General features: G+C 41.6%; 4 protein-coding genes across 11 annotated transcripts; 1 reads left to right on the top strand and 3 right to left on the bottom strand.

Annotated features, from left to right (window-relative positions):
* Nucleotides 1–27916: 27916 nt before the first annotated feature.
* Nucleotides 27917–78113, bottom strand: LOC110521231 (neuroplastin). 2 transcript variants are annotated; one of them, XM_036968919.1, is made up of 8 exons: nt 77873–78113; nt 40679–40853; nt 39976–40070; nt 34795–34928; nt 33495–33768; nt 30552–30573; nt 30133–30215; nt 27917–29548 (listed from the first exon to the last, which is right to left on the bottom strand). In XM_036968919.1, exons 1-7 carry the CDS (start codon nt 77961–77963, stop codon nt 30155–30157), a joined length of 852 nt encoding a protein of 283 aa, XP_036824814.1. In that variant the 5' UTR covers nt 77964–78113; the 3' UTR covers nt 27917–29548; nt 30133–30154. The 2 variants fall into 2 exon arrangements, with proteins under 2 accessions (XP_036824814.1, XP_036824815.1); XM_036968920.1 differs by having other exon boundaries at nt 30552–30561.
* Nucleotides 78062–88155, top strand: LOC118945790 (calcium homeostasis modulator protein 6-like). 2 transcript variants are annotated; one of them, XR_005040907.1, is made up of 2 exons: nt 78062–78184; nt 87669–87779. XR_005040907.1 is itself a non-coding variant. In XM_036968921.1 (2 exons), exons 1-2 carry the CDS (start codon nt 86027–86029, stop codon nt 87795–87797), a joined length of 693 nt encoding a protein of 230 aa, XP_036824816.1. In that variant the 5' UTR covers nt 86003–86026; the 3' UTR covers nt 87798–88155. The 2 variants fall into 2 exon arrangements, 1 of the variants encoding a protein (XP_036824816.1); XM_036968921.1 differs by lacking the exon at nt 78062–78184 and adding an exon at nt 86003–86590 and having other exon boundaries at nt 87669–88155.
* Nucleotides 88156–96343: 8188 nt separating this feature from the next.
* On the bottom strand, nt 96344–111339 carry LOC110521230 (neuronal acetylcholine receptor subunit beta-4-like). Its single transcript, XM_036968569.1, has 10 exons — nt 111297–111339; nt 107351–107496; nt 107129–107173; nt 106907–107016; nt 106555–106735; nt 100695–100858; nt 100266–100462; nt 99518–99836; nt 99152–99233; nt 96344–97716 (listed from the first exon to the last, which is right to left on the bottom strand). Exons 1-10 carry the CDS (start codon nt 111337–111339, stop codon nt 97525–97527), a joined length of 1479 nt encoding a protein of 492 aa, XP_036824464.1. The 3' UTR covers nt 96344–97524.
* Nucleotides 111340–118387: 7048 nt separating this feature from the next.
* Nucleotides 118388–139191, bottom strand: LOC110521229 (ubiquitin-conjugating enzyme E2 Q2). Of its 6 annotated transcripts, none has more exons than XM_036968641.1 (14): nt 138954–139191; nt 136560–136664; nt 129757–129879; nt 129396–129452; nt 125887–125973; nt 123650–123706; nt 123247–123331; nt 122037–122097; nt 121844–121934; nt 121643–121701; nt 119937–119985; nt 119679–119774; nt 119511–119577; nt 118388–119405 (listed from the first exon to the last, which is right to left on the bottom strand). In XM_036968641.1, the coding sequence occupies exons 1-14, from the start codon at nt 139110–139112 to the stop codon at nt 119374–119376; spliced, it is 1128 nt and encodes a 375-aa protein (XP_036824536.1). In that variant the 5' UTR covers nt 139113–139191; the 3' UTR covers nt 118388–119373. The 6 variants fall into 6 exon arrangements, with proteins under 6 accessions (XP_036824536.1, XP_036824534.1, XP_036824535.1 ...); XM_036968639.1 differs by having other exon boundaries at nt 123635–123706; nt 138954–139190; XM_036968640.1 differs by having other exon boundaries at nt 123635–123706; nt 125887–125970; nt 138954–139189.
* Between the last annotated feature and the right edge of the window lie 4988 nt (nt 139192–144179).

Raw genomic sequence — 144179 nt, 5'->3', positions numbered from 1 at the left:
GGTCCCATAAGTCTATATAGTGAACTGCTTTAGACCAGGGCCCATAATGCTATTTAGTACATTGTTTTAGACCAGCGCCCATAAGGCTTTATAGTAAATTGTTTTAGACCAGGGCCCATAAGGCTATAGAGTGAACTTCTTTAGACCAGGGCCCATAAGGCTATATAGTGAACTTCTTTAGACCGGGGCCCATAAGGCTATAGAGTGAACTGCTTTAGACCAGGTCCCTAAAGGCTTTATAGTGAACTGCTTTAGACCAGGGCCCATAAGTCTATAGAGTGAACTGCTTCAGACCAGGGTCCATAATGCTATAGTGAACTGCTTTAGACCAGGGCCCATAAGGCTATAGTGAACTGCTTTAGACCAGGGCCCATAATGCTATATTGTACATTGTTTTAGACCAGGGCCCATAAGGCTATATAGTTAACTGCTTTAGACCAGGGCCCATAAGGCTATATAGTACATTGTTTTAGACCAGGGCCCATAAGGCTATAGAGTGAACTTCTTTAGATCAGGGGCCATAAGGCTATATAGTACATTTTTTTAGACCAGGGCCCATAAGGCTATAGAGTGAACTTCTTTAGAACAGGGCCCATAAGGCTATAGAGTGAACTGCTTTAGATCAGGTTCCATAAGGCTATATAGTGGACTGCTTTAGACCAGGACCCATAAGGCTACATAGTGCATTGTTTTAGTCCAGTGCCCATAAGTAAATATAGTGAACTGCTTTAGACAAGGGCCCATAAGGCTAAAAAGTGAACGGCTTTAGAACAGGGCCCATAAAGGCTATAGAGTGAACTGCTTTAGATCAGGTTCCATAAGGCTATATAGTGGACTGCTTTAGACCAGGACCCATAAGGCTACATAGTGCATTGTTTTAGTCCAGTGCCCATAAGTAAATATAGTGAACTGCTTTAGACCAGGGCCCATAAGGCTATATAGTGAACTGCTTTAGACCAGGTCCCATAAGTCTATATAGTGAACTGCTTTAGACCAGGGCCCATAAGGCTATATAGTGAACTGCTTTAGACCAGGGCCAATAAGGCTATATAGTGAACTTCTTTAGACCGGGGCCCATAAGGCTATAGAGTGAAATGCTTTAGAAAAGGGCCCATAAGTCTATAGAGTAAACTGCTTTAGACCAGGGCCTATAATGCTATATAGTACATTGTTTTAGACCAGGGCCCATAAGGCTATAGAGTGAACTGCTTTAGACCAGGTCCCATAAGGCTATATAGTGAACTGCTTGAGACAAGGGCCCATAAGGCTAAAAAGTGAACGGCTTTAGAACAGGGCCCATAAGGCTATATAGTGAACTGCTTTAGACCAGGACCCCTAAGGCTACATAGTGCATTGTTTTAGTCCAGTGCCCATAAGTAAATATAGTGAACTGCTTTAGACCAGGGCCCATAAGGCTATATAGTGAACTGCTTTAGACCAGGTCCAATAAGTCTATATAGTGAACTGCTTTAGACCAGGGCCCATAAGGCTATATAGTGAACTGCTTTAGACCAGGGCCCATAATGCTATAGAGTACATTGTTTTAGACGAGGGCCCATAAGAATAAAAATGAACGGCTTTAGACCGGGGCCCATAAGGCTATAGAGTGATCTTCTTTAGACCAGGGCCCATAAAGCTATAGAGTGAACTGCTTTAGAAAAGGGCCCATAAGTCTATAGAGTAAACTGCTTCAGACCAGGGACTATAACGCTATATAGTAAATTGTTTTAGACCAGGGCCCATAAGGCTATAGTGAACTGCTTTAGACCAGGGCCCATAAGTCTATAGAGTAAACTGCTTTAGACCAGGGCCCATAAGGCTATATAGTACATTGTTTTAGACCAGGGCCCATAAGGCTATAGAGTGAACTTCTTTAGACCAGGGGCCATAAGGCTATATAGTACATTTTTTTAGACCAGGGCCCATAAGGCTATAGAGTGAACTTCTTTAGAACAGGGCCCATAAGGCTATAGAGTGAACTGCTTTAGACCAGGTCCCATAAGGCTATATAGTGAACTGCTTTAGACAAGGGCCCATAAGGCTAAAAAGTGAACGGCTTTAGAACAGGGCCCATAAGGCTATAGAGTGAACTGCTTTAGAAAAGGGCCCATAAGTCTATAGAGTAAACTGCTTTAGACCAGGGCCTATAATGCTATATAGTACATTGTTTTAGACCAGGGCCCATAAGGGTATAGTGAACTGCTTTAGACCAGGGCCCATAAGGCTATAGTGAACTGCTTTAGACCAGGGCCCATAAGTCTATAGAGTAAACTGCTTTAGACCAGGGCCCATAAGGCTATATAGTACATTGTTTTAGACCAGGGCCCATAAGGCTATAGAGTGAACTTTTTTAGAACAGGGCCCATAAGGCTATAGAGTGAACTGCTTTAGACCAGGTCCCATAAGGCTATATAGTGAACTGCTTTAGACAAGGGCCCATGAGGCTAAAAAGTGAACGGCTTTAGAACAGGGCCCATAAGGCTATAGAGTGAACTGCTTTAGATCAGGTTCCATAAGGCTATATAGTGAACTGCTTTAGACCAGGACCCATAAGGCTACATAGTGCATTGTTTTAGTCCAGTGCCCATAAGTAAATATAGTGAACTGCTTTAGACCAGGGCCCATAAGGCTATATAGTGAACTGCTTTAGACCAGGTCCCATAAGTCTATAGAGTACATTGTTTTAGACGAGGGCCCATGAGGCTAAAAATGAACGGCTTTAGACCGGGGCCCATAAGGCTATAGAGTGATCTTCTTTAGACCAGGGCCCATAAAGCTATAGAGTGAACTGCTTTAGAAAAGGGCCCATAAGTCTATAGAGTAAACTGCTTCAGACCAGGGACTATAATGCTATATAGTACATTGTTTTAGACCAGGGCCCATAAGGCTATAGTGAACTGCTTTAGACCAGGGCCCATAAGTCTATAGAGTAAACTGCTTTAGACCAGGGCCCATAAGGCTATAGAGTGAACTTCTTTAGATCAGGGGCCATAAGGCTATATAGTACATTTTTTTAGACCAGGGCCCATAAGGCTATAGAGTGAACTTCTTTAGAACAGGGCCCATAAGGCTATAGAGTGAACTGCTTTAGATCAGGTTCCATAAGGCTATATAGTGGACTGCTTTAGACCAGGACCCATAAGGCTACATAGTGCATTGTTTTAGTCCAGTGCCCATAAGTAAATATAGTGAACTGCTTTAGACAAGGGCCCATAAGGCTAAAAAGTGAACGGCTTTAGAACAGGGCCCATAAAGGCTATAGAGTGAACTGCTTTAGATCAGGTTCCATAAGGCTATATAGTGGACTGCTTTAGACCAGGACCCATAAGGCTACATAGTGCATTGTTTTAGTCCAGTGCCCATAAGTAAATATAGTGAACTGCTTTAGACCAGGGCCCATAAGGCTATATAGTGAACTGCTTTAGACCAGGTCCCATAAGTCTATATAGTGAACTGCTTTAGACCAGGGCCCATAAGGCTATATAGTGAACTGCTTTAGACCAGGGCCCATAAGGCTATATAGTTAACTTCTTTAGACCGGGGCCAATAAGGCTATAGAGTGAAATGCTTTAGAAAAGGGCCCATAAGTCTATAGAGTAAACTGCTTTAGACCAGGGCCTATAATGCTATATAGTACATTGTTTTAGACCAGGGCCCATAAGGCTATAGAGTGAACTGCTTTAGACCAGGTCCCATAAGGCTATATAGTGAACTGCTTGAGACAAGGGCCCATAAGGCTAAAAAGTGAACGGCTTTAGAACAGGGCCCATAAGGCTATATAGTGAACTGCTTTAGACCAGGACCCCTAAGGCTACATAGTGCATTGTTTTAGTCCAGTGCCCATAAGTAAATATAGTGAACTGCTTTAGACCAGGGCCCATAAGGCTATATAGTGAACTGCTTTAGACCAGGTCCAATAAGTCTATATAGTGAACTGCTTTAGACCAGGGCCCATAAGGCTGCTTTAGACCAGGGCCCATAATGCTATAGAGTACATTGTTTTAGACGAGGGCCCATAAGAATAAAAATGAACGGCTTTAGACCGGGGCCCATAAGGCTATAGAGTGATCTTCTTTAGACCAGGGCCCATAAAGCTATAGAGTGAACTGCTTTAGAAAAGGGCCCATAAGTCTATAGAGTAAACTGCTTCAGACCAGGGACTATAACGCTATATAGTAAATTGTTTTAGACCAGGGCCCATAAGGCTATAGTGAACTGCTTTAGACCAGGGCCCATAAGTCTATAGAGTAAACTGCTTTAGACCAGGGCCCATAAGGCTATATAGTACATTGTTTTAGACCAGGGCCCATAAGGCTATAGAGTGAACTTCTTTAGACCAGGGGCCATAAGGCTATATAGTACATTTTTTTAGACCAGGGCCCATAAGGCTATAGAGTGAACTTCTTTAGAACAGGGCCCATAAGGCTATAGAGTGAACTGCTTTAGACCAGGTCCCATAAGGCTATATAGTGAACTGCTTTAGACAAGGGCCCATAAGGCTAAAAAGTGAACGGCTTTAGAACAGGGCCCATAAGGCTATAGAGTGAACTGCTTTAGAAAAGGGCCCATAAGTCTATAGAGTAAACTGCTTTAGACCAGGGCCTATAATGCTATATAGTACATTGTTTTAGACCAGGGCCCATAAGGGTATAGTGAACTGCTTTAGACCAGGGCCCATAAGGCTATAGTGAACTGCTTTAGACCAGGGCCCATAAGTCTATAGAGTAAACTGCTTTAGACCAGGGCCCATAAGGCTTTATAGTACATTGTTTTAGACCAGGGCCCATAAGGCTATAGAGTGAACTTCTTTAGAACAGGGCCCATAAGGCTATAGAGTGAACTGCTTTAGACCAGGTCCCATAAGGCTATATAGTGAACTGCTTTAGACAAGGGCCCATGAGGCTAAAAAGTGAACGGCTTTAGAACAGGGCCCATAAGGCTATAGAGTGAACTGCTTTAGATCAGGTTTCATAAGGCTATATAGTGAACTGCTTTAGACCAGGACCCATAAGGCTACATAGTGCATTGTTTTAGTCCAGTGCCCATAAGTAAATATAGTGAACTGCTTTAGACCAGGGCCCATAAGGCTATATAGTGAACTGCTTTAGACCAGGTCCCATAAGTCTATAGAGTACATTGTTTTAGACGAGGGCCCATAAGGCTATAGATTGAACTACTTTAGACCAGGGCCCATAAGCCTATAGAGTGAACTGCTTTAGACCAGGTCCCATAAGGTTATATAGTGAACTGCTTTAGACCAGGACCCATAAGTCTATATAGTGAACTGCTTTAGACCAGGGCCCATAATGCTATATAGTACATTGTTTTAGACCAGGGCCAATAAGGCTATATAGTACATTGTTTTAGATCAGGGCCCATAAGGCTATATAGTGAACTGCTTTAGACCAGGGCCCATAAGGCTATATAGTCAATTGATTCAGACCAGGGCCCATAAGGCTATATAGTACATTGTTTTAGACCAGGGCCCATAAGGATATATAGTGAACCTCTTTAGACTAGGGCCCATAAGGCTATATAGTACATTGTTTAAGAACAGGTTCCATAAGGCTATAGAGTGCATTGTTTTAGACCAGGGCCCATAAGTCTATAGTGTGAACTGCTTTAGACCAGGGCCCATAAGGCTATATAGTGAACTGCTTTAGACCAGGGCCCATAAGGCTACATAGTACATTGTTTTAGACCAGGGCCCATAAGTCTATATAGTGAAATGCTTTAGACCAGGGCCCATAATGCTATTTAGTACATTGTTTTAGACCAGAGCCCATAAGGCTTTATATTAAATTGTTTTAGACCAGGGCCCATAAGGCTATAGAGTGAACTTCTTTAGACCAGGGCCCATAAGGCTACATAGTGCATTGTTTTAGTCCAGTGCCCATAAGTAAATATAGTGAACTGCTTTAGACCAGGGCCCATAAGGCTATATAGTGAACTGCTTTAGACCAGGTCCCATAAGTCTATATAGTGAACTGCTTTAGACCAGGGCCCATAAGGCTATATAGTGAACTGCTTTAGACCAGGGCCCATAAGGCTATATAGTGAACTTCTTTAGACCGGGGCCCATAAGGCTATAGAGTGAACTGCTTTAGAAAAGGGCCCATGAGTCTATAGAGTAAACTGCTTTAGACCAGGGCCTATAATGCTATATAGTACATTGTTTTAGACCAGGGCCCATAAGGCTATAGTGAACTGCTTTAGACCAGGGCCCATAAGTCTATAGAGTAAACTGTTTTAGACCAGGGCCCATAAGGCTATATAGTACATTGTTTTAGACCAGGGCCCATAAGGCTATAGAGTGAACTTCTTTAGAACAGGGCCCATAAGGCTATAGAGTGAACTGCTTTAGACCAGGTCCCATTAGGCTATATAGTGAACTGCTTTAGACAAGGGCCCATAAGGCTAAAAAGTGAACGGCTTTAGAACAGGGCCCATAAGGCTATATAGTGAACTGCTTTAGACCAGGTCCCATAAGTCTATATAGTGAACTGCTTTAGACCAGGGCCCATAATGCTATTTAGTACATTGTTTTAGACCAGCGCCCATAAGGCTTTATAGTAAATTGTTTTAGACCAGGGCCCATAAGGCTATAGAGTGAACTTCTTTAGACCAGGGCCCATAAGGCTATATAGTGAACTTCTTTAGACCGGGGCCCATAAGGCTATAGAGTGAACTGCTTTAGACCAGGTCCCTAAAGGCTTTATAGTGAACTGCTTTAGACCAGGGCCCATAAGTCTATAGAGTGAACTGCTTTAGACCAGGGTCCATAATGCTATAGTGAACTGCTTTAGACCAGGGCCCATAAGGCTATAGTGAACTGCTTCAGACCAGGGCCCATAAGGCTATCGAGTGAACTGCTTTAGACCAGGGCCCATAATGCTATATTGTACATTGTTTTAGACCAGGGCCCATAAGGCTATATAGTTAACTGCTTTAGACCAGGGCCCATAAGGCTATATAGTACATTGTTTTAGACCAGGGCCCATAAGGCTATAGAGTGAACTTCTTTAGATCAGGGGCCATAAGGCTATATAGTACATTTTTTTAGACCAGGGCCCATAAGGCTATAGAGTGAACTTCTTTAGAACAGGGCCCATAAGGCTATAGAGTGAACTGCTTTAGATCAGGTTCCATAAGGCTATATAGTGGACTGCTTTAGACCAGGACCCATAAGGCTACATAGTGCATTGTTTTAGTCCAGTGCCCATAAGTAAATATAGTGAACTGCTTTAGACAAGGGCCCATAAGGCTAAAAAGTGAACGGCTTTAGAACAGGGCCCATAAAGGCTATAGAGTGAACTGCTTTAGATCAGGTTCCATAAGGCTATATAGTGGACTGCTTTAGACCAGGACCCATAAGGCTACATAGTGCATTGTTTTAGTCCAGTGCCCATAAGTAAATATAGTGAACTGCTTTAGACCAGGGCCCATAAGGCTATATAGTGAACTGCTTTAGACCAGGTCCCATAAGTCTATATAGTGAACTGCTTTAGACCAGGGCCCATAAGGCTATATAGTGAACTGCTTTAGACCAGGGCCCATAAGGCTATATAGTGAACTTCTTTAGACCGGGGCCCATAAGGCTATAGAGTGAAATGCTTTAGAAAAGGGCCCATAAGTCTATAGAGTAAACTGCTTTAGACCAGGGCCTATAATGCTATATAGTACATTGTTTTAGACCAGGGCCCATAAGGCTATAGAGTGAACTGCTTTAGACCAGGTCCCATAAGGCTATATAGTGAACTGCTTGAGACAAGGGCCCATAAGGCTAAAAAGTGAACGGCTTTAGAACAGGGCCCATAAGGCTATATAGTGAACTGCTTTAGACCAGGACCCCTAAGGCTACATAGTGCATTGTTTTAGTCCAGTGCCCATAAGTAAATATAGTGAACTGCTTTAGACCAGGGCCCATAAGGCTATATAGTGAACTGCTTTAGACCAGGTCCAATAAGTCTATATAGTGAACTGCTTTAGACCAGGGCCCATAAGGCTATATAGTGAACTGCTTTAGACCAGGGCCCATAATGCTATAGAGTACATTGTTTTAGACGAGGGCCCATAAGAATAAAAATGAACGGCTTTAGACCGGGGCCCATAAGGCTATAGAGTGATCTTCTTTAGACCAGGGCCCATAAAGCTATAGAGTGAACTGCTTTAGAAAAGGGCCCATAAGTCTATAGAGTAAACTGCTTCAGACCAGGGACTATAACGCTATATAGTAAATTGTTTTAGACCAGGGCCCATAAGGCTATAGTGAACTGCTTTAGACCAGGGCCCATAAGTCTATAGAGTAAACTGCTTTAGACCAGGGCCCATAAGGCTATATAGTACATTGTTTTAGACCAGGGCCCATAAGGCTATAGAGTGAACTTCTTTAGACCAGGGGCCATAAGGCTATATAGTACATTTTTTTAGACCAGGGCCCATAAGGCTATAGAGTGAACTTCTTTAGAACAGGGCCCATAAGGCTATAGAGTGAACTGCTTTAGACCAGGTCCCATAAGGCTATATAGTGAACTGCTTTAGACAAGGGCCCATAAGGCTAAAAAGTGAACGGCTTTAGAACAGGGCCCATAAGGCTATAGAGTGAACTGCTTTAGAAAAGGGCCCATAAGTCTATAGAGTAAACTGCTTTAGACCAGGGCCTATAATGCTATATAGTACATTGTTTTAGACCAGGGCCCATAAGGGTATAGTGAACTGCTTTAGACCAGGGCCCATAAGGCTATAGTGAACTGCTTTAGACCAGGGCCCATAAGTCTATAGAGTAAACTGCTTTAGACCAGGGCCCATAAGGCTATATAGTACATTGTTTTAGACCAGGGCCCATAAGGCTATAGAGTGAACTTTTTTAGAACAGGGCCCATAAGGCTATAGAGTGAACTGCTTTAGACAAGGGCCCATGAGGCTAAAAAGTGAACGGCTTTAGAACAGGGCCCATAAGGCTATAGAGTGAACTGCTTTAGATCAGGTTCCATAAGGCTATATAGTGAACTGCTTTAGACCAGGACCCATAAGGCTACATAGTGCATTGTTTTAGTCCAGTGCCCATAAGTAAATATAGTGAACTGCTTTAGACCAGGGCCCATAAGGCTATATAGTGAACTGCTTTAGACCAGGTCCCATAAGTCTATAGAGTACATTGTTTTAGACGAGGGCCCATGAGGCTAAAAATGAACGGCTTTAGACCGGGGCCCATAAGGCTATAGAGTGATCTTCTTTAGACCAGGGCCCATAAAGCTATAGAGTGAACTGCTTTAGAAAAGGGCCCATAAGTCTATAGAGTAAACTGCTTCAGACCAGGGACTATAATGCTATATAGTACATTGTTTTAGACCAGGGCCCATAAGGCTATAGTGAACTGCTTTAGACCAGGGCCCATAAGTCTATAGAGTAAACTGCTTTAGACCAGGGCCCATAAGGCTATAGAGTGAACTTCTTTAGATCAGGGGCCATAAGGCTATATAGTACATTTTTTTAGACCAGGGCCCATAAGGCTATAGAGTGAACTTCTTTAGAACAGGGCCCATAAGGCTATAGAGTGAACTGCTTTAGATCAGGTTTCATAAGGCTATATAGTGGACTGCTTTAGACCAGGACCCATAAGGCTACATAGTGCATTGTTTTAGTCCAGTGCCCATAAGTAAATATAGTGAACTGCTTTAGACAAGGGCCCATAAGGCTAAAAAGTGAACGGCTTTAGAACAGGGCCCATAAAGGCTATAGAGTGAACTGCTTTAGATCAGGTTCCATAAGGCTATATAGTGGACTGCTTTAGACCAGGACCCATAAGGCTACATAGTGCATTGTTTTAGTCCAGTGCCCATAAGTAAATATAGTGAACTGCTTTAGACCAGGGCCCATAAGGCTATATAGTGAACTGCTTTAGACCAGGTCCCATAAGTCTATATAGTGAACTGCTTTAGACCAGGGCCCATAAGGCTATATAGTGAACTGCTTTAGACCAGGGCCCATAAGGCTATATAGTGAACTTCTTTAGACCGGGGCCAATAAGGCTATAGAGTGAAATGCTTTAGAAAAGGGCCCATAAGTCTATAGAGTAAACTGCTTTAGACCAGGGCCTATAATGCTATATAGTACATTGTTTTAGACCAGGGCCCATAAGGCTATAGAGTGAACTGCTTTAGACCAGGTCCCATAAGGCTATATAGTGAACTGCTTGAGACAAGGGCCCATAAGGCTAAAAAGTGAACGGCTTTAGAACAGGGCCCATAAGGCTATATAGTGAACTGCTTTAGACCAGGACCCCTAAGGCTACATAGTGCATTGTTTTAGTCCAGTGCCCATAAGTAAATATAGTGAACTGCTTTAGACCAGGGCCCATAAGGCTATATAGTGAACTGCTTTAGACCAGGTCCAATAAGTCTATATAGTGAACTGCTTTAGACCAGGGCCCATAAGGCTATATAGTGAACTGCTTTAGACCAGGGCCCATAATGCTATAGAGTACATTGTTTTAGACGAGGGCCCATAAGAATAAAAATGAACGGCTTTAGACCGGGGCCCATAAGGCTATAGAGTGATCTTCTTTAGACCAGGGCCCATAAAGCTATAGAGTGAACTGCTTTAGAAAAGGGCCCATAAGTCTATAGAGTAAACTGCTTCAGACCAGGGACTATAACGCTATATAGTAAATTGTTTTAGACCAGGGCCCATAAGGCTATAGTGAACTGCTTTAGACCAGGCCCCATAAGTCTATAGAGTAAACTGCTTTAGACCAGGGCCCATAAGGCTATATAGTACATTGTTTTAGACCAGGGCCCATAAGGCTATAGAGTGAACTTCTTTAGACCAGGGGCCATAAGGCTATATAGTACATTTTTTTAGACCAGGGCCCATAAGGCTATAGAGTGAACTTCTTTAGAACAGGGCCCATAAGGCTATAGAGTGAACTGCTTTAGACCAGCTCCCATAAGGCTATATAGTGAACTGCTTTAGACAAGGGCCCATAAGGCTAAAAAGTGAACGGCTTTAGAACAGGGCCCATAAGGCTATAGAGTGAACTGCTTTAGAAAAGGGCCCATAAGTCTATAGAGTAAACTGCTTTAGACCAGGGCCTATAATGCTATATAGTACATTGTTTTAGACCAGGGCCCATAAGGGTATAGTGAACTGCTTTAGACCAGGGCCCATAAGGCTATAGTGAACTGCTTTAGACCAGGGCCCATAAGTCTATAGAGTAAACTGCTTTAGACCAGGGCCCATAAGGCTATATAGTACATTGTTTTAGACCAGGGCCCATAAGGCTATAGAGTGAACTTCTTTAGAACAGGGCCCATAAGGCTATAGAGTGAACTGCTTTAGACCAGGTCCCATAAGGCTATATAGTGAACTGCTTTAGACAAGGGCCCATGAGGCTAAAAAGTGAACGGCTTTAGAACAGGGCCCATAAGGCTATAGAGTGAACTGCTTTAGATCAGGTTCCATAAGGCTATATAGTGAACTGCTTTAGACCAGAACCCATAAGGCTACATAGTGCATTGTTTTAGTCCAGTGCCCATAAGTAAATATAGTGAACTGCTTTAGACCAGGGCCCATAAGGCTATATAGTGAACTGCTTTAGACCAGGTCCCATAAGTCTATAGAGTACATTGTTTTAGACGAGGGCCCATGAGGCTAAAAATGAACGGCTTTAGACCGGGGCCCATAAGGCTATAGAGTGATCTTCTTTAGACCAGGGCCCATAAAGCTATAGAGTGAACTGCTTTAGAAAAGGGCCCATAAGTCTATAGAGTAAACTGCTTCAGACCAGGGACTATAATGCTATATAGTACATTGTTTTAGACCAGGGCCCATAAGGCTATAGTGAACTGCTTTAGACCAGGGCCCATAAGTCTATAGAGTAAACTGCTTTAGACCAGGGCCCATAAGGCTATAGAGTGAACTTCTTTAGAACAGGGCCCATAAGGCTATAGAGTGAACTGCTTTAGACCAGGTCCCATAAGGCTATATAGTGAACTGCTTTAGACAAGGGCCCATGAGGCTAAAAAGTGAACGGCTTTAGAACAGGGCCCATAAGTTTATAGAGTGAACTGCTTTAGATCAGGTTCCATAAGGCTATATAGTGAACTGCTTTAGACCAGGACCCATAAGGCTACATAGTGCATTGTTTTAGTCCAGTGCCCATAAGTAAATATAGTGAACTGCTTTAGACCAGGGCCCATAAGGCTATAAAGTGAACTGCTTTAGACCAGGTCCCATAAGTCTATATAGTGAACTGCTTTAGACCAGGGCCCATAAGGCTATATAGTGAACTGCTTTAGACCAGGGCCCATAAGGCTATATAGTGAACTTCTTTATACCGGGGCCCATAAGGCTATAGAGTGAACTTTTTTAGATCAGGGCCCATGAGGCTATATAGTACATTGTTTTAGACCAGGGCCCATAAGGCTATATAGTGAACCTCTTTAGACTAGGGCCCATAAGGCTATATAGTACATTGTTTTAGACCAGGGCCCATAAGGCTATATAGTGAACTGCTTTAGACCAGGTCCCATAAGGCTATATAGTGAACTGCTTTAGACAAGGGCCCATGAGGCTAAAAAGTGAACGGCTTTAGAACAGGGCCCATAAGTTTATAGAGTGAACTGCTTTAGATCAGGTTCCATAAGGCTATATAGTGAACTGCTTTAGACCAGGACCCATAAGGCTACATAGTGCATTGTTTTAGTCCAGTGCCCATAAGTAAATATAGTGAACTGCTTTAGACCAGGGCCCATAAGGCTATAAAGTGAACTGCTTTAGACCAGGTCCCATAAGTCTATATAGTGAACTGCTTTAGACCAGGGCCCATAAGGCTATATAGTGAACTGCTTTAGACCAGGGCCCATAAGGCTATATAGTGAACTTCTTTATACCGGGGCCCATAAGGCTATAGAGTGAACTTTTTTAGATCAGGGCCCATGAGGCTATATAGTACATTGTTTTAGACCAGGGCCCATAAGGCTATATAGTGAACCTCTTTAGACTAGGGCCCATAAGGCTATATAGTACATTGTTTTAGACCAGGGCCCATAAGGCTATATAGTGAACTTCTTTAGACCGGGGCCCATTAGGCTATAGAGTGAACTTCTTTAGACCAGGGTCCATAAGGCTATAGAGTGAACTGCTTTAGAACAGGGCCCATAATGCTATATAGTACATTGTTTTAGACCAGGGCCCATAAGGCTATAGTGTGAACTGCTTTAGACCAGGGTCCATAATGCTATATTGTACATTGTTTAAGACCAGGGCCTATAAGGCTATATAGTAAATTGTTTTAGACCAGGACCCATAAGGCTATATAGTACATTGTTTTAGATCAGGGCCCATAAGGCTATAGAGTGAACTTCTTTAGAACAGGGCCCATAAGGCTATAGAGTGAACTGCTTTAGACCATGTCCCATAAGGCTATATAGTACATTGTTTTAGACCAGGGCCCATAAGGCTATATAGTACATTGTTTTAGACCAGGGCCATAAGGCTATAGAGTGAACTTCTTTAGACCGGGGCCCATAAGGCTATAGAGTGAACTTCTTTAGACCAGGGCCCATAAGCCTATAGAGTGAACTGCTTTAGACCAGGTCCCATAAGGTTATATAGTGAACTGCTTTAGACCAGGACTCATAAGTCTATATAGTGAACTGCTTTAGACCAGGGCCCATAATGCTATATAGTACATTGTTTTAGATCAGGGCCCATAAGGCTATAGATTGAACTACTTTAGACCAAGGCCCATAAGCCTATAGAGTGAACTGCTTTAGACCAGGTCCCATAAGGTTATATAGTGAACTGCTTTAGACCATGTCCCATAAGGCTATATAGTACATTGTTTATGAACAGGTTCCATAAGGCTATAGAGTGCATTGTTTTAGACCAGGGCCCATAAGTCTATATTGTGAACTGCTTTAGACCAGGGCCCATAAGGCTATATAGTGAACTGCTTTAGACCAGGGCCCATAAAGCTACATAGTACATTGTTGTAGACCAGGGCCCATAAGTCTATATTGTGAACTTCTTTAGACCGGGCCCATAAGGCTATAGAGTGAACTGCTTTAGACCAGGTCCCTAAAGGCTTTATAGTGAACTGCTTTAGACCAGGGCCCATAAGTCTATAGAGTGAACTGCTTTAGACCAGGGTCCATAATGCTATAGTGAACTGCTTTAGACCAGGGCCCATAAGGCTATAGTGAACTGCTTTAGACCAGGGCCCATAAGGCTATCGAGTGAACTGCTTTAGACCAGGGCCCATAAGGCTATATTGTACATTGTTTTAGACCAGGGACCATAAGGCTGTATAGTTAACTGCTTTAGACCAGGGCCCATAATGCTATATAGTACATTGTTTTAGACAAGGGCCCATAAGGCTAAAAAGTGAACGGCTTTAGAACAGGGCCCATAAGGCTATAGTGTGAACTGCTTTAGACCAGGGCCCATAATGCTATATTGTACATTGTTTTAGACCAAGGCCTATAAGGCTATATAGTAAATTGTTTTAGACAAGGGCCCATAAGGCTAAAAAGTGAACGGCTTTAGAACAGGGCCCATAAGGCTATAGAGTGAACTGCTTTAGATCAGGTTCCATAAGGCTATATAGTGGACTGCTTTAGACCAGGACCCATAAGGCTACATAGTGCATTGTTTTAGTCCAGTGCCCATAAGTAAATATAGTGAACTGCTTTAGACCAGGGCCCATAAGGCTATAGAGTGAACTGCTTTAGAAAAGGGCCCATAAGTCTATAGAGTAAACTGCTTTAGACCAGGGCCTATAATGCTATATAGTACATTGTTTTAGACCAGGGCCCATAAGGCTATAGTGAACTGCTTTAGACCAGGGCCCATAAGTCTATAGAGTAAACTGCTTTAGACCAGGGCCCATAAGGCTATATAGTACATTGTTTTAGACCAGGGCCCATAAGGCTATAGAGTGAACTTCTTTAGAACAGGGCCCATAAGGCTATAGAGTGAACTGCTTTAGACCAGGTCCCATAAGGCTATATAGTGAACTGCTTTAGACAAGGGCCCATAAGGCTAAAAAGTGAATGGCTTTAGAACAGGGCCCATGAGGCTATATAGTGAACTGCTTTAGACCAGGACCCATAAGGCTACATAGTGCATTGTTTTAGTCCAGTGCCCATAAGTAAATATAGTGAACTGCTTTAGACCAGGGCCCATAAGGCTATATAGTGAACTGCTTTAGACCAGGGCCCATAAGGCTATATAGTGAACTGCTTTAGACCAGGGCCCATAAGGCTATATAGTGAACTGCTTTAGACCAGGGCCCATAATGCTATAGAGTACATTGTTTTAGACGAGGGCCCATCAGGCTAAAAATGAACGGTTTTAGACCGGGGCCCATAAGGCTATAGAGTGATCTTCTTTAGACCAGGGCCCATAAGGCTATATCGTGAACTGCTTTAGACCAGGGCCCATTAGGCTATATAGTACATTGTTTTAGACCAGTGCCCATAAGGCTATATAGTGAACTGCTATAGACCAGGGCCCATAAGGCTATATAGTACATTGTCTTAGACCAGGGCCCATAAGGCTATACAGTGAACTGCTTTAGACCAGGGCCCATAAGTCTATAGAGTGAACTGCTTTAGACCAGGGCCTATAATGCTATATAGTACATTGTTTTAGACCAGGGCCCATTAGGCTATATAGTACATTGTTTTAGACCAGGGCCCATAATTCTATATTGTGAACTGCTTTAGACCAGGGCCCATAAGGCTATATAGTTCATTGTTTTAGACCAGGGCCCATAAGTCTATAGAGTGAAAGGCTTTAGACCAGGGCCTATAAGGCTATATAGTACATTGTTTTAGACCAGGGCCAATAAGGCTATAGAGTGAACTACTTTAGACCAGAGCCCATAAGGCTATAGAGGGAACTGCTTTATACCAGGGCCAATAAGGCTATATAGTGAACTGCTTTAGACCAGGGCCCAAAAAATTATAAAGTACATTGTTTTAGACCAGGGCCCATAAGGCTATAGAGTGAACTTCTTTAGACCGGTGCCCATAAGGCTATAGAATTAACTTCTTTAAACCAGGGCCCATAAGGCTATAGAGTGAACTGCTTTAGACCAGGTCCCATAAGGCTCTATCGTAAACTGCTTTAGACCAGGGCCGATTTCTCTATATCGTGAATTGCTTTAGACCAGGGCCCATAATGCTATTTAGTATATTGTTTTAGACCAGGGCCCATAAGGCTATATAGCGAACTGCTTTAGACCAGGGCCCATAAGGCTATAGAGTGAACTGCTTTAGACCAGGGCCCATAAGGCTATATAGTGATATCTATTTTATCTGTCCTCATCTCTATTATCTGTCCTCATCTCTCCTATCTGTCCTCATCTCTCCTACCATCTTTCCTCATCTCTGCTATCTGTCCTCATCTCTCCTATCTGTCTTCACCTCTATTATCTGTCCTCACCTCTCCCCTCTGGTCTCATCTCTCCTACCATCTGTCCTCATCTCTCCTACCATCTGTCATCATCTCTCCTACCATCTGTCATCATCTCTCCTATCTGTCCTCATCTCTCCTACCATCTGTCCTCATCTCTCCTATCTGTCATCATGTCTATTATCTGTCCTCATCTCTATTATCTGTCCTCATCTCTATTATCTGTCCTCATCTCTCCTAACATCTGTCCTCATCTCTATTATCATCTGTCCTCACCTCTATTATCTGTCCTCATCTCTCCTATCTGTCCTCATCTCTCCTATCTGTCCCCATCTCTATTATCTGTCCTCATCTCTCCTATCATCTGTCCTCACCTCTATTATCTGTCATCGTCTCTATTATCTGTCCTCATCTCTCCTATCATCTGTCATCACCTCTATTATCTGTCCTCATCACTCCTATCATCTGTCCTCATCTCTCATATCTGTCCTCATCTCTCCTATATGTCCTCATCTCTCCTATCTGTCCTCATCTCTTCTATCTGTCCTCATCTCTTTAATCTGTCCTAATCTCTCCTATCTGTCCTTATCTCTCCTATCTGTCCTCATCTCTCATATCTGTCCTTATCTCACCTATCTGTCCTCATCTCACCTATCTGTCCTCAACTCTATTATCTGTCCTCATCTCTATTATCTGTCCTTATCTCTCCTATCTGTCCTCATCCCTCCTATCTGTCCTCATCTCTCCTATCATCTGTCCTCATCTCTCCTATCTGTCCTCATCCCTCCTATCTGTCCTCATCTCTCCTAATATCTGTCCTCGTCTCTATTATCTGTCCTTATCTCTCCTATCTGTCCTCATCTCTCCTATCTGTCCTCTTCTCTCTTATCTGTCCGTATCTCTCCTATCTGTCCTCATCCCTCCTATCTGTCCTCATCTCTCCTATCTGTCCTCATCCCTCCTATCTGTCCTCATCTCTCCTATCTGTCCTCATCACCTCTATTATCTGTCCTCATCACTCCTATCATCTGTCCTCATCTCTCCTATCTGTCCTCATCTCTCCTATCATCTGTCCTCATCCCTCTTATCTGTCCGTATCTCTCCTATCTGTCCTCATCTCTCCTATCTGTCCTCGTCTCTCTTACCGGTCATCATCTCTCCTATCTGTCCTCATCTCTCCTATCTGTCCTCATCACCTCTATTATCTGTCCTCATCACTCCTATCATCTGTCCTCATCTCTCCTATCTGTCCTCATCTCTCCTATATGTCCTCATCTCTCCTATCTGTCCTCATCTCTTCTATCTGTCCTAATCTCTCCTATCTGTCCTTATCTCTCCTATCTGTCCTCATCTCTCATATCTGTCCTCATCTCTCTTATATGTCCTCATCTCACCTACCTGTCCTCATCTCTCCTATCTGTCCTCATCACTCCTATCATCTGTCCTCATCTCTCCTATCTGTCCTCATCTCTCCTATATGTCCTCATCTCTCCTATCTGTCCTCATCTCTCCTATCTGTCCTAATCTCTCCTATCTGTCCTAATCTCTCCTATCTGTCCTCATCTCTCATATCTGTCCTCAACTCTATTATCTGTCCTCATCTCTATTATCTGTCCTTATCTCTCCTATCTGTCCTCATCTCTCCTATCTGTCCTCATCTCTCCTATCTGTCCTCATCTCTCCTATATGTCCTCATCTCTCCTATCTGTCCTCATCTCTCCTATCTGTCCTAATCTCTCCTATCTGTCCTCATCTCTCATATCTGTCCTCAACTCTATTATCTGTCCTCATCTCTATTATCTGTCCTTATCTCTCCTATCTGTCCTCATCTCTCCTATCTGTCCTCATCTCTCCTATCTGTCCTCATCTCTCCTATATGTCCTCATCTCTCCTATCTGTCCTCATCTCTCCTATCTGTCCTAATCTCTCCTATCTGTCCTCATCTCTCATATCTGTCCTCATCTCTCATATCTGTCCTCAACTCTATTATCTGTCCTCATCTCTATTATCTGTCCTTATCTCTCCTATCTGTCCTCATCTCTCCTATCTGTCCTTATCTCTCCTATCTTTCCTCATCTCTCCTATCTGTCCTCATCTCTTATCTGTCCGTATCTCTCCTATCTGTCCTCATCTCTCATATCTGTCCTCATCTCTCTTATCTGTCCTCATCTCACCTACCTGTCCTCATCTCTCCTATCTGTCCTCATCACCTCTATTATCTGTCCTCATCACTCCTATCATCTGTCCTCATCTCTCCTATCTGTCCTCATCTCTCCTATCTGTCCTCATCTCTCCTATATGTCCTCATCTCTCCTATATGTCCTCATCTCTCCTATCTGTCCTCATCTCTCCTATCTGTCCTCATCTCTTCTATCTGTCCTAATCTCTCCTATCTGTCCTAATCTCTCCTATCTGTCCTCATCTCTCATATCTGTCCTCAACTCTATTATCTGTCCTCATCTCTATTATCTGTCATCATCTCTCCTATCTGTCCTCATCCCTCCTATCTGTCCTCATCTCTCCTAATATCTGTCCTCATCTCTATTATCTGTCCTTATCTCTCCTATCTTTCCTCATCTCTCCTATCTGTCCTCATCTCTTATCTGTCCGTATCTCTCCTATCTGTCCTCATCTCTATTATCTGTCCTCATCTCTCCTATCTGTCCTCATCCCTCCTATCTGTCCTCATCTCTCCTATCTGTCCTCATCCCTCCTATCTGTCCTCATCTCTCCTATCATCTGTCCTCATCTCTCCTATCATCTGTCCTCATCCCTCTTATCTGTCCGTATCTCTCCTATCTGTCCTCATCTCTATTATCTGTCCTCATCTCTACTATCTGTCCTCATCTCTATTATCTGTCCTCATCTCTCCTATCTGTCCTCATCTCTCCTATCTGTCCTCATCTCTCCTATCTGTCCTCATCTCTATTATCTGTCCTCATCTCTATTATCTGTCCTCATCTCAATTATCTGTCCTCATCTCTATTATCTGTCCTCATCTCTATTATCTGTCCTCATCTCTACTATCTGTCCTCATCTCTATTATCTGTCCTCATCTCTATTATCTGTCCTCTTCTCTATTATCTGTCCTCATCCCTCCTATCTGTCCTCATCTCTCCTAATATCTGTCCTCGTCTCTATTATCTGTCCTTATCTCTCCTATCTGTCCTCATCTCTCCTATCTGTCCTCTTCTCTCTTATCTGTCCGTATCTCTCCTATCTGTCCTCATCCCTCCTATCTGTCCTCATCTCTCCTATCTGTCCTCATCCCTCCTATCTGTCCTCATCTCTCCTATCTGTCCTCATCACCTCTATTATCTGTCCTCATCACTCCTATCATCTGTCCTCATCTCTCCTATCTGTCCTCATCTCTCCTATCATCTGTCCTCATCCCTCTTATCTGTCCGTATCTCTCCTATCTGTCCTCATCTCTCCTATCTGTCCTCGTCTCTCTTACCGGTCATCATCTCTCCTATCTGTCCTCATCTCTCCTATCTGTCCTCATCACCTCTATTATCTGTCCTCATCACTCCTATCATCTGTCCTCATCTCTCCTATCTGTCCTCATCTCTCCTATATGTCCTCATCTCTCCTATCTGTCCTCATCTCTTCTATCTGTCCTAATCTCTCCTATCTGTCCTTATCTCTCCTATCTGTCCTCATCTCTCATATCTGTCCTCATCTCTCTTATATGTCCTCATCTCACCTACCTGTCCTCATCTCTCCTATCTGTCCTCATCACTCCTATCATCTGTCCTCATCTCTCCTATCTGTCCTCATCTCTCCTATATGTCCTCATCTCTCCTATATGTCCTCATCTCTCCTATCTGTCCTAATCTCTCCTATCTGTCCTAATCTCTCCTATCTGTCCTCATCTCTCATATCTGTCCTCAACTCTATTATCTGTCCTCATCTCTATTATCTGTCCTTATCTCTCCTATCTGTCCTCATCTCTCCTATCTGTCCTCATCTCTCCTATCTGTCCTCATCTCTCCTATATGTCCTCATCTCTCCTATCTGTCCTCATCTCTCCTATCTGTCCTAATCTCTCCTATCTGTCCTCATCTCTCATATCTGTCCTCAACTCTATTATCTGTCCTCATCTCTATTATCTGTCCTTATCTCTCCTATCTGTCCTCATCTCTCCTATCTGTCCTCATCTCTCCTATCTGTCCTCATCTCTCCTATATGTCCTCATCTCTCCTATCTGTCCTCATCTCTCCTATCTGTCCTAATCTCTCCTATCTGTCCTCATCTCTCATATCTGTCCTCATCTCTCATATCTGTCCTCAACTCTATTATCTGTCCTCATCTCTATTATCTGTCCTTATCTCTCCTATCTGTCCTCATCTCTCCTATCTGTCCTTATCTCTCCTATCTTTCCTCATCTCTCCTATCTGTCCTCATCTCTTATCTGTCCGTATCTCTCCTATCTGTCCTCATCTCTCATATCTGTCCTCATCTCTCTTATCTGTCCTCATCTCACCTACCTGTCCTCATCTCTCCTATCTGTCCTCATCACCTCTATTATCTGTCCTCATCACTCCTATCATCTGTCCTCATCTCTCCTATCTGTCCTCATCCCTCCTATCTGTCCTCATCTCTCCTAATATCTGTCCTCGTCTCTATTATCTGTCCTTATCTCTCCTATCTGTCCTCATCTCTCCTATCTGTCCTCTTCTCTCTTATCTGTCCGTATCTCTCCTATCTGTCCTCATCCCTCCTATCTGTCCTCATCTCTCCTATCTGTCCTCATCCCTCCTATCTGTCCTCATCTCTCCTATCTGTCCTCATCACCTCTATTATCTGTCCTCATCACTCCTATCATCTGTCCTCATCTCTCCTATCTGTCCTCATCTCTCCTATCATCTGTCCTCATCCCTCTTATCTGTCCGTATCTCTCCTATCTGTCCTCATCTCTCCTATCTGTCCTCGTCTCTCTTACCGGTCATCATCTCTCCTATCTGTCCTCATCTCTCCTATCTGTCCTCATCACCTCTATTATCTGTCCTCATCACTCCTATCATCTGTCCTCATCTCTCCTATCTGTCCTCATCTCTCCTATATGTCCTCATCTCTCCTATCTGTCCTCATCTCTTCTATCTGTCCTAATCTCTCCTATCTGTCCTTATCTCTCCTATCTGTCCTCATCTCTCATATCTGTCCTCATCTCTCTTATATGTCCTCATCTCACCTACCTGTCCTCATCTCTCCTATCTGTCCTCATCACTCCTATCATCTGTCCTCATCTCTCCTATCTGTCCTCATCTCTCCTATATGTCCTCATCTCTCCTATATGTCCTCATCTCTCCTATCTGTCCTAATCTCTCCTATCTGTCCTAATCTCTCCTATCTGTCCTCATCTCTCATATCTGTCCTCAACTCTATTATCTGTCCTCATCTCTATTATCTGTCCTTATCTCTCCTATCTGTCCTCATCTCTCCTATCTGTCCTCATCTCTCCTATCTGTCCTCATCTCTCCTATATGTCCTCATCTCTCCTATCTGTCCTCATCTCTCCTATCTGTCCTAATCTCTCCTATCTGTCCTCATCTCTCATATCTGTCCTCAACTCTATTATCTGTCCTCATCTCTATTATCTGTCCTTATCTCTCCTATCTGTCCTCATCTCTCCTATCTGTCCTCATCTCTCCTATCTGTCCTCATCTCTCCTATATGTCCTCATCTCTCCTATCTGTCCTCATCTCTCCTATCTGTCCTAATCTCTCCTATCTGTCCTCATCTCTCATATCTGTCCTCATCTCTCATATCTGTCCTCAACTCTATTATCTGTCCTCATCTCTATTATCTGTCCTTATCTCTCCTATCTGTCCTCATCTCTCCTATCTGTCCTTATCTCTCCTATCTTTCCTCATCTCTCCTATCTGTCCTCATCTCTTATCTGTCCGTATCTCTCCTATCTGTCCTCATCTCTCATATCTGTCCTCATCTCTCTTATCTGTCCTCATCTCACCTACCTGTCCTCATCTCTCCTATCTGTCCTCATCACCTCTATTATCTGTCCTCATCACTCCTATCATCTGTCCTCATCTCTCCTATCTGTCCTCATCTCTCCTATCTGTCCTCATCTCTCCTATATGTCCTCATCTCTCCTATATGTCCTCATCTCTCCTATATGTCCTCATCTCTCCTATCTGTCCTCATCTCTCCTATCTGTCCTCATCTCTTCTATCTGTCCTAATCTCTCCTATCTGTCCTAATCTCTCCTATCTGTCCTCATCTCTCATATCTGTCCTCAACTCTATTATCTGTCCTCATCTCTATTATCTGTCATCATCTCTCCTATCTGTCCTCATCCCTCCTATCTGTCCTCATCTCTCCTAATATCTGTCCTCATCTCTATTATCTGTCCTTATCTCTCCTATCTTTCCTCATCTCTCCTATCTGTCCTCATCTCTTATCTGTCCGTATCTCTCCTATCTGTCCTCATCTCTATTATCTGTCCTCATCTCTCCTATCTGTCCTCATCCCTCCTATCTGTCCTCATCTCTCCTATCTGTCCTCATCCCTCCTATCTGTCCTCATCTCTCCTATCATCTGTCCTCATCTCTCCTATCATCTGTCCTCATCCCTCTTATCTGTCCGTATCTCTCCTATCTGTCCTCATCTCTATTATCTGTCCTCATCTCTACTATCTGTCCTCATCTCTATTATCTGTCCTCATCTCTCCTATCTGTCCTCATCTCTCCTATCTGTCCTCATCTCTCCTCATCTCTCCTATCTGTCCTCATCTCTATTATCTGTCCTCATCTCAATTATCTGTCCTCATCTCTATTATCTGTCCTCATCTCTATTATCTGTCCTCATCTCTACTATCTGTCCTCATCTCTATTATCTGTCCTCATCTCTATTATCTGTCCTCTTCTCTATTATCTGTCCTCATCTCTCCTATCTGTCCTCATCTCTCCTATCTGTCCTCATCTCTCCTATCTGTCCTCATCTCTCCTATCTGTCCTCATCCCTCCTATCTGTCCTCATCTCTCCTATCATCTGTCCTCATCTCTCTTATCTGTCCTTATCTCTATTATCTGTCCTCATCTCTCCTATCTGTCCTCATCTCTATTATCTGTCCTCATCTCTATTATCTGTCCTCATCTCTATTATCTGTCCTCATCTCTATTATCTGTCCTCTTCTCTATTATCTGTCCTCTTCTCTATTATCTGTCCTCTTCTCTATTATCTGTCCTCTTCTCTATTATCTGTCCTCTTCTCTATTATCTGTCCTCATCTCGCCTATCTGTCCTCATCTCTCCTATCTGTCCTCATCTCTCCTATCTGTCCTCATCCCTCCTATCTGTCCTCATCTCTCCTATCATCTGTCCTTATCTCTATTATCTGTCCTCATCTCTCCTATCTGTCCTCATCCCTCCTATCTGTCCTCATCTCTCCTATTATCTGTCCTCATCTCTATTATCTGTCCTCATCTCTATCTGTCCTCATCTCCATTATCTGTCCTCATCTCCATTATCTGTCCTCATCTCTCCTATCTGTCCTCATCTCTCCTATCTGTCCTCATCTCTACTATCTGTCCTCATCTCTATTATCTGTCCTCATCTCTATTATCTGTCCTCATCTCCATTATCTGTCCTCATCTCTATTATCTATGTCCTGCCACTGAGGTGAAAAAGAACTGAACTGGTAGCAGACAGATAGCTGACTAGGTTTCCATGTTGCTTTCACCTACCCGGTGGCTTCAGATCATTGCAGATGAAGGAGAAGACAGAGTGTAGACCGTTGAGACATAATCCCCTGACTGTTCCCGGGCGAGTCATGAACAATACACAGAAGTAACAAGTTCAACACTATTCAAGATGATAATGAAAAGTAAAACACGAGGAACTGCTTTCCTTGCTGTTGTTTAAGTGCTACACAACAGTCCTATGACTCATGTAACATTTTCCACAAATGTCATCTACATTGAGCGCTGTTTGTTCTTTTTTTCTCTATAGCACTTTGTGACACCTGCTGATATATAAAAAGAAAGTCTTTATAAATACATGTGACTAATTAACTTCATCCTTACTTAGAAACTTAGCTCAGGAACCCAGTGGAAGGTGGTTAAGATCTTCATAGCCTGATTTACCAGTAGCCTATTTTCATACATCACCCAGTAGCTTACTACGCTCACAGTATCGTTGGCACCTCATATGACCACTAGGTTGTGCTGTTTTCAACATCAAGCCACGACAAGGAGACAGCTGGATGTTGAAAGATTACATATTTGACATTTTAGTAATTTAGCAGACGCTCTTATCGAGTGTGATTTAGTGCATTCATCTTAAGATAGTTAGGTGGGACAACCACATATCACAGGCATAGCAACTAAAAAAAATTCTCATTAACGTAGCTATCAATAGAATCAGAGCTAGATGAATACAGGTAAAATATATGGTCCCTTATTGATGGTCACCTGTTAAATCCACTTCAATCAGTGTAGATGAAGGAGGAGGAGACAGGTTACTGAAGGATTGTTAAGCATTGAGACATGGATTGTGTGTATGTGCCATTCAGAGGGTGAATAGGCAAGACAAAAGATTGAAGTTCTTTTGAACAGGGTATAGTAGTAGGTACCAGGCACACCGGTTTGAGTGTGTCATGAACTGCAATGCTGCTGGTTTATCATGCTCAACAGATCCCCGTGTGTATTAAGAATGGTCCACAACCCAAAGGACATCCAACCAACTTGACACAACTGTGGGAAACATTGGAGTCAACATGGGCCAGCATTCCTGTGGAACGCTTCAAACACTTTTTAGAGTCCATGCCCTGACGAACTGAGACTGTTCTGAGGACAAAAGGGGGTGTCCAACTCAATATTAGGAAGGTGTTCTTAATGTTTGGTATACTCAGTATATATGCCTGTCTGCTGGTTGTGAAGGCATGTTTGTACGTATACAAATACACAAGCACATAGGAGTGTGTGTGTGTGGATGTGCATGAGTGTGTGTGTGATTGATTCTTTGAGCATAGGTGTAAACTGTAATACCAAGGTAAAGTTGCATTGCCAGTTCAAATGGAACACAGGTCATCAACTGAAACAAGCCATTCATTTTAAAGGTTTTTATTCCTAAAAATGACTTGGAATTGATCTTGATCCTGGGATTGATTTTGGGATTGATCCTGGGATTGATTTTGGGATTGATCCTGGGGTTGATCTTGATCTTGGGATTAATCTTGAGATTGATCTTGACCTTGGGATAGACTTTGGGATTGATTTGGGATAGCTTTACAAGTGTCAATCCGTACATACATAAAATAGGCCCTGTTTTTGCACTGCTTCCTCCGCTAGCTCCCATACACAGTGCCTTCAGAAAGTATCCTTGACTTTCTCTGCATTTTGTTGTGTTACAGTCTGAATTAAACATTTATTTAAAAAAATGCAGATATTTATTTCATCACTAGCCTACACACAATTTCCCATAATGTAAAAGTGGAATGATGTTTTTCAAAATGTTTACAAATGAAAAGCTGAAATGTCTTGATGTCAATAAGTATTCAACCCCTTTGTTATATGTCAAGCCTAAATAAGTTCTGGAGTAAAACATTTGCTTAACAAGTCACATGATAGGTTGCATGGACTCACCCTGTGTGCAATAATAGTGTTTAACTTGATTTTTGAATGACTACCTCATCTCTGTACCCAACACATACAATTATCTGCATGGTCACTCAGTCGAGCAGTGAATTTCAAAAACAATTTAAACCACAAAGACCAGGGAGGTTTTCCAATGCCTCACAAATAAGTACACCTATTGGTAAATTGTAAAAAAATAAATAAAAAATAAGTAGACATTGATCATGGTGAAGTTATTGATTACACTTTGGATGGTATATCTATATACCCAGTCACTACAAAGATACAGGTGTCCTTACTAACTCAGTTGCTGGAGAGGAAGGAAACCGCTCAGGGATTTCACCATGAGGTCAATGGTGACTTTAAAACAGTTAGTTTAATGGCTGTGATAATAGAACTGAGGATGGATCAACAACATTGTAGTTACTCCACAACACTAAACTAATTGACAGAGTGAAAAGAAGGAAGCCTGTAAAGAATACAAACATTGCAAAACATGCATCCTGTTTGCAACAAGGCACTAAAGTAAAACTGCAAAAAATGTGGCAAAGAAATTAACTTTATGTCCTGAATACAAAGTCTTAGGTTTGAGGCAAATCCAACACAACACATCACTGAGTATCACTCTTCATATTTTCAAGCATGGTGGTGGCTGCATCAAGTTATGGGTATGCTTGTTAAGGACTAGGGAGTTTTTTTATAAATAAAAATAAATGGAGTAGAGCTAACCACAGGGAAAATCCTAAAGGAAAACTTTCCAACAGACACTGGGAGACAAATTCCCTTTTCAGCAGGACAATAACCTAAAACACAAGGCCAAATATACACTGGAGTTGCTAACCAAGACGACATTGAATGGTACTGAGTGGCCTAGTAACTGTTTTGACTTAAATCTGCTTGAAAATCTATGGCAAGACTTGAAATGGCTGTCTAGCAATTATAAACAACCAACTTGACAGAGCTTGAATCATTTTAAAAATAACATTGTTCAAATATTGTACAATCCAGGTGTGCAAAGCTCTTAAGAGACTGACCCAGAAAGACTCACAACTGTAATCGCTGTTAAAAGGTGATTCTAACATGTATTGATTTAGGGGACTGAATACTTATTTAAATGATATATTTCTGTATTTAATTTTCAATAAATGTGCTACATTTCTAGAAACAGGTTTTCCCTTTGTCATGATGTGGTTTTCTGTGTAGATGGGTGAGAAAAACAAATATATTTCATCCATTTTGAATTCAGGCTGTTACACAACAAAATGTGGAATAAGTGAATGGTTATGAATACATTCTGAAGGCCACTGTATAGATGTATATCATTGTCATATATAGAGATATATATATAGAGATCAACTGATACAGCATACAGCTGAGCAGTACGGTATCTATAAATGCTCTAAAGGTAATTACCCTTACTCTAATAAAGATGTCTTACTCAGTAAAATCTAAAGCTGCTAAGAGGGACTTGTATATATAAATATCAATATTGATTATTATTATTGCATAGGATAATAGCCATGCTATACACAATACACATACTCTAGCAATAGGGTTAGGATTGGGTGGAGTTCAGTTGCTTAGCTACTGAATGAAATTCATACAGATATTTTTTAAATTCCCATTCTTTTTCAACACTTAAGTGCATCTTATGAATGAATATCCTTCATATATCATTATATATGAAGGTGATTTCATAAAGATATACATACAGAACATGTAAAATATAGGAATTATCAATCAAAGTCAAAAGACATTGTAAAGTCCTCATTAAAATGTAAACCAAATCTAATCTGATGAAATGTTAAACAAGTTACCAACTTATAAAATAGTATGCAGCAGAATGATAAACTGTACAGATTTACTGTCATACCAGATTACGATCTCTGGCGATTTTTCTTTTACATTGCAAAGTCTTTAGATTCTCATAGTCAACACAAATAAATAATGATTATCTATCAACATGAAGCCACTCTCAAAGTCAACAAAACCAGGCCAGCATTTCAAAGTCAACAAAACCAGGCCAGCATCTGAAAGTCAACAAAACCAGGCCAGCATCTCAAAGGGCACCCTATTCCTCCCTATGGGAACCTATTCCTCCATATGGTAACCTATTCCTCCATATGGGAACCTATTCCTCCCTATGGGAACCTATTCCTCCCTATGGGAACCTATTCCTTATATACTCTTAGAAAAAAGGGTTCCAAAAGGATTCTTCAGCTGTCCACCATAGTAGAACTCTTTTTGGTTCCAGGTAGAACACTTTTTGGTGCCAGGTAGAACACTTTTTGGTGCCAGGTAGAACTCTTTCGGGATCCATGAACCAAAAGGGTTCTACCTCGAACCAAAAAGGGTTCTTCAAAGGGTTCTCCTATGGGGACAGCCGAAGAACCCTTTTAGGTTCTAGATAGCCCCGTTTTTCTCTAAAAGTCTATCACTCAAATTCATCAAAAAAATGATCCCATTATTCCCCTGTAATCATGGACTGATTTAGACCTGGGACATCAGGTGGGTGTAAATCATTATCATGTAGAACAGAAAACCAGCAGTGCTCCGGACCTCATAGGGTCAGAATACCCCTGTCCTATACAGTAGGGTTAGAATACCCCTGTCCTATACAGTAGGGTCAGAATACCCGTCCTATACAGTAGGGTCAGAATACCCCTGTCCTATACAGTAGGGTCAGAATACCCCTGTCCTATACATTAGGGTCAGAATACCCCTGTCCTATACAGTAGGGTCAGAATACCCCTGCCCTACAGTAGGGTCAGAATACCCCTGTCCTATACAGTAGGGTCAGAATACCCCTGTCCTATACAGTAGGGTCAGAATACCCCTGCCCTATACAGTAGGGTCAGAATACCCCTGCCCTACAGTAGGGTCAGAATACCCCTGTCCTATACAGTAGAGTCAGAATACCCCTGTCCTATACAGTAGGGTCAGAATACCCCTTTCCTATACAGTAGGGTCAAAATACCCCTGCCCTATACAGTGCACTACCCTGTGAGCCCTGGTCAAGAGTAGATCACTATATAGGGACTAGGGTGCCATTTTGGATTTGAGACCCAGGCCCCTGGTCAAAAAGTAGTGCATTGTATATAGACTGAGGTGCCCTTTGAGACGGAGAGGAAAAAGTCATGTCAACACCAAACAGAAGGTTAGAATACCTTGCATGCGTTACTTCAGAATTAGTATTAAAAAAAATAGAAAATGACAAGAATCTGATAAGAATAAATAATAAATAAATAAACAGCAACAATCAATAACTGCATGCAGCCACAATGGTTATAATGCTTCCATAGACACTTCGTAAACCATTCATAATGTTATGGGGATCACATTCATTGATCACCTTCTTCACCCCCATCACACGATAAACAGATAATCAAATCAGAAGGCATGCCTCATCATACAATACAGACATTTACAGTAGCTCCTCCTCCTCCTCTTCCTCCTCCTCATTAACACATTGCTATGGATCCCTCTCCTGGTTACCTTCATATGGTCAATACATGTATAATATGTTATTATCTGTGGGGGAAAAAAGTGGAAGGAAATTATTAGTGTGTTCTATTGTACTTTGTTTGTACTGGCATCAGGGTTGGGGACGAATTTCATTTCCATTCAGTCAATTTAGTATACTTCCTGGATTTATTTAAATTTAGTTTACTTCCTGGATTTATTTAAATGTGGTTTACTTCCTGGATTTATTTAAATGTGGTTTACTTCCTGGATTTATTTAAATTGAGTTTACTTCCTGGATTTATTTAAATTTAGTTTACTTCCTGGATTTATTTAAATGGGTTTGACCCCAACCCTGGCTGTTACACACCACTTGCAGATTACATGTCACAATATGTGTCTGTATGTCTGTAGCATTGACAGGAAGATATACGATGACAAGTTATTGATAAAGTAGGATAAACTTTTTAGCAATATTGATTTCCTGCACAACATGTGATTGACTGTCTGTGGTGATTGACAGGTTGCTGCTACATGAAGTAAATGACAACAACATGAATTTGGGAAAACAAAATGGCTGCCAGCTCATTTCTTTTCTCTGTGTTTTGACCAGACAACTCTGGCATTGACTTCAAGAGAGGATAAATACTCACTAATAATGAGACATCAATCTGCTCAGTTTGTGTTCCTCTGACGAAGGTTCTTGTCTTTGTGGTTGTTGGTGGAGTTAGTTTTCCTGTAATAGGATACACACAGACTGAGTTAGACTGGGTTACCATCAAAACAAAGCTAACACACTAATAATACACCTGATCACTGATCATTGGTCAAAAACTTTACATCTACTTAGCAGTAAAACAAGGTTTGTAGAATATACTGTATGCATGACTTGAAGGCAATGTACCCCAGGGTTCCTGTCAATTAGGAACATTTTGAATTGGAAGATCAATTTCAGTTTTACAAAATATAATTGAGCCCAACTCTAGTGTACAGCAACAGAAACAACACAAAAACACTGGAGCAAAACATAGACCTCTAAATCAAGAAATGATTGTAACATGGATGCACTTACATGGGTCCAGCTGGTTCGTCATCTGATGCACAAAGGGAAAATATGAAGAAATGAAGACAAAAAAACAACAACTTTGTTTTAGATCATCAGCTGAAAATATCTTCTGAAAAAATGACAGGAAGAAAATGGAGCATGTTGGTGGGGAACTGTTTGGGTAGAAAGTACAGTATTCCTTAACGAAGCAACGTGTTACAGTGGTAATATGAATGACTGTAACACATTGTCTGGTTGGAGGCTTGGTTAAATGACGTTCATAGACAGTTTTGTGTGTTACACAATTCCATGATTTTGGAATTTAACTTAGTTCCACTAGTTCCATAAATTGATACAATTTAAGTTCCACTAGTTCCATAAATTGATACAATTTAAGTTCCACTAGTTCCATAAATTGATACAATTTAAGTTCCACTAGTTCCATAAATTGATACAATTAAGTTCCACTAGTTCCATAAATTGATTTAATTAAGTTCCATAAATTCCATAAGTGAATGAACTAAACTTGAGCTCAAAACCATGCTGATGGGATGGAATCGCAGGTGAAGAAGTTAAATAGTGTATTGGCCCTATGCTGAATGGAAGCCATCTTTAAACTTAACAGGGAAGGACACTCACAGTCACAATCACACCAAATGCAGTCAAAAAGAGCCACAAAACCCACATGAGATGAGAAAGTGATTATGAATTTCAAGCAGAAGTTTAAATTCCTTTTCATTACAAATATACATGCAAAGACAGACAAGCTGCGCACCAAAAGGTCTATTCACTCACTGCATTGAAATTGACCAACACAAAGTCAACAACTTTAGTCCTGTGTGGCTCAGTTGATATAGGATGGTGCTTGCAATGCCAGGGTTGTGAGTTCAATTCCCGCTGAGGCCACCCATACTAAAAATGTATGCAGGACTGTAAGCTGCTTTTGATAAAAGTGTCTGTTTAATGGCATATATTATATTAATGGACTCCTTACAAAAGCCTATTATGCTACTAGCATCAAATAGGGAATAGAATAATTGAAAACAGATGACCTTGAAGGTGACCTTGGCACGACATACTATTTTGTTGTTGTTTAATACAAGCTGTCTGACTGTGAACGTCCATAGAGAAGTAGCCTAAGCAGTAAGGTAAGAGACATTCTAATTTAAGGTTCTATAGAAAACCCAGCTAACAAAACTGGTTATACGAACAGATAACAACCAAAATATGACGTCTCGATGACGTCTTGGTGCCGTCGTGAAGAAAAAAAACAACATCTTTACAGTCACGGTTTGATTGTAAACTGGTAATATGACATCCTCTCAACCAGAAAATCTGTTTTAAAACCAGAAAATGACGTCCGTTTGACATCACGTGCCAAATCTTGCCCACTGGGGATAGATGAATGTACAGAATGTTGTGTGGGTGTAGCCTGGGGTCAGATCTGTTTGTGCTGTCTTGCCAACTCCTATGGTCGTTGCTTGGCATGACAACAACCACAGGAGTAAGCTACTGATCACAGCACAAACTGATCAGGCTAGCTTGGATGGTTTGGACATAAGCTTAGATGCTGATTGAATCTCAAGAGACATGCAGTCTGTCACTTACCAAACATAGGTTGTGTTATGCAATTCGGGAAAGAGGGGGAAAAATATTACACAGTAATACCCTGCCAACATTTATTAACTAAGGGTTGTTGTACCGTGTGTGTGTGTGTGTGTGTGTGTGTGTGTGTGTGTGTGTGTGTGTGTGTGTGTGTGTGTGTGTGTGTGTGTGTGTGTGTCTTTTGCCCAACAAAAGGCCAAAGGCAGAAACAACTTTGATCTGTCGTAATGGCCAGGTACAGTATATGATCTGATTAATGTGGTATTTATTTTCCTGACACAAGAACAAGCCAGTTGATCAGAATGGATCAGAAATTGCAGTCTGTCTAGACAGAAAAATACTTTGAAGTCAGATTTTGCAGGTCAGCAGACATCTGCTCTGTCGTTATCTGACACTAATCTGGCTACACCTGTACTTAATAATTCAGTCTGAGTAGCTTCACCCAACAGACAGACACACACACACACACACACACACACACACACACACACACACACAACACTGTTGCTGTAGGACACACCTTGTCAGGACAATCTAACAGATTGAATATTCATGGGTAATTTGATTAGGCCAGCTGGGACGTTGTTAGCAAGGATGTAGTGGTAACAATTTGGAGGGTAAACCCTGAACACCGTGGGTTAACAGAAGGGTAAACCCTGAACACCGTGGGTAAATAGGAGGGTAAACCCTGAACACTGTGGGTTAACAGGAGGGTAAACCCTGAACACTGTGGGTTAACAGGAGGGTAAACCCTGAACACCATGGGTAAATAGGAGGGTAAACCCTGAACACTGTAGGTTAACAGGAGGGTAAACCCTGAACACCGTGGGTTAACAGGAGGGTAAACCCTGAACACCGTGGGTTAACAGGAGGGTAAACCCTGAACACCGTGAGTTAACAGGAGGGTAACCCCTGAACACTGTGAGTTAACAGGAGGGTAAACCCTGAACACTGTGGGTTAACAGGAGGGTAAACCCTGAACACCGTGAGTTAACAGGAGGGTAAACGCTGAACACCGTGAGTTAACAGGAGGGTAAACCCTGAACACCGTGGGTAAATAGGAGGGTACACAGAGTACTTGAGTTAACCCTCCACTACATCACTGGTTGTTAGGTCATCAGCTGGTTGGCAAGGATGCCTCCATATACAGAGAGAACTATGATTTAAGAATTGAGTATCTTATTCGTGGAAGTAATCTGCAGTATTGAATAATGCTGATTATTGTTTTTCTCATTTGAAATGGCTATCTGCAAACTATATTTGACCACAAACAACAATAAAAACATTGAAATGAGGAGAACGAACCACAAACCAGCAAACCAAAATGGCCACCATGGCTGATATGGTCTCAGACTCCTGACTCACCGTCTTGTATGTCGTCTGGCTTCTTGCGTTTCTCATAGACCACGATGATGATGACCAGGATAACGACCTCGGCCAGGACGCCCAGCAGAGGCCAAAGCCAGGCCAGGTAGCTCCGGACCCGCAGCACAGACACGATGGACGAGGTGCCGATCATGTTGGTGGCGTTACACTGGTACTCCCCCGGGTCGGAGTCGATGTCCAGGTTGATGATACTCAGCTCAGTGTAGTTGTCTTTGTTGTTAATGAAGAAACGGCCGGAGGAGTTGTTGATGTCCTGTCGGGAGAGGGAGGAGGAGAAGTGATGGTCATGCGAAGTAGAAGAAGTAGAAGAACAAGAACAACAACAACAACAACAAGAGCAACAACAAGAACAAGAAGAACAACAACAACAACAATAACAAGAAGAAGAAGAACAACAACAACAACAATAACAAGAAGAAGAAGAACAACAACAACAACAAGAAGAACAACAACAACAACAACAATAACAAGAAGAACAACAACAACAACAACAATAACAAGAAGAACAACAACAACAACAACAACAACAATAACAAGAAGAACAACAACAACAACAACAATAACAAGAAGAACAACAACAACAACAATAACAAGAAGAAGAAGAACAACAACAACAATAACAAGAACAACAACAACAACAATAACAAGAAGAACAACAACAACAACAATAACAAGAAGAAGAAGAACAACAACAACAATAACAAGAACAACAACAACAACAATAACAAGAAGAAGAACAACAACAACAATAACAAGAAGAAGAAGAACAACAACAACAATAACAAGAAGAACAACAACAACAACAACAATAACAAGAAGAAGAACAACAACAACAACAATAACAAGAAGAAGAAGAACAACAACAACAATAACAAGAACAACAACAACAACAATAACAAGAAGAAGAACAACAACAACAATAACAAGAAGAAGAAGAACAACAACAACAATAACAAGAAGAAGAACAACAACAATAACAAGAAGAAGAACAACAACAATAACAAGAAGAAGAACAACAACAATAACAAGAAGAAGAACAACAACAATAACAAGAAGAAGAACAACAACAACAATAACAAGAAGAAGAAGAACAACAACAACAATAACAAGAAGAAGAACAACAACAACAATAACAAGAAGAACAACAACAATAACAAGAAGAAGAACAACAACAACAACAGCAAGAAAAAGAAGAACAACAACAACAACAATAACAAGGAGAAGAAGAAGAACAACAACAATAACAAGGAGAAGAAGAAGAACAACAACAACAACGTACCATGTAGAACCCGTTGTCCAGTTTGCGCCAGGTCCAGATAGGGTAGGGGTAGCCAGTGGACTTACAGTATAGCAAGGCCTTCTGGCCCTCATTCTTATTGTCACTACGCTTGTGGCCTATGATGTCAGGACCAGCTGGAATGAGGGGAAATGACCAATAAGAACAAAGGACATTTTTTTTTAAAGGAAGGCAATGAGTTATAATACCGTGTTATCACATAATAAAGTCTCAGGGATTCTGTTCCAAATACCAGCCCATTTCCTGTACTGAGTATAGAGCTATAGATGTAGGGCAGCCCATTTCCTGTACTGTGTATAGAGCTATAGATGTAGGGCAGCCCATTTCCTGTACTGTGTATAGACCTATAGATGTAGGGCAGCCCATTTCCTGTACTGTGTATAGACCTAAAGATGTAGGGCGACCCAGCCCATTTCCTGTACTGTGTAAATACCTATAGATGTAGGGCAGCCCATTTCCTGTACTGTGTATAGACCTATAGATGTAGGGCAGCCCAGCCCATTTCCTGTACTGTGTATAGACCTATAGATGTAGGGCAGCCCAGCCCATTTCCTGTACTGTGTATAGACCTATAGATGTAGGGCGACCCAGCCCATTTCCTGTACTGTGTAAATACCTATAGATGTAGGGCAGCCCATTTCCTGTACTGTGTATAGACCTATAGATGTAGGGCAGCCCATTTCCTGTACTGTGTATAGACCTATAGATGTAGGGCAGCACAGCCCATTTCCTGTACTGTGTATAGACCTATAGATGTAGGGCATGCCATTTCCTGTACTGTGTATAGAGCTATAGATGTAGGGCAGCCCATTTCCTGTACTGTGTATAGAGCTATAGACGTAGGGCAGCCCATTTCCTGTACTGTGTATAGAGCTATAGATGTAGGGCAGCCCACCCTGACTTGCTGTGGTGAGAAACCTTCTCTCTCTCTCTCTCTCTCTCTCTCTCTCTCTCTCTCTCTCTCTCTCTCTCTCTCTCTCTCTCTCTCTCTCTCTCTCTCTCTCTCTCTCTCTCTCTCTCTCTCTCTCTCTCTCTCTCTCTCTCTCTCTCTCTCTCTCTCTCTCTCTCTCTCTCTCTCTCTCTCTCTCTCTCTCTCTCTCTCTCTCTCTCTCTCTCTCTCTCTCTCTCTCTCTCTCTCTCTCTCTCTCTCTCCCTCCCTCCCTCCCTCCCTCCCTCCCTCCCTCCCTCCCTCCCTCCCTCCCTCCCTCCCTCCCTCCCTCCCTCCCTCAGAATAATGCCTTGTTAATTCTTTGTAACTTAAGCTTTAGGGCTTGCATGTCTATCCATTCGTTCTACAGCGTAATCAAATACACTTGTATTTAGAATTCCATTCTCAGACATTTCTTCATTGTCTATTACTCTAACTCAACCTTAGGCTCTTGCATATTGCTAATTATCTTTATGGAGTCAGATAACGCTTTTAATAAGCGAATTGCTTAGTCTTATCACGAGTCGCATGTGATGTTTATATAATATAGTGTATCAAATATTACTTCCCACTACATAGAACCCTATAGGATATGGTCAAAAGAAGTGCACTATAAAGGGAATAGGGCACCATTTCAGGGCACCACTTAGGACGCAACCAATGAAAGTAATGATAGTTTCACTAATAGTGAAACAAATCAGTCAATACAGAATTTAAACTGCAGTTCCAATTCCAATGTGAAGGTATATAGAGTTCTCTATTAGAATAAGTTTGCTCTAGTAAATATTAAAATCATCAATTACAATTGTACGCTGAGATTCAATTACAACAGCATCTCCAGCTGTACATTGCCTCGTGGGTAATGTTCAACCTTCGAATAACCTGTGTTATTCATTTAACAGCTGTTGTTCTGTTGTTACGGCATCTTGATTCATAAACATAAACTCTAATCCTAAATGAAGGTATTTCTTGCTGTCTATTGGGAACGATCAGTACTAGCCCCATGGGAATCCATTCACTGCTGTGTGTGTTTGTGTTTTTGTGTGTACGGTGTGTGTGTTCACGGTGTGTGTGTGTGTGTGTGTGTGTGTGTGTGTTTACGGTGTGTGTGTGTGTTTACGGTGTGTGTGTGTGTGTGTGTGTGTGTTTACGGTGTGTGTGTTTACGGTGTGTGTGTGTGTGTTTACGGTGTGTGTGTGTGTTTACGGTGTGTGTGTGTGTGTGTTTACGGTGTGTGTGTGTGTGTGTGTGTGTGTGTGTGTGTGTGTTTACGGTGTGTGTATGCAAGTGTGCGAATAAAGGAGCAGCAATGAGTGTAAGGAATAAGAATTCAGAATCCAGTCACTGAAAGGTCACTGAAAGGTCACTGTGGAAGGACTATTATTATGTACATTATTATTTACAAACCATGTCAGTTCAGTCCACAGATGATTGGCTGGCAAAAGCAGGAAGCACGTTTTACGCTAAATCCTGACAATATCATCAGCGTGATGTAACAGCATTCGTTGGACCAGGCAACATTTTCCCACTCCTCAATTGTCCAGTGTTGGTGATGTCGTGCCCACTGGCACCACTTCTTCTTCTTGTTTTTAGCTGATAGGAGCGGAACCAGGTGAGGTCGTCTGCTGCAATAGTCCATCTGTGACAAGGATCGACGAGTTCCGAGATGTTGTCCACCTGTTAGCTTGCATTTCCCTTCGACTTCTCTCATCAACTATCTGTTTTCGCCCACAGGACTGCCACAGGACTGCCACAGGACTTTAAACAGGAATGTTTAAAGTTTCTTGCACCATTCTCTCTCTCTCTTTTTTTTTTAACCTCTTTTTCTCCCCAATTTCGTGGTATCCTGTTGGTAGTTACAGTTTTGTCTCATCGCTGCAACTCTCGTACGGACTCGGGAGAGGCGAAGGTCGAGAGCCATGCGTACTCCGAAACACAACCCTGCCAAGCCGCACTGCTTCTTGACACAATGCCCACTTAACCTGGAAGCCAGCCGTACCAATGTGTCGGAGAAAACACCGTACACCTGGCGACCGTGTCAGCATGCAATGCGCCCGGCTCACCACAGGAGTCGCTAGTGCCCGATGGGACAAGGACATCCCTGCCGGCCAAACCCTCCCCTAACCCGGACGATGCTGGGCCAATTGTGCGCCGCCCCATGGGTCTCCCGGTCGCGACAGAGCCTGGACTCGAACCCAGAATCTCTGGATCCACTCGGGAGGCCTGTCGCACCATTCTCAGTAAACCCTAGACACTGTCGTATCAGGAGGACATTTCTGAGATACTGGATCCGACACGCCTGGCACTGATGATCATACCACGCTCAGAGTTGCTTAGGTCACTAGCTTTGCGCATTCTAACGTTTAATCAAACAGTAACTGAATGCCTCGATGCCTGTCTGCCCGCTTTATAAAGAGTAGCAAGCCACAGCCATGTGACTCACTGTTTGCAGAAGCAATCCATTTTTGTGAACGAGGTGTACCTAATACAATGTCTACCATTCAACACTCAATGGTGGTGTAGGCCAGACCTGGGGACAAATACATGTGTATTTGAGTATTTGTTATTTAAATATGTTTTTTTCTGTCTTATTTGAGTATTTTCAAATACACTGCACAAAACAAGTACTTTTGAGTATTTTAGTTAATACTTTTTTCAAATAATATTATCAAATACCTGGATTCAATGCATGGGAATGTGTGAGTCAGTGTATTTGAGTATTTTCAAACACCTTCCATGTGTATTTCCAAATACATTCCAATACTGTACTACTTGTTTTTTCAAATAAAGGTTCTCTGAATACTTGTTTTGGAAATATATTGAAAAGTAATTGAAATACCTGAAATAGTTTTTGAACCCAGGTCTGATGTAGGCAGGGAGGCCCTATGAAAGGCGGTATTTCAGGGACTATATGACAGTGCTAAATTGGGCAGCCTATTAGGTCATCATTGCGCCTTGGAATGATTCATGTCAATGATTCATGTGAATGACTCGTGAATGATTCATGTGAATGACTCATGTGAATTACTATTCAACACTGGTGGGTGGGAGTAGTACTGTACCTTTAATCTCGATGGTGTGGCTAACCTCATACAACACTATGTTATGTTAACGGAGGGTTAGGGATAGGTCGTACCTTTAATCTCGATGGTGTGCCTAACCTCATACAACACTATGTTATGTTAACGGAGGGTTAGGGATAGGTCGTACCTTTAATCTCGATGGTGTGGCTAACCTCATACAACACTATGTTATGTTAACGGAGGGTTAGGGATAGGTCGTACCTTTAATCTCGATGGTGTGGCTAACCTCATACAACACTATGTTATGTTAACGGAGGGTTAGGGATAGGTCGTACCTTTAATCTCGATGGTGTGGCTAACCTCATACAACACTATGTTATGTTAACGGAGGGTTAGGGATAGGTCGTACCTTTAATCTCGATGGTGTGCCTAACCTCATACAACACTATGTTATGTTAACGGAGGGTTAGGAATAGGTCGTACCTTTAATCTCGATGGTGTGGCTAACCTCATACAACACTATGTTATGTTAACGGAGGGTTAGGGATAGGTCGTACCTTTAATCTCGATGGTGTGGCTAACCTCATACAACACTATGTTATGTTAACGGAGGGTTAGGGATAGGTCGTACCTTTAATCTCGATGGTGTGGCTAACCTCATACAACACTATGTTATGTTAACGGAGGGTTAGGGATAGGTCGTACCTTTAATCTCGATGGTGTGGCTAACCTCATACAACACTATGTTATGTTAACGGAGGGTTAGGGATAGGTCGTACCTTTAATCTCGATGGTGTGGCTAACCTCATACAACACTATGTTATGTTAACGGAGGGTTAGGGATAGGTCGTACCTTTAATCTCGATGGTGTGGCTAACCTCATACAACACTATGTTATGTTAACGGAGGGTTAGGGATAGGTCGTACCTTTAATCTCGATGGTGTGGCTAACCTCATACAACACTATGTTATGTTAACGGAGGGTTAGGGATAGGTCGTACCTTTAATCTCGATGGTGTGGCTAACCTCATACAACACTATGTTATGTTAACGGAGGGTTAGGGATAGGTCGTAACTTTAATCTCGATGGTGTGGCTAACCTCATACAACACTATGTTATGTTAGGGATAGGTCGTACCTTTAATCTCGATGGTGTGGCTAACCTCATACAACACTATGTTATGTTAACGGAGGGTTAGGGATAGGTCGTACCTTTAATCTCGATGGTGGCGTTAGCAGACGGGGCCTGATCGAAGGTGTAGACACACATGTACTCCCCTGAATCCTCTCCTCGGGGCTTCTTCAGGCTGGATTTACACAAAACAAACACCACAAGTCAATCAATCCTCGTTTAGTTCTAACTCTGAAAGGCACTCTGATGTCAGAGGCATTGCCTGTGTTCCAATAATCTGTCGTTTCTTCAGAAATGTGCACTTAGGTTAGAGGACTGTTACCCATAAGGGGGCAAGCGGGGCAAATACTGTAGGACCTAGACCAACCCATCTTCAACATTTCTAATAATCAGGAACAATCAAGAAACCCCCAGAATTCTAACACGGCAGAGAGGATCTTTTCAAAGTTAATCAACACTTATATGTTTAAAGCTCCCCGTCGGGGAAATGACCCCGGGTCTCCAGCGTGACAGCCAGGGATCCTCAACACAACACTAAATAGGACTGAAGGGGAGAGTTCCAAGCCCCCAATCAATCATCAAAAATATACACTAGGATGTCAATTCAAAAAAAGAGTTGAGGAAGAGACAAGAGGGCCCAACCAATCTACTTTATTAACCAATAAGGGCTTTATTACATATAAGGAAAAAATAAGGAAATAGGAGGACAGATAATTATCTAAGATAATGATCTAAACTCTCCCTGCCATGACTGTTGTTAAACTCTTATAGATGGGGACGTACTAGTACTCAGTGTTGGCTCTCTCTCCGCGGGTCTCTTGGATCTCCTCCCCATTCTTCATCCAGAAGCTCTCCTTGTGGGCACTGTGGGCTGAAGTTAGGTTGCACTGCAAAGTGATGGGCAGGCTGTGGTGATCAGTGGGCAGCATGATGTGGTCCGACGAGTTGATGGAAGGCTCTGAAACACCAATAAAACACTTCCAATATTCAATTCCATTTCGATACATTCACCACATGAAGTTAAACTGACGGTTCCAAATAAACTGAAAAACAATGAGGAAAATGTACATTTCAGTTGATGAAAAGGCTCTGAAACACCGATAAGACATCAGGGTTAAGGTCAATTCCATTTCAAATGGTATCTTATTCTTGTAATTTTCAATGTAGATAATTGAAATTATTTGAAAAGCAATGAGGAAAATTGGATAGGAATTTCAGGCTACTCCCAGAATTGACTGAATTGAAATGGAATTGACCCCAGCCCTGATAGAGACATCACACAGGCTTGTGTTACTAAACAACCCTGTAGTTCACTTCAAACAAGCACAATGAGTGGTAGGCACATACAGTATAAGTACTTTCCCATACCAGAGCCGTACACATAAAGTATGAGTACTTTCCCCTACCAGAGTCGTACACATACTGTATAAGTACTTTCCCATACCAGAGCCGTACACATACTGTACAGTATGAGTACTTTCCCATACCAGAGCCGTACACATTCAGTATGAGTACTTTCCCATACCAGAGCCGTACACATACTGTACAGTATGAGTACTTTCCCATACCAGAGCCGTACACATACAGTATGAGTACTTTCCCATACCAGAGCCGTACACATACTGTACAGTATGAGTACTTTCCCATACCAGAGCCGTACACATACAGTATGAGTACTTTCCCATTCCAGAGCCGTACACATACTGTACAGTATGAGTACTTTCCCCTACCAGAGCCGTACACATACAGTATGAGTACTTTCCCATACCAGAGCCGTACACATACAGTATGAGTACTTCCCCCTACCAGAGCCATACACATACAGTATGAGTACTTTCCCATACCAGAGCCGTACACATACAGTATGAGTACTTTCCCATACCAGAGCCGTACACATACAGTATGAGTACTTTCCCCTACCAGAGCCGTACACATTGAGTATGAGTACTTTCCCCTACCAGAGCTGGTATGTCTATACAGGATGTCTATAAATGGCTCTGGTCTCTACTTCCATTGATTTGCAGACAGAGCAGTCAGTGTTGGTTTGAAATCTACTTGGCATCCAGCAATTCAGCACAGAAGGTTGTAGAGCTGACATAGGGGTTAAAGGTTAGAAGTCAGGGTTCTGGGACTGGGTAGTGATTTAGGGCTAGTGTTTGATAGGTTTCCATGTCCTTCGTAACCCAGAACCATATTTATATATGCTGAACAAAAAATAAAAACGCAACATGTAAAGTGTTGGTCTTATGTTTCATGAGCTGAAATAAAAGATCCTAGAATTTTTCCACACACACAAAAAAAGCGTATTTCTCTCAAATGTTGTGCACCAATGTATTTACATTCCTGTTAGGGAGCAATTCTCCTTTGACAAGATAATCCCATCCACCTGACAGGTGTGGCATATCAAGAACAGGATTAAATAGCATGATCATTACACAAGTGCACCTTGTGCTGGGCACAATAAAAGGGCCACTCTAAAAATGTGCAGTTTTGTCACCCAACACAATGCCACAGATGACTCAAGTTTTGAGGGAGTGTGGAATTGGCATGCTGACTACAGGAATGTCCACCAGAGCTTTTGCCAGATAATTTAATGTTAATATCTCTACCATAAGCCGCCTCCAATGTCGTTTTAGAGAATTTGGCAGTACGTCCAACCGGCGTCACAACCACAGAACACGTGTATTGACGTTGTGTGGGCGAGTGGTTTGCTGATGTCAACGCTGTGAACAGAGTGCCCCATGGTGACAGTGGGGTTATGGTATGGGCAGGCATAAGCTACGGACAATTAACACAATTGCATTTTATCGAAGGCAATTTTAAGGCACAGGGATAACGTGGCGAGATCCTGAGGCCCATTGACATGCCATTCATCCGCCGCCATGACCTCATGTTTCAGCGTGATAATGCATGGCAATTCCTGGAAGCTGAAAATGTCTCAGTTATTCCATGGTCTGCATACTCACCAGACATGTCACCCACTGAGCATGTTTGGGATGCTCTGGATCAACGTGTATGACAGTGTGTTCCAGTTCTCGCCAATATCTAGCAACTTCGCACAGCCATTGAAGAGGAGTGGGGACAACATTCTACAGGCCACAATCAACAGCCTGATCAACTCTATGCGAAGGAGTTGTGTTGTGCTGCATGAGGCAAATGGTGATCACACCAGATACTGACTGGTTTTCTGATCCACACCCCTACTTTTTTTTTTCAAGGTATCTGTGACCAAAATATGTATATCTGTATTCCCAGTCATGTGAAATCCATAGATTAAGGCCTAATTTATTTATTTAAATGACCGATTTCCTTACATAAACTGTAACTCTGTCAAATCTTTGAAATTGTTGCATGTTGCGTTTACATTTTTGTTCAGTATAGATACACTACATATTCACTGGATAAGAGTGTCTGCAAAATGACTCAAATGTAAATTCATGAGCCTGTCCAAACCCATGTTTAAAAATGTGGAGCTACCCTAACATACACAAACATGCCTAACAATGAAATATGAAAGAACACAAAAGGTGAGATGGGTAACATGAGTGAGATGGGTTAGTTAGGTTAGGATGGGTGAGATGGGTTAGATAGGTTAGGGTGGGTGAGATGGGTAACATGGGTGAGATGGGTTAGATAGGTTAGGATGGGTGAGATGGGTTAGATAGGTTAGGGTGGGTGAGATGGGTAAGATAGGTTAGGGTGGGTGAGATGGGTAACATGGGTGAGATGGGTTAGTTAGGTTAGGATGGGTGAGATGGGTTAGATAGGTTAGGATGGGTGAGATGGGTTAGATAGGTTAGGGTGGGTGAGATGGGTAACATGGGTGAGATGGGTTAGTTAGGTTAGGATGGGTGAGATGGGTTAGATAGGTTAGGATGGGTGAGATGGGTTAGATAGGTTAGGGTGGGTGAGATGGGTAACATGGGTGAGATGGGTTAGATAGGTTAGGATGGGTGAGATGGGTTAGATAGGTTAGGGTGGGTGAGATGGGTTAGATAGGTTAGGGTGGGTGAGATGGGTTAGATAGGTTAGGGTGGGTGAGATGGGTTAGATAGGTTAGGGTGGGTGAGATGGGTTAGATAGGTTAGGGTGGGTGAGATGGGTAACATGGGTGAGATGGGTTAGTTAGGTTAGGGTGGGTGAGATGGGTTAGATAGGTTAGGGTGGGTGAGATGGGTTAGATAGGTTAGGATGGGTGAGATGGGTTAGATAGGTTAGGGTGGGTGAGATGGGTTAGTTAGGTTAGGGTGGGTGAGATGGGTTAGATAGGTTAGGATGGGTGAGATGGGTTAGATAGGTTAGGATGGGTGAGATGGTTAGATAGGTTAGGGTGGGTGAGATGGGTTAGTTAGGTTAGGGTGGGTGAGATGGGTTAGATAGGAGAAACATAAGGTAGTAGGCCTACGAGAAGGAGAAAACAGAGGATGTTGAGTGAAGAGTGAACCTTACTAAACACTATGGTCTCAGTGTAGACGGGAGGGAACCTTACTAAACACTATGGTCTCAGTGTAGACGGGAGGGAGGGAACCTTACTAAACACTATGGTCTCAGTGTAGACGGGAGGGAACCTTACTAAACACTATGGTCTCAGTGTAGACGGGAGGGAGGGAACCTTACTAAACACTATGGTCTCAGTGTAGACGGGAGGGAACCTTACTAAACACTATGGTCTCAGTGTAGACGGGAGGGAGGGAACCTTACTAAACACTATGGTCTCAGTGTAGATGGGAGGGAGGGAACCTTACTAAACACTATGGTCTCAGTGTAGACGGGAGGGAGGGAATCTTACTAAACACTATGGTCTCAGTGTAGACGGGAGGGAACCTTACTAAACACTATGGTCTCAGTGTAGACGGGAGGGACCTCTACTTAACACTATGGTCTCAGTGTAGACGGGAGGGAACCTTACTAAACACTATGGTCTCAGTGTAGACGGGAGGGAACCTTACTAAACACTATGGTCTCAGTGTAGACGGGAGGGAGGGAACCTTACTTAACACTATGGTCTCAGTGTGGACGGGAGGGAACCTTACTAAACACTATGGTCTCAGTGTAGACGGGAGGGAGGGAACCTTACTAAACACTATGGTCTCAGTGTAGACGGGAGGGAGGGAACCTTACTAAACACTATGGTCTCAGTGTAGACGGGAGGGAGGGAACCTTACTTAACACTATGGTCTCAGTGTAGACGGGAGGGACCTCTACTTAACACTATGGTCTCAGTGTAGACGGGAGGGAGGGAACCTTACTTAAGACTATGGTCTCAGTGTAGACGGGAGGGAACCTTACTAAACACTATGGTCTCAGTGTAGACGGGAGGGAACCTTACTTAACACTATGGTCTCAGTGTAGACGGGGGGGAGGGAACCTTACTAAACACTATGGTCTCAGTGTAGACGGGAGGGACCTCTACTTAACACTATGGTCTCAGTGTAAGCTGCAAGACCTATGAGGCTGCATGGGATACACTGGGAGATGCTGCAAGACCTAGGAGGTTGTATGGGATACACTGTGAGAAGCTGAAAGACCTAGGAGGCTGCATGGGATACACTGGGAGAAGCTGCAATACCTAGGAGGCGGCATGGGATACACTGGGAGAATCTGCAAGACCTAGGAGGCTGTATGGGGTACACTGTGAGATGCTGCAAGACCTAGGAGGCTGTATGGGGTACACTGGGAGAAGCTGCAAGACCTAGGAGGCTGCATGGGGTACACTGGGAGGTCTAGTGAAGCTGCTAACTAAGGAGCTGAGGCACAGAGGGAGATCGTTCTTGATTTTCAGGATGTATGGGGGAGGCACAGAGGGAGAGCTCTGCTATTTATTCATTTTCAGGGTGTATGGTTGGTGATTTGGTATCTGGTATTCATTAGGAACCCCATTAGCTGTTGAAAAGACATCAGCTACTCTTCCTGGGGTCCACATGAAACATGACATAATACAGAACACAGAATATTATTAGTCAAGGACTGAAATACATACATTTAAAATGTCACACATAGCCTACATATCAGCACATACACACGATATCTAGGTCTAATACATAATACAGTGCACATTACAATACAAGGCATATCAAATGGCTCTTCACAGTCCCCTTTGTGAGGTAAAGTGTTCTTTTAATCTGGTATTATTGCTTGTTTGAGTTACCTGGGTTACCAGAGAGTTCCATGTAGTCGTGGCTCTATTTAACACTGTGCGTTTCCCAGCCTCTGTTCTGGACCTGGGGACTGTGAAGAGACGGCTGGTTGCATGTCTTGTGTTGTACCGATGAGCGTGTGAACTGTGTGCCAACTGCTTGAACAGACAGTTCGATACTTTCAACACATAAATACCTCGCACAAAGACCAATAGAGATGCAGTCAATCACTCAACTTTGAGCCAGGAGAGACTGACATGCATTTTTACGGACACTTTCCCTCCATGTACAGTACATCTAAGTGTGATACGTTCTGCTTTGTTTCTGGACCGATTGCAATTCACCTATGTCCTTCTTTGCTGCACATGACCACACAGCTGTACAGTAGTCCAGGTGCAACAAAACTACGGCCTGAAGGACCTGTCTGGTCAACTGAGACGTCAAGAAGGCAGAGCAACGCCCCATTACGGACAGACCTCATCCAATTTTAGAAACCATAGAGCCTATATGTTATGAAAACTTGCTATCTAGGGTTACACCCAGCAGTTTAGTCTCCTCAACTTTATCAATAGCCACATTACTCAATAATAGATCTAAACAAGGTTTAGCATTCAGCGAGTGATTTGTCCCAAAATTATTATTTTAGTTTTTGAAATAATTAGCACTATTGCTAATTACCCATTCTAAAACTGAATGGAGCTCTATGTTAAGTGTCTCAGTTATTTATTTTACTGTTGCAGCAGACGTGTTTAATGTTGAGTCGTCAGCGTTCATAGACACACAAGCTTTATTCACCTTTCTGATTCGGAGGGGTTTGGGGTAAATGCAGAAAACACATTTCAGTTGAAGACATTAAGTTGTACAACTGACTAGGTATCCCCCCCTTTCCCCTTTATTCAAGGTCAGTGGAAGGTCATTTGTAAAAACAGTAAAACAATAATGGCCCTAGCCGGTTGCCCTGGGGTACACCACACTCAACTGAATTCGCATTAGAGAGGCTTCCATTAACGAAAACCCTCAGTTTTTTAGGTATCTCTCAATCCATAATAAGGCAAAACAGCTCCCACAATCGTCTCACTATCACATTCTTTCAGTCAACAATCAGTCATTTGTGTCAGTGCCGAGCATGTTGAGAAGCCCTTCCCTATAAGCAAGCTGAAAGCATTTGCAGCAAGCTGATTGGTTGGCTGTTTGAACCATTAAAAGGGTGCTCTGCTATACTAGGGTCAGCAGAATGACCTCTGCCTCCCTCTGAGTGCACACACCATCTTCTAGGCTTAAATTGAAAATGTTGCAAACAGGAGTCACAATGTATTACGCTACCAACCTTAGCAATTTACTATCCATGTTGTCGGTATCAGGTGGTTTGTCCTTATTTAACAAGGCAGTTAAGCCACTGTTCCTAGGCCATCATTGTAAATAAGAATTTGTTCTTTAACTGACCTGCCTAGTTAAATAAAGGTTAAAAATATATAAAAAGTATATATTTTTTTAGAGATAGCAACATTTCTTCCCCTCTTCCACACCCACTTTGTGGAACTCAAAGAGCTTGTCTTTCATTATTGGGTCCATTATACATGATTATGAAGGTTCAGCATGTTTTGTTTGCATGCCATACCCAAGTTTGCTAATCTTACCAACAAAAAAGTGTTTTGTTATGAACAAGCCATCTGCCTAGATGGAAAATCGAGCCGAGTTTGCTTTCTTGTCTAGAATTTCATTGAAGTACTCCAGAGCTTTTAACTATCATTCTTTATTTAATTTATCTCTGTTCCATTGTATAGTTTCTTCTCATTTGTGTTTAGTTTAGTTAGGTGATTTCTCAATTGACTGTGTGTTTGCCAGTCTGCTGTGTTGTCAGACTATATTTACAATATAATACGATACAATACAATACTATGTAATACAATAAAATACGATGTAATACGATACAAAACAATACAATACGACACAATACAATATGATACAATGTAATACAATACAATATGATACAATACAATATGATACAATACAATATGATACAATACGACACAATACAATATGATACAATACAATGTAATACAATACAATATGATACAATACAATATGATACAATACAATATGATACAATACAATACAATATGATACAATACAATATGATACAATACAATATGATACAATGTAATACAATACAATATGATACAATACAATATGATACAATATAATACAATACAATACAATATGATACAATACAATATGATACAATACAATATGATACAATACAATATAATACAATACAATACAATATGATACAATACAATGTAATACAATGTAATACAATACAATACAATACAATATGATACAATACAATATGATACAATACAATATGATACAATGTAATACAATACAATATGATACAATACAATATGATACAATACAATATGATACAATGTAATATGATACAATACAATATGATACAATGTAATACAATACAATACAATACAATATGATACAATACAATATGATACAATACAATATGATACAATGTAATACAATACAATATGATACAATACAATATGATACAATACAATATGATACAATGTAATACAATACAATGTAATACAATACAATATGATACAATACAATACAATACAATATGATACAATACAATACAATACAATGTAATACAATACAATATGATACAATACAATATGATACAATACAATGTAATACAATATGATACAATACAATATGATACAATACAATGTAATACAATGCAATATCATACAATACAATATGATACAATACAATACGATACAATACAATGTAATACAATGTAATACAATACAATATGATACAATACAATATGATACAATACAATATAATACAATACAATACAATATGATACAATACAATATGATACAATACAATATGATACAATACAATATGATACAATACAATATAATACAATACAATACAATATGATACAATACAATATGATACAATGTAATACAATACAATGTAATACAATACAATATGATACAATATAATACAATACAATACAATACAATATGATACAATACAATATGATACAATACAATGTGATACAATGTAATACAATACAATATGATACAATACAATATGATACAATACAATATAATACAATACAATACAATATGATACAATACAATATGATACAATACAATGTGATACAATGTAATACAATACAATATGATACAATACAATGTGATACAATACAATACAATATGATACAATACAATATGATACAATACAATATGATACAATGTAATACAATACAATGTAATACAATACAATATGATACAATATAATACAATACAATACAATATGATACAATACAATATGATACAATACAATGTGATACAATGTAATACAATACAATATGATACAATATAATACAATACAATACAATACAATATGATACAATACAATATGATACAATACAATGTGATACAATGTAATACAATACAATATGATACAATACAATATGATACAATACAATATAATACAATACAATACAATATGATACAATACAATATGATACAATACAATGTGATACAATGTAATACAATACAATATGATACAATACAATATGATACAATACAATACAATATGATACAATACAATATGATACAATACAATATGATACAATGTAATACAATACAATGTAATACAATACAATATGATACAATATAATACAATACAATACAATACAATATGATACAATACAATATGATACAATACAATGTGATACAATGTAATACAATACAATATGATACAATACAATATGATACAATACAATATAATACAATACAATACAATATGATACAATACAATATGATACAATACAATGTGATACAATGTAATACAATACAATATGATACAATACAATATGATACAATACAATACAATATGATACAATACAATATGATACAATACAATATGATACAATGTAATACAATACAATGTAATACAATACAATATGATACAATACAATGTGATACAATGTAATACAATACAATACAATGTAATATGATGTAATACGATACAATATGATACATTACAATGTAATACTATAAAATACGATACAGCTGTCCCGCCCTGACCTTAGATATCCTTTTTATGTCTCTATTTTGGTTTGGTCAGGGCGTGAGTTGGGAACCATCTGATTGGGAACCATACTTAGGTACCCTTTTTCCCACCTGTCTTTGTGGGAAGTTGACTTTGTTTAGGGCACTTTTCCTTTGAGCTTCACGGTTTGTTTTTGTTGTGTTTATTATTTTGTTTGCCGTCATTTTGATTCAATAAAGAAAATGTACGCTTACCACGCTGCACCTTGGTCCTCTCCTTACGACAGCCGTGACAACAATACGATACAATACGATGTAATACAATACGATGTAATACGATATGATACAATACAATACGATACAATACGATGTAATACAATACGATGTAATACGATACGATGTAATACGATATGATACAATACGATACAATACGATGTAATACAATATGATACAATACAATAAAATACGATGTAATACAATACGATGTAATACGATATGATACAATAAGATGTAATACGATATGATACAATATGATACAATACGATATGATACAATATGATACAATACGATGTAATACGATATGATACAATATGATACAATACGATACAATGTAATACGATTTGATACGATGTAATACAATACAATACGATGTAATACGATATAATACAGTGATGGCTTCTACAAGGGAACTGGTGGATGACCTGGAAGTTTTTGAAGGCTTTTGGAAGTACACAGGTAGAGCTAGTTGAGTTGCTAACCCCATGAGGGCTGAAATAGTCGAGTAGAATCAACCATGTTGCTTACACCTCACAGAGGTACAAAACATCCAAGGGTCACTCCTGTCTCAGCCTCCAGTATCTATGCTGCAATAGTTTGTGTCGGGGGGCTAGGATCAGTCTGTTATATCTGGAGTTATTCTCCTGTCTTTTTCGGTGTCCTGTGTGAATTAAAGTGTGCTCCCTCTAATTCTCTCTCTCCCTCTCCCTTCCCCCCCAGAGGACCTGAGCCCTAGAACCATGCCTTAGGACTACCTGGCCTGATGACTCCTTGCTGTCCCCAGTCCACCTGGTCGTGCTGCTGCTCCAGTTTCAACTGTTCTGCCTGTGGCTATGGAACCCTGACCTGTTCACCATACGTGCTACCTTATCCCGGACCGGCTGTTTTCGACTCTCTCTCTCTACCGCAACAGTTATCTCTAACTCTGAATGCTCGGTTATGAAAAGCCAACTGACATTTACTCCTGTTGCACCCTCTACAACCACTGTGATTATTATTATTTGACCATGCTGGTTATCTATGAACGTTTGAACATCTTGGTTATGTTCTGTTATAATCTCCACCCGGCACAGCCAGAAGAGGACTGGCCACCCCTCAGAGCCTGGTTCCTCTCTAGGTTTCTTCCTAAGTTCCAGCCTTTCTAGGGGGTTTTCCTAGCCACCGTGCTTCTACACCTGAATTGCTTGCTGTTTGGGGTTTTAGGCTGGGTTTCTGTACAGCACTTTGTGACATCAGCTGATGTAAGAAGGGCTTTATAAATAAATTTGATTGATTGATATGGGGAAGGGGTAGGGAGTGAATTGGGACTGGCTACTAATGAAGCCGCTAACCCTGAGGGGCGTGGGGGTTACTCTACTGTCTCTGACCACTCACTCTGCAGCATAGTAATGGTAGCTTGTGCTCTGATCCAGGCAGAGTTTTGGTGCAGATCGTTACGCCTTGGATCATTACTGGCCCGACATTCGTACGTCCCAAAATCCTCCAGACCGAGAAGCGTGACGCCCAGAACGCTCACGCCGTTGGTGCCGTACGCCGTGTTGATGGACACGCGACGTTTACGGGCGCCGTCCCAGAGCTGGCGGAAGGAGTCGGCCCGGTTGATCTCAGAGTACCACCACTGGACCTCTGGGGTCGGGTTACCGACCACGTCACAGTACAATTCAAAGGTGTCGCCTGTTAGTTTGGTCTCAGACAGGGGAGACTTCACAAAGCCAGCTATGGAGGTGGAGTAGTGGAGTAGTGGAGTAGGAGTGTTGCCATCCACAGGAGGGGAGGAGAGTAGAGAGTAGTGTTGTCATCCACAGGAGAGGATGAGAGTAGAGAGTAGTGTTGCCATCCACAGGAGAGGATGAGAGTAGAGAGTAGTGTTGTCATCCACAGGAGAGTATGAGAGTAGAGAGTAGTGTTGTCATCCACAGGAGAGGATGAGAGTAGAGAGTAGTGTTGTCATCCACAGGAGAGTATGAGAGTAGAGAGTAGTGTTGTCATCCACAGGAGAGTATGAGAGTAGAGAGTAGTGTTGTCATCCACAGGAGAGGAGGAGAGTAGTGTTGTCATCCACAGGAGAGGATGAGAGTAGAGAGTAGTGTTGCCATCCACAGGAGAGGATGAGAGTAGTGTTGTCATCCACAGGAGAGGATGAGAGTAGACAGTAGTGTTGCCATCCACAGGAGAGGATGAGAGTAGTGTTGTCATCCACAGGAGAGGATGAGAGTAGACAGTAGTGTTGTCATCCACAGGACAGGAGGAGTGTTGCCATCCCAAAGGAGAATAGTGTGTAACCATCCAAGTGAGCCGGGGAGGGTAGAGATAAAGGGTAAGTGTGTAGGATGGATGAAAAGGTGAGAGAATGAGAAAGGATAAACGAAAGGAATCAGTTGGGAGGGAAAAAAAGAGAAGTCAAATGTTAAATCATAAGGTTAAGGTAGACTCAATCAGAATCAGAAAAATATGACAGCAAATAATATGGTGATGTTAGAAACCAGACAGCGATCAACTGAGTAAAATAAAAAGAAATAAAAACGTAACAACCTTTGTGTTACACCGTCAGTGACCTAAATGGGGCGGCTAAATGGGATAGCTTAGTAGTTAGAGCGTTGGGACTAGTAATCCAAAACGGTTGCAAGATCGAATCCCCCGAGCTGACAAGGTAAAAATCTGTCGTTCTGCCCCTGAACGAGGCAGTTAACCCACTGTTCCCCTGAACAAGGCAGTTAACCCACTGTTCCCCTGAACAAGGCGGTTAACCCACCGTTCCCCGGTAGGCCGTCATTGAAAATAAGAATTTGTTCTTAACTGACTTGTGTCGTGTCTTTACTATCATTAAATGAAGACTTTTAGTTTTTATCAAAGATTCTCTGTAATTAGTATTACGCGATTAAACTGATTAATCATGTAACTGTAATTAACTAGGAAGTCGGGGCACCAAGGAAAATATTCAGATTACAAAGTTATAATTTCCTAATATAACTTTTCAGATATTTTATATCTGATCAATTAGTCTTCGAATTAATGAATTATTTATTTTACCTCACGTTAGTCTCATTCCGTAAATTGTTGGTTATCTGCACGAACCCAGTCTTCACTATGAGTCATCCATACATCAATTGTCTTAAATAATGTATTTACTAACTAAGTAATTCACAGAAATGCATAAACAAACAAACAAAGTAAATATGGTTACAAGAAATGATAGGGGAATGTGCCCTAGTGGGCTAAACTGGCATGGCGGCTTGTTGTACAAAAGGGAAGTGGGGCTCGACTGAGAAGACAACACACAGTTGATAATTATAACAATTGAAATGCTAATCCTTTGCACATGAACGCTCACTCATTCGGGAACAATTGCAATCAATATTATATTTACGCTCAGTGTGTCGTCTGGATCTCTGTTGAAAAGTTAGTTTCTCTCTCTCTCTCTCTCTCTCTCTCTCTCTCTCTCTCTCTCTCTCTCTCTCTCTCTCTCTCTCTCTCTCTCTCTCTCTCTCTCTCTCTCTCTCTCTCTCTCTCTCTCTCTCTCTCTCTCTCTCTCTCTCTCTCTCTCTCTCTCTCTCTCTCTCTCTCTCTGCCGTGGTTAGAGTGGGTAGTTCAGAGTGAAATTCATTCATGTCGTTATAAAATGGATGGTTCGGCAGTTGACGGTCTTCGCGTTCAATGATACCGAATTCCTAGCTGCAGACTAGTAATTGATATCAAAGACTTGTTCTTATTCTGTCGGTATTGATAGTCTAAGAGTTTAACCACGTGGTATGGTTAAAAGATTTAGCAATCATCTCAACCTTTGTCCTCTCGTAATGGAGAAAAACATGGGCTGATGATAGAAAACCCGAGTGAGGGTTTTATTCGGAAGGGCAGAAAAGGGCCTGTCCAAGGATGCCCGACCATAACTGTGCTCGTGGGCGGTCCTCTGATTTAGTTAAACTCAAAAGGGAATTGGAGTATCCTTCAACAGTCCAAAATCACATTTCACAATTTTACAAACAGTATCATCCTCACTCATTCATCTTATACAACAATTAGATGTAAACCTCAAATCTGAGGCTATTATATAAACAGCGTTATGGTAATGTGGCCGCACCGTCTCCCATGAGTTTTACAAACTTGTACCAAACGGACCAGTTCGTAGCTGGATTCTTCACCCATCTTTTATACCTTCTGCGGAACATAAATGTTGTTCGGACCTCAAGTTCTGTGAGGTGGAAGAAATTCCTTTGTTCTCTATGAAACTCTGCCCACAGCAGCCTGGTTGTAGGAGGCAGAGAGAGGGGGATGGTGCTCGCTGTACCCAAAGAGGGCAACATCATGACACTTGCCTAGTTAAATAAAGGTAAAACGTTTTTCTTTTTTTTAATGTTCTACAGGAGAAAAAAAACGTCTTTAGGTCTCATTATAATAAATCCTCTATATTATTTATAATGAGTATTAATACGACTATTATCTATAATTAGTATTAATATTAAATCATCCAGAAGAGACCGTAAACGTCAACATTCACTGGCTGTCTGAGCATCAGTTGGCAGTGACCTCAATACGATCTCGAATTTCTATACCTGTTATTTCTGAGACATTGTCATTCAAAATGTCAGACGATAGTCATTCCTATCCCCGACTCTGAGGATGCCTAATGAGGCCCAAATGGCACCCTATGTCGTGCACTACTTTTTGGGGGAACAGAAAAATAACAGTACTGCCATAGCAACTGAACATTTGAACCCGTGACATTGTCATCATGCATATCACCTCATTTGAAAAACAGTGTTTGCATCCCAAATGACACCCAAATAGTGCACTAAATAGGGAATAGGGACTCAAATAGTGCACTAAATAGGGAATAGGGACTCAAATAGTGCACTAAATAGGGAATAGGGACTCAAATAGTGCACTAAATAGTGAATAGGGTGCGGTTTGGGATGCAATACTTGTCCTCTAATGACGTTTCTGGGCTTGTGTCTGGATCATAATGCTGCTCACATCCACAATGCAGCCAGCCAGGCAGTAAGACAGTAATACCATTACCCAATAGCAGTTATACTATTAACCAACTACAAGGTCTACAAACATTATAGATCATCAGGAGACTGAAAAGATTTGGCATGGGTCCTCAGATTCTCAAAAAGTTCTACAGCTGCACCATCGAGAGCTGCACCACTGGTTGCATCACCGCCTAGCATGGCAACTGCTCGGCTTCCGACCGCAAGGCACTACAGCGGGTAGTGTGTACGGCCCAGTACATCACTGGGGCCAAGTTTCCTGCCATCCAGGACCTCTATACCAGGCGGTGTCAGAGGAAGGCCCTAAAAATTGTCAAAGGCTTCAGCCACCCTAGTCATAGACTGCTCTCTGCTACCACACGGCAAGTGATAGTCTAGGTCCAAAAGGCATCTTAATAGCCATAAGACTCTGGAACAGCTAGCCAAATGGCTACCCAGACTATTTGCATTGCCTCCGTCCCCCTCTTTTACGCTGCTGCTACTCTCTGTTAATTATCTATGCATAGTCAGTTTAACTCTACCTACAAGTACTGTACATATTACCTCAATTGCCTCGACTAACCGGTGCCCCCGTACATTGACTCTGTACCGGTACCCCCTTTATATAGCCTCCACATTGACTCTGTATCGGTACCCCCCTGTATATAGCCTCACTATTGTTATTTTACTGATGCTCTTTAATTATTTGTTACTTTTATTTGTAATTTTTTTACTTAACATTTATTTTTCTTAAAACTGCATTGTTGGTTAAGGGATTGAAAGTAAGTATTTCACTGTAATGTCTACATCTGTTGTATTTGGCGCATGTGACAATTTGATTTGATCTCTGGTAGTCTAGTAAATATAGTAATTGCATAGCAAATGCCTCTTTTAAAATGCCTCTCTTTTGAAATTATCCACATGATGTTGGATGAGGGCTGGACAGATTTTTTGAGTGCTTTGCTCGTGAGAGAAATGATGTCTTTCATACCGACTCACGATTTGAACCTGTACATGAATTACTGCTATTGCTGGTTCATTAACTATAGCACTGACTGGCTGGCTCCCTTAGTCAACTGCTAGTCGGGGTTGGGGGTCAATTCAGAATTGAGTTGCGAATTGGTCATTCATTCCAATTTAATTATTGAATTGGCCACACCCCACAGGAAGCAGAATTTGAATAGAATTTGAATTAGGGTACGGTGCATTCAGAAAGTATTCAGACCCCCTTCCCTTTTTCAACATTTTGTTATGTTACAGCCTTATTTAGAATAAGACTGATTCCCTGACCTGTCAATGTTTTTAATTTGCTGTTTTTGATTTCGTTATACTCTTGTGAATTCTATGGTTTTTACTAGATTACTTCTGTCATTTTTGTAATGACTTGGTGCTGCCTATCTTGGCCAGGACGCTCTTGAAAAAGAGATTTTAATTCTCAATGAGCCATTCCTGGTTAAATAAAGGTGAAATAAATAAATAATATAATGACCAATCAAAAACAGGTTCATAGACATTTTTGCAAATGTATAAACAATAAAACATGTAAATACGTAAGTATTCAGACCCTTTGCAATGAGACTCGAAATGGAGCTCAGGTTGCATCCTGTTTCCATTGATCATCCTTGAGATGTTTCTACAACTTGAACCTGGACTTGAACCCGATCTAACATCTCTGGAGAGACCTGAAAATAGCTGTACAGCGATGCTCCCCATCCAACCTGACAGAGCTTGAGAGGATCATCGGAGAAGAATGGGAGAAACTCCCCAAATACAGGTGTCCCCAAGACGACTCAGGTGTACCCAAGACGACTCAGGTGTACCCAAGACGACTCAGGTGTACCCAAGACGACTCAGGTGTACCCAAGACGACTCAGGTGTACCCAAGACGACTCGAGGCTGTAGTTGCTGCCAAGGGTGTTTCAAAAAAGTACTGAGTAAAGGGTCTGAATACTTATGTAAATAGAATATTTCAGTTTAAAAAAAAATCTAAAATCCAGTTTTTGCTTTGTCATTATGGGGTATTGTGATGTCATTAGGGGGTATTGTGATGTCATTATGGGGTATTGTGATGTCATTATGGGATATTGTGATGACATTATGGGGTATTGTGATGTCATTATGGGATATTGTGTGTATATTGATGTGGGAAATCTAATCTAATCCTTTTTTTAGAATAAGGCTGTAACGTAACAAAATGTGTAAAAAGTTATTTTTATATCATGCTATCAATACTAAGTTTAACATGTTCTTTAAACATTTCATTTTTAAAACTCATTCTCCTTCAACAAGTTTATAACAAGAAATATTGTACGATCATTGTATAGGCTGTCTTCAATAATTGAAATTATTAAGTTATAAAATATTAGAAAAATACCTTTTCCAGAATACATTATATCAACCACTCAGAACACAACGAAAGGGAATCTAACATCTCATGACAACAATAGAAACCAAATACTGCTTGACATCTTCGATTATCATCAAGCTAATATTTGAAATGGTATCTGTATTCTTTAGAGGTGACAGATGCTTCTGTCAAAATATTTGTCAAAGGAATGATACTTACAAGTTTCCAGTTTTAATTCATTTGAATTGGTTGGAATTAAATTCAAATTCCTGTCATTCAAATTCAATTCGAATTCTGCTTCCTGTGGTGTGTGGCTAATTCACATTCAAATTTCAATTCATGGGTTGAATTGGCCCAACCCTGATGCTAGTCACTGTGCATCTGCATTCCTTGCTCTTTGGGGTTTTAAGCTAGGTATCTGTAAAGTCCATTGTGACAACTACTGATGTAAATAACAACTTTATAAAATGCATTTGATTGGCCGATTGAATTTGATTGCTAGTACACCGACAGAATACACTGTGCAAAAAGTATTGTACGTATTTATGTTGCGGCCAAGATGGCAAGCTAATTCCCAGTGTGAATTAATAGAAGAGACTACAATCTGATGTAATCTACAATGCCACCAGCAAGGCAGCAACTGAGTAGTATTAGACAAAGTTCAATCATTTGCAAATTCCTCTTTTCTCAGAAATGATCCACATTATTATTGTGGAGCTCGATAAAAAGGTCTGATCCACATTATTATTGTGGAGCTCGATAAAAGATCTGATCCACATTAATATTGTGAAGCTCGATAAAAAGGTCTGATCCACATTAATATTGTGGAGCTCAATAAAAGGTCTGATCCACATTAATATTGTGAAGCTCGATAAAAAGGTCTGATCCACATTATTATTGTGAAGCTCGATAAAAAGGTCTGATCCACATTATTATTGTGGAGCTCGATAAAAGGTCTGATCCACATTATTATTGTGGAGCTCGATAAAAGGTCTGATCCACATTATTATTGTGGAGCTCGATAAAAGGTCTGATCCACATTAATATTGTGAGGCTCAATAAAAGGGCTGAAAAGGGAAGGACACATGGTTAATGAGTTCTTTGCTTTGCTCGCAAAATAAATACTGTCTGTCATAGCGACTCAGGATGTGAATCAATGACCTTGTCATCACTTCGAGTAATTTCCATCCTGATGCTGCACATCATCCTCTTCCTATGGAAACACTGACAACCTACAAAACATATATAAATTACGTGATCTATAGTTCACAGAATATAGAGATGACTAGCTCGTCAAATGCTACAGTAGTAGGTTACACAAAGAGAACCCTCAGTACAAATAGCAGTCCAATACTGATATCTGAAGATGTTGTTGAGTTCTGTCTCCTTGAGATATAAAAACAAGAGACCTGGGAGAAAGAGAACAACAATTGATTACACGGCTACTGAGAGGAGGTAGCTGAGGCTAGGCAATGTGCTGTGCTGTGCAGTCTGATAGAGAGAAAGAGAGAGAGATAGAGAGAGAGAGAGAGAGAGTGAGAGAGAGAGGGGAGAGGGAGATAGAGAGAAAAAAGAGGGAGGGAGGGAGAGTGATAGAGGGCGAGAGAGGGAGAAAGAGAGTACGAGAGAGAGAGAGAACACGAGAGACAGAGAGATAGAGAGAGCCGGAGAGAGGGAGGGAGAGTGATGGAGAAAGAGTGACAGACAGAGCAAGAGAGCGATAGAGAGAGTGCGAGAGAGGGAGAAAATGAGAAAGAGAGATGGGAGGAGAGAGAGCAGGAGAGAGAGAGAGAGAGGGAGGGGGGCAGAGAGAGAGAGAGAGGAGAGCAGAGCAGAGGGAGAGAGAGCAGAGGGAGAGCGAGAGAGAGAGATGAGAGAGAAGAGAGAGAGAGAGAGAGAGAGAGAGAGAGCGAGAGAGAGAGAGAGAGAGGGAGAGAGGGGGAGGGAGAGCAGAGAGAGAGAGAGGAGAGCAGAGAGAGAGGAGAGAGCAGAGAGGGAGAGATGAGAGAGATGAGAGAGATGTCTAGTTTGCTGCAGCTCAGTGTTCTGTCCCTCTAGGGAGGATGTGCCTCCATAGTGACAGGTCCCCTAGGTGCCTCCTCCAGCCTCTGGCATAAACAGGAGAACACTTTACTACTTTATAATGTATTATTATGAGGCTAACAATATGAAATGCCTCTCCGTGTAAAATTACTATCTGGTTGTTATCAAGTTAGGATCATTAGGAGATGACAAAACAGCATTTTTCTATTGTTTCCCCAAGTTTGTTTGTCTGTCTGTCTGTCTGTTTTTTTCCACTACCAGAGGGATGTCACAAAGCTTTACACGGTTTAAGGTCATTCAAAAAAATGTTTTTAGATGGGGTTATTTTCCTAAGCTACTCTTGAATATGGGTTGTCTCGTCAATTATTCCCATGCCTATTTCTAGAAAATATTAACTTATTTTAGAATACTTTGGTTAGAATACATGCTCATGACAAGTCTTAAAATGCATTGTAACTAGTGATGAGGTCAACAAAATCTATACAGTCACATGTCAGGATACTATTTTGTATCGTATCGTTTTGACAATATCTCTCTATTATTGTTGTGCTAGTTGTCTGTCCCTGTACTAAAACCCCTGTATTTATCCTTCATAACTAGTTGTCTGTCCCTGTACTAAAACCCCTGTATTTATCCTTCATAACTAGTTGTCTGTCCCTGTACTAAAACCCCTGTATTTATCCTTCATAACTAGTTGTCTGTCCCTGTACTAAAACTCCTGTATTTATCCTTCATAACTAGTTGTCTGTCCCTGTACTAAAACTCCTGTATTTATCCTTCATAACTAGTTGTCTGTCCCTGTACTAAAACTCCTGTATTTATCCTTCATAACTAGTTGTCTGTCCCTGTACTAAAACCCCTGTATTTATCCTTCATAACTAGTTGTCTGTCCCTGTACTAAAACCCCTGTATTTATCCTTCATAACTAGTTGTCTGTCCCTGTACTAAAACCCCTGTATTTATCCTTCATAACTAGTTGGCTGTCCCTGTAATAAAACCCCTGTATTTATCCTTCATAACTAGTTGGCTGTCCCTGTACTAAAACTCCTGTATTTATCCTTCATAACTAGTTGTCTGTCCCTGTACTAAAACCCCTGTATTTATCCTTCATAACTAGTTGTCTGTCCCTGTACTAAAACCCCTGTATTTATCCTTCATAACTAGTTGGCTGTCCCTGTACTAAAACCCCTGTATTTATCCTTCATAATTAGTTGTCTGTCCCTGCACTAAAACCCCTGTATTTATCCTTCATAACTAGTTGTCTGTCCCTGTACTAAAACCCCTGTATTTATCCTTCATAACTAGTTCTCTGTCCCTGTACTAAAACCCCTGTATTTATCCTTCATAACTAGTTGTCTGTCCCTGCCCCAAAACCCCTGTATTTATCCTTCATAACTAGTTGTCTGTCCCTGCACTAAAACCCCTGTATTTATCATTCATAACTAGTTGTCTGTCCCTGTACTAAAACCCCTGTATTTATCCTTCATAACTAGTTGTCTGTCCCTGTACTAAAACCCCTGTATTTATCCTTCATAACTAGTTGTCTGTCCCTGTACTAAAACCCCTGTATTTATCCTTCATAACTAGTTGTCTGTCCCTGTACTAAAACCCCTGTATTTATCCTTCATAACTAGTTGGCTGTCCCTGTACTAAAACTCCTGTATTTATCCTTCATAACTAGTTGGCTGTCCCTGTAATAAAACCCCTGTATTTATCCTTCATAACTAGTTGGCTGTCCCTGTACTAAAACTCCTGTATTTATCCTTCATAACTAGTTGTCTGTCCCTGTACTAAAAGCCCTGTATTTATCCTTCATAACTAGTTGTCTGTCCCTGTACTAAAACCCCTGTATTTATCCTTCATAACTAGTTGGCTGTCCCTGTACTAAAACCCCTGTATTTATCCTTCATAACTAGTTGTCTGTCCCTGTACTAAAACTCCTGTATTTATCCTTCATAACTAGTTGTCTGTCCCTGTACTAAAACTCCTGTATTTATCCTTCATAACTAGTTGGCTGTTCCTGCCCCAAAACCCCTGTATTTATCCTTCATAACTAGTTGTCTGTCCCTGCCCCAAAACCCCTGTATTTATCCTTCATAACTAGTTGTCTGTCCCTGTACTAAAACCCCTGTATTTATCCTTCATAACTAGTTCTCTGTCCCTGTACTAAAACCCCTGTATTTATCCTTCATAACTAGTTGTCTGTCCCTGCCCCAAAACCCCTGTATTTATCCTTCATAACTAGTTGTCTGTCCCTGCACTAAAACCCCTGTATTTATCCTTCATAACTAGTTGTCTGTCCCTGTACTAAAACCCCTGTATTTATCCTTCATAACTAGTTGTCTGTCCCTGTACTAAAACCCCTGTATTTATCCTTCATAACTAGTTCTCTGTCCCTGCACTAAAACCCCTGTATTTATCCTTCATAACTAGTTGTCTGTCCCTGTACTAAAACCCCTGTATTTATCCTTCATAACTAGTTCTCTGTCCCTGTACTAAAACCCCTGTATTTATCCTTCATAACTAGTTGGCTGTCCCTGTACTAAAACCCCTGTATTTATCCTTCATAACTAGTTGTCTGTCCCTGTACTAAAACTCCTGTATTTATCCTTCATAACTAGTTGTCTGTCCCTGTACTAAAACTCCTGTATTTATCCTTTATAACTAGTTGGCTGTTCCTGCCCCAAAACCCCTGTATTTATCCTTCATAACTAGTTGTCTGTCCCTGCCCCAAAACCCCTGTATTTATCCTTCATAACTAGTTGTCTGTCCCTGTACTAAAACCCCTGTATTTATCCTTCATAACTAGTTGTCTGTCCCTGCACTAAAACTCCTGTATTTATCCTTCATAACTAGTTGTCTGTCCCTGTAATAAAACCCCTGTATTTATCCTTCATAACTAGTTGGCTGTCCCTGTACTAAAACCCCTATATTTATCCTTCATAACTAGTTGTCTGTCCCTGCCCCAAAACCCCTGTATTTATCCTTCATAACTAGTTGTCTGTCCCTGTACTAAAACTCCTGTATTTATCCTTCATAACTTGTTCTCCATCTTCTTTTTAAATAGGGAGCCAATTAGTTTTCAGTGCTGTTATTTCCCTGACTGATCAAAACTAGTTTTCTCACGTCTCTCTCTCTCGTCCCTCTGCAGCAGACATAGTGAGCAATACGTTTGGAACATAGAATCCCGATAAAATCACAGCATCGTATTGCAATACATTTAGAAACGTGAGAATCGCAATACATATCGTATTGGCACCTAAGTATTGTGATAATATCGTATCGTGGTAATATGCTTTACCTTGGCCAGGTCGCTTTGTAAATGAGAATTTGTTCTCAACTTGCCTACCTGGTTAAATAAAGGTAAAATAAAATATCGTATTGTGGTAATATCGTAATGCGATAATATCGTATCGTGATAACATCGTGTCGTGATAATATTGTATCGTGATAATATAGTATCGCGGTAATATTGTATCGGGGTAATATCGTACCGTGATAATATCGTACCGTGATAATATCGTACTGTGATAATATCGTATCGTGATAATATCGTATTGTGATAATATCGTATCGTGATAATATCGTATTGTGGTAATAATGTATTGTGTTAATATCGTATCGTGATAATATCGTATTGTGGTAATATCGCATCGTGATAATTTCATATTGTGGTAATATCGTATCGTGATAATATCGTATTGTGGTAATATCGTATCGTGATAATATCATATTGTCCGCACCGCACCGCACCACACCACACCGCACCGCACCACACCACACCGCACCACACCACACCACACCACACACCGCACTGCACCACACCACACCACACCACACCACACCACACAGATAGCCCTACACAAAGAGATGTCAAAAACACAACACAAACCCATCGTTACAGTCCTACTGTACCCTGTAAAGCAATACAATAAATCATCTTTCAACAAGGAAAAATGCATTTTCCTCATCTCAGCTATTTTCTCAGTTACTAGTGTGACATTCTCATAAAATACATTCAGAGCCTGGTTGAGAAAGAAAAAAAAAACTAATTTCAGCACTGATTAATAAATTCAGCTTTGAACCATACAGGCCTTCAGGCCTTTTCTTGAGGTGGTTCTGAGAAAATGTTAAATATATGAACCGAGCTATAGTCGAAGTTAGAACAAGGTCAATGATAGCATTTAGCAGACGCTCTTACAGGAGCAATTAGGGTTAAGTGCCTTGGCTCAAGGGCACATTGAGAGATTTTTCGCCTAGCCGGCTAAGGGACTTGAACCAACGATCTTTCGGTTACTGGGCCAACAGCACTTAACTGCTAGGCTACGTGTCGCAAACAGAGCTAGAATAAGGCATATGGGTTTGTGTTCTGAGAAAATACTACGTATTTAAACTCTCCGTTCAAATAGAGAGAGACTTGCAGTATAACAAGAGGGTTACAGATAAGGTCTTAAAATGATGTCAAGGTAAAGCTGAGGGGTTTATACGGTTACGTTTGAGAAAGAGAACGCACGCTACTATTTATAACTGTTTTGTTTACAAAAGGTAACAACATTAGGAAATTAAAATCCTTGTATGTGGCCTTTTTAAGCATATTCTAGTAGAAATATACAGCTATAAATACCAACCTGCTTGCTCTTGAAAAACACAACTCAAGAGCCCCCCCCCCCCCCCCCCCCCCCCCTCTCTTTTGAAGACCTTAACCGTTTCTCCTTCTTCTTTATTTTACCTTTTGGGGGCGTGTCGGGGGCTGGGACTGCTAGGGTGGGAGAGAGGGTAGTGGGTGGTGGGGGTAGGTTAGGACTTTCTTTTGGGTTTGAGTTAGGTTGCGTTGTGTCTGCAAAAATGTCAAAAGAAATGTATCACATCAAAAAGGGGCATAAAGAACAACAGACATTAAAGACCAGTGTTACTACACAACATGGGTGTAAGAACAACTCAAACAACAGATAACACAACAGTTTAGAGAAAGTCGTGAGGTGGGACCAGAGAATCCAGTGATTGTAGGTCATAAACCAATCACATCCCTCCTTTAGGATTGCACAGTCAGCAAATCAGTGATTTCAGTGAAATCAGTGATTTCTCTGATACTTACCCATTGAATAACATAGACATTGACATTATAGGTCATAAACCAATCACATCCCTCCTTTAGGATTGCACAGTCAGCAAATCAGTGATTTCCATAGTGGGCTCTCTGATACTTACCCATTGAATAACATAGACATTGACATTATAGGTCATAAACCAATCACTTCCCTCCTTTACAACATGTACAAAATCAAAAAAAGGGTACTTTTGAGATATTCCTATTTTCTAATTTTGAATAAATGAATGTGAAGATGTGTATTTCAGAATCTAGACATATTCCATATGTTAGAGCACACGAAAAGGAGTATAATGACACTAAGATGTTGTCTGTATCATGGTGTCTGTATAATGACACTAAGATGTTGTCTGTATCATGTTGTCTGTCTAATGACACTAAGATGTTGTCTGTATAATGACATCCAAGATGGTGTCTGTATAATGACACTAAGATGTTGTCTGTATAATGACATCAAGATGTCTGTATCATGTTGTCTGTATAATGACACTAAGATGTTGTCTGTATCATGTTGTCTGTATAATGACACTAAGATGTTGTCTGTATCATGTTGTCTGTATAATGACACGAAGATGTTGTCTGTATCATGTTGTCTGTATAATGGCACTAAGAAGTTGTCTGTATCATGTTGTCTGTATAATGACACTAAGATGTTGTCTGTATACTGACATCCAAGATGGTGTCTGTATAATGACACTAAGATGTTGTCTGTATAATGACACTAAGATGTTGTCTGTATAATGACACTAAGATGTTGTCTGTATAATGACACCAAGATGTTGTCTGTATAACGACACTAAGATGTTGTCTGTATAATGACACTAAGATGTTGTCTGTATAATGACACTAAGATGTTGTCTGTATCATGGTGTCTGTATAATGACACTAAGATGTTGTCTGTATAATGACACTAAGATGTTGTCTGTATCATGGTGTCTGTATAATGACACTAAGATGTTGTCTGTATCATGGTGTCTGTATAATGACACTAAGATGTTGTCTGTATCATGTTGTCTGTCTAATGACACTAAGATGTTGTCTGTATAATGACATCCAAGATGGTGTCTGTATAATGACACTAAGATGTTGTCTGTATAATGACATCAAGATGTCTGTATCATGTTGTCTGTATAATGACACTAAGATGTTGTCTGTATCATGTTGTCTGTATAATGACACTAAGATGTTGTCTGTATCATGTTGTCTGTATAATGACACGAAGATGTTGTCTGTATCATGTTGTCTGTATAATGGCACTAAGAAGTTGTCTGTATCGTGTTGTCTGTATAATGACACTAAGATGTTGTCTGTATACTGACATCCAAGATGTTGTCTGTATAATGACACTAAGATGTTGTCTGTATAATGACACTAAGATGTTGTCTGTATAATGACACTAAGATGTTGTCTGTATAATGACACTAAGATGTTGTCTGTATAATGACACTAAGATGTTGTCTGTATAATGACACTAAGATGTTGTCTGTATAATGACACTAAGATGTTGTCTGTATAATGACACTAAGATGTTGTCTGTATAATGACACTAAGATGTTGTCTGTATAATGACACTAAGATGTTGTCTGTATAATGACACTAAGATGTTGTCTGTATAATGACATCCAAGATGGTGTCTGTATAATGACACTAAGATGTTGTCTGTATAATGACACTAAGATGTTGTCTGTATAATGACACTAAGATGTTGTCTGTATAATGACACTAAGATGTTGTCTGTATAATGACACTAAGATGCTGTCTGTATAATGACACTAAGATGTTGTCTGTATAATGACACTAAGATGTTGTCTGTATATTGACACTAAGATGTTGTCTGTATAATGACATCCAAGATGTTGTCTGTATAATGACACTAAGATGTTGTCTGTATAATGACACTAAGATGTTGTCTGTATAATGACACCAAGATGTTGTCTGTATAACGACACCAAGATGTTGTCTGTATAATGACACTAAGATGTTGTCTGTATAATGACACTAAGATGTTGTCTGTATAATGACACCAAGATGTTGTCTGTATAATGACACTAAGATGTTTTCTGTATAACGACACTAAGATGTTGTCTGTATAATGACACTAAGATGTTGTCTGTATAATGACACTAAGATGTTGTCTGTATAATGACATCCAAGATGGTGTCTGTATAATGACACTAAGATGTTGTCTGTATAATGACACTAAGATGTTGTCTGTATAATGACACTAAGATGTTGTCTGTATAATGACACTAAGATGTTGTCTGTATAATGACACTAAGATGCTGTCTGTATAATGACACTAAGATGTTGTCTGTATAATGACACTAAGATGTTGTCTGTATATTGACACTAAGATGTTGTCTGTATAATGACATCCAAGATGTTGTCTGTATAATGACACTAAGATGTTGTCTGTATAATGACACTAAGATGTTGTCTGTATAATGACACCAAGATGTTGTCTGTATAACGACACCAAGATGTTGTCTGTATAATGACACTAAGATGTTGTCTGTATAATGACACTAAGATGTTGTCTGGATAATGACACCAAGATGTTGTCTGTATAATGACACTAAGATGTTTTCTGTATAACGACACTAAGATGTTGTCTGTATAATGACACTAAGATGTTGTCTGTATAATGACACCAAGATGTTGTCTGTATAACAACACTAAGATGTTGTCTGTATAACGACACTAAGATGTTGTCTGTATAATGACACTAAGATGTTTTCTGTATAATGACACTAAGATGGTGTCTGTATAATGACACTAAGATGTTGTCTGTATAATGACACTAAGATGTTGTCTGTATAATTACATCAAGATGTTGTCTGTATAATGACATCAAGATGTTGTCTGTATCATGTTGTCTGTATAATGACACTAAGATGTTGTCTGTATCATGTTGTCTGTATAATGACATCACGATGTTGTCTGTATCATGTTGTCTGTATAATGACATCCAAGATGTTGTCTGTATAATGACATCAAGATGTTGTCTGTATAATGACACCAAGATGTTGTCTGTATAACAACACTAAGATGTTGTCTGTATAACGACACTAAGATGTTGTCTGTATAATGACACTAAGATGTTGTCTGTATAATGACACTAAGATGTTGTCTGTATAATGACACTAAGATGGTGTCTGTATAATGACACTAAGATGTTGTCTGTATAATTACATCAAGATGTTGTCTGTATAATGACATCAAGATGTTGTCTGTATAATGACATCAAGATGTTGTCTGTATCATGTTGTCTGTATAATGACATCACGATGTTGTCTGTATCATGTTGTCTGTATAATGACATCCAAGATGTTGTCTGTATAATGACATCAAGATGTTGTCTGTATAATGACATCAATATGTTGTCTGTATCATGTTGTCTGTATAATGACACCAAGGTGTTGTCTGTATCATGTTGTCTGGATAATGACACCAATATGTCTATATCATGTTGTCTGTATAATGACACCAAGATGTTGTCTGTATAATGACACCAATATGTTGTCTGTATAATGACACCAAGATGTCTGTATCATGTTATCTGTATAATGACACTAATATGTTGTCTGTCTAATGACACCAAGATGTCTATATCGTGTTGTCTGTATAATGACACCAATATGTTGTCTGTATAATGACACTAAGATGTTGTCTGTATAATGACACCGAGACGTCTGTATCATGCTGTCTGTATAATGACATCAAGATGGTGTCTGTATAATGACATCAAGATGTTGTCTGTATAATGACATCAAGATGTTGTCTGTATAATGACACTAAGATGTTGTCTGTATAATTACACCAATATGTCTGTATCATGTTGTCTGTATAATGACATCAATATGTTGTCTGTATCATGTTGTCTGTATAATGACAATAAGAGGCGACTCCGAGATGCTGGCCTTCTAGGCAGAGTTGCAAAGAAAAAGCCATATCTCAGACTGGCCAATAAAAAGAAAAGATTAAGATGGGCAAAATAACACAGACACTGGACAGAGGAACTCTGCCTAGAAGGCCAGCATCCCGAAGTCGCCTCTTCACTGTTGACGTTGAGACGGGTGTTTTGCGGGTACTATTTAATGAAGCTGCCAGTTGAGGACTTGTGAGGTGTCTGTTTCTCAAACTAGACAGTAATGTACTTTTCCTCTTGCTCAGTTGTGCACCGGGGCCTCCCACTCCTCGTTCTATTCAGGTTAGAGCCAGTTTGCGCTGTTCTGTGAAAGGAGTAGGTCACAGAGTTGTACGAGATCTTCAGTTTTTTGGCAATTTCTCACATGGAATAGCCTTCATTTCTCAGAACAAGAATAGACTGGCGAGTTTCAGAAGTTTGGTCTTTGTTTCTGGGCATTTTGAGCCTGTAATCGATCCCACAAATGCTGATGCTCCAGATACTAAACTAGTCTAAAGGCCCGTTTTATTGCTTCTTTAATCTGAACAACAGTTTTCAGCTGTGCTAACATAATTGCAAAAGGGTTTTCTAATGATCAATTAGCCTTTTAAAATTATAAACTTGGATTAGCTAACACAACGTGCCATTGGAACACAGGAGTGATGGTTGCTGATAATGGGCCTCTGTACACTTACGTAGATTTCCCATTAAAAATCTGCCATTTCCAGCTACAATAGTCATTAACAACATTAACATGTTATTTTAATGGACAAAAAATGTGCTTTTCTTTCAAAAACAAGGACATTTCTACGTGACCCTAAACCTTTGAACGGTAGTGTACATTTATTGAGGAGTGCACGCCACGTGGCCGGTAAGGTTTGCATGTCACAGGAGGCGTGTCTACACTGTAGGTCTACATGGAGCTTAATAAAAACAGTCAATTTCATCAACATAAAAATGAAAAAATCATATCAAACATCCTTCCTCCTAATGAAGTTTCTATGTGAGAATTTCCAGAACAATCTGAGACCCCCCTCCCAAAACAAAACGCTGGAGTGGAATCACCTTACTGGCATTGAGGCCAAGTGGAACACTTGCACACACACACAACGCACATACACACACCGTGTTGAGAGTCATTGTTAAAAGAATTGCCACAACACATGAATTGCCACAACACATGAATTGCCACAACACAGTCTGGTTGAACAAGATGGAAAGCTTTGCTCACTAAGTGAAGTAAAACAACAGCAACGTTTTTCCCATCTAGTTTAACCAGGGTACCAACACAGGGTCTCCTCTGTCCTCGCCTCCTTCCTTCCCTAAGGCCTTTTCTTCCTGTGGTTTTGAGAAGGAGGTGAGGAGAAAGGAAAAAGATGATTGGAGATAGAGCCAGACAGACTCAAGTGACAGTCTGACTCAAATGTGTGGGAGGGGAGTGTGTGTGTACGTCAGCAAATTAAAAGAGAAAAAGACAATCGAAGACTGTCGATCAAAACCCCAGCATTAATCCTGAACCTAAACTGCAGATGGCATAGAGAGATAGAACAGGAGGAGTTCTACTTCATTCTGTGACATTTGACCTTTATAATTCATCTTAGTAATCACATCATGAATAATGACAAAACGGCAAACATAATGAAAGAAGGAAAGGAAGAAAAATGGGAGGACAAGATGAACAGAACTGAGATGTACCTGTAACTAAGGAGGGATGAAAAGGAGAACAGAACAGAGATGTACCTGTAACTAAGGATGGATGACGAGGAGAACAGAACAGAGCTGTACCTGTAACTAAGGAGGGATGACGAGGAGAACAGAACTGAGATGTACCTGTAACTAAGGAGGGATGACGAGGAGAACAGAACTGAGATGTACCTGTAACTAAGGAGGGATGACGAGGAGAACAGAACAGAGCTGTACCTGTAACTAAGGATGGATGACGAGGAGAACAGAACAGAGCTGTACCTGTAACTAAGGAGGGATGACGAGGAGAACAGAACAGAGCTGTACCTGTAACTAAGGATGGATGACGAGGAGAACAGAACTGAGATGTACCTGTAACTAAGGAGGGATGACGAGGAGAACAGAACAGAGCTGTACCTGTAACTAAGGATGGATGACGAGGAGAACAGAACAGAGCTGTACCTGTAACTAAGGAGGGATGACGAGGAGAACAGAACAGAGCTGTACCTGTAACTAAGGATGGATGACGAGGAGAACAGAACAGAGCTGTACCTGTAACTAAGGAGGGATGACGAGGAGAACAGAACAGAGCTGTACCTGTAACTAAGGAGGGATGACGAGGAGAACAGAACAGAGCTGTACCTGTAACTAAGGAGGGATGACGAGGAGAACAGAACAGAGATGTACCTGTAACTAAGGAGGGATGACGAGGAGAACAGAACAGAGATGTACCTGTAACTAAGGAGGGATGACGAGGAGAACAGAACAGAGCTGTACCTGTAACTAAGGAGGGATGACGAGGAGAACAGAACAGAGCTGTACCTGTAACTAAGGAGGGATGACGAGGAGAGCAGAACAGTGATGTACCTGTAACTAAGGAGGGATGACGAGGAGAACAGAGCAGAGCTGTACCTGTAACTAAGGAGGGATGACGAGGAGAACAGAACTGAGATGTACCTGTAACTAAGGAGGGATGACGAGGAGAACAGAACAGAGCTGTACCTGTAACTAAGGAGGGATGACGAGGAGAACAGAACAGAGCTGTACCTGTAACTAAGGAGGGATGACGAGGAGAACAGAGCAGAGCTGTACCTGTAACTAAGGAGGGATGACGAGGAGAACAGAGCAGAGCTGTACCTGTAACTAAGGAGGGATGACGAGGAGAACAGAACAGAGCTGTACCTGTAACTAAGGAGGGATGACGAGGAGAACAGAGCAGAGCTGTACCTGTAACTAAGGAGGGATGACGAGGAGAACAGAGCAGAGCTGTACCTGTAACTAAGGAGGGATGAAAAGGAGAACAGAACAGAGATGTACCTGTAACTAAGGAGGGATGACGAGGAGAACAGAACAGAGCTGTACCTGTAACTAAGGAGGGATGACGAGGAGAACAGAACAGAGCTGTACCTGTAACTAAGGAGGGATGACGGGGAGAACAGAACTGAGATGTACCTGTAACTAAGGAGGGATGACGAGGAGAACAGAGCAGAGCTGTACCTGTAACTAAGGAGGGATGACGAGGAGAACAGAACAGAGCTGTACCTGTAACTAAGGAGGGATGACGAGGAGAACAGAGCAGAGCTGTACCTGTAACTAAGGAGGGATGACGAGGAGAACAGAACTGAGATGTACCTGTAACTAAGGAGGGATGACGAGGAGAACAGAACAGAGCTGTACCTGTAACTAAGGAGGGATGACGAGGAGAACAGAACAGAGATGTACCTGTAACTAAGGAGGGATGACAAGGAGAACAGAGCTGTACCTGTAACTAAGGAGGGATGACGAGGAGAACAGAACAGAGCTGTACCTGTAACTAAGGAGGGATGACGAGGAGAGCAGAACAGTGATGTACCTGTAACTAAGGAGGGATGACGAGGAGAACAGAACAGAGCTGTACCTGTAACTAAGGAGGGATGACGAGGAGAACAGAACAGAGCTGTACCTGTAACTAAGGAGGGATGATGAGAAGAACAGAACATAGATGTACTTAGCGTGTTTAGCCTGCCTCTAGACAAACAGGTGTGTTTAGCCTGCCTCTAGACAGACAGGTGTGTTTGGCCTGCCTCTACACAGACAGGTGCGTTTAGCCTGCCTCTAGACAAACAGGTGTGTTTAGCCTGCCTCTAGACAGACAGGTGAGTTTGGCCTGCTTCTAGACAGACAGGTGTGTTTAGCCTGCCTCTAGACAAACAGGTGTGTTTATCCTGCCTCTAGACAGACAGGTGCGTTTAGCCTGCCTCTAGACAGACAGGTGCGTTTGGCCTGCCTCTAGACAGACTGGTACGTTTGGCCTGCCTCTAGACAGACTGGTACGTTTGGCCTGCCTCTAGACAGACAGGTGTGTTTGGCCTGCCTCTAGACAGACAAGTGTGTTTGGCCTGCCTCTAGACAGACAGGTGTGTTTAGCCTGCCTCTAGACAGACAGGTGTGTTTAGCCTGCCTCTAGACAGACAGGTGTGTTTAGCCTGCCTCTAGACAGACAGGTGTGTTTAGCCTGCCAAAAGACAGACAGGTGTGTTTAGCCTGCCTCTAGACAGATACGTGTAAGGACAGCAGGTCGGCTAGCTAGCACACTGATACTTTAAAAATATATATATTTGATGTAACCTATATTTAAACTAGGCAAGTCAGTTAAAACCAAATTTGTATTTACAATGACGGCCTACACCGGCCAAGCCCGGACAACGCTGGGCCAATTGTGCACCGCCCTATGGTTCCTCCCAATCACAGCCTGGAATGGAACCAGGGTCTGTAGTGACGCCTCTAGCAGGGAGATGCAGCACCTCAGACCACTGCACAACTCCGGAGGCATTCAGGAAAAGATATGGCTTCAACAGTAACTGATACACAGTAACAGGATCTTGCCTTGTGAGAACAACACGTCTCTGTATCACGTACAAATACAGTTCCATTGAATCTGAACAATGGGATTATGAGCCAGCTTGCTGAATCATTCAATACCTAGCAGGTATGATAAAATAGGCCTACTGTGGAAGCTTCCACGTCACTAGGTTCCAGTAGGCTAAAGTGGTCCACTCTAAACGTATCAACGGAATATAATTGAATTGAATAGAACAGCTCCTATCCCAGTAGGCTGTAGTGGTCCCTTCTAAAAGTATAAACAGAACGGAATAGAACAGAATAGAATAGAAGCTGCCATCCCACTAGGCTGTAGTGTTCCATTCTAAATGTATCAACAGAACAGAATAGAAGCTTCCATCCCACTAGGCTGTAGTGTTCCATTCTAAATGTATCAACAGAACAGAATAGAAGCTTCCATCCCACTAGGCTGTAGTGTTCCATTCTAAATGTATCAACAGAACAGAATAGAAGCTTCCATCCCACTAGGCTGTAGTGTTCCATTCTAAATGTATCAACAGAACAGAATAGAAGCTTCCATCTCACTAGGCTGTAGTGTTCCATTCTAAATGTATCAACAGAACAGAATAGAAGCTTCCATCCCACTAGGCTGTAGTGTTCCATTCTAATTGTATCAACAGAACAGAATAGAAGCTTCCATCCCACTAGGCTGTAGTGTTCCATTCTAAATGTATCAACAGAACAGAATAGAAGCTTCCATCCCACTAGGCTGTAGTGTTCCATTCTAAACCTTTTATCTAAAGACTTAGGACAGGTGAAACACATCTCAACTCAGCTCTATAGGGACTGGATTTACCTGCAGTGGGTGGGCTATTTCAGAGTAAAGTACGACTCCATTGAGAATGAAATCAATTCCATTCCACAGTGCCTTGTTGTGCGTCTCTCTCTCTCTGTGAAGAGTTAACCAATCCACTCTTCTTTTCAAGGATAGGGGACGACATTAATAAAGCCATAGTGCGGGGGGGGGCACCTGTCCCAGTGCTGTCCTGCTGCATCTCAAGTCTATAAATAGACACATGCAGCAAAATGGACTGGTGGAGCTACTCTGACTGGAAAAAGTCAAGGGGTCTGAATACTTGCTGAATGCACGGTAGTTTCAGCAAAGAGGAAGAGGTGAAGCGAGAGGTCTCACTCTCGCCAAAATCTGTCCAGTGTAAAACCAGTACTTTTCTATGGGAATAATAAGCAGACCTAAGCTTTTCACCTGCCTCCCTGCCTTTGGAATGCAGATTTTTAGGGTGAAGAGATGAATATCTCATCATTATATACAGATCTCTGGTTTCAGCCTCTAGTGAATTAGAAAGGAAAGTTGTTGAATGCTGGATTACTCTAAAGTATATTGATGTTTCGCCAAAATTATATAAATCATTCCTGCCCCAAAAAAGTTTATTGAAATACTTCACGAGGGAGCATGACTTAATGAGGATCATTAGCTTCTTTAACAAACAAACAAAACAATCGCTGTGGATTGTTTAAAATCAAAGTGTGTTTTGGGAAGCCGGCAATTTGGGCAGTGAGCGTGGGAACACGTCTAGCTGATTTGAGTTGCAGCTGTCGGAGAAAAGCGTCAAAAATATGTGTGAAGATAAATGTGTTTTAAGAATATTTTAAAATGTTGCATCAAGAACAGGGGGGGGGGGGGGGTGTATGGTGTGTCTCCAGAATGCATAAATATGTAGGAAAGTGCCCATTTTGTCAACATCTTTTTTTCCGTTTAACTCTTAACTCCCCACGTACACCACTTGTTTTTTCATCGCCTCACACAAGTCAACAAAGTCTGGTTTTGTAAAACTCCATTGCGAATGATAATTTCTCAGTATTTAAAAATATATATTATCTTTCCAACACTCCCGGCCTCAAAAAATCACTAAGCCTCAGTGTGAAAGAGCAAAATATCATGATCCCATATACCCAGTGGAAACATCTTTCTGTCCCGAGCTCACTGGCACAGGAACCTTTTAGGGCCTGGAATAGGCTAGTTGCTACAATGTTGCAAGTTTTAGCGACCGTTTCCAGGCAGACCCTGTGATGATTTAATACAATGTTGAACTTCACTAACAATAGCTCAAGTCAAGACAGATTTTTTTTTTAAAGGGAGGCAGACAGACAGAGAAAAGAGATTAATTTGATTGAAATAACTGTTTTCTACTGTTTTTATTTCTCAGTTTTAGGCTAATATGGTATCTTAGTTGATGATGGAAATTATAGGTCTCCTGCTTCATTGGCCTATAGGCTATCTCTGAATTCTATGGGAATTATAGGTCTACTGCCTCATTGGCCTATAGGCTATCTCTGAATTATATGGGAATTATAGGTCTACTGCCTCATTGGCCTATAGGCTATCTCTGAATTATATGGGAATTATAGGTCTCCTGCCTCATTGGCCTATAGGCTATATCTGAATTCTATGGGAATTATAGGTCTCCTGCCACATTGGCCTATAGGCTATCTCTGAATTCTATGGGAATTATAGGTCTCCTGCCTCATTGGCCTATAGGCTATCTCTGAATTATATGGGAATTATAGGTCTCCTGCCTCATTGGCCTATAGGCTATCTCTGAATTCTATGGGAATTATAGGTCTACTGCCTCATTGGCCTATAGGCTATCTCTGAATTCTATGGGAATTATAGGTCTACTGCCTCATTGGCCTATAGGCTATATCTGAATTCTATGGGAATTATAGGTATCCTGCCTCATTGGCCTATAGGCTATCTCTGAATTCTATGGGAATTATAGGTCTACTGCCTCATTGGCCTATAGGCTATCTCTGAATGATATGGGAATTGTAGGTCTCCTGCCTCATTGGCCAATAGGCTATCTCTGAATGATATGGGAATTATAGGTCTCCTGCCTCATTGGCCTATAGGCTATCTCTGAATTCTATGGGAATTATAGGTCTACTGCCTCATTGGCCTATAGGCCATCTCTGAATTCTATGGGAATTATAGGTCTCCTGCCTCATTGGCCTATAGGCTATCTCTAAATTATATGGGAATTATAGGTATCCTGCCTCATTGGCCTATAGGCTATCTCTGAATTCTATGGGAATTATAGGTCTCCTGCTTCATTGGCCTATAGGCTATCTCTGAATTCTATGGGAATTATAGGTCTCCTGCCTCATTGGCCTATAGGCTATCTCTGAATTCTATGGGAATTATAGGTCTCCTGCTTCATTGGCCTATAGGCTATCTCTGAGTTCTATGCTCTCGTGTCTTTAGCCGCCAATGGATCACAGAGTATCAATCTGTCTGTATGACAGAGGCTAGTGCTCTCACCGTAGTTCATTTTAAATTGTAACATTTTCATCATTTTACTTCAGATTCTAAGTATTAACCACACGACAATGATTTTGAGAAACCCAAAAACGTTATTATTTAAATTAAACTGTTCCACAAAAATGCACATGTAAAAATAATAATAACTGGCACACGGATAGGTAGAAATGGTAGGATAAACTGTAAGCTTCCCTAAACAGACAACAAAAGGTGAACGCGCAAGTGTGTGCACATTTAGGAGTTCCAGTGAACAGAGGGATGATATGTTAGCTAGCTGGCTATGGCTAGCTGGCTAACCCCCCCCCCCCCCCCCATGATGGGTATAGGGAACAGTATCATGTATTAGGCCAAACCTATCCATGTTACATTGAACTGGGTGAATGGAATGTGAATAGCAGTCATCCGATATGCTTTAATAGAAACAAGGCCATGCTCATTAAAAAATTATTGTCCTCCCTCATCTTAAACAGCACCAACCACCACTAGTGATGTACCATGACCTGACCAGTCGCAGGTGAATGTACTATTAATGTAGCCTACTTGTTATTTGAAATGACAAGGAGGGAGAACGTTTTGTTTTGTTTGGGGGGGGGGCTGGTAGGACATAGACTATGGATGGTCGATGATATCACAGCTTACTTTACTGTGCATGATGATTTCTGAATCATGCCCCTCTCCTTTAACCTTCTGTACGTATTTGTCCTTGTTATAAACCAACCAACGGCCCCTCCGATCACGTTCAAGTCCCCTTCACATTCTAATGACGATTTAACAGTCATAAAGATTTAACGTACAAACTACAAAATGTATTTTGTGGACACAGATTAACTAGTCTAAATGTTTATCTGGATGTTTAATTTTAAAGTAGTAGTGTTTATATTAATAACGGAAACCATCAAAGATATGGTTTATTTGACCGTTTATAACAAATATCTCGCATGGGAGATATTATTCCGTTCTAATTTCATTACATTTAAAGCCTTTATTCTGTCATTCTATTCACTGCAGTGACTGGGTATGAACATAAATAATTAAATAAAATATATAAGAGGGTTCTATTTTCTACTATGCACTGAAAATCATGTGGATAATATAAGTCAATATTCACTGCAATGATTTGACGCACAAAATTACAATCCTGAGCAACGATATGATTTTAAAGCTTAATCATTGTGTCTCCAGTCAAAAACCCGCATGAAGCCATGATGTCCCGGTATTTCTATCAATCCGCAGGCAGGCAGGCGTGCACTTCACATTCTTACCGTTCTGTGAGGAGACCAAATGAAGCATCAGCACTCCAATGAACGCCACCGAGACCGACATAATTTCTGCTCTTCTTTTTCCAGCTAGCATCGACTCGGGTGGACGATTGTAGATGCCGGTAGCGGGGAAATTGGGTGGGGTGGTCTGAATGATTGTGTGAGTGGACCGGGTTACCGGGTAGATACCGAGCTGATGGAAGAGAGCGGCCCCGTCTAATTCTCCAATCAGGTCACGCAAAAACAGCGGCGCGCTCGCTCACCAGAAGGGTGCTGACGCCACCTGTGCAGTGCCTGGTGCGCAGTGATAAAATGGTCAGTGCCTAACCTTAACCCCTGCTCTTACCCTAGCCTTAACAATAACCCTTACCATCTTACATTTCAACTGCAATAGGGGGGTAGAGAGATCACAAGTGGAACAATTTAATCATGGTTTGTGCTAAGGAAGGAAGGAAGGAAGGGGGAAAACTCATGAATATCCATGAGTCTTGACATAGAACCCGTCGGATGATTGGTTGAGCCTTCTTGAGTGCATGTCACTGAGCCCTTACCAAAACATACAACATGGCGGACAATTTCTCTCGCCTTGGATCTGAAACCAGTAGTAACCACCAACTTCAATCAGTTATTTGTTAGTAACAATTGAAATACGAATCTGACAATCCCGCCGAGGAGGGCATGCTACGGTGTTTGATTCATATCGGGCATTTTCTTATGAAACTCAACTAGCTCGACATGCCAGGGGACATACTGTAGGCTTCCGGAGCCATCGGGTTAGCTAGTTATTAGCTAGTTATTATTCCACCATGGGCAACAACAACTAGTTACCAGTTCGTTTTCAGCTAAATATGTTCCAACTCATAGTTAGTTTATCCAGTGACCACCGCATTTAGAAGAATAGCAACTCTAGCAAGCTGGCTGGCTAGCATGCTAACACACTGGCCATGCATTAGTCATTACCAGACCGTTTGTGGAAAGGTTAAAAAAAATTCGTTTGCCCCCTTTTTTGAATGATCGGACAGTGAAACTAAAATAGATTGTTAGCTAGCTGGTGAGGGTTTCATTTATTTCCCAATTCATTTGGTGATCAAGCTGAAGCTGTGTTTCACAGCTCGGTCGGTGCTAACTGCTCATGTTATGCCGGCAGGTTTGCCAGTTCAAAAATGTCTAGACTAACCACTCAAAACCCACCCACAAGGCCTGAAAACTGTCCCAATATGGGGGGTTTTCGCAGCAAGAGGGAGTTGCCACATTTATCCAATAACTAACTAACTAAACTAATTTGAATAAACTACACTCGCCAGATAATTTTCCATTAATGGATGTCGATTTAACTCGTTTGACTGCTATGATTAAATAACGAGACCCGAGGAGGTGTGGTAAATGGCCAATATACCTTGGCAAAGGACTGTTAGAGTGCCTGAACACAGCCCTTGTATATTGGCCATATATCACAAACCCCCGAGGTGGCTTATTGCTATTATAAACGGGTTACCAACGTAATTAGAGCAGTAAAAATGTTTTGTCATACCCGTGGTATACGGCTGTTAGCCAATCAGCATTCAGGGCTCAAACCACCCAGTTTATAATTGTAAATAAATCCCCTTTGGCGTGTGCATAACTAAATGCGACTGGAGAGTTTGAGTGATGAAAGTTGGACAGAGGTTCTCGAAATCAGCGCAAGAAACACTTGGATGAACTTTTTAAAAAATAAGGCAATTGTGACTTGTTATGTTCCAGATGTTAAGACTACAACCCGTTATAAATTGCCTATTTGAACGATTGACTTGTCAAGATGACCCCACCACAGTCTGAAACGGACACACAGACACCTGGCTAAGCCCTGACCTCAGTTTGCAGTCAGGCTTTACTGGGACTTTTAATCCAATTTCACTGTCAACTCAGCCGTCCAACAGCATTAGTACATGGTGGCAATCATTCTGGAAATGATCGATCTTATCTTGTGTCTGAATGACCAAAACATTTCTCTCTCCTAGGCTAAATGATAAACACTAGGCCTACTGTAAACCCTTCATGTTAACTTTACATGACACCTTCCATTGCTTTTTGACCATCCCTGAAAGAATTAGGCCTACAATTAATTGCAAGCTCATACAAAGGTAAAGTTGAAAGGCAATGACAGAAAACTTTCAACACAAATGTGGTTCATATGTATACAGTACAAGCATGAATCGATTCATTGCTACCCCATATTTCAGGTAAACCAGCAAAAAGAACGAACCAATTTGTAGTCTGAATGTTGTCCGAGCGTTCCTAGAACAGTGCAGTTCTGCTGCCACCTAATGTACAGATACTGTAGATCAGTGGTGGAGAAAAAAAAAGTCTCAAGTATTAAACTTGAGTAAAAATTTAAAAGCCAGGAGCACACTCCAACACTCAGCCATTCATTTACAAACAAAAGCATTTGTGTTTAGTGAGTCTGCCAGATAAGAGGGACTAGGGACGACCAGAGATGTTCTCTTGACAAAGTGCGTGACCATTGGACCATTTTCCTGTCAAATTGTAACGAGTACTTTTGGGTGTCAGGGAAAATGTATGGACCACTAGGCTACCTGCCACCTCTACACTCTAACCACTACGCTACCTGCCACCCCTACACTCTAACCACTAGGCTACCTGCCACCTCCACACTCTAACCACTAGGCTACCTGCCACCCCTACACTCTAACCACTAGGCTACCCTGCCACCTCTACACTCTAACCACTAGGCTACCCTGCCACCTCTACACTCTAACCACTAGGCTACCTGCCACCCCTACACTCTAACCACTAGGCTACCTGCCACCCCTACACTCTAACCACTAGGCTACCTGCCACCTCCACACTCTAACCACTAGGCTACCTGCCACCTCTACACTCTAACCACTAGGCTACCTGCCACCTCTACACTCTAACCACTAGGCTACCTGCCACCTCTACACTCTAACCACTAGGCTACCCTGCCACCTCTACACTCTAACCACTAGGCTACCCTGCCACCTCTACACTCTAACCACTAGGCTACCTGCCACCTCTACACTCTAACCACTAGGCTACCTGCCACCTCTACACTCTAACCACTAGGCTACCTGCCACCTCTACACTCTAACCACTACGCTACCTGCCACCTCTACACTCTAACCACTAGGCTACCTGCCACCTCTACACTCTAACCACTAGGCTACCCTGCCACCTCTACACTCTAACCACTAGGCTACCTGCCACCTCTACACTCTAACCACTAGGCTACCTGCCACCTCTACACTCTAACCACTAGGCTACCTGCCACCTCTACACTCTAGCCACTACGCTACCTGCCGCCCTATTGACAGTGTATGATAAATAATACTTCTAATGTTTAGTTTTTTTAAACACAAAAAAAACCCACTTGTTCTCATTTGAATCTGACGTTTATCGCAACGAGTAGCATTGCAAAAATACAACGGAAATAGATCTACCAAATCAACTAGTCATTTCTTATTTATTTTATTTTATTTTTACATATGAACAAAATAGACAAAATAGACAATGAAACAAATCATGGATGCTATATTAGACAATCAGTGATAAACACAACACAACGAAGAGTAGAAAGAGTAGCTGCTGCCTTGGTATGTTGTGGTCTGCCTTGGTATGTTATGGTCTGCCTTGGTATGTTATGGTCTGCCTTGGTATGTTGTGGTCTGCCTTGGTATGTTATGGTCTGCCTTGGTATGTTATGGTCTGCCTTGGTATGTTATGGTCTGCCTTGGTATGTTGTGGTCTGCCTTGGTATGTTATGGTCTGCCTTGGTATGTTGTGGTCTGCCTTGGTATGTTATGGTCTGCCTTGGTATGTTGTGGTCTGCCTTGGTATGTTGTGGTCTGCCTTGGTATGTTATGGTCTGCCTTGGTATGTTATGGTCTGCCTTGGTATGTTATGGTCTGCCTTGGTATGTTGTGGTCTGCCTTGGTATGTTATGGTCTGCCTTGGTATGTTGTGGTCTGCCTTGGTATGTTATGGTCTGCCTTGGTATGTTGTGGTCTGCCTTGGTATGTTATGGTCTGCCTTGGTATGTTGTGGTCTGCCTTGGTATGTTGTGGTCTGCCTTGGTATGTTATGGTCTGCCTTGGTATGTTATGGTCTGCCTTGGTATGTTGTGGTCTGCCTTGGTATGTTGTGGTCTGCCTTGGTATGTTGTGGTCTGCCTTGGTATGTTATGGTCTGCCTTGGTATGTTGTGGTCTGCCTTGGTATGTTATGGTCTGCCTTGGTATGTTGTGGTCTGCCTTGGTATGTTGTGGTCTGCCTTGGTATGTTATGGTCTGCCTTGGTATGTTGTGGTCTGCCTTGGTATGTTGTGGTCTGCCTTGGTATGTTGTGGTCTGCCTTGGTATGTTGTGGTCTGCCTTGGTATGTTATGGTCTGCCTTGGCGGCAGCTAATGGGGATCCATAATATATACAATACTACTGTATATACTTGTCCAGATATATATATTTTTTATGGATCTAATAAAAACTTATTTTAATGTTATGGTAATTACTAATGTATACACATTGTATTAAATATATAACATTTCGATATGGCTGTGGTCTACTATAGAGTTTCCTTTAAATTACATTTGTCTTCTTTTTTAACATTTAAAGCATCTTTTCAGATAGCGTTCCTTGAATAACGTTTTAGATCAATAAGATACACATCATGTCTTATGGCACTTTACTGTTGCGAGTAAAAGTACACACCCTTTGCACAGTCCTTAAAATTACATCTCAAATACTTTCGTTTCTTCCCCCTACCGATCTACACAACTCACTACACAACACTATACACAACCCACTACATAACTTACTATACAACCCACTACACACAACCCACTACATAACTTACTATACAACCCACTACACACAACTCACTACACAACCCACTACATAACCTACTACACAACCTACTATAAAACCCACTACACAACCTACTATAAAACCCACTGCATAACCTACTACACAACCTAATACATAACCCACTACACAACCTACTACACAGCCCACTACATAACCCACTACATAACCTACTACATAACCTACTACATAACCCACTACACAACCTACTACACAGCTCACTACATAACCCACTACATAACCTACTACATAACTTACTATACAACCCACTACACACAACCCACTACACAACCTACTATAAAACCCACTACATAACCTACTACACAACCCACTACACAATCTACTACACAGCCCACTACATAACCCACTACATAACCTACTACATAACTTACTACACAACCCACTACACAACCTACTACACAGCCCACTACATAACCCACTACATAACCTACTACATAACTTACTATACAACCCACTACACACAACCCACTACACAACCTACTATAAAACCCACTACATAACCTACTACATAACCCACTACACAACCTACTACACAGCCCACTACATAACCCACTACATAACCTACTACATAACTTACTGTACAACCCACTACACACAACCCACTACACAACCTACTATAAAACCCACTACATAACCTACTACATAACCCACTACACAGCCCACTACATAACCTACTACATAACCCACTACATAACCTACTACATAACCTACTACACAACCCACTACATAACCTACTACACAACCCACTACATAACCTACTACACAACCCACTACACAACCTACTATAAAACCCACTACATAACATACTATACAACCCACTACACAACCTACTATAAAACCCACTACATAACCTACTATAAAACCCACTACATAACCTACTATAAAACCCACTACATAACCTACTACATAACTTACTATACTACACACAACCCACTACACAACCTACTATAAAACCCACTACATAACCTACTATAAAACACACTACATAACCTACTACACAACCCACTACACAACCTACTACAAAACCCACTACATAACTTACTATACAACCCACTACACAACCTACTATAAAACCCACTACATAACCTACTATAAAACCCACTACACAACCTACTACACAACCCACTACACAACCTACTACAAAACCCACTACACAACCTACTATAAAACCCACTACATAACCTACTGTACAACCCACTACACAACCTACTATAAAACCCACTACATAACCTACTATACAACCCACTACATATCTTACTATACAACCCACTACACAAACTATTGTACAACCCACTACACAAGCTACTGTACAACCCACTACACAACCTACTATAAAACCCACTACATAACTTACTATACAACCCACTACACAACCTACTATAAAACCCACTACATAACCTACTATAAAACCCACTACATAACCTACTACATAACTTACTATACAACCCACTACACACAACCCACTACACAACCTACTACACAACTTACTATACAACCCACTACATAACCTACTGTACAACCCACTACACAACCTACTATAAAACCCACTACATAACTTACTATACACCCACTACACAACCTACTATAAAACCCACTACATAACTTACTGTACAACCCACTACACAACCTACTATAAAACCCACTACACAACCTACTATAAAACCCACTACATAACTTACTATACAACCCACTACACAACCTACTATAAAACCCACTACACAACCTACTATAAAACTCACTACATAACCTACTGCACAACCCATTACACAACCCACTATAAAACCCACTACATAACCCACTACACAACCCACTACGTAACCTACTACATAACCCACTACATAACCTACTACACAACCTACTACATAACCTACTACATAACCCACTACATAACCTAATATAAAACCCACTACATAACCTACTGTACAACCCACTACACAGTGTTTTTGGCATTAGAATTTTTGTTATTGTACCACTTACAAACACAACTCTAACTCAGAGATAGGTATTCAGAAGACTTAGAGGAAACTCTGCCATTTTACCTGGGCTTTGCTCCTTTCATATTTATTTTGATCCTGACACACTCCCAAGTCCCTGCCGGTGACAAGCATACCCATAACATGATGCAGCCACCACAATATTGCAAGATAACATGATGCTGCCACCAAAATACTTGAAAATATAGAGGATTTCACTTTGTATTCTGTTTTATTGGATTTGACCCAACCCTGTAGTTTGAATCTTTTTTTAGTACTATTTAAAAATAAAAATATATCATTTTAATTTACCGTGTTACTTAACTGCGTTTTTGCAAAGGTCTGAATATTGCTGTTCATCAATGACTCCCAACCAAATTTACTGAGCTTGAGCTGAGCAATTTTGACAAACACAATGAATAAATGTGGCCAAGAGTTGTGCAAAGTTGGTAGAATCTAATTCACAATGATTCACAGCTGTAATGGCTGCCAAAGGTACTTTTGTTTTTTATTTTTAATTCACTTGGAAAATTATTTCAAATTTTTCCTTCACTTTAGAAATGTGGAATAGGTTGTGCACATCGGTAGGAAAGAAATCAAATTTTATAAAATGTTTATATTTTATTTTAAGGCAGCAAAATGTGAAGACTGTGCAAGGGGTGTGTAGACTTTTACTAAGCACTGTATGCGTCCCTCCACTATATATATTACATATTTAGATGTCAACCCTCAACATGTATAATATCATATGCATAGAACATTCCGGATTCACATCTGCATACAATATACAGGTGTAGGATCTTAATTTGATCACCTTGTTGTTGCAGGAGATGTCGTGCTCAGCAGGAAATGCAAACTTGGATTGTATTCAAGGTTTAAAAAGGCTTCCACTTAAAAATGTCAGACTTAATTTGCCCTAACTAAAAATGTATCAACCGATGCAAAAATATCCATTCATTATAATCCACACAATAATAAAAATGTCCTATTGCTGCAGGATTAGTTTCCTGCTGTGAGAAACTGGGCAAATTAAGATCCTAAACCTGTAGAGACATCACATTCCCGTGACATAAACTTTCCCTCCACTCTATAGCACCCACCCTCTCTCGGGGTCTGAGGGGAGGGTTCATCTCCCTGGACACCATGTCTGTCAGCCCCACAGGGCCAATGGGTTGTATAAACCCAGACACAGCGGCTACGCCTTCCTTTGATGTCAACCAACGAGACCAGAAATGTGTATTCTGTGCCTCGAGGGCAAAGCCTTCCCACAAAACCAGTGTTAACCATCATGCATCACTGGAGCTCCTGCATGTCTGCATATTCTACCACCGCTCTCCTCTCTCAGACTTCTCAGTCTCTGTTCACACTTTATGTAGTGTCATCTAGTATGGAAAGGAGGCAACAATGGCTCTCCCGACTGAAGAGTGAATTCGGCAACAGCCCCTTGGTCTCCAACGTGGCTTTCGGCTTCATCCTGATGGGCTTGGAGAAGCTGGTTGAGCTGGAGTTCGAGTGTCCGTGCGACCCCAAATGGAACGGGCTGTTTTCTTCCGCCTTCTTCGTCATTCCAGCTATCATGGCCTTCATGCTGATGCTAATCATCCAGGACTGCAGGTACGACCTGAGCGGCTGCCCCAGGACAGTGTCCATCTCCAGCCTGGTTCCGCCCATCGTCTGGCTGATCCTGCTCTTCCTGGATGGACAGTACTTTGCGTGCGCGCTAACAGACTGGAACGGCAGGTTTGTGATTGTTGACAAGGCGGCTCCTCAGAAGTGGTGTGAGCCGCCGCATGACGACGGCACGCTGCAGGATCTCATGGTGCACTCTCAGGAATTATTTGTGGAGTCTCAGGTGAGGAAAACACACTGGGATCAGTTTCCCGGATGAAGATTATGCCTTGTCCTGGACTAAAACACACTATCAATGGAAATGTTTCAATGACAAGGATTTTTAGTCCAGGACTATGCTTAATCTGGGTCTGGTAAACCGGCCCCTGATTTTTATTGTTGGTGTCTGTGCCATTAAGAAAAGCAAAGTATATCATAAAACTATTAAAAAAAAATGTGTTTATGATGAATAGATATTTTTTGTTGTTGTTGTAATGTGTGTCTATACTGAACAGGCTTATTCTTCCTTGACCCTCGTACATGTGGGGTGATAGGTAGCATAGAGGTGGGCCAGACAACTGGAGGCTCGCCGGTTCGATTCCCAGGTCCAACGGGAAACATTTCCTACATATTGTTTCCTGACATTGTGCCCATGAGCAATGCACTTAGGCATTGCTCCAGGGTCGAAGCACTGCGGTTGACCCTGTGCTTTCATCCCATCTGTATGTGTGTCTTGGTTTTCATGGGGGGGTTGACTTGTAAGCAAGAAAACACAGTTCTGTTTTCCAAGTAGCACACGGGATACAAACCCAGGTCTCCCACGGGAGCAACCAACGTCTTAGACCAATAGGAAATTCACTATTGGGCACTGGGCAGACACTGGTTTTGAAGTTCGCAGGCAGAGTTACCTCCTCACGTGACCATAAAAATAAAATAAAATTAACTAGGCAAGTCAGTAAAAAACGAATTCATATTTACAATGACGGCCTACCCTGGCAACGCTGGGACAATTGTGCACCACCCTATGGGACTCCCAATCACGGCTAGTTGTGATACAGCCTGGATTCAAACCAGGGTGTCTGTAGTGACACCTCTAGCACTGAGATGCAGTGCCTTTAGACCGCTGAACCAGGGTCTGTAGTGATGCCTCTAGCACTGAGATGCAGTGCCTTTAGACCGCTGAACCAGGGTCTGTAGTGACGCCTCTAGCAGAGATGCAGTGCCTTAGACCGCTACGCCACTCAGGCGGCCCCCTGACCGACTCATGTCCACTACATCCACAAGATGTATTTTCTTCTAATGAAGTCTTCTTCTCCTTCTAGGTTATTGGTATTGCTCTGTTGATATTCATCTGTGTGGGACTCATAGTGTACGTGATCAGAGAGAGCTGCCAGCAGGAAGAGGAACTGCAGGAAGTCAACAACACTTACGAGATGTATGAGATGACATGACTTCGAACAACATCGTTAAGCCAAAACCTGTTTTTTGAAGCTAAGGGGAAGAGAATTCATAATGTTTTCTCTACAAATGCCTCAAGACAGCAAGACCTTGTTTCTCCAGCAACTTCTAAAGGGAAGGGAACACTGCCGGTACCTCCCTCTCCAACCAAGGTGCATGAACAGAGGTGCAAACTGGAGGAGAGGAGGAAATTCGCCAACTCTTGGCGATAGAAATGCTTGTTCTTGTTAAAAACCAACATGTTTTGGCCTGTAGCCTTCTTCAGGGTCCAGTGACTTTTACCTTTCCTGCAAACTGTACATGAATGTTATACGTTTGGAAATGATACTTTTCTGATGAACAGTTTTTTATCGTAGCGGGGGGGGGGGGAGGGTATTTTTGTAGGTCTATCTGCGCTTTAGAAATGTTCTCTGTAGGTGTCAAAATGTGTCCCAATTTTTGTAAATATTAAAATGTGTTAAGGTATGGTCACGTTTGTATGTAAGGTAGTTATATCGACTAATAAAATAATTTTTTCCTAATTTTTTTGGATAGATTTGGTCAGGTTGCGTTGACATCAAATAGCCCAGCTATAATTTATACTCAACAATCAAATAGGAGCTTTTACAAACATCGGTACAAATGATGTGTTTATTCAATTAGGTGACGTCTGTACCTCTATTTGCCAAACAGCAGATGGACTCACACACGCTATCTGGCACAATTTCTGAGACCCAGCAGGAGCTGTGGACATAAATATCGACTCCCAGTTTTAACCCCAACCCTGGTTACTGGGCTGTCTAATGTGTCACCTCTTGTTTTGAGCTTTGGTTACATTGTGGACATTCTAAGACCAGGACAAGGGTACAAAGTAACAAAGGTCATTTTACTTGTGCGTGAGTTAGTCCCTGTGTTCAATGGATTATGACAATTTAGCAGGTTATCATTGGTCCCAGCACAGAATATCTGGCATGGAACTGACCCGGTGCTGTGGGAGTCAAAGGTCAGTTTGAAGCTCAGTTGGTCGTTACTCAGTTTCTGATTGTCTCAGTCCAGGGACTAATGTCTGGAGTGATAGACACTGCATCCTGCCTTTTGTCGACAGGGGCAGTTTGTTATCAACCTGCCCCAGTAAGGATAGAATTGTTAGGGTTCAAATATTAATAGAAACATCGGGAGTAGTAAACGCATCCGACCTGATCCCAGATCTGTGCTTGTCTTTCCAACTATTAAAGACCCACATAAGTTGTCAAGACAACACAAACAGATCTGGGACCAGGCTACGTACTATTCTAAAAACATGAAAACAAAGTAACTTACAAAGGAAGAGGAAGCTTTCCACCCTCCGGGTAAAAGTGGGCCCATTACTTCTGAAGCAGCCATAGGGTTTCAACGATCCTCGCAGCAGAAGATAACTTTCCATTTACAGTGACAGAATGTCGGCCAATCATGATTGATACGACGAATGAGGTCATCATGACATTTTCCCTCCTCTATGTCACTGTCTGTCTCTCGAGTATACCGCATTAGATTTTTTTTTGAATCCATATGTTCAATAAAATTGAGAATGACGCATTATATACGGAAAATATATATTTTGACATTGATAAAATATTCATTTTATGGATAAAATATGAATGGTATTGATCATTTGCTGATTGATCAATGAATATATTCATATCTCAAAACATGACTTAATCACTTCACTTTAATCCTACAAAACGCAAAACCCATCTTACGTCTGCCAGGCAAGCCGGGGTTACGAGCAACACCCACATCAGCAGAGTCGCTTTCATATCAGCTGAAGTGGGGACACAATCCAGGACATTTTATGGGAGTTTGTCCTCAGGTGACGAGCTCCTTTATGTCTCTTAACAAAGTCGATTCGGAAACACTGCCTTGTAGAGTGGTTTAATGGCTTGGCCTCTGTGCAGTCTAGGCAACCTCTGCATGACAACCACTTCTCTGTCCATAGTGACGATGTCAACCATCTTAGCTGCTCCCCTCGCCTAGACCTTGGAGAGGTTGTCGGGCGGGTCGAAGGCGAGAATGAGGCCGACAAGGAGGACGCCATGGTAGATGGCCTCCTGGAATTTGTTGGTTCCTCAGTGGGCTACGAAGGCCCGGGTCTTGGGGTGTCTCAAGAGGTCCTTCTGGAGGAGTCAGTTCACCAGGCAGGTGTTGTTACACAAGGTGGAGGGTTGCTTTCCCGGTATACATGAGGGTCACAACAGAACCACAATGAAAATGCATGTTGACTTTTGTTTTTAATTCAATGGGTCCAGACACAGATAAAGCCTGGTCCTGAACCAAAAAGCTCAATGGAGAATAACCATTGAAATAGTTTTTTTAGTCCGTGTTCGGTAACGTTTATTTACAATTTGTCCAAAAGATTCATTCATATATTCATCCTTCAAGGATCTATCCATCCATCCATCCATCCATCCATACCTCCATCCATCCATACCTCCATCCATCCATCCATCCATCCATCCATCCATCCATACCTCCAGATGACTTTCTAAGGCAGACTTTCTAAAGTCCCTAGAGTCATCATGGGTATGAATCATGGGTTTCTATGAATATTTGAACCCTAACAATTCTATCCTTACTTGGGGGTGGCAGGTAGCCTAGTGTTTAGAGTGTTTGACTTGCAACCAAAAGGTTGCAAGATCAAATCCCCTGAGCTGACAAGGTAAAAATCTGTCGTTCTGACCCTGAACAAGGCAGTTAACCCACTGTTTCGAGGCCGTCATTGAAAATAAGAATTTGTTCTTAACTGACTTGCCTAGTTAAATAAAATAAATCATGACCAAAGTCCTCCAGGTCCTGTGGAAGAGGAACCCACCCATATTCGGCATGAGACAGAAATCTGATTTCTGGAAGGCGGCGTTGTAACCGGTTTGTACCAGGTTCTGTGATAAATGCCATGGAGTACAGTGCCTTCAGAAAGTATTCACACCCATTCACTTTTTCTACATTTTGTTGTTGGAGATGTTTGTCACTGGCCTACACACAATACCCCATAATATCAAAGTGTTTCATTTTTTACAAATTAATGAAAAGTTGAAATGTCTTGGGTCAATAACTATTCAACCCCGTTGTTATTTTTATTTATTTATTTAACCTTTATTTAACTTGGCAAGTCAGTTAAGAACAAATTCTTGTTTACATTGACGGCCTACCAAAAGGCAAAAGGCCTCCTGCGGGGACGGGGGCTGGGATTAAAAATTTAAAATAACATAAATATAGGACAAAACACACATCACGACAACAGAGACAACACAACACTACATAAAGAGAGACCTAAGACAACAACATAGCAAGGCAGCAACACATGACAACACAGCATGGTAGCAACACAACATGACAACAACATGGTAGCAACACAACATGGTAGCAGCACAACATGACAACAACATGGCAGCAACACAACGTGGTAGCAGCACAAAACATGGTACAAACATTCTTGGGTAAGCCTAAATAAGTTCAGGAGTAAACATTTGCTTAACAAGTCACAAAATAAGTTGCATGGACTCACTCTGTATGCAATAATAGTGTTTAACCTGATTTTTGAATAACTACTTCATATCTGTACCCAACACATACAGATCATTGTAAGGTCCTTCAGTCGATCAGTGAATTTCAAACACAGATTCAACCATAAAAACCAGGGAGGTTTTCCAAAGCCTCACAAAGAAGGGCACCTATTGGTAGATGGGTAAACAATGAATATCACTTTGAGCATGATGGAAGTTACCAATTACACTTTGGATGATGTCTCAATACACCCAGTCACTACAAAGATACAGGTGCCCTCCCTAACTCAGTTGCCGGAGACAAAGGAAACTGCTCAGGGATTTCACCATGAGGCCAATGGTGACTTTGAAATGGTTACAGAGTTTAACGATAGGAGAAAACTGATGATGTATCAACAACATTTTAGTCACTCCACAATACTGACCTAATTGACAGAGTGAAAAGAAGTACGTCTGTACAGAATAAAAATATTCCAAAACATGCATCCTGTTTGCAACAAGGCACTAAAGTAAAACTGCAAAGAATGTGGCAAAGCAATTTACTTTTTGTCCGGAATACAAAAGGGTTATGTTTGGGGCAAATCTAAACACATTATTGAGTACCACTCTCCATATTTTTAAGCATAGTGGTGGCTGCATCGTGATGGGTATGCTTGTAATCGTTAAGGACTGGGGAGTTTTTCAGGATAAAAAAAAATAATGGAATGAAGCTAAGCACAGGCAAAATCCTGGAGGAAAACCTGGTCCAGTCTGCTTTCCACATGACGCTGGGAGATTAAATAACCTTTTCAGCACAACACAAGGCCAAATATACACTGGAGTTGTTTACCAAGAAGACAGTGAATTTTCCTGAGTGCTGAGTTACAGTTACAGACCTAAAAATGGTTGTCTGGCTATGATCAAAAACTAATTTGACAGAGCTTGAAGAATTTTGAAAAAAAATTATGGGCAAATATTGTACAATCCAGGTGTGGAAAGCTCTTAGAGACTTACCCAGAAATACTCAGAGCTGTAATCGCTGCCAAAGGTGATTCTAACATGTTTTTACTTAGTGGGTTGAATACTTATCTGATCAAGATATATATTTACAAATGTTGTTAGAATGTTTTTGTGTAAAAATAATTACAATTAAATCCATTTTGATCCCACTTTGTAGCACAACAAAATGTGGGAAAAGTCAAGGGGGGGTGAATACTTTCTGTGTGCCCTAAGTCTCGAGAATGTAAGCTATGACGTTGGTGACTCTCCGGGGTAATTTCATCTTGTCTGTCAACTCTGTGGGTGTGAATGTGATGTAGGACAGAGGTGACGGGGCGATGACCAAATGAGCTTCACCGTGGATGGTCCATCTGACACTGTATACCAGAGGAAGATCGTCCCTCCACCAATCCCAGGATCCGTAAAACTTCCATCCTGGTGAGAATGGATCAACTCGCTGTCTTCAAGGACCCGAGCAATCATTTCAGCCATGTTCTTGTGAAATCCGAAAAAGGACACTTCAAGTGTCCTTGAGTGAAGCATGATTTTCGGATGTTTACTTCACCAAAGATGTTTTAATGGAAGGCACCAGTGTTAAAGGATGGTGATGTAGGTGTAGTGGGGGGAATTCTGCTTTATGTATTTCACTGGTCATTCCCAAAGCCAACACTTACTTTGGCCACCTTTCCTTCCAGTTCTCTGCTGCCTATGACGTGAATGAATTGCAAAAATCACGGAAGCTGGAGACTTATATCTCCCTCTCTAACTTTAAGCATCAGCTGTCAGAGCAGCTTACAGATCATTGTACAATACCTGTACACAGCCCATCTGTAAATGGCACACCCAACTACCTCATCCCCATATTGTTATTTATTTTTTTGCTCTTTTGCACCCCAGTATCTCCACTTGCACATCATCATCTGCACATCCATCACTCCAGTGTTCATGCTAAATTGTAATTATTTTGCCAATATGACCTATTTATTGCCTTACCTCCCCAACCTTACTACATTTAAATATCTTGTCATTTTAATTGATGACGGCCTCTCTTTCAAAATTGCATTTTCAACAACTTACCAAAAAATTGAAGCTGAAATTGGGATTTTATTTTAGGAATAAGGCCGGTTTTTCTTTTGAAGCCAGAAGGAGGCTAGTATCAGCTACATTTATGCCTTTACTAGACTATGGGGATATTTTATATATGAATGCTTCCGCTCAGTGTTTGAGATCAATTGACACTCTTTACCGTGGCACTTTGAGCTTTATTTTAAACTGCAAAACCCTTACGCACCACTGCACTTTGTATACCAGGGTTGGCTGGCCTTCTCTAGTCACTCGTAGGCTCAGTCACTGGTATACTTTTATTTAAAAAGCCATTTTGGGTTTACTACCTTTTTATATGTGCATTTTTATTGTTCAGAAATGTGGTGGGTACTCTCTTCATTCGCTGGACTTTATCCTGCTAACTGTTCCAAATGTCCGAACTGAATTTGGTAAAAGGGCTTTTATGTACTCTGCGCCATCGTCTTGGAACACCTTACAAAATACTTTTAAACTGGAAGAACTTGTCCCGATTGGTGTTTTTAAATCACCGATGAAGGATTTTGAGGCTGATTGCCTGACCTGTCAATGTTTTTAATTTGCTGTTTTATACTCTTGTGAATTCAATGGTTTTTACTAGATTACTTGTAGTTTTTCATGTTGTCTGTCTGTAATTTTTTTGTAATGACTTGGTGCTGCCTATCTTGGCTAGGGCGCTCTTGAAAAAGAGATTTTAACCTCAATGAGCCCTTCCTGGTTAAATAAAGGTTAAATTAAAAAATGTAAAAAACATTTGCACACACTGTACATAGCTTTTTCTATTGTGTTATTGGCTGTATGTTTTGTTTATTCCATGTGTAACTCTGTGTTGTTTTTGTCGCACTGCTTTAGCTTTATCTTGGCCAGGTCACAGTTGTAAATGAGAACTTGTTCTCAACTGGCTTACCTGGTTAAATAAAGGTGAAATAGTTTTTTTAATTTTTTTTTTTTTAAATGTACCAGTGGTTTGACACTTGCACCACTGTGATGTCATGGCCTTTGGAATGAAGCTCTTCCATGATGACTCTCATGTTGACCCAGTGGCTTCCGTCCAATGGGTACACCAGGATTTTACCCCTATAGACACTATTGGACAGAGTGACGAGCAGTACAGCCAATGAGATCAGGGTTGGTTGATATATCCACTCACCCATGGTGAATTGTTCACTGGAAACCTTAATAAAATACAAGGAAGTAGATGTCAATCAATCCCATTACTTAACTAGCTATCGGCTATAGTTTTGATCACATTCTATAACATCAGACATGTATAGGAATCAAATAATAAAAATCTCTATTTGGTCCTTTTTATACATTTGTTTTTGATCTGTCAGGTCAACATTCAACTAATAGGTAACCTAATCTATGCTAACATATACTGTCATCCTGGTCCTATCCTAGATCACAATTTCATACTGGCTCATGCTTGGCGGGGTCGTGTTTTGGAGGAAGCATGGCTATCGACCTTTACCTCTCCCGAGTTAGTACGGGAGTTGCAGCGATGTTACAAGACTGTAACTACCAATTGGATATCACAAAAAAATATATTTAAAAAAAAATGTTATACTGGGTCATATTCAGATAGACTCATAGTTGCGCAAGATCATATGATACATCTGGGTCAGACCTGGGTTCAAATACAATTTGATATAATTTGAAGTACTTTAGCTGTGAATAAGCTTTCATAGAGCTTTGCTGTGGGGATGAAACCGGTAGAAAAATGTTCAAATCCGGCATTCCAAACAGACTTAAGCAAACGCACAAAAGTATTTGAACGATTTCAAATAGTATCTGAACCCAGGTCTTATCTGGGGGAGGGTTTATGGTTATGCAACCAGCCATTATGCCATAGTATATTCTGACTGCTGAAAATCACATTAGGAAGCACAGAATGGGTTGCGGATAGGAGGAGCAGCTGGTCTGGTGGTCCCAGATCTGTTGTTACTGTTATGAAATGGGGGGGAAGGTCAATGTTAGGACGCACGCACGCACGCACGCACGCACGCACGCACGCACGCACGCACGCACACGCACACACACACACACACACACACACACACACACACACACACACACACACACACACACACACACACACAACCCAGGATACTCTTGCACACTCCATCCCCAGGTGGCAGCAAACGAGTCTTGGTGCTAAGCCAAGACTTGATAAGCACATTTGGTGCAGCCAATGACGCTGATCAGTCAGAGTGTCAGCTTGGAGAGCTTGAGGCTGCTGGTTGGTTTGGTGGACGTGAGACTGCTGATTGGTTTGGTGGACATGAGGCTGTTGGTTGGTTTGGTGGACGTGAGGTTGCTGGTTGGTTTGGTGGACGTGAGGCTGCTGGTTGGTTTGGTAGACGTGAGGTTGCTGGTTGGTTTGGTGGACGTGAGGCTAGACGTGACCCCTAGACAAAGCGAGTGCAACAATATCAGCAGGCTAGTCGTTGGTTTCGTAACAGTGCCGTCTTGTCAAGTCTGTTAGTTTGGTTTGACAATCACCATCGGCGTTGTCATGGCAACACCAACCGCTCTGGAACCAAGCTATGTATCAACTCCTACTGCTCATACATCCTAAGAAATTGTTTGATAAATCACACAGGACATAGCCTGAAATCCATCACCTTTTTTTTTGTGCTAACATTCTACTCCTTGTACTCTTGTGTCATTGTTTGGCATGACAAGGAGTGGAATGTTAGCACAAACAGACTGGATTTCTCCAGGCTACGCAGACCACTCATGTCATAAAATGAATTGGGACTGTATGAGTATGAGATGAATATGTAGACCTTCACATTAGGTTATGTTTCATTAGATAGACCTCGAAAAGTGCGATGAATAAAGCCCCCCCCCCCCTCCCCCACGCCACTCTTTCATAAACACAGGCAGCACATTAGTTAAATTTGACCTGCGATGATGTAATATTGTCACCACAAGGCAAATGAGCACAGAGGATTAAAACTTGAGAGATCACAACACACCTCATAATAAGAACCTGCGAATGTTCAAACCAATCATCCATTCAGCGTGTTGTTGAGTAGCCTACTTTACGACATCACTTTAAATTCATAACATTGGCAGAGGGTGGCAGCACACTTCATATATTTTCTCAGTTTGTGACATTCAGTTTAGGGGACATGCATGCTGTTACCATGTTGTTCATTTCTAGTTTAAGGGACATGCATGCTGTTACCATGTTGTTCATTTCTAGTTTAAGGGACATGCATGATGTTACCATGTTGTTCATTTCTAGTTTAAGGGACATGCATGATGTTACCATGTTGTTCATTTCTAGTTTAGGGGACATGCATGATGTTACCATGTTGTTCATTTCTAGTTTAGGGGACATGCATGATGTTACCATGTTGTTCATTTCTAGTTTAGGGGACATGCATAATGTTACCATGTTGTTCATTTCTAGTTTAAGGGACATGCATGATGTTACCATGTTGTTAATTTCTAGTTTAGGGGACATGCATGATGTTACCATGTTGTTCATTTCTAGTTTAGGGGACATGCATGATGTTACCATGTTGTTCATTTCTAGTTTAAGGGACATGCATGATGTTACCATGTTGTTCATTTCTAGTTTAAGGGACATGCATAATGTTACCATGTTGTTCATTTCTAGTTTAGGGGACATTCAACATTTTACCATGTTGTTCATTTCTAGTTTAGGGGACATGCATGATGTTACCATGTTGTTCATTTCTAGTTTAAGGGACATGCATAATTTTACCATGTTGTTCATTTCTAGTTTAGGGGACATGCATGATGTTACCATGTTGTTCATTTCTAGTTTAGGGGACATGCATGATGTTAACCATGTTGTTAATTAAAGTCTATCCATCATCACAAAACATCTCTTTACCGAACACAGTCAATTCAAAGCATCTTCCTCAGCCGACAGCAGTCAGACACTGCTCTGTCTAACATAAACACCTTTTCCTTGAGCTACTGACTCCCCCCGTATAACGACGGCAGGAATCCCGGATCATTTGTTTCATCATTATTGTAATAAATTGTTGCTAAGAATAGTAGCGGCATTAGCCAGTTGACAGTAAAGTCCTTCAGATCATTTCATGTGGTGGGGTTCCGCTTTTAAAGCTAAACATTTTGTTTTACATGGATTATATATATATTTTTAAACAACGGAATCCTTCAAGATGACGTCCCTTGATGAGGTGGGGCTGCTGAGATTCCGGATGGGAATGGTCTGATGCTGGAAGAAAGGTTGGAGGAAGATCCCAAGAGTACCGGCTATACAGCCTACTGCAAAGATCCACAGGAACAGACGATCCAATACCATCGCCACGTACTTCCAGTCCTCAATCACCTGGAGAACACAGGGTCAGAAAAGGAGAGAGAGAACGGTCTAGAGAAGAGACTCAAATGTCTGGGGGAGTAAAGCAGCATGATCACCCACACATCCATCCATCCACACACCCACATCCATTCACACATCCACCCACCCACCCACATCCTCCCACATCCATCCATCCACCCACCCACCCACATCCATTCACACATCCACTCACCCACCCACCCACATCCATCCACCCACATCCATCCATCCACCCATCCACCCACATCCATCCACCCACATCCATCCATCCACCCACCACCCACATCCATCCACCCACATCCATTCACACATCCACTCACACACCCACATCCATCCACCCACCCACATCCATCCACATTCATCCACCCACCCACCCACATCCATTCACACATCCACTCACCCACCCACATCCATCCACCCACTTACACATCCACTTACACACCCACATCCATCCACCCACTTACACATCCACTCACACACCCATCCATCCACCCACCCACCCACCCACCCACCCACCCACCCACCCACCCACTCACTCTTTCACACATCCATCCATTCATTCACACATCCATCCATTCATTGCAGAACAAGTGAAAAAAGAGAGAGGATGATCAACTGTACAAAATGCTGCAGAAGAAAGTTTAATATCAGAGCTGTAGCTCCGCCCACAGGTATTTTGTATTTATTAGGGATCCCCATTAGGCGTTGCCAAGGCAGCAGCTACTCTTTCCTGGGGTTTATTATGGATCCCCATTAGTTCCTGCCAAGGCAGCAGCTACTCTTTCCTGGGGTTTATTATGGATCCCCATTAGTTCCTGCCAAGGCAGCAGCTACTCTTTCCTGGGGTTTATTATGGATCCCCATTAGGCGTTGCCAAGGCAGCAGCTACTCTTTCCTGGAGTTTATTATGGATCCCCATTAGGCGTTGCCAAGGCAGCAGCTACTCTTCCTGGGGTTTATTATGGATCCACATTAGGCGTTGCCAAGGCAGCAGCTACTCTTTCCTGGGGTTTATTATGGATCCCCATTAGGCGTTGCCAAGGCAGCAGCTACTCTTCCTGGGGTTTATTATGGATCCACATTAGGCGTTGCCAAGGCAGCAGCTACTCTTTCCTGGGGTTTATTATGGATCCCCATTAGGCGTTGCCAAGGCAGCAGCTACTCTTTCCTGGGGTCCAAAAACATTACGACACATACACACATAAAAACAAAAGACTGAAGAGCTTTGAAGTTCAATCTCCAGCTGGACAGAAGAAAAATGGTCCTTCCAGACAGATTTCAGTTTTTATATTGGACAGAAAAGTAGCTTTTCCAACCTACCATCTTATTGTGTTCTGATTTTCTGCATTTCTGATGTGATAGATACGATAAACCAATTTTTGCAGCAAACAAAAACAGCAATTCAAATAAGACCAGATTGACTCACAGTCTTGTTGTCGTCGTCTCTAATCATGTAGTCAGCGACGTATCGCACCCCGTCCACAGCTTCCTGTAGGTCAGGACTGTGACTGAAGTCAGAGCTGGAGCTGCCACACCACGGGCGACCAGACAGTTTCTCCGTGGGCAGAAACCCCTCTTGTGTCCTCACACTCCTGAATGAATTAATTAATTTCAATGAATAAATTATACATTTTCTTTACATGTCAAGGGAACCATCTGTTACAGGTTTTTTTTTTTTTACAGTAAATTCATAATCTGTTGATTACATCTTCTGGTGATCACCTGACCACAATAAAACAAAAGAAAAATAAATAATAATAATAATGGTGCATGATAGAAATAGTATAATTACCTTTTTCTGAGGTAGTAGGACCCAGGAGATAGGAGGAATGGCGAAGAGGAAGGAGAGGAGGCCACGCCAGGGTCCATCCCTGGGCTAGCCTCCTTGGTCTTCTGGACCGACTGCTGCCTCCTCTGACGGAGCCGCTGTCTGGCCGAGTTGTTCTGGGGGTGCCTCATGCACAGCAGGGCAGGCAGCCAGTCCAGGAACAAAACTTTAACCCAGTGGGGCATGGTGTGTGTGCTGGGGGAACGGTGATGGACGTTCAGAACACACACACTGGTGACGATGGAGAAGGTTACGAGAACCATGGTGAACATCAGGTATTTACCTAGCAGATCAGAGAAAAGAGTGTGAAGAAGCATCTCATTTAAAAATGTCATTATGCAATGTTGTTTTTCCTAATTAAAATGTTGAACTTGACCTTTCTTTTAATTTACACTGTACATTCAACAGTCAAATAATATTTTCTCAGATAAGTTGGATAAAAAAATAAATAATTAAGTACTATTGTTGCAGCCCTACTTAACACTAAGCTTATGCATGAGCCATCACATAATGGTGATGGAGAAGGTCACCAGCACCTTGGTGAATATCAGGACCTGTGTGCACAAAGCAGAAGTGCTGATCCAGGATCAGGTCCCCACTGGCAATATAATCTTATTCATTATGATCTAAAAAAAGGTCAAACTGATTCCAGATCAGCACTCCTACTAAATCCTTAACCCTTTGTTAATACTGGCCCTGGCACAGAGCTTACCAATCAGGGGCACGTCCAGCGAGGTTGGCGGTACGATCTTAGATATCAGCAACAGGAACACAGTGAGGGCCAACAGTACAGAGACACACAGACTGATCTTCTCTCCACAGTCACTGGGCAGGTAGAAGACCAACACAGCCAGAGAGGTGATGAGGACACAGGGGATAATCAGATTTATGGTGTAGAACAACGGCTTCCTGGAAATAAATTGAATTGAGCAGAATTTAATTGAATCTTATCTGAGGTACAAATAATACAAGTTGTGTAGCCTATGATTCCAGATGACAGCACATGAAAGCATTAATAAAAACAAGTATTTCCAAAGTGGCCCTCGATTGTAAAAAATAATAACATCTTATGATAAGGACTAGAAAAAGTAACAAAACTAATATATTGTAAACAGTCAAAGAATAAGATTTAAAAAATGACACTATATATTCATTCCTTTTGATCAGGAAGTCGTAGGTCACATCCACGTAGATGGGCTCTGAGCTGGAGAAAGTACGTCTCCCGGGTAAAGCCAAGATGTCCCACTCTCCACTGGGCGTGAAGTCATCCATACTGGCCACACCTGTCCTGAGGACCAGATCCACCTGATTTGATTGGATTTAGATTTGACAATTAAAATACATCGTCTGAAACAATACACACACGTAACAGGTTACATGATCTAAGGCATTTGACGACAGTTCCTACTTCGCAGTAGGGTCGTCTGAAAAAACAAAGAAAATTGGCAGAAATGCCTTCTTGAACATGTGAACATTCATACGCCTTAATTATAAACTTGTTGGACCTGCAAATATGAATAAATAAACTGATGAGACTAGTTCAGCCAAAGAGAAGCATTGAGCTATACAGTGAGAAGTAAAGGATCCTTCCTGTTTAGTCGGGATTGGCTGAGATAATAGAATGGTTGGACATGCCAAGATAGTCCTGATTGGTCTGTCATGTCACAGGCTTCAGTCTATAACACAATGGGAGCTTCGCTGGTCAGTACATAGAAAATCTTTGCTACCGCAGACTTGAGGTAAAGTTATAGCTTTGGACAACTGCAAAGTGTTGCTACAGCTCTCAAAAACATTGCTGCCCTGGATTTAGCTGGGATAAGTAGAGAGACTCTGGAGGACAATGCCATGCTGAATCGCATGTGTTTACATGTTGGCGCTGTACAAGATGGCGCCAACAGATACATTCGCTCTGTTTCTAGCTCCAAGCCAGCTTTCCAGTAGTTAGCTTTTTTTGTGTTATTTCTTACAGTGAACATTTCTAGTATTATTTCGTACAACCGAAAAGAACACTTCTTGCGACTAGCAATCCCGGATCCGGGAGCGTAATCATAGCCTCAAACGAATTAGCATAACACAGCGGACATAAATACCCCTAGAAACTTTTCCTATTCATGAAAATCGCAAATGAAATATATTAAACCACAAGCTTAGCCTTTTGTTAATCACACTTTCATCTCAGATTTTCAAAATATGCGTTACAGCCAATGCTAGACAAGCATTTGTGTAAGTTTATCATGGCATAATGCTATGCTAGGCTCTGCTGGCAGCAGGCAACATTTTCTCGAAAATAAGAAAAGAAACCAAATTAAATCATTTACCTTTGAAGAACTTCAGATGTTTTCACTCAGGAGACTCCCAGTTAGATAGCAAATGTTCCTTTTTTCCAAAAATATTATTTTTGTAGGCGAAATCGCTCCCGTTTGTTCATCATGCTTGGCTGAGAAATCGACCGGAAAATGCTACCACTACAACGCCAAACTTTTTTCCAAATTAGCGCCATAATATCGACAGAAACACGGCAAACGTTGTTTAGGATCAATCCTCAAGGTGTTTTTCACATATATATTCAATAATATATCCGTCGAGGCAATGGGTTTCTCATAAGAAGTGATTGGAAAAATGGTTACCTCAGTATTTTATGCAAGATTTTCTGCGGGAGACACCATGTGACCACTTGCTAAATATGGTCCCTTACGGCTATTCTTCAACGGAAATGCGCAAAAAGACGTCACAATGCTGTAGACACCTTGGGGAATACGTAGAAAACGTAAGCTCATTCGTAGCTCATTCACAGCCATATAAGGAGTCATTGGCATGAGGCGGTTTCAAAAAATGCGGCACTTCCTGGTTGGATTTTTATCTGGGTTTCGCCTGCAACATCAGTTCTGTTGCACTCACAGACAATATCTTTGCAGTTTTGGAAACGTCAGAGTGTTTTCTATCCAAAGCTGTCAATCGAGCATCTTTTCGTGACAAAATATCTTGTTTAAAACGGGAACGTTTTTCATCCAAAAATTTAAATAGCGCCCCCTAACACCACATGAGATCACCAGAAATTCAACCTTCCTGACCTGGATCCTTTGTTTGTGCTTCCCGAGGCAGCTCTATTCATCCCGGGGGCTCCACTAAAACGTTGACACCGGAGGAGAAGTTTGGTTCTATTCAAGTGCAGGTGGCGAGCAAGCCATCCAATATATTACTTGCTAACGTTCAGTCCCTGGGCAATAAAGTAGACGAGCTCAGGGCGAATGGTATGAACTTTGAACTCTTATTCACTACAGAAGTGATACCTCCTAGCCGTTGAGTTAGCAACAGCAGCTGCAAACGTGGGCTAGGAAAGAACAGATAGAGTATCCCGTCTACCACAAAATGACGTTACTACAACGTATCCAATTTACCACCAGAGACATTCTTCATGTTGGGCAACACGGCCTTCCATCTAGCACCAACCTACCGAAGCGCAGCTCAGAGTGTATATTTATTGCATTTTCCTTTTCCAAATGGGCGGTAATTTAGAATGCATAAGATTCTATATTTACGATAGAGTAGTTGCCTACGGCCCGATAGAGACATCGCTTCTCCCCTTGTTCTTCAGTCTTCCCGCTCTTTCACTCAAACCCAGCCCCCTTTCCTTTGTGTAACAAAGTCATATCTGTTCCGCCCGCTAGGGACGTTTTCCTTTATGACATAATTTGTAATCAAGGTATGATTCATTCTGTGTATATGTAATTCTGTGTGATTAGTTAGGTATTTAGTAAATAAATAATTAAACCCAATTTTATATTGCTGATTCAACTTGTTAGCCAGGGTTTGTGAAGATAACCAAGAATGTACAACTTTCAGATGAGACTGAAATAAGGTGACGATTACTATTGACTGCTATTGATGTCAAATATTACTAGGTCTTTAACGAGTTTATTCAGAAAATAACTGCTCTATAAATATTATTTTGTGGTGCCCCGACTTTCTAGTTAATTACATTTACATGATTAGCTCAATCAGGTAATATTAATTACAGAGAAAGGATTTTATAGAACAGCATGTCATATCACTTAATCCGACATAGCCAAAGACACGACACCCCGTGTCGAGGAAAACACTGAGCTGCCGACTTGGGCCCCCGTCGCTCACGAAGACTGTGTACTCCCGATCTCCGTGGCAAGACTGTGGCCCAGACGGCATCCCAAGCCGCGTCCTCAGAGCTTGTGCAGACCAGCTGACTGGAGAATTTAAAGAGGCATTCAATCGCTCCCTATCCCAGTCTGTTGTCCCCACTTGCTTCAAGATGTCCACCATTGTTCCTGAACCCAAGAAAGCGAAAGTAAGTGAACTAAATGACTATTGCCCCGTAGAACTCACTTCTGTCATCATGAAGTGCTTTGAGAGGCAAGTTAAGGACCATATCACCTCCACCTTACCCAACACCCTAGACCCACTACAATTTGCATACCGCCCCAACAGATCCACGGACGAAGCAGTCGCCACTGCAGTGCACACTGCCCTATCCCACCTGGATAAGAGCAATATGTTTGTAAGAATGCTGTTCATTGCCTACAGCTCAGCCTTCAACACCATAGTGCCATAGATCACATTTTTTCCCCAAATACTGTAAGACTATTTGGAGGAATGTGCATTATGGCTGCCCGAATTGGCAAGTGAAATTTTGTATTGAAGGCAACGTTCATTTGTTTTTTACATGTGCATTTGTGGGGCACACAAAAAATACTAAGCCAGCCGAGTCCTGGCCTGTTCACCCTGCTACCATTTAGCAGGCAGAAACAGGACAGCATAGTATTTTTTGTGTGCCCCACAAATGCACATGTAAAAAACAAATGAACGTTGCCTTCAATACAAAATTTCACTTGCCAATTCGGGCAGCCATAATGCACATTCCTCCAAATAGTTTTACAGTATTTGGGGAAAAAATGTGATCTCTGGTTAAAGATCGAACTTTGACGTCCGTTCAAGTACTCCGTTACTCATGCATGTAGTGAACACAATATAGTAGCCATAGCTAGGAAAACCAAAGTTACAAAGGCCGGGCCTAATATAGTATATAAGAGGTCATACAATAAGTTTTGTAGTGATTCCCATGTTGTTGATGTAAACAATATTTGTTGGTCTGTACATTTGCTTAATTTCTTCTTCTTGGGATTTTTGTGTGTATTAGTATTTTGTACTGTTAGACATTCACTGCTGGAGCTAGAAACACATGCTGCACCTGCTTTAAAACCTCTTTGGGCTGAGATCCCGCTAACGGGATCGATATGACAACAGCCAGTGAAGGTGCAGGGCGCCAAATTCAAAACAACAGCAATCTCATAATTAAAATTCCTCCAACATACAAGTATTTCACACCATTTTAAAGATACACTTCTTGTTAATCCCACCACAGTGTCCGATTTCAAATAGGCTTTACGGTGAAAGCACCACAAACGATTACGTTAGGTCAGAGCCAAGTCACAGAAAAACACAGCCATTTTTCCAGCCAAAGAGAGGAGTCACAAAAATCTGAAATAGAGAGAGAATTAATATACCCTTCATTTTTTTTTCACTTTACGGAAAAAGCCCACCATGCAAAAATCTGAGTACGGCGCTCAGAGACCAAAACAACCCAAACAGATATCCGCCATGTTGGAGTCAACAGAAGTCAGAAATAGCATTATAAATATTCCCTTACCTTTGATGATCTTCATCAGAATGCACTCCCAGGAATCCCAGTTCCACAATAAATGTTTGATTTGTTCCATAAAGTTCATCTTTATGTCCAAATACCTCCTTTTGTTAGCGCATTCAGTTCACCAATCCAAATTCATGACGCACGAGCAGACGAAAAGTAAAAAAGTTCCGTTACAGTCCGTAGAAACATGTCAAACGAAGTATAGAATCAATCTTTAGGATGTTTTTAACATACATTGTCAATAATATTCCAACCGGAGAATTCCTTTGTCTGTAGAAAAGCAATGGAACGCGAGCTAACTTTCACGTGAACGAGCGTCACGAGCTCATGGCACTCTGCCAGACACCTGGCTCAAACAGCCCTTATGAGCCCCCACTTCACAGTAGAAGCATCAAACAAGGTTCTAAAGACTGTTGACATCTAGTGGAAGCCTTAGGAAGTGCAACAGGACCAATATCCCACTGTATCTTCAATAGAGAATGAGTTGAAAAACGACAAACCTCAGATTTACCACTTCCTGGTTGGATTTTTTCTCAGGTTTTTGCCTGCCATATGAGTTATGTTATACTCACAGACATCATTCAAACAGTTTTAGAAACTTCAGAGTGTTTCTATCCAAATACACTAATAATATGCATATCTTAGCTTCTGGGACTGAGTAGCAGGCAGTTTACTCTGGGCACCTTTTTCATCCAAGCTACTCAATACTGCCCCCAGCCACATTAACATCTGCTAATCTGTGTACGCAACAAATAAACTTAGATTTTTACTTAACACTTATTTTCTTCAAAATGCATTGATGGTTCAGGGCTTGTAAGTAATCATTTCACTGTATTCGGCGCATGTGACAAATACAATTTGATTTGATGTGTGGGTGGGTGGGTGGGGTTAAGGTTTAAGAGGGCGTGAACGATGCTGAATGGGCGTAATCAAAGAAGAGCTCTCTAGGAAGGGTAAAAATCTCAGCAAAATCTTTCAAAGGGCATTTTCTTCTACATGTGTATCACCTTTTAAAGCAGCATAACTTTCCCATGTTTCTTCCAACCACATTGCATGATGTACCATTTCTACGCCTCAATAGAGAAATCCGGACATATTCAATATAGCTAAAAATTTGTATCATTTTAAGTACGAGTGGTCCCAGGAATCAAACCCAAACCTGCTACACTCACATTAACATCTGCTAACCATGTGTATGTGACAAATACAATTTGATTTGATTTGATTTGATATCCAGGCGTTGCAAGCGCTATGCTCTACCAACTGAGCTACAGAGGACCACATTATCAAGGATAAAGCACAATGCATTTCCATGTATTACCTCAGTGTGGTCATAGGTCCACGAGCGGAACTTCAGGGTGCAGTTCTGTTGGTCGAATGGGAAGTGTTTGACCTCGATCTTGCAGGCACTCTTATAGATAGCTGGTGGGAGCCAGAAGATGGTGCCGTTGGACAGGACGATGGCGTTGGTGAAGACCGTCACCTCATAGATACCATCAGCACTACAGTTGGAGGGAGGACACGTCAGTGAGATTTTAGCGTTTAGCGATTTTAGCGATAACAGCGTTGAATATCTTTTGACTTTGTCTGTGAATTCCCAGCAGCACCGCACAATTGACTACACAATCATTTTTTTTAAAGCACATGCTTTTCCCGGAGGGTTTGATACTAACTTGTTGTACAGTACAATATCTGGGAGCCATATATGACGGGACGGAATGCGGAGCTTGTCAATCCCATCAAAATCTGAGGGCTCCCATGACAACCTGTAATCCACCCAGTTCTACGGCGAGAAGGATGGTTATTATAGTAGCAAGAGGTAAAACACTCACCTTCACCATAATGTTGTGTTCAATAATGACACCACATTACATACTGATGATCGTTCTTCTCACCTGTGTTAGCCAGACATTGGTGATCATAATTTGTTCCCTGTCATGCTACAAAGGGAAGACATATTGTTAAATATGTATTAAACTTTTATGAATTCCATGACGTTTTGTAATTTCTATATAAACTCAAATGAAAATAAAAGAACTGAACGGTCACCCCACTGATACAATAGAATAACAAAACAAAACAGTAAAGTGCAACAGAATCCAATCCAATCAACCCACCACACTGATCAGTTGTGCCAGGGAGACCTGCAGTTTGATGGTAACTGGTTCAAACTGGTTACTGGCCGGTCGTATCAGCTTGTTGTAACGCTCTCTACTCAGTAGCCACTTCAGCAACCTCTCCTCGGACTCCGCACATAGACCACCTGGAAATAAAGACAGCAATGAGGAAGTGGAGTGTCAGTTTACTTTCTGAATTGAAGTGTCAGTTTTCTTTCTGAATTGGAGTGTCAGTTTACTTTCTGAATTGGAGTGTCCGTTTTCTTTCTGAATTGGAGTGTCAGTTTTCTTTCTGAATTGACAGAATGTGTTGTAATGTACAATAGATGCCCTGTGAAAAGGTGAGGTGTGAAGATATAGGTCAAATATGTTTCATTGCATATACAAGTGGGTAACCTGTACGAGTCTGAGGTGTGACCTGGAAATCTGTGTTTTTTTTGCATATCCCGACTCCCCCTGTGACACCCTCGGAGAGTGGGGTCAGAGCTAGCGATCAGCTATTATTGACGGCGACCCTGGAGAAATTAGTGTGAAGTGCCTTGCCCAAGGGCAGATCGACAGATTATTTTTCACCTTGCCGACTCTGGGATTCGAACTAGCAACATTTAGGTTACTGGCCCAACACTCTAAGCTACCTGCCGTTCTATATACTATATATAGTAGTATATTAGTTCTGACTTTAAATATGTGGACAACTACAAATACCAAGGTGTCTAGCTAGACTGTAAACTCTCCTTCCAGACTCATATTAAACATCTCCAATCCAAAATTAAATCTAGAATCGGCTTTCTATTTCGCAACAAAGCCTCCTTCACTCATGCCGCCAAACATACCCTCGTAAAACTGACTATTCTACCGATCCTCGACTTCGGCGATGTAATTTACAAAATAGCCTCCAACCCTTTACTCAGCAAACTGGATGCAGTCTATCACAGTGCCATCCATCCGTTTTGTCACCAAAGCCAAATATACTACCCACCACTGCGACTTGTATGCTCTAATCGGCTGGCCCTCGCTACATATTCGTCGCCAGACCCACTGGCTCCAGGTCATCAATAAGTCTTTGCTAGGTAAAGCTCCGCCTTATCTCAGCTCACTGGTCACGATAACAACACCCACTTTTCTACTTTCACATCATCATCTGCACATCTATCACTTCAGTGTTAATTTGCTAAACTGTAATTACATCGCTACTACAGCCTATTTATTGCCTTACCTCCTCACTCCATTTGCACACACTGTATATAGACTTTCTCTATTGTGTTATTGACTGTACTCTTGTTTATTCCATGTGCAACTCTGTTGTTGTTGTTTGTGTCGCACTGCTTTGCTTTATCTTGGTCAGGTCGCAGTTGTAAATGAGAACTTGTTCTCAACTAGCCTACCTGGTTAAATAAAGGTGTTCTCAACTAGCCTACCTGGTTAAATAAAGGTGTTCACAACTAGCCTACCTGGTTAAATAAAGGTGTTCACAACTAGCCTACCTGGTTAAATAAAGGTGTTCACAACCAGCCTACCTGGTTAAATAAAGGTGTTCTCAACTAGCCTACCTGGTTAAATAAAGGTGTTCACAACCAGCCTACCTGGTTAAATAAAGGTGAAATTAAATAAAAATACAAATAAAAAAAAAAACGAGGATACAGTGCATTTGGAAAGTCAATAATGAGGAGTGTTGACTTATTCCACATTTTTCCTTTATTTAACCTGGCAAGTCAGTTAAGAACAAATTCTTATTTTCAATGACAGCCTAGGAATAGTGGGTTAACTGCCTGTTCAGGGGCAGAACGACAGATTTGTACCTTGTCAGCTCGGGGATTTGAACTTGCAACTTTCCGGTTACTAGTCCAACGCTCTAACCACTAGGCTATTCTAAAATGGATTTAAAAAATACCCAATAATGTAAACGTTTTTAGAAATGTTTACAAATCTATTAAAAATAAAAAAAACTGAAATATCACATTTACATTAGCATACAGACCCTTTACTCAGTACTTTGTTGAAGCATCTTTTGTAGCGATTACAGCCTTGAGACTTCTTGGGTATGAAGCTACAAGCTTGGCACACCTGTATTTGGGGAGTTTCTGCCATTCTTCTCTGCACATCCTCTCAAAGTCTGTCAGATTGGATGAGGAGCGTCGCTGCACAGCTATTTTCAGGTCTCTCCAGAGATGTTCGTTCGGGTTCAAGTCTGGGATCTGGCTGGGCCAATCAAGGACATTTAGAGACTTGTCCCAAAGACCCTCCTGAGCTGTCTTGGCTGTGTTCTTAGATTCATTGTCCTGTTTTTAAGGCGAACCTTCGCCCCAGTCTGAAGCCCTGAGTCCTCTGGAGCAAGTTTTCATCAAGGATCTCTCTGTACTTTGCTCCGTTCATCTTTCCCTCAATCCTGACTATTCCCTGCACCTGAAAAACATCCCCACAGCATGATGCTGCCACCACCATGCTTCACTGTAGGGATGGTGCCAGGTTTCCTCCAGACGTGATGCTTGGCTTTCAGGACAAAGAGTTCAATCTTGGTTTCATCAGACTAGAGAATCTAAGTTCCTTTAGGTGCCTTTTGGCAAACTTCAAGCGGGCTGTCATGTGCCTTTTACTGAGGCACGGCTTCCGTCTGGCCACTCTACCATAAAGGCCTGATTGGTGGAGTGCTGCAGATGGTTGTCCTTTGGGAATGTTCTTCCATCTCGACAGAGGAACTCTGTCAGAGTGACCATCTGGTTCTTGGTCACTTCTTCCATTTAAGAATAATGGAGGCCACTGTGTTCTTGGGGAACTTCAATGCCCCAGAAATGTTTTGGTAACCTTCCCGATCTGTACCTCGACACAATACTGTCTCGGAGCAAAAGGACTGAATTCTTATGTAAATAAGGTATTTCTGTATTTTCTTTTGAATACATTTGCAAAAAATTCTAAAAACCTATTTTGACTTTTTCATTACGGGGTATTGTGTGTAGATTGATGAGGGAAAGTCTGTAACGTAACAAAATGTGGAAAAAGTCAAGGGGTCTTGAATACTTTCAGAATGCACTGTATAGGAAGAGAATATATTATGGAAACGCATCCTATTCCCAATAAATAAACCAATAATCTGTTTTGTATTTATTAAGGATCCCCATTTGTTCCTGCCAAGGCAGCAGCTACTCTTTCCTGGGGTTTATTATGGATCCCCATTAGGCGTTGCCAAGGCAGCAGCTACTCTTCCTGGGGTTTATTATGGATCCCCATTAGTTCCTGCCAAGTCAGCAGCTACTCTTCCTGGGGTTTATTATGGATCCCCATTAGTTCCTGCCAAGGCAGCAGCTACTCTTCCTGGGGTTTATTATGGATCCCCATTAGTTCCTGTAGTCCAAACACATGAAGGCACTTAATTACACAGAAAACAGTACATTATATAACATTATTACACTACTACATATCTACAATTCAAAATGTATACCACCATACAATGTTATTTCAATGTACGTGCGTGTAGTGTGCGTATCCGTGTCTGTACCTGTGTGTCTCTCTTCACAGTCACAGTCGCTGTTCCATAAGGGTTATTTTGATGTTTTTGTAAAATCTGATTCTACTGCTTGCATCCATATTCCCTAACGTACCCAGAACAATCTAAAATCCCAACCTCTCCTCTTGAGTCTGCACCTAAACCAGCAGGGAAGATAATATTTCAAACGGACAATTCCCACGAGACAATAACCACTATTCAGTCTAGATCAATTCTAGCCTGGTTCCAGATGTGTTCCTGTTTGTGCCGTCTTGCCATCTCCTATGGTTTGTGTGCGTATCCGTGTCTGTACCTGCGTGTCTCTTTTACAGTCCCCCCCCCCCCCCCCCTCCCGCTGTTCCATGAGGGTTGGTATGGTAACCACAGAGGTAAACAGACCTGGGACCAGGTTACATCAACTATGTGTTGATATAAATAGATTAAATAGCATATCTGTAAACTTACCTTGGATCAGGATACAAAAGCAGAGGCAGACAGTCCTCATCATAGCGACGGCATAGACAGGCGATCCCCACAAAAATGATGTGGACTGTGAAGTACTGTAAGGTTCAATGGACCATAATTATTATATATATTTTTTACATCAACCCAATCAAAATTGAGTAAACCAACTTTCACTCTAAAGAATAAGGATCGATTTACAGTTTCAGGTGAAAATGTATTAAAAAGTTTAGTATTAACGATAAAGGAAACCCAATCGGTATTGCAGACCTCAAAATCCTGTGATCAGCGATCAGACACAGTTAAAAATATAGATGGGTTCTATTAGCCGCAAGGGGCCGTTTCAAATTCACTGACCTGACAGTTCTGGGTTGCATATTAATGTGAGAATCAGTCGTCCATATCCAGCATAGACTTATCCCAGAAATCGGTTACAATACAATATTATACAAACCAAAAAACAAATTTGATTATAGACCATTTTAAATAATATGCATTCAACGCACGATGTGTCATGAAACTACCAAATACAAAATCAAATCATGCTTTATTTGTCACAGACACGTGTTTGGCAGATGTTATTGCGGTTGTAGCGAAATGCTTGTGTTTCTAGCTCCGACAGTGCAGTAATATCTAACAATTTCACAACAATACACACATCTTAAGTAAAGGAATTAAGAATATATAAATATTTGGGCGAGCAATGTCAGAGCGGCATAGACCAAGATACAGTAGAAAAGATTCCAATGATACTTTCTTAAGTGCAGATATTTGGGGGACTAAACCAGAACCTTTCTGTTGTCACGACCTGGCCAGTCAGTATTCAGGCTGTATCACAACCGGACGTGATTGGGAGTCCCATAGGGCGGTGCACAATTGGCCCAGCGTCGTCCAGGTTTGACTGGGGTAGGCTGTCATTGTAAGTAACCATTTTTTTCTTCACTGACTTTCCTACTTAAATAAAAGGTTACATTTATTAAAAAATAAAACAAATATTAAGATCAGCAGTGTGGCCATAATGTCCCAGACCTGTTGTCTCCTATAGCCTGGTCCCAGACCTGTTGTCTCCTATAGCCTGGTCCCAGCCTGTTGTCTCCTATAGCCTGGTCCCAGACCTGTTGTCTCCTATAGACTGGTCCCAGACCTGTTGTCTCCTATAGACTGGTCCCAGACCTGTTGTCTCCTATAGCCTGGTCCCAGACCTGTTGTCTCCTATAGCCTGGTCCCAGACCTGTTGTCTCCTATAGCCTGGTCCCAGACCTGTTGTCTCCTATAGCCTGGTCCCAGACCTGTTGTCTCCTATAGCCTGGTCCCAGACCTGTTGTCTCCTATAGCCTGGTCCCAGCCTGTTGTCTCCTATAGCCTGGTCCCAGACCTGTTGTCTCCTATAGCCTGGTCCCAGACCTGTTGTCTCCTATAGCCTGGTCCCAGACCTGTTGTCTCCTATAGCCTGGTCCCAGACCTGTTGTCTCCTATAGCCTGGTCCCAGCCTGTTGTCTCCTATAGCCTGGTCCCAGACCTGTTGTCTCCTATAGCCTGGTCCCAGACCTGTTGTCTCCTATAGCCTGGTCCCAGACCTGTTGTCTCCTATAGCCTGGTCCCAGATGTGTTTGTGCTCTTGTCATGACAATGAGTTGGCTTGATATCAGACTCCCATAGATCTGACAACTATAAACACTCAGAACCGATGAACTGACAACTAGCAATCCATCCCTTGTTCTTTTTTGACCATTTATTTTCCTTAACAGATGCAGACTAGTTGTCTCTCTTCCCCAAACCTCATTATGGTGGCTGGATGTTAGTCTATATCAGTGTTTCCCCAATCCTGGGGAACCAAAAGGCTGTACTGTACATGTTTAAGGAGCAAAAGAAGATTTGGGATAGATGCCAGTGTTTCCCAATGGCATCTACGAGTTATTCTAATAATCTATAGCCTTAATTTACAAAGTACAATCTGTAATATGGTCAGCTGCTACTTTGTGATTTGAGCACAAGTGCAACTTTAAAATCAGCCCCTCCCCCCCCCCGTGGCTGTGAAGGAATACTACAAGCTATATATATTTTTTTAAGTAAGTAATTGACTACAAACCCCAAACCTTAAACTGAAGCCATTCGCTGCTTATCCTCGTGAAGTGACACCGTAACGTATTTCAGTAAAGTGTTGTTTTTTTTTGTATTGGTAGCCAACCCTTCACGAAACAAACTAGTTTATTGACGTGACATAGTTGTCTCCCACTCCACCCCAACAAAAGAAATGAAAGTAACAAAAAAACAAAAACCATATCACCAACAAATAATCTTAAAATTCTTTATTCATAAACTTGATGCAAGTTTATAAATTACTGTACATGGTCAAAATTCGTTTTGAAATGGAAAAAAAAATAAAATAAAAAATATGAACACAAACCGAAAGCATGCCCAACGGTGCAAAACGTGACAATCTGTCCACCATTTGCTGACGAGCAGAAAATTAATTCACAATTAGTCTAGATAAGAGAAGATAAATTAACTTTTTTTTTTAATCAAAAACACTGGTCCAGTCACAGAGAAGCATGGAAACCTATTCATCACAGAATGAACTGAACTGACTGACTACCCCAAAGTGATTGAGCTCCTAAACCCTGACCAGAGATTTGGGCCCTGTCCAGAAACAGACTCCCCCCCCCCCCCCCCCCCCCCCCCCCTCTACCTACCCCCCTAGATCGGAAAGGATTGGGCACGTGTAAGCAATACGGCAACATATCCACCTATCCTATCATATTGCTTAACCTCTAGCAAATTGTAATCAGGGTAAAGAGTATCCAACGTCAAGAGTAGTAGAGCTGATCTAGGATCAGGTCCCTCCTGTCCACAGTCATAATTATCTATGAAGAGGAATGAGCCTAGATCTGCCACTCCTGCTAAAGACACAATACATACAGCCTCAGTTCTCCACAAGTCCGTGTCTGGGGGTAGGAAAGGGGGCTGGGGTGTAATCTGGACAGGATCTGGGTATCCGCAGGGTTCTAGAGACGTGCTAAAATGTTCTACTGAGTTGACCCTAAGTTACTTTAAATGGATTCATCATGTGAAATGAAGTTATAATCGTATACTAACAATCAATTCTGTGCAGAAGTTAACGGGACAAGCCTTTGGCTTATCTCAAATGGCACCCTATTCCCTACGTAGTGCACTACTTTAGACCAGAGCCCTGGTCAACAGTAGTGCACTATGTAGGGAATAAAATTGTGCCAATTAAGACAGAACCTCGGTCATCTGGAGTTAAGTAGATGTAGTACAGAATTAAAAACACCCCCCCCCCCCCCACCTGTCGACCCCTAGAAATACAACAACCTGTGGCTAACATCGCCATTTTCCACATTTCTCCAGAAAATGGGCACCCGCATGCTCAACGGTCGTAGATTTAACAAATGGTGTAAACTCCCTCCAGCAAATGTAAATCCATGACATGAAGTATGCAAGTCGTACACTTTGGGATGAAGGTGGAGGAGGGAGACACAGCCTGTGTGATTCAGACTGGAAACATCATTCAGACCGCTATCGATAAGGAATTGAAGAGTTGATATTGAAATAAGAATGTTTCCCCCTGATTCAGAAAAGGTGAGGTTCTTGAAGGACTTGATTTGTTATTTTAGGTATATATTGACCACTGAGGCACATCCTTGCCATTTTGTGCAAATATATATTTAACATATTACATATGAGATATTTAAAAGACCTCTTGCACTATCAAAAAACCCATAGTAGCCAGGCCTGCATATATGTATTAGTTAAGAGGCTAAAAGACAAACATACAGCAGATGCCCATAATGTTTTAGATACCAGTCAAAGCATAGGGGGTGGACATGCAGAAAGGGCCCTGGGTGTCCCCAGGCACGCTATATAGTGCACTACTTTTGACCAGGGCCCTATTCCCTATATGGGGCTGATAGGGAATAGGTTGCTATTTGGGTCACAGAATATCCCCTCCAAAAAGGTAAACAGTTGGTTTACCCGAGTTTCATTCAGTTCAAAACTGCTTTTGCAGAAAGGGTGAGACACCCCATAGGACAAAACACAAGAGTGCATCCCAAATGGCACCCTATTTCCCCATTGGCCCTGGTCAAACGAAGTGCGCCCTATTCCCCATTGGCCCTGGTCAAAAGTAGTGCGCCCTATTCCCCATTGGCCCTGGTCAAAAGCAGTGCACCCTATATCCCATTGGCCCTGGTAACAAAATAAGTGTGCCCTATTCCCTGGTCAAAATAAGTGCGCCCTATTCCCTGGTCAAAAGAAGTGCACCCTATTCCCTATTCCCTGGTCAAAAGAAGTGCGCCCTATTCCCTATTGGCCCTGGTCAAAAGAAGTGCGTCCTATTCCCTATTGGCCCTGGTAAAAATAAGTGCGCCCTATTCCCTGGTCAAAAGAAGTGCGTCATATTCCCTATTGGCCCTGGTCAAAAGTAGTGCACTCCATAGGGTGCCATTTGGGAGACATATTATAGTTGCACTGCAGATGTGTTACATGAGAAACGCTAAACAAAAAAAAACAAGGGGTAAGTAAACGTCATTCCAAAACTTCCACATCAGTTCATAAGAGCAATTTATACTTTACACAGTATAATACAGTAATCCTTCTTATTAGTACACAAAACAAAAAAAACAACAAAAAAAAAATAGATATTTAGCCCAACATTCTTGGTATACAAGGTGAAAAACACAGAACCTCCCCACTGTTTATATGTTCAGCCAAGCCTTGTATTCTACCTCCCAAACGTCAGCTTATTTGACCTAAGCCCTACTAAAAAAAAAAAGTAGTTCACTATATAAAAGGAAATAGGGGTGTCATCTGGGACATGCATAAGATGTTATTACTTTTCCAGGACAAGGAAGATCCCCCTCCAAATAGTGAACTGTGTTTCAATTTAGGAAGCTATAGAATTTAGAATATATTACCCTCTTCCTGGAGATCTACCGTCCTGTAGGTTCAGCCCAACCCTCTTCCTGGAGATCTACCGTCCTGTAGGTTCACTACGAATTAACTGCTCAACAAGACCGTAACAAGATGAATCAAAACCAATAAATTATGGTTGGACTAAAAACCTACAGGTCAGTAGATCTCCAGGCAGAGGGTTGGACTGAAAACCTACAGGTCAGTAGATCTCCAGGCAGAGGGTTGGACTGAAAACCTACAGGTCAGTAGATCTCCAGGCAGAGGGTTGGACTGAAAACCTACAGGTCAGTAGATCTCCAGGCAGAGGGTTGGACTGAAAACCCACAGGACAGTAGATCTCCAGGCAGAGGGTTGGACTGAAAACCAACAGGACAGTAGATCTCCAGGCAGAGGGTTGGACTGAAAACCCACAGGACAGTAGATCTCCAGGCAGAGGGTTGGACTGAAAACCCACAGGACAGTAGATCTCCAGGCAGAGGGTTGGACTGAAAACCCACAGGACAGTAGATCTCCAGGCAGAGGGTGGGACTGAAAACCAACAGGACAGTAGATCTCCAGGCAGAGGGTGGGACTGAAAACCAACAGGACAGTAGATCTCCAGGCAGAGGGTTGGACTGAAAACCTACAGGACAGTAGATCTCCAGGCAGAGGGTTGTGCTGCCTTGCTATAGCCCAATGAAAACACTGTCCTGTAATAATAACATGATCGATTGAAAACATACAATTGTGTAAGTCTCACAAATGCTTCAACCTCCAATGAAAGCTGACTATAGTAAACTGACTACTAACTAGTAACTGAAGGAGGGTGTTTGTCTGAGGGAGAGGTAAAAAATTTAAATCAGAGCTTTACAAGTTTGGTGCAGGAATGGATAGAGTGAACGGTACATAGCCACAGCATCTTTCATCCCTCTACGTCTCATGTGTGTTGTGCCACGGAAGCCTCGTATACTACGCTCTAGCCTGGTTGGTCCCAGGTATGTTTTGTGCGGTCTTGCCAAGTCCTGTGGCATTTTGGAAAGAACGCACAAAACAGATCTGGAACCACCAGTGTCTTTAAACGCAGTACAACAAGTGGTCGCCATGTCACGAGCAGACCCACCAACCACCAAATAAAAACACTGGATTGTTATCTACTCATAAAGGCCTCTTAATGTTAGCATGGCGCTAACCACTCTCTACAGGGTTGCATTAGCAGAGCTAACGATAACTTTAGATGGCTATCTATACCTTTAACGGTGCAAGTCGAAGAACAGCGCGTTGTGAAAGAGAACGAGAAGGAATATTAACCTCAGTGTCGGTTGGGAGAAACGAAACTATCCTAGTTTGCATTCCATACGAATAAAACAAGAGGGTCATAATGCTTATACAACACCCAGATCCAAAATGGCACCCCATTCCCTATATAGTGCACTATGAAGAGAATACAGTGCTATGTCAGACACAACACCTAGATCCAAAATGGCATCCCATTCCCTATATAGTGCACTATGAAGAGAATACAGTGCTATGTCAGACACAACACCTAGATCCAAAATGGCACCCCATTCCCAAGATACTGCAATATTTTAGACCAGGGACCAATAGAGCTCTTGTCAAAAAGTAGTGCACTATGTAGGGAATAGGGTGCCGTTTGAGACAGACACAAAACCTTCTGGCCTCACACCAGAGACATCCTCCTGCATTCTGAGACATCAGCCTGTGGCCGGTAAGCACACCTGTTCTGCCCCCCCCCAATGTTATATTTAAGACAGGTACATGGATTTACAAAATGACAGGTGGAGCCCAGTTCAACTATAGTACATGAATAATATTCGGACTGGGTGTGGTGACTGGAGATCAATAGCTGCATGCTACAGGACAGCAAGGAGATGGTATTAAGTGATTCCCTATATCAGGACTGCCCAAACCTCTTCCAGGAGATCTACTGTCCTGTGGGGTTTTCAGTCCAACCCTATTTTAAAACCCACCTGTTCAACAAGACCTTAACTAGCTGAATCAGAACTGCTAAATTAGGGTTGGGCTGAAAACCTACAGGACAGTAGATCTCCAGGAAGAGGGTTGGGCTGAAAACCTACAGGACAGTAGATCTCCAGGAAGTGGGTTGGGCAGCCCTGGGCTACATAGTTTACTGCTTTTGCCCAACCATTTATCTGAAACCCATAGCAACGATGCTTTGCTTTATTTCTAAGAGCTTGGTCAACATTCTATGTTTGTATTCCCATAGGGCCCTGGTCAAAAGTAGTTTAGTGTGTAGGAAATAGGACGTTATTTAGGACAGAACCTCAGACTCAGTTTAAAGCCCCTCCTGCATCCTAGTCACACACCATTTTGTCACCAATCTGGCTCATGGGACATTAAAACAAGCCAGCAAGTACAATTACAATTTTAAGCGTATAATATTTTAACAATGCCTGCAATTTGTACCAGTAAATATTACACAAAGTGAGGAGGAATAAGGAGCAGTGTCACGAAAGATGACATCACTGAAACATCATCATCATCATCATCATCATCTTCGCTTTAAATTCAAACAGTCACCTCAGAGCGTTCAGTTAAATCCCACTGACCATGCCGTGGCTGTAAGGTCAGAGCTGACAGAGTCACACTAAAAACAGAGAAGGACATGGCTACGAACAAACCAACTAGCTCTCGTCTTGTCAGAACATCAGTGTTCTCTCTCTCTCTCTCTCTATCCCAGGAGAAACAGATGGTGATTTTATGGTCAAGCCCACGTTGTCACACCAGCGTATGTACAGAAGAAGAAAAACATTCTCCACATTTTTAAGCGAAGGGAAAACAAGAACCTTTCTGCGTAGAGAAAAAAAAAAGATGTGCACGATGCCCTCAGTCTCCACAAACACGGCCCTCAGAGGAAGTGGAGTGATGTGAGAGCGACGGGGACGGGGACGGGGGGGGGGGGGCTAGCCTGTTGTTGGACCAGGCAGAGATACTGGTTAACTGAGCCGACGACGACGACAGGCGAGATGGAAGAATTTTGTCAGTTGGTTTCCAGGAGAAAAATTATTTACTTACTCCTGATAAGTCAGAAGGGAGAAAATAGTCCCCCCCCCCCCTCAAAAAAAAAAAAAAGAAAGTTTTTGACCCAAAGACATTATTCTGTTCCCAGTGAGTATGAGGAGTGCCTTCTTTAGCCGTCTTCTTTAGGAGGTGTGTACCAGCCTGAACAAAAATAACACAGGAGGTTGCCATAGTACCCACTGGTGTATATATATTATCAATATTTCACATCATTCAACCTCATATGGATTGATAGTTGGGACTTACCATTCTTTTCGTGAATCTGGACCAGGGATTTGTATGACTGTTGTGCTCTGGCAAGGTTGTACTGGTTCTGAAAAGTAATTAATTAATTAATTAAAGCAGATCAGACTCATCTTCAACAACCTCATAACACTGGTACCAATTACCAGGATGTTGAATGCATTAGCCTACCTTATTGGCTCCAAACTGCACTCTGGCTTTTCCTTTGACTAAAGTGGCATTGATCTGCATGATCACAGACTCTATGGAATAGGCACTGCTCCAGCCCTGTAAAGAAATACATCATTAGGCCGATTTTCACCTGGTCACTTTCTGTCAGAAGAGAGCAACAAAGGAGGGAAGACAATTGAGCTAAGAGAAAGAGCCAACTTCCTCAACCACTTTGGTTAGGGATGAACATTGTGTGAATGGTTAAATATGATTACAGACCTGTTTTGTGAGAAGTTCCATACACAAGGCCCCTCCGCCAAGAACGTAACTGAAACAGAATGAATGAAGAGAAGTATTAGCTCAGTACCAGTTCAAGACGGAGAAGTACCAGGACCGGTCCACGTAACCAGACAACGATTAGGCCCATCTCATTCTTGTCATTTAGCAGACACTCAACGAACGAGTGTATTCAACATAAAGTAGCTATGTACGACAACTACATATCACAGTAGGTATAATAATTTGTTCTTAACTGACTTGCCTCGTTAAATAAAGGTAAAATAAAAAAATAAATATATATATTTTTTAAATTGTTTTAAAAAAAAAAAGGTCATGTTCCTTTTATCATCAAACTAGTCTCATTGGTTAAAACAGTAGTTCAGAATGATTTGCATTTGTGATGGATAATGACACAACGAGCCGATCCCTCAGAGGACACAACGAGCCGATCCCTCAGAGGACACAACGAGCCGATCCCTCAGAGGACACAACGAGCCGATCCCTCAGAGGACACAACGAGCCGATCCCTCAGAGGACACAACGAGCCGATCCCTCAGAGGACACAACGAGCCGATCCCTCAGAGGACACAACGAGCCGATCCCTCAGAGGACACAACGAGCCGATCCCTCAGAGGACACAACGAGCCGATCCCTCAGAGGACACAACGAGCCGATCCCTCAGAGGACACAACGAGCCGATCCCTCAGAGGACACAACGAGCCGATCCCTCAGAGGACACAACGAGCCGATCCCTCAGAGGACACAACGAGCCGATCCCTCAGAGGACACAACGAGCCGATCCCTCAGAGGACACAACGAGCCGATCCCTCAGAGGACACAACGAGCCGATCCCTCAGAGGACACAACGAGCCGATCCCTCAGAGGACACAACGAGCCGATCCCTCAGAGGACACAACGAGCCGATCCCTCAGAGGACACAACGAGCCGATCCCTCAGAGGACACAACGAGCCGATCCCTCAGAGGACACAACGAGCCGATCCCTCCGAGGACACAACGAGCCGATCCCTCCGAGGACACAACGAGCCGATCCCTCCGAGGACACAACGAGCCGATCCCTCCTAGGACACAACGAGCCGATCCCTCCGAGGACACAACGAGCCGATCCCTCCGAGGACACAACGAGCCGATCCCTCCGAGGACACAACGAGCCGATCCCTCCGAGGACACAACGAGCCGATCCCTCCGAGGACACAACGAGCCGATCCCTCCGAGGACACAACGAGCCGATCCCTCCGAGGACACAACGAGCCGATCCCTCCGAGGACACAACGAGCCGATCCCTCCGAGGACACAACGAGCCGATCCCTCCGAGGACACAACGAGCCGATCCCTCCGAGGACACAACGAGCCGATCCCTCCGAGGACACAACGAGCCGATCCCTCCGAGGACACAACGAGCCGATCCCTCCGAGGACACAACGAGCCGATCCCTCCGAGGACACAACGAGCCGATCCCTCCGAGGACACAACGAACCGATCCCTCCGAGGACACAACGAACCGATCCCTCCGAGGACACAACGAACCGATCCCTCCGAGGACACAACGAGCCGATCCCTCCGAGGACACAACGAACCGATCCCTCCGAGGACACAACGAGCCGATCCCTCCGAGGACACAACGAACCAATCCCTCCAAGGACACAACGAACCGATCCCTCCAAGGACGTCACTGAGCAGCACTCACCCGCCAGACAGCACAGGAGAGACGACCCGTACGAACGGTGGGTCAAAAGGAAAGTTATCCTGCAAGAGTCAAACAAGAATAAATATTTTTAGCTCAAAACCTCTTTCACGTCAAATAAAAGACAAATGAACGTATATAAAAAAAAAAGTAATATTATTTTTTATTTAATTTTTTTAAAATCGATCAACAAATGAAACTTACTTTATATGAGAAACTGAGCAGAATGTAGTCCACCCCTTCCTTCTCCTTCATAACTTGCAAGTCACTATGTAACGGACTATCTGGGTCTACCCTGTTAAAATAAATGACCGAATGATTAGACTATATTATCCGGACTTGGACAGCTAGGAAACTACACATCTCTATGAAATAATACCCGGATCTGAATACTTACGTTCTTATTTTGACGTGCCATTCATAAAGGCTGTCATTGACTAGCTCCACTGAATAAATACCTGGAAATTAATAACAAGATATATACAGGTGAACATCACTGTAAAAAACAGGCGGATTTTGATGGGGATTTTTTCTCTCCCAATTATGCCAATACAATTTTTCCAAGGAGCGTGGAAATGGACCCTAAGGAGTTAATAAACATGTTATGACTGTTTTCATCAGCCCAGATCTACAAGCACTGAAGGGTTTGAGCCAATGGGGAGGAGTAGAAACTGAACAGTTTGAACCAATGGGGAGGAGTAGACACTGTACAGTTTGAACCAATGGGGACAAACTAAATCATTACAAAAACTGAATGGCTAAAAAAAGGTGAGGGCCAACTGGGGAGGGCCAATGGGGAGGCCCAGACACTAAAGGGTGAGGCCCAGACACTAAAGGGTGAGGCCCAGAGGCCCAGACACTAAAGGGTGAGGCCCAGACACTAAAGGGGGAGGCCCAGACACTAAAGGGGGAGGCCCAGACACTAAAGGGGAGGGCCAACTGGGGAGGGGTAGACACTAAAGGGGGAGGGCCAACTGAGGAGGGGTAGACACTAAAGGGGGAGGGCCAACTGGGGAGGGGTAGACACTAAAGGGGGAGGGCCAACTGGGGAGGGGATAGACACTAAAGGGGGAGGGCCAACTGGGGAGGGGTAGACACTAAAGGGGGAGGGCCAACTGGGGAGGGGATAGACACTAAAGGGGGAGGGCCAACTGGGGAGGGGTAGACACTAAAGGGGGAGGGCCAACTGGGGAGGGGATAGACACTAAAGGGGGAGGGCCAACTGGGGAGGGGTAGACACTAAAGGGGGAGGGCCAACTGGGGAGGGGTAGACACTAAAGGGATGGAGTATTTCAGTAGTGTCTGATCTGCTGGCAATTTGACTAGTTGAGACATAAAAAGGGTATTGATAGAGAAGTGAACTCCTCTATTACAGTAAAATAATGTCTCAATGTGTTTGTGTCCATAACACCAATTATTTTGGACCAAACATCAAATGTAAATAGTGAGTTGAAACCGCTTGTCAGAGAGGAAGATATGATCTCTCAAATTAGTTGGCGTGAGGTTTTTAAAAAAAAAAGAAGCGAAAAAAAGAAAATCACAACAAACAAAAAATGAATTAATTAGATATATCGCCCAGTCCTAAACTGAACCAGGCCAGGACTCACCTGTCTTGTAACTCTGTGATCTGTAGATCTCCCTGAGTTCCTTCATGAGACGATCGGAGGCCTGAACGGAACCAGAGACGGCACCCTGAAACAGGCATCACAACACCACTGGGATCAGAACCAGGCTAACAGAGCACCATTTCTCAATCCAGTCCTCCGGGGACCACACCTACTTTTAATCTATTCCAAAACACTCAACACACCTGATTTAGCCAATCATGGGCTTTATGATTAGTGAACTTGTTGAATCAGTCGAGCTAGTTTTTTGGACTGGATTAAACATGGCTGGTGGTCCCCATGGACTAGGTTAAGAAGAAAAAAATCAGAGACACTATATAACTGTAGAAATGTTCCCGTCCCCCCCAGAAAAAGAAGAAAGAAACCTTACCGAATGAGCACTTACGTTCAAGTGGTCCTGCCTCTGGTTCTTACGGATCTTCTCCAGGATGGCCAGGTTCTCCTTCAAATCAAATTGTATTTATATAGCACATTTCGTACCAAAAAAAGAAATGCAGTAGGAAGTGCTTCATTTAATAATAAAAAGTTAGATGAAAAAAATAATTTATTTGTAAATATATATATATATATAAATAAGATAGTAAAACAATAGTAAAAGATGTATGTATGTATGTATAATGAAATGGTTACTTGCAAATTTCTCCTATGAATTACATTAGCGAATAAAAGTATAAAAAAAGGTATTGTGTAAAAAAAATGTAAGAGGCATAAAAAAATAACCTGTAGGGAAGACTAACACGCCTAACAGACTAACACGCCTAACAGACTAACACGCCTAACAGTCTAACACGCCTAACAGTCTAACACGCCTAACAGTCTAACACGCCTAACAGTCTAACACGCCACTCCATGTCATTTTCCAAAGAGACTGGCCTTTTCGTCAATCTCAACATTCAATATGCAGCTGGGATTTATGGCCGAGTTGGTCATTGGTGGTTGGAAATAACATTTTGACAGGGTTCCACTGAACCAATTGTAATGACAAGTCCACCACAACACACCCAAGAGTTTCCTGATTAGCAAGGGGGTAGTCTGTGTTCATTTTCATTGAGTATTTAAAACAGTTTGAGATCATTGTGAGGGGACTTCGGCAGTGGTTGAATGGGAAAATAGGGACTTCCCAGGAAAATGCAACAGTAACCAAGGGTGGCGGGGCTTAGCGAAGGGTCACAATTGCATTTATGTATTTAGTTAGCGAATTTAGACATTAGCTAGCAACTTTTGACAGACTGGTTTCGACCAGACAAAATCAGCTACTTTTTAAAAACTGAAAGGTTTTTTTTGTATAGCTTTCAAATAAGCACATTCTTCTCCTCTACCATGAAACACTTCACCAGGTCATTGGTGTACAAGAGATGTGTCCTGTAAATATACCTGGTCAAATAATGGTTAATAAACTATCAGGGGGGTTTCCGTAAAATTATATTTTGTATTTCCTGAATTCTGTTTTCTCTGTTTTACATTTCCTGGTTAGGGATTTTTCCCTGTTTTTTTTTTACCTTCAATATTACAATTATTTACAGAGAAACAGAGTACTCATAATGCCAAAGCCTAGTGTTCGTTTCCATTAATTCTACAATATAGCTAAAAGGTAAAACACTAGCTAGTCCTCTTGCACCATTGCGTCTTGTCTGAGCTCGTAGGTCTCGCAGCGTCCGTTTCCTGAAAAGGGCTTCTGCTGGAGCCAGACGCTATTGGCCTCTTTGGTAAACGACACAGAGTACAAGGAATGGAACGTAATAGCTGAACAGACGCAAACCAGCCTAAGGAAGACGGTAAAACGAAAAGTCAACTATATACACTGAACATAAAAAAAAACATTTCTAATATAGTTGCACCCCCCCACCACCCCCTTTTCATCCAAAAGTGTTTGAAGCGTTCCACAGGGCTGGTGGCCCATGTTGACTCCAATGCTTCCCACAGTATGGTCAAGTTGGTTGAATGTCCTTTGGGTGGTGGATTATTGTTGATACACAGATTTTTTTGTTGGCACCCCCCCCCCCCCCCCCCCCCCCCTCCCTTTTCTCCCCAATTTTGTGGTATCCAATTGGTAGTTACAGTCTTGTCCCATTGCTGCTACTCCTGTACGGACTCGGGAGAGGCGAAGGTCGAGAGACGTGCGTCCTCCGAAACACAACCCACGCGAGCCGTGCTGCTTCTTGACACAATGCTCACCCGGAAGCCAGCCGCACCAAAGTGTTGGGAGGAAACACAGCACACCTGGTGACCGTGTCAGCGTGCATGCTCCAGGCCCGCCACAGTAGTAGCTGGGGTACAATGGTACAAGGACATCTCGGGTGGCCAAAACCTCACCTAACCTGGACAACACTGGGCCAATTGTACGCCGCCTCATGAGTCTCCCGGTCGCGGCCGGCTGCAACACAGCCCGGGATAAAACCCGGGTCTGTAGTGACACCTCAAGCACTCAATGGCACACATACACAATCCATGTCTCAAGGCATAAAAATCCTTCTTTCACCCGTCTCCTCCTCTTCAACTACACTTAAGTGGATTGAACAAGTGACATCAATAAGGGATCATAGCTTTCACCTGGTAAGTCTGTTATGGAAAGAGCAAGTGTTCTTAATGTTTTGTAGACAGAGATGCATGTGGGGTAATTACCTTCTCTATTCCGTCGTCCTCTGACTTCTTCCCGTCCACTGGCTCCTCTTCCTTCATCTCATAGTGGTCCAAGTCTTCAATGTCCTGCTGAACATAATCTACAGTTTTATTGCATATTGTATAGAAAACACAAGAGAATGTATATACAGCACAAGAAGTTTATGATGAATGTGGACATTATCGGTCTCCATATCATTACACATAGTAGGGTTGGGCGGTATTAAAATGACAGATCGTCCAATCCAAACATGGCAGGAATAGACGATAGGGGTCAATTGGCGGGAAGAAGGCAATATTACAAGGACACATTGCTAGGCCTAAACAGTGTTACACCTTGTTATTTAGGCTAGTCTAGGCGACAGAATGATTTACGAATTGGTAGGGCATTTTATATTTTGTCCATAAAAATACTTAAATCACTTATTAAAAACAATTATATCTATGTCAAATTATTATTATTTTTTAATAGGCATTTATTTAACTTCATTTTTAAAGGCAAGTCAGTTAAGAAAAAGAAAAAAAAATCTGATTTACAATGACGGCCTACCCCAGACAAAACCAGGACCACGCTGAGCCAAATTGTGCACCGCCCTAGGGGACTCCCAATCACAGCCGGGATGTGATGCAGCCTGGAGTCGAACCAGGGACTACAGTGACCCCACAAGCACTGAGATAGCAGTGCCTTTAGACCGCTGCGCCACTCGGGAGCGCAAGTCATGTGTCAAGCTACATTATTAATAACATAACGCAAGACAACAGTCTAACCACCTAATACATTGTATTCTTGACTTCTTCCACATTTTGTTGTATTACAGACAGAATATAAAATTGATTACATTGAGATTGTGTCACTGGCCTACACACACACACACACACAACCCCATAACGTCAAAAGTGGATTTATGTTTTTCAGCATTTTTACAAAATAAATACAAATAAAAAGCTGAGTGAATAAGTATTCAACCCTTTTGCTATGACAAGCCTAAATAAGTTCAGTAAAAAAAAAAGCTTTATCTTGGAACTCTGGGGGCGGTATTTCATTATTGGATAAAAAAACGTTCCCGTTTTAAGCGTGAAATTTTGTCACGAAAAGATGCTCGACTATGCATATAATTGACAGCTTTGGAAAGTAAACACTCTGACGTTCCCAAAACTGCAAAGATATTGTCTGTGAGTGCCACAAAACTGATGCTACAGGCGAAACCAAGATGAAATTTCAAACAGGAAGTGCCCCAGATTTTGAAGGCGCTGTGTTCCAATGACTCCTTATATGGCTGTGAATGGGCCACGAATGAGCTTCGACTTTCTGTCGTTTCCCCATAGTGTCGACAGCATTGTGACGTATTTGTAGGCATATCATTGGAAGATTGACCATAAGAGACTACCTTTACCAGGTGGTCGCTTGGTGTCCTCAGTCGCAATTATTGCGTAATCTCCAGCTGCAGTACTTTTCCGTTTGCTCCTGAGGAGAAACCCAACTGCCATGAATGATTTATCATCGAATAGATATGTGAAAAACACCTTGAGGATTGATTCTAAACAACGTTTGCCATGTTTGTCACTATTATGGAGTTAATTTGGAAAAAAGTTTGCCATTGTAAGTGACTGCATTTTCGGGGGGTTTTCTTAGCCAAACGTGATGAACAAAACGGAGCAATTTCTCCTACACAAATGATCTTTTTGGAAAAAAATGAACATTTGCTATCTAACTGAGAGTCTCCTCATTGAAAACATCCGAAGTTCTTCAAAGGTAAATTATTTTATTTTGAATGCTTTTCTTGTTTTTGTGAAAATGTTGCCTGCTGAATGCTAGGCTTAATGCTATGCTAGGCTATCAATACTCTTACACAAATGCTTGTGTAGCTATGGTTGAAAAGCATATTTTGAAAATCTGAGATGACAGTGTTGTTAACAAAAGGCTAAGCTTGTGAGTGAATATATTTCTTTCATTACATTTGCGATTTTCATGAATAGTTAACGTTGCGTTATGGTAATGAGCTTGAGGCTATGATTACGCTCCCGGATACGGGTTAACAAGTCACATAAGTTGCATGGACTCACTCTGTGAACAATAATAGTGGTTAACATGATTTCTGAATGACTACCTCATCTCCACACATGGGTAAAACATTTTAAAAAGAAGACATTGAATATCCATTTGAGCATGGTGAAGTTATTAAATTACACTTTGGCTGGTGTATCAATACACCCAGTCACTAGAACACAGATATAGACGTCCTTCTTAACTCAGTTGCCGGAGAGGAAGGAAACCGCTCAGGGATTTCACCATTAAGCCAATGGTGATTTTAAAACAGAGTTTAATGGCTGTGATATGAGAAAACTAAAGATGGATCAACAACATTGTAGTTACTCCACAATACTAACCTAAATCACAGAGCGATTTTTTGTTTGTTGCCTGTACAGAAAAATAGTCCAAAACATGTTTGCAATGTTCTAAAGTAAAACTGCAAAATATTTGGCAAAGAAATGTACTTTTTGACCTGAATACAATGTGTTATGTTTGTGGCAAATCCAACACAACACATCACTGAGTACAGCTCTTCAAAAATGTTCAAGCATGGTGGAAGCTGCATCATGTTATGGGTATGCTTGTTTATGGCAAAGACTATGGAGTTTTTTGGGATAAAAAATTAAATTAAAATAGAGCTAAACACAGGCAAAAAACCTTGAGGAAAAATCTGGTTCAGTCTGCTTTCCAACAGATATGGGAGACAAAATACACCTTTTTAGAAGGACAATCGGCTTCATAATGTACAGTAAGACAAATACACACTGGAGTTACCTACCAAGACGTCATTGATTGTTCCTGAGTGGCCTAGTTACAGTTTTGACTTAAATTGGCTTGAAAAGACTTGAATATGGCTGTTTAGAAATGATCAACCACCAACTTGATAGAACGTGAAGAATTTTTAAAAATAATAATATACAAATATTGTACAATCCATGTGTGCAAAGCTCTTAGAGAATTTACCCAGAAAGACTCACAGCTGTAATCGCTGCCAATGGTGCTCCTACAAAGTATTGACTCAGGGGTGTGAAAACTTATGTAAATGAGATTTCTGTATTTAAATTTTCTATAAATTTACAAAAATGTCTAAAAACATGTTTTCACTTCGTCATTATAGGGTATTGTGTAGATGGGTCAGAAATATTTGGATTATATTTATTTAGAGTTCAGGATGTAACAACAAAATGTGGAATAAGTCAAGGCTTATGAAATACTTTCTGAAGGCAGTGCTTGCATTGAAAATGTAAGCTACGGCAAATAGGCCATTTGGCACATCACCCGGCTGTGTGCAGAACAGCGCTGTGCTATTGTGCTGCCAGACTCCGGAGGTGCAGTCAAATTCAAATATGCTAAACCCTGTTTGTGACATTGCGATGCCGTCACCATCGACGATGGCTGTCAAGAGTCCGTCGATCGATGACGCAACCGTAAAACTGCCCAACCCTGGTGCATACGTAGGTAAACATGTACAGACACACACCTCGCCCATTTCTTCTTCATCCTCCTCCTCGGATGTCACTTCATCCGCTGGTCCATGCTATACGGGAAAGTGGGAAAAATAACACACAAAAAAAATATATATACTTTGTGTTTGTATCAATGGTGTATGGAATGTTACCCAGGCCCAGAATTCGAGGCTCGCCATCCACAAATCACTATATTTCAATTTAAATCTGATGCAAATAATGTTCGCCAGAAATATGTATCTAAAAATGTGATTCAAAACCAACTGAATATCGTCTGGCTTCAAAACTGTGGGTTCCACCAATTCTAGATAATTTTTTATATGAGGTTGTCAGGCTTACCATAGAAATATAATTGAATTCTAAAATGAGCCCTACCTTGCGCTCTGGGTTGATGGGCCCAGCAGGGAGTGGCTGATCTAGCATCTCAACATCTGGGTGCTGTGGCAGGTTGTACAGCCGACACAGGTCACAGATGAGACGCTTTAGCTGCTGTAGGAGCTGGGAGAAAGAGCGAAAGAAAATAATAAACAGGTCAACTATCATTCTACAGCAGCTACAATATCTCTGAACCCTTTTTCGCAATAATACAATACCTACAACGTTTTACTGTAAATGATCAAACACTTTTGAAGGAGGTATTATGATTTCCATGAGAGTCAGAGCAACTTAGTCAGTGTTCTTTGTGGCTCAGTCGGTAGAGTATGACACTTGTAACGCCAAGGGTCATTAGTTTACATTCCCGCTGGGGAACACCCATACGGGGGGAAAAAAATGATGCACGTATGACTAAGTCGCTATGGATAAAAGCATCTGCTAAATTGTACGTACTGTGCCTTTGGAAAGTATTTCATACCCCTAGACTTTATCCACATTGTGTTGTGTTACAAATTGGGATATAAATTATTATTATTATTTATTTTTTATTTTTTAAATGATCTACACAAAATACTCTAAATGGCAAAGCCCGAGAAAAAATCATTTTTTTTATTATTAAAAAATGAAATGTATACATCTTGATTTAGATAAGAATTCAAACCCAAGTCAATACACGTTATAATCACCATAGTCAACGAGGACAACTTAGGTTTTCTGGGTAAATTCTCTACGTGCTTTACACACCTGGATTGTACAATATTTGTACTTTTTTTTTTTTTTTTTTTTTTAACTCTTCAAGCTCTGTCAAGTTGGTGGTTGATCAAATCAAATCACATACACATATTTATTTATGTTCCTAGCCCCAACAGTGCAGTCGTATCTAACAATTCACAACAATACACACAAATCTAAAAGTAAAATGAGTAAACAGTACGTAAACTTTACACATACTGAGTGTACAAGACATTATGAACATCTTCCTAATATTGAGTTTATTGAAGGAACTCTGGAGCTCTGTCAGAGTGACCATCGGTTTCTTGGTTACCTCCCTGTCCAAGGCCCTTCTCCCCCGATTGCTCAGTTTGGCGGGGCGGCCAGCTCTAGGAAGAGTCTTGGTGGTTCCAAACGTCTTCTATTTAAGAATGATGGGAGGCCACTGTGTTCTTGGGGACCTTCAATGCTGCAGAAATGTTTTGGTACCCTTCCCGAGATCTGTGCCTTCGACACATCCTGTTTTGGAGCTGTAAGGACAATTCCTTCGACCTCATGGCTTGGTTTTTGCTCTGAGATGCAGTCAACTGTGGGACATTATATAGACAGGTGTGTGCTTTTCCAAATCATGTCCAATCAATTGAAATTACCACAGGTGGACTCCAATCAAGTTGTAGAATTTCTTCAGCCGCCTGATGTTGAAGAGGCGCTGTTGCGCCTTCTTCACCACACTGTCTGTGTGGGTGGACTATTTCAGGAGGTCAGTGATGGGTACGCCAAGGAACTTGAAGATTTCACCTTCTCCATGTGTTGTTTCCTACCTTCACCACATGGGGACAGCCCGTCAGAAAGTCCAGGACTTAGTTGTACAGAGCGGGGTTCAGACCAAGGGCCCTGAGCTTAGTGATGAACTTGGAGGATACTATGGTGTCGAAGGCTGAGCTGTAGTCAATTAACAGCATTCTTACATAGGTATTTTTCTTGTCGAGATGGGATAGGGCAGTGTGATGGCGATTGCATCGTAAGTTGATCTATTCGGGCGGTATGCAAAAGTGGGTGTAGGGTGTCAGGTAAGGTGGAGGTGATATGATCCCTAACTAGTATCTCAAAGGACTTCATGATGACAGAAGTGCATGCTACTGGGCGATAGCAAAGGTAAATTAAATGACTTTCTTGGGTACAAGAACAATGATGGACATCTTGAAGCAAGTGTGGACAGCAGACTGGGATAAAGAGAGTTTGAATATATCCGTAAACACTCCAGCCATCTGATCCGCGCAGGCTCTGACGACGTGGCTAGGGATGTCGTAGGGCCGGCAGCCTTGCGAGGGTTAGCGAGCTTAAATGTCTTACTCACGTCGGCCACGGAGAACAAGAGCCCACAGTCCTCGAGAGCGGGCCGCGTCGGTGGCACTGTGTTATCCTCAAAGCGGGTGAAGGTATTTAGCTTGTCCGAGAGCAAGACCTCTGTGTACACGACGTGGCTGGTTTTCCTTTTGTTATCTGTGATTGTCTGGAGTCTCTGCCACATACATCTTGAGTCTGAGCCGTTGAATTGCGACTCCACTGTCTCTGTACTGACGTTTTGCATGACCAGTGTTGAATAGACCTTAGCATGGGTACTTCCTGTTTGAGTTTCTGCATATAGGGAGGAGCAGAACGAAGTCGTGATCTGATTGTCCGAAGCGAGGGTAGGGCCTTGTAGCCATCCCGGAAAGGAGAGTGGTCCAGAGTTTTTGAAGCGCCAATACTACAGGCAAATGTGTTGATAGAACTTCGGTAGCGGTTTCCTCATTTTCTTTGTTGGAGGATACTACTATGTAGTCCCCTGCTACAATAAATGCAGCCTCAGGATGTGGTATCCAGTCTGCACAAAGTCCAGTAACGTTCCTTGAGGGCCATTGTGGTATCGGCTTGAGGGGGAAAAATACATGGCTGTGACTATTGTCGAGGTATTCTAGGTTGGGTGAACAAAAGGACGTAAGTTCCTGTACGATATCACAATCACAGCACGAGTAGTTAATCATGAAACATACACGCCCGTCTTTCTTCTTCACAGAGAGTTCTTTATATCTGTCTGCGCGATGTACTGAGAACCCAGCTGGCTGTATGGACAGGGACAGTATATCCGGAGAGAGGCATGATTCTGTGAAACAGAGTATGTTACAATACCGGATGTCTCTCTGGAAGGAGATCCTCGCCCTGAGCTCGTCTACTTTATTGTCCAGAGACTGAACATTAGCGAGTAATATACTCGGAAGCGGTGGATGGTGTGCACGCCTCCCGTGTCGGACTAGAAGTCCACTCAGAATACTTCTCCGCTGGTGGTGTCTTGGAGCAGCCTCTGGGATGAGTTCAATTGCCTTGGGGGGTACGAACAAAGGATCCAATTCGGGAAAGTTGTATTTCTGGTCGGAATTCTGGCGATTTACCGCCACTCTGATATCCAAAGGTTATTTCCGACTGTATGTATTAACACAAAAACGTTCTGGGCTAATGTAAGAATTAACACACAAAACAAAAATACTGCAAAGTTGACATTTTTAAGTCTCGCCATAGATTTTCAAGCCGATTTATGTCAAAACTAACTAGGCCACCCGGGAACATTTAACGTTTGCCTTGATAAGCACCTCCAGTGTACAAAACATTAGGAACACCTGCTCTTTCCATGATATTGACTGACCAGGTGAATCCAGATGAAAGAGGGGGATTCTAAGTTGACTTTGTTTTAAGAACGTCATACCACGGATCATTTAGCTATTTGATGTTGAATTGTAGTACCGCTTTAGCTATTAAAAAATAAAAAATAAAATAAGAGTTCATAAGATATTGAATTTGGACTTTACTACTGTAGCCCATAGAAATGCATTAAATAACAAACACATAATTAGAAGAAAAAAAATGACATCGTAAGGAATACATTTTTGAAGTGTCTGTCCAATATCTAAGAGAACCTGTATAAGAAAATTCAGGAAAGATTTGTTAAAAAAAACAAAAACATATTTAATCCCTTATTTTAGTTGGCACAAAATTACCTCCATTCGTCATTTTTATTTTCCTTCCTTTCCTTCCTCCATTTATGGGGATCTTTGTTACTTAGATTAACGCACCAACTCTTGACTAGAGGGTTTGAATGTCACCTGTTAAATTCACTTTAATCCGTGTAGATGAAGGGTAGGAAACAGGTTAAGGAAGGATTTTTAATCCTTCAAACAATTAAAGACATGAATTGTGCATGTGCGCCATTCAGAGGGTGAATGGGAAAGACAAAAGGTTGAAGTGCCTTTGAACGGGGTATGATAGTAGGTGCCAGGATGCATCGGTTTGAGTGTGTTAAGAACTGCAACGCTGCTGGGTTTTTCATGCTGAACAGTTTCCCGTGTGGATCATGAATGGTCAAACCATCCAAAGGACATCCAGCCAAGTTGACAACTGTGGGAAGCATTGGAGTCAACATGGGTCAGCATCCCTGTGGAACACTTGACACCTTGTAGAGTCCATGCCCCGACAAATTGAGGCTGTTCTGAGGGAAAAGGGGGGGTGCAACTCAATATTAGGAAGGTGTTCTTAATGTTTTGTGCACTCAGTATATTTTAGCAATAAGGTCCGAGGGGTAGTGTTATACGGCCAATATACACGGCTAAGGGCTGTTCTTAGTCAAAGCCCTTAGCTGTGGTATATTGGCCATATTGTGCCTTATTGCTATTATAAACTGGTTACCAATGTCATTAGAGCAGTAAAAAATACATGTCTTGTCCTACCCGTGGTATACGGTCTGATATACCACGGCTGTCAGCCAATCAGCATTCAGGGCTCGAACAACAGTATATAATAATTGGCCTCGAGTTTTAGGTTATTGTCCTGCTGACAGGCGAATTTGTCTCCCAATGTCTGTTGAAAGCAGACTGAGCCAAGTTCTGTTAGGATTTTGCCTGTGCTTAACGCTATTCAGTTTCTTTTATCCTGAAACTCCTTATAGTCCTTGCCAATGACAAGCATACCCATAACATGATACAGCCACTACCATGCTTCAAAATACGAAGCGTGGTACTCAGTGATGTGTTGTGTTGGATTTGCCCTAAACAGAATACATTGTAAACAGGACAAGAAGTTTATTTATTTGACTTAATTGCAAACAGGATGCATGTTTTGGAATATTTTTTATTCTGTACAGACTTCCTTCTTTACACTGTAATTTAGGTTAGTATTGTGGAGTAACTACAATGTTGTTGATCCATCCTCAGTTCTCTCCTATCACAGCCATTAAAACTTACTTTTTGAAAGTCACCATTGGCCTCATGGTGACTAAGCTCTCAGATTAGCAAATCATGTCACGATGACTTGGTTATTAGTACAGGCGAGCGAGAATGATTGCTCTTTGTCATGGAAATAGTTGCAGTGTTTAGCTGTATATAGTCAGCTACCGAAAATCCTTTTTGTGTGTGTGTGTGTGTGTGTGGGGGGGACTAACTAGTTAGTCTGCCAGGCAAGAAAAGTTGTATGTTGCTGTAAATTAGGGTTGTGCTCACAAAGCATCAACCTTCACTAGCTTGCTAATACAGACAACCAGCTATCTAGCCACCGAAATGAAGGCTAGAGTCATTTGTTTTTATCTGTTGGGTGTAGGTTATGGTTTGTCATGTTTGCTACGGTGAAGATATCCATAGGCTATACATTGCCTTGGTTTCCTATTATTTGTCAGCTTAGCTGTTAGGGTAGTAGAGGCCCGTGCAGTGGAGCTCATATGATCAGTTGGATATTTATTTACAGCTAACAAGTTGCTTGTTTTGTCCTGTTTCTACAGACACAATTCATTTGGAAACTGTCCCAGATGAGTAACTACTCAGCTAACATTGGTGAACTCTGTAGTTAGTCTGTCAGTCAAGAAAACGTGAATTAACTGGAGGAGAGAGGGGGAAATGGGAGGCGTGTAACGATCACAATTGATTATTATTACATTAATGGTTGAGAAAAAGAATGAGGAAGGAAGATCATGTAAGAGGGAGAGAGAGAGATTATGTTCCAGACCGCAACTGTATCCTATTTATTGCTTCTCTCCTCTCCCCTGTTCCTCTGTTCCTCCAGGTCAGTGGAAGTCAGGGAAACTGATGTGGAGAGTCAGCAAAAGGCAGGGAGGAAGAGGAGTTAGAGATGACTGAATGCATCTCTAATAAACGTGTTGCATTCACTGAATTGTCAAAGTAGGCTATTTCTAAAATTGTGTGTCAGGCCTGGTCTGTACTAAATCTTATTGAGAGGTTCCCTACATTTTGAAATAGTCTCTGAATTTTTACAGAAGTAAGAATCATTGTCAATCAAATAGCCTACTTTGTGTGGGTTTTGAAATACTTTGAATATAGTCACATTTTGGATAATTGTACTTCTAAATATTAATTACATGTAAATAAGTATAATAAATTATACTTGGTACATTCTGACTGTAATTTAGGCAAATTTACTACATTTTAAATACGGTAGTTTTTTTTGTTGTTGGGTAAATTGTTTTTTGATAGTGTTAGACAACATTAATGTTATTCCTATTGACATGAATGTCGTGCTCTTTAAAAGTAAGTTCACTTGGAATTGTCATTTGTTCTTTGTTTTTGAGCCATGTCTGTTTGAAATGTGTGAGAAAATGAGCTTTTATCTTAAATTCTCAGCAATCTGCAGCACACATAGTCCATGCAACTTAAGCACATTTTTACTCCTGAACTTATTAACTGACCCTATTTACAATAACTTAGCTACCAATTGTATACGTGCTATTAGGGCCTATGCCTTCCAAACTTAGCTACCAATTGTATGTGCTATTAGGGCCTATGCCTTTCAAACTTAGCTACCAATTGTATGTGCTATTAGGGCCTATGCCTTTCAAACTTAGCTACCAATTGTAACCGTGCTATTAGGGCCTATGCCTTCCAAACTTAGCTACCCATTTTGTACGTGCTATTAGGGCCTATGCCTTCCAAGAGAGCTGGTAGCTACACCCTGCAGCACATTTTATGTTGGTGTAAAGAGGGAGGTCCAGAGTCTATACACACACACACACACACACACACACACACACACACACACACAGGTGAGTGACTTACCAGAGAGGTGCCCTTTCTGACATCTTCCAGGCGCTCCAACACCTCTGTCAGACTTGGGTCATCAGAGTCAACAAACCAGATTGGGGGTATAGAGGGGTATGACTCCTGGGAATGAGAGGTTGAGAGAAAAAAAACACGGGAGAGAGGTGGTGACCAGTTGATCACATTACTAGGAAAAGCTGTAATGGAGCAGCGCTGAACTGACACACCATCTAGCTATCTATCTACACTGAACGAAAATATTTAAAAAACGCAACAACTTCAAAGATTTTAAATTGAGATACAGTTCATAAGGAAATCAGTCAATTTAAATAAGTGAATTAGGCCCTAATCTATGGATTTCACATGACTGGGAATACAGACTTGAATCTGTTGGTTACTGATACCTTAAATAAAACATGCTCGACTGGTCACATCTGGTGAGTATGCATGCCATAGAAGAAATGGGACATTTTCAGCTTCCAAGAACTGTGTAAAGATCCTTGTAACATGCTGCCGTGCATTATCATGCTGAAACATAAGGTGATGGAGGGTGGATGAATGGCACGACAATGGGCCTCAGGATCTCGTCACGGTATCTCCGTGCATTCAAATTGCCATCAATAAAATACAATTGTGTTCGTTGTCCGTAGCTTGTACCTGCCCATACCATAACACCATCACTCCCATTGGGGTACTCTGTTCACAACGTTGACGTCAGTAAACCGCTCGCCCACAGAACGCTGTCTCCCCGGTACAGTTGAAACTGGGATTCATCTGTAAAGAGCACACTTCTCCAGTGTGCCATTTTGCCATCGAAGGTGAGCATTTGCCCACTGAAATTGGTTACGACGCCGAACTGCAGTCAGGTCAAGACCCTGGTGAGGACGACGAGCATGCAGATGAGCTTCTCTGAGACGGTTTCTGACAGTTTGTGCAGAAATTCTTCGGTTGTGCAAACCCACAGTTTTATCAGCCGTCAGGGTAGCTGGTCTCAGATGATCCCGCAGATGAAGAAGTCGGATGTGGAGGTCCTGGGCTGGTTACATGTGGTTGTGAGGCTGGTTAGACATACTGTCAAATTCTCTAAAATGACGTTGAGGCGGCTTATGGAAGAAAAATGAAGATTAAATTATCTCTCAACTGCTCTGGTGGAATTTCCTGCAGTCGGCATGCCAATTGCACGCTCCCTCAAAAACTTGAGACATCTGTGGCATTGTGTTGTGTGACAAAACTACACATTTTAGGGTGGCCTTTATTGCCCCCTGCATAAGGTGCACCTGTGTAATGATCCTGCTGTTTAATCACCTTCTTGATGTGCAACACCTGTCAGGTGGATGTATTATCTTGGCAAAGGATAAATGCTCACTAAAAGGGATGTAAACAAATGTGTGCATAACATTTAAGACAAACAACCTTCTTGTGAGCATGAAAAATGCCTGGGATCTTCATTCAGCTCATGAAACATGGGACCGTCACTTGACATGTTGCATTTATATTTTTGTTCAGTGTAGCGATATCTACAAAACATAAATAACTGGTTAACTGACATTTCCTTAATGTATTTATTTTTTATTCTTTGGATTGGTATTTGTATTGTGAGGTATTGCTACACTGTTGGGAGATAGAACACACACCATTTCGCTACACTTGCAATAACATCTGCCAAATATGTATACACGGGTCAATACTATTTGATTTGATTAGCTAGATAGCTGGAGCTACTTCAGAATAAAGAAATGCTAGATCACATTCGGGAAAAACATCCATAGCTACACAACACGCACTAACCAGCGAGTCACGAAGTCACGTGCGCTGACTTGTAACGTTACGTCCTGATGTTTTATTTGTTGGCCGTTAAAAGCTCATCCGAGTTGTTACGACATCAATTAGCTAAACCCATAGCTCATACTAAAAAACAACCATTTTCACACGGGGACTTTTATTCCGCATTAGTCAGCAATTGCGTGTTCACATGTCACGTTACCTTGTCTTATTGTATAAGCAACAACAAAAATATATATATATAAAAATAATAAGCTACAATTAACAGCTAGCTTTCATTTTATAGGTTGGTTGAGGGTCAAATGTATTTTAGTTGGGGTTTGTTTTTTTTCAGACGCATTAGCCAACAAGCTAACATTAGCTAGCTAGTCTATAACAACCAACTAACTAAACGTTTACCACATATGAGCTTGTTTGTTGTTTGCTAAATAGCATAGCTAACTATAGCTGATTATAAGACCCGTTATTAAAGTATAAACAAACTGAATTCTGAACACATTCGTAGTTTAATTATCTAGTTAGCTAGCTGATTTGTGACACAAATTGTGTTCGCGTTGAAAATGCCAAATTCGTCATGTTTATCCTCTCGTCCTGTGCTAACAGGCTAGCTAACGTTAGCTTCTTTCTTACCGTGATGTTGCAATGTATAATCAGGAGTTTTTCACCGGTTACATTAAACTGACAACTAAGCTCATCAGGCTTCCAATCGATAATTCTGAAACGTTCGTGGTTTGGGTCAAAAATTGACTCCAAAAACTTCAATTCGGCCTTCAGACCCGAAACCGACATCTTCCACTCATCTCAAACCAGGCAGTCCGCGGGGGAGGGGACAAGTTGAGGCATATTGCGACCGCGCAGTCGGGACTGGATCTCGCACCGTAGCGTGAGAGCACAACAAAAGAGTGCAGTGCTAGGTGGGAAATGGAATATCATAAAATCCTATGTTTCTGAATACATAGCATGTCAAATAGATATCTATGTATGGTCACTATTGATTATAGATATCAAATTATGTAAACAAATTTTAAAAAATTAAAAAACATTGTCGAATGTGTTTTTTTTTTTTTTTTGCCCAATGCTGAGGCAGTGCAGAACACAAACATATTGAGAAGACATAGCTCCGCAACATACTGAAAGAGCATCAGGTTCATACGATAAACCAAATTCCTCTGCTAAGTATTTTCATCATACCTGTATTGTGATTATTCACAAAACTGCTGATGCATCACCGACAACAACGAGACAGTTTATAGGGAGGAGGTCAGAGACCTGGCCGTGTAGTGCCAGGACAACAACCTCTCCCTCAATGTGATCAAGATAAAGGAAATAATTGTGGACTACAGGAAAAAGAGGACCAAGCACACCCCCATTCTCATCGACGGGGCTGCATTGGAGCAGATTGAGAGCTTCAAGTGCCTTGGTGTCCACATCACCAACAAACGAACATGGTGCAAGCACACAATGACAGTCGTGAAGCGGGCACAACAAAACCTATTCCCCCTCAGGAGACTGAAAATGGGTCCTCAGATCCTCAAAAGGTTCTACAGCTGCACCATCAAGAGCATCCTGACTAGTTGCATCACTGCCTGGTATGGCCTTTGATTGCTAATGTAACAGTATAACTTTAAACCGTCCCCTCGCCCATACCCGGGCGCGAACCAGGGACCCTCTGCACACATCAACAACAGTCACCCACGAAGCATCGTTACCCATCGCTCTACAAAAGCCGCGGCCCCTGCAGAGCAAGGGGAACCACTACTTCAAGGTCTCAGAGCAAGTGACGTCACCGATTGAAACGCTATTTAGCGCGAACACCGCTAACTAGCTAGCCATTTCACATCCGTTACACTAGGCACTACAGAGGGTAGTGCGAACGGCCTAGTACATCACTGGGGCCAAGCTTCCTGCCATCCAGGACCTCTATACCAGGCGGTGTCAGAAGAAGGCCCTAAAAATTGTCAAAGACTCCAGCCACCCTAGTCATAGACTGTTCTCTCTGCTACCACACGGCAAGCGGTACCGGAGCACCAAGTCTAGGTCCATGAGGCTTCTAAACAGCTTCTACCCCCAAGCCATAAGACTAGTCAAATGGCTACCCATACTACTCGCATTGCCCTCCGTCCACACCACTGCCACTCTCTGTTGTCATCTATGCATAGTCACTTTAATTAACTCTACCTACATGTACATACTACCTCAACTAACCGGTGCCCCCACACATTGACTCTGTAACGGCAACCCCCTGTATATATAATTTTTTTACTGCTGCTCTTACTTGTTACTTTTATCTCTTATTCTTATCCATATTTTTTTCCAACTGCACTGTAAGTGTGAATACGATACCTGTTGTATTCGGCACATGTGACTAATAAAATTAGATTTGATTCAGCAAGACAGACCCTATAGATAGAATCAGAAATATAGGCCTACGCTAGCTCCTGGATCAATACTCAGTTCCATAACATTACACATAAGAATCAATGGTGAAGACTTATTTTGTACAGGGCAGATTTGTTAAGAGGCCTGACACTCGATCCGAACATTAACATGCATCACTTGAGATATGGGTTTGGAAGCATAAAGACGACAAAAAATAAATAGATGGTGATACATTTGTACACACCTTGATAGGGTTAGGCATCTGTAACTGCTACAGTGTAGTTTGGTAGGATGGATGCTCCATAGCTATATGGATCTGTAACTGCTACAGTGTAGTTTAGTAGGATGGAGGCTCCATAGCTGTATGGCTCTGTAACTGCTACAGTGTAGTTTAGTAGGATGGAGGCATATGTAACTTCTACAGTGTAGTTTAGTACGATGGAGGCATCTGTAACTTCTACAGTGTAGTTTAGTACGATGGAGGCATCTGTAACTGCTACAGTGTAGTTTAGTAGGATGGAGGCATCTGTAACTGCTACAGTGTAGTTTAGTACGATGGAGGCATCTGTAACTGCTACAGTGTAGTTTAGTAGGATGGAGGCATCTGTAACTGCTACAGTGTAGTTTAGTAGGATGGAGGCATCTGTAACTGCTACAGTGTAGTTTAGTAGGATGGAGGCATCTGTAACTGCTACAGTGTAGTTTAGTAGGATGGAGGCTCTGCTGTTGGGGCACCGTTTGTCACCGTTATAGTGCAATTCATGTATTGTGTTGTGTAGTGTTGTGTAGTGTGGTGTTGTGTTGTGGAGTGTTGTGTAGTGTGGTGTGGTAGTGTAGTGTAGTGTAGTGTAGTGTAGTGTAGTGTAGTGTAGTGTTGTGTTGTGTAGTGGCTTTGCTGGCATGCCTCTAAAAAAAGGGGGAAATTTGAAACACAAAGATTTACATGCTAAAATTGCCACTGATAGAAATGTTTTAAATTGTCATTAATCATATTGTTGTTTCTAAGTACCATGGTTGTATTTTAATCTTTTAATGCGATAACTGATTTAGCATATATTTTTTGCTGCGAGATATTTACCAGGATTATTTGTCATTAAGTAGTATGTTTTATTTGAGTTTAACCTGTAGTTGTTGGCTCTCTTTCTAATTTGACTAGGCAAGTCAGTTAAGAACAAATTCTTATTTACAATGATAGCATTGGAACAGTGGGTTAACTGCCTGTTCAGGGGCAGAACGACAGATGTTTGTTTACCTTGTCAGCTCGGGGATCCGGGCTTGCAGCCTTTCGGTTACTAGTCCAACGCTCTAACCACTAGGCTACCTGCAGCCCGATAGTAAAAGATTGTATTCCTGCTTAAATTTCAAAAATAATTCTCCCTCCTTTACTTTGTACATTTCTTATGGGCTTTTTCTAATCGTTTCTTTAATTGAAATGTTATAAATCAGATTGAACTTTTGCCGAGTATGAGATTATCATTCCCCCTAATGCGTGCCTTAAAGACATCCAAAATTATATCGGGTTTGTCCTCTATGTATAGATTTCTATTGGTAAAGGTTTTCATTTTTATTGTTTTAGTATTTAATAACATTCGGGTCCAGAACATGCGCTCTGTTCATTCTCCAAATTCTGTCACAAAATGTATTTTCTGTAGGTGTGATTAAGCATGATACTGGAGAATGATCCAATACCACTATATCATTCTCATTGTTTAAACCCAGTAAATTGTTGAGCGCATTTTGGGAAATAAAAATGTAATCAATTATTGAATAGCTTTTCTTACTTTGAGAAAAAAAAGCAATAGTCTTTTGTAGTTGGGAATAATAATCTCCAGGTGTCCAGTAAATGATTAGTTGAGATTAACATTTTCAGCCTCTTTGGAGGCTTCATAAATTGGAATGTATTTGTTACTACATCTGTCAATCTTATCAAATGTATGCTTTGGGACACTTAAATCATACATTTAGGCTAAAAAAATAGTTCCTGTCTGGATTTAATCTAACATAGCTTGAATTCTATCTAAAAACACATTTTGCCCCTAGTGGGATGTGCAATGAAATCAATGTGTATTTTTCACCATGTAAGGTACAATTCAACATTATAAAACAGCCTTCTTGGTCCATATGCTGGAATAGGGGAAAAGTATGTATTCTTATTTGACCAAATGTCCAGTCATTCTAAAGGAATCAGTCTAGACCATCTCTTCCTCTTATGTCTTCATTATATTAAATTATAACTTTTCCTTCCAATCAGTCTCACGTGTTCTTTCACTAGAGTGGTGAGTTTGACAAATGATCATAGTCACCAACCTTATAATATATATATACATGCAGGGGAGATAAATCAAGTCTGCTCACACGACTGGGAACACGTGTGCTTTCATGACACAAATGTCAGTAAATGTGGAGAGATAGTTTGTGTATGAGGAGGACTTGACTCCAATTGCAAGCTGTCCTTATAGCCTCTCACATATGCCCAAATCTATGGTGCAAACCTATTAGTCTGCCATCAAATCAAAGCTAGTATAAAACTAATATAAAACCTTCAACAGATACTAAAAGGAGTAAGTGCCAGTCGAACGTTGTAAAAGTAGTCGTCGTACAGTGCAGTTTTTAAGTCTCACCACCAGATGTCACTATAATCCCTTCATTACAATATAACATGGTGTCATCATGGGAAATTGTGTGCCTTTCTCTCTCTCGTTATCTCATCATTGACATAACTGCTCTCTCTCTCTTGTTCTCCCATCATTCGCTGCTCTCAGGAGTAGACAAGGAGATATAACATTAGCATGTCATTCAAACAAACTTTTTTGTTGTTGCTGACACTGCATGTAAATGTTTTTTTTGTTTGTTCAGGGTAGTAAAGTGCTTTACAGTTTCTCTCAATTGCTTGAGTACAAATTTCATCCATATAGAATTTACTTTTTCAAAACAAACACATTGACCAAAATGACACATTTCCTTTTGTAAAATGCATTAAGAGTCTCAAAACTGTCCAGACGTGACGCTTGGCATTCAGGCCAAAGAGTTCAATCTTTGACCATCAGGTTCTAAGTCACCTCCCTAACCAAGGCCCTTGTCCCCCGATTGCTCAGTTTATCCGGGCGGCCAGCTCTAGGAAGAGTCTTGGTGGTTCCACATTTCTTCCACTTGAGAAAGATGGAGGCCACTGTGTTCCTGGGGACCTTCAATACTGCAGAAATGTTTTGGTACCCTTCTCCAGATCTGTGCCTCGACACAATCCTGTCTCGTAGCTCTATGGACAATTCCTTTTAACTTCACGGCTTGGTTTTTGCTCTGACATGCACTGCCAACTGTGGGACCTTATATAGACAGGTGTGTGCCTTTCCAAATCATGTCCAATCAATTGAATTTACCACAGGTGGACCTCGATCAAGTTGTAGAAACATCTCAAGGATGATCAATGGAAACAGGATGCACCTGACCTCAATTTCAAATATCATAGCAAAGGGTCTG

The sequence above is a fragment of the Oncorhynchus mykiss genome, chromosome 30 (assembly GCF_013265735.2).
Source record: "Oncorhynchus mykiss isolate Arlee chromosome 30, USDA_OmykA_1.1, whole genome shotgun sequence".
Lineage (NCBI taxonomy): Eukaryota > Metazoa > Chordata > Actinopteri > Salmoniformes > Salmonidae > Oncorhynchus > Oncorhynchus mykiss.
This window is presented reverse-complemented; position numbering and strand designations above follow the sequence as displayed.

Bases quoted from the DNA above. Each gene is read 5' to 3' on its own strand.
- LOC110521231 (XM_036968919.1), bottom strand. From the start codon at position 77,963: ATGCTAGCTGGAAAAAGAAGAGCAGAAATTATGTCGGTCTCGGTGGCG. The intron at 40,854-77,872 runs GTAAGAATGTGA...TTGGTGTTTCAG, and splicing joins TTTGGTCTCCTCACAGAACG to AGCCTTCCATCAACTCGTCG. The intron at 30,216-30,551 runs GTAAGTGCATCC...ATCCTATTACAG, and splicing joins GACGAACCAGCTGGACCCAT to GAAAACTAACTCCACCAACA.
- LOC118945790 (XM_036968921.1), top strand. From the start codon at position 86,027: ATGCATCACTGGAGCTCCTGCATGTCTGCATATTCTACCACCGCTCTC. The intron at 86,591-87,668 runs GTGAGGAAAACA...TTCTCCTTCTAG, and splicing joins AATTATTTGTGGAGTCTCAG to GTTATTGGTATTGCTCTGTT.
- LOC110521230 (XM_036968569.1), bottom strand. From the start codon at position 111,339: ATGATGAGGACTGTCTGCCTCTGCTTTTGTATCCTGATCCAAG. The intron at 107,497-111,296 runs GTAAGTTTACAG...CTTTATTTCCAG, and splicing joins CTTTTGTATCCTGATCCAAG to GTGGTCTATGTGCGGAGTCC. The intron at 99,837-100,265 runs GTAAGCTCTGTG...CTGATCTGCTAG, and splicing joins GCTGGACGTGCCCCTGATTG to GTAAATACCTGATGTTCACC.
- LOC110521229 (XM_036968639.1), bottom strand. From the start codon at position 139,112: ATGTCGGTTTCGGGTCTGAAGGCCGAATTGAAGTTTTTGGAGTCAATT. The intron at 121,935-122,036 runs GTAAGTATTCAG...TTATTTTAACAG, and splicing joins TGGCACGTCAAAATAAGAAC to GGTAGACCCAGATAGTCCGT. The intron at 119,406-119,510 runs GTAAGTCCCAAC...ATTTTTGTTCAG, and splicing joins CCAGATTCACGAAAAGAATG to GCTGGTACACACCTCCTAAA.